A 144,179-nucleotide genomic window follows, 5' to 3' on the forward strand; every position below is an offset into this window, starting at 1 on the left:
CAAATGGTCTGAAGAAACAAGCTGGAGTAGCCATTCTAATATCAGATAAGATTGACTTCCAACCCAAAGTCATCAAAAAAGACAGGGAGGGGCACTTCATACTCATCAAAGGTAAAATCCTCCAAGAGGAACTATCAATCCTGAATATCTATGCTCCAAATACAAAGGCAGCCTCATTCATTAAAGAAACTTTAGTAAATCTCAAAGCACACATTGCACCTCATACAATAATAGTGGGAGACTTCAACACACCACTTTCACCAATGGACAGATCATGGAAACAGAAACTAAACAGGGACACAGTGAAACTAACAGAAGTTATGGATCAAATGGATCTGGCAGATATCTACAGAACATTTTACCCTAAAACAAAAGGATACACCTTCTTCTCAGCACCTCATGGTACCTTCTCCAAAATTGACCACGTAATTGGGCACAAAACAGGACTCAACAGATACAAAAACATTGAAATTGTCCCATGCATCCTATCAGATCACCATGGACTAAGGCTGATCTTCAATAACAAAATAAATAATAGAAAGCCAACCTTCACGTGGAAACTGAACAACACTCTTCTCAATGATACCTTGGTCAAGGAAGGAATAATGAAAGAAATTAAGGACTTTTTAGAGTTCAATGAAAATGAAGCCACAACATACCCAAACTTATGGGACGCAATGAAAGCATTTCTAAGAGGAAAACTCATAGCTCTGAGTGCCTCCAAAAGGAAACTAGAAAGAGCACACATTAGCAGCTTGACAACACACCTAAAAGCACTAGAACAAAAGGAAGCAAATTCACCCAAGAGGAGTAGACGGCAGGAAATAATCAAACTCAGGGGTGAAATCAACCAAGTGGAAACAAGAAAAACTATTCAAAGAATCAACCAATCAAGGAGCTGGTTCTTTGAGAAAATCAACAAGATAGATAAACCCTTAGCCAGACTCACTAGAGGGCACAGGGAAAGCATCCTAATTAACAAAATCAGAAATGAAAAAGGAGACATAACAACAGATCCTGAAGACATCCAAAACACCATCAGATCCTTCTACCAAAGGCTATACTCAACAAAACTGGAGAACCTGGATGAAATGGAGAAGTTCCTAGACAGATACCAGGTACCAAAGTTGAATCAAGATCAGGTTAATGATCTAAACAGCCCTATATCCCCCAAAGAAATAGAAGCAGTCATTAATAGTCTCCCAACCAAAAAAAGCCCAGGACCAGATGGGTTTAGTGCAGAGTTCTATCAGACCTTCAAAGAAGATCTAATCCCAGTTCTTCACAAACTATTCCACAAAATAGAAACAGAAGGTACTCTACCCAACTAATTCTATGAAGCCACAATTACTCTGATACCTAAACCACAAAAAGACCCAACAAAGATAGAAAACTTCAGACCAATATCCCTTATGAATATTGATGCAAAAATCCTCAATAAAATTCTTGCTAACCGAATCCAAGAACACATCAAAACAATCATCCATCCTGACCAAGTAGGTTTCATCCCAGGGATGCAGGGATGGTTCACTATACGGAAATCCATCAACGTAATCCAGTATATAAACAAACTCAAAGACAAAAACCACATGGTCATCTCGTTAGATGCGGAAAAAGCATTTGACAAGATCCAACACCCATTCATGATAAAAGTCTTGGAAAGATCAGGAATTCAAGGCCCATACCTAAACATGATAAAAGCAATCTACAGCAAACCAGTAGCCAACATCAAAGTAAATGGTGAGAAGCTTGAAGCAATCCCTCTAAAATCAGGGACTAGACAAGGCTGTCCACTTTCTCCATACCTATTCAACATTGTACTTGAAGTCCTAGCCAGAGCAATTCGACAACAAAAGGAGATCAAAGGGATACAAATTGGAAAAGATGAAGTCAAAATATCACTTTTTGCAGATGATATGATAGTATATATAAGTGACCCTAAAAATTCCACCAGAGAACTCCTAAGCCTGATAAACAGCTTCGGTGAAGTAGCTGGATATAAAATTAACTCAAACAAATCAATGGCCTTTCTCTACACAAAGAATAAACAGGCTGAGAAAGAAATTAGGGAAACAACACCCTTCTCAATAGTCACAAATAATATAAAATATCTTGGCGTGACTCTAACTAAGGAAGTGAAAGATCTGTATAATAAAAACTTCAAGTCTCTGAAGAAAGAAATTATAGAAGATCTCAGAAGATGGAAAGATCTCCCATGCTCATGGATTGGCAGGATCAACATTGTAAAAATGGCTATCTTGCCAAAAGCAATCTACAGATTCAATGCAATCCCCATCAAAATTCCAACTCAATTCTTCAACGAATTAGAAAGTGCAATCTGCAAATTCATCTGGAATAACAAAAAACCTAGGATAGCAAAAACTCTTCTCAAGGATAAAAGAACCTCTGGTGGAATCACCATGCCGGACCTAAAGCTCTACTACAGAGCAATTGTGATAAAAACTGCATGGTACTGGTATAGTGACATACAAATAGACCAATGGAATAGAATTGAAGACCCAGAAATGAACCCACACACCTACGGTCACTTGATCTTCGACAAGGGAGCTAAAAACATCCAGTGGAAGAAAGACAGCATTTTCAACAAATGGTGCTGGCACAACTGGTTGTTAACATGTAGAAGAATGCGAATCGATCCATTCCTATCTCCTTGTACCAAGGTCAAATCTAAGTGGATTAAGGAACTCCACATAAAACCAGAGACACCGAAACTTATAGAGGAGAAAGTAGGGAAAAGCCTCGAAGATATGGGTACAGGGGGAAAATTCCTGAATAGAACAGCAAAGGCTTGCGCTGTAAGATCGAGAATCGATAAATGGGACCTCATAAAGTTGCAAAGCTTCTGCAAGGCAAAAGACACCGTCAATAAGACAAAAAGACAACCAACAGATTGGGAAAGGATCTTTACCTATCCTAAATCAGATAGGGGACTAATATCCAATATATATAAGGAACTCAAGAAGGTGGACTCCAGAAAATCAAATAACCCCGTTAAAAAATGGGGCTCAGAACTGAACAAAGAATTCTCACCTGAGGAATACCGAATGTCAGAGAAGCACCTGAAAAAATGTTCAACATCCTTAATCATCAGGGAAATGCAACTCAAAACAACCCTGAGATTCCACCTCACACCAGTCAGAATGGCTAAGATCAAAAATTCAGGTGACAGCAGATGCTGGCGAGGACGTGGAGAAAGAGGAACACTCCTTCATTGTTGGTGGGATTGCAAGATGGTACAACCACTCTGGAAATCAGTTTGGCGGTTCCTCAGAAAATTGGACATAATACTACCAGAGGATCCAGCAATACCTCTCCTGGGCATATATCCAGAAGATGTTCCAACCGGTAAGAAGGGCACATGCTCCACTATGTTCATAGCAGCCTTATTTATAATAGCCAGAAGCTGGAAAGAACCCAGATGTCCCTCAACAGAGGAATGGATACAGAAAATGTGGTACATTTATACAATGGAGTACTACTCAGCTATTAAAAGGAATGAATTTATGAAATTCCTATGCAAATGGATGGATCTGGAGGGCATCATTCTGAGTGAGGTAACATATTCACAAAGGAACTCACACAATATGTACTCACTGATAAGTGGATATTAGCCAAAAAACTTAGGATACCCAAGATATAAGATACAATTTGTTAAACGCATGAAACTCAAGAAGAACGAAGACCAAAGTGTGGACACTGTGCCCCTTCTTGGAATTAGGAACAAAACACCCATGGAAAGAGTTACAGAGATAAAGTTTGGAGCTGTGAAGAAAGAATGGACCATCTAAAGACTGCCATATCCAGGGATCCATCCCATAATCAGCTTCCAAACGCTGACACCATTGCATACACTAACAAGATTTTGCTGAAAGGACCCAGATACAGCTGTCTCTTGTGAGACTATGCCTGGGCCTAGCAAACACAGAAGTGGATGCTCACAGTCAGCTATTGGATGGATCACAGGGCCCCCAATGGAGGAGCTAGAGAAAGTACCCAAGGAGCTAAAGGGAACTGCAACCCCATAGGTGGATCATTATTATGAACTAACCAGTACCCCAGAGCTCTTGTCTCTAGCTGCATTTGTATCAAAAGATGGCCTAGTCGGCCATCACTGGAAAGAGAGGCCCATTGGACTTGCCAACTTTATATGCCCCAGTACAGGGGAATGCCAGGGCCAAGGGGTGGGGGTGGGTGGGTGGGGGACTGGGGGGGGGGAGTGTATTGGGGACTTTTTGGATAGCATTGGAAATGTAATTGAGGAAATTACCTAATAAAATAAATAAATAAATAAATAAAATAAATAAATAAATAAATTGTCCCACTTACCTAGGAACCTTACCAGCTAGCTGCCCTGACTGCGATGAGTTCTGAACATCTCCCCGTACGGGCCACCATTTATTGCTTCCTATTCCGACCAGCAGAAAAGAGCGACAACACTACGTTCTTCTCAAAGCAGTTTATTCAGGAACCTTTCAACATCATGCATGAATCTCTCTCCAGAAATCAATCTCTCCAGGAAAAAACAACAACCAACCCACCCCCAATTGTGTTAGGTCCAACTCAACCAGCAAGGAAAACGCAACCACCGGTTCTTCTTAAAGCAATTTACTCAGGCAGCTTCTCTCTTCAAATCCCCCAACCTCTCTGGGTACAAGTGTTTTTTTCCACTCCAGCCACAACCACGACCCCACCAATCACCACTGGTCACATCACCTCACCAGGCAGGCTTGCTCAGCCAATCAGGGATTAGGGGCGTGCCATCCACCAAATATGGGTTTGTTTACTGCCTGGAATAGATTTCCATCCGGCTGACCAGGGAGTCCGGAATGGCTTCCCACAATTCCCCCTTTTATATTCTTTTGAAGCAAGCTCCTTGGGTGAAGATAGAGGTCTGATCCCCAGTGTGCAGAAATAGGGGCCATGTACAGGATTGATTCTTAGGCTCACAGGTTTTTACCCAGAGCAACCCTGACCTGCTCCCGTGCTGTTTTTCCTGGGGAAAGGACACTAGGACACTCAACCCTCATGCAATCAGACATACCTCCCAGAGATTGTCAAACAGCTTCCAGACTAACCTCTGTGCAGTGCTTAGCCTTACAACCCTACAGAGCGATGGCTTCATTGTTCATTCTTCATGGCAGCAAGCCAAATCTGAGGTGACTGCCCTGCTTCCACTGTGGCAAAAGCTTGCATCACCATGGCGGCAGTGTGGACCTGGGCATTCCGCAACCGACACATACACCATACACACAACATGCATGCCAAAACAAGGGCCACAGCGAGGGCACCTATCCCAGTCCATTCTTTCCCGATGCCAAGCCAGGATCCACTCCGGTAGAATTCACAGTGACGATCGCCGAGCGAAGCTCATTCATCTTGCCATCAAAATTTGCAGTCCAATTTAAACACCGACAGTATCCCCCATCTGGATTCCACACCCATCAGGGGCAGACACATGCTCATCACCAGCAAGATCAGCTTCTTCATTTTGACAGCGTCGCACTAGCCGCTCTGGAACCCACACTGGCTCTGCGCGATTCTGTGGAAACATGCAAACAGACCCTCTCGCCCAGGCCAACACGGGATCCGGACCATTCCATGATCCTGTAAGCACATCCTTCCATTTAACATACCCCAGTTTACTGGGGCTGGTATTAGCATGTCGTTCAGCAGCAGAGCGACCTTCCTTATCCAATTGCAAAATATTTAAGGTAAAAAGAGCTAAGGAGAGTCTTATCTTTGGGGTATGGCCATAGCCTATTCCCCCTTTTTGTTTTATTAGTAATTCTTTTAAGGTTCTATGTGCTCGTTCAATGATTCCTTGGCCTTGAGGATTATATGGCAGGCCATGTTTAACTTGTACTTCCATCTGTTGACAAAAAGACACCAGGGTTTTGGCAGTGTATGCAGGGCCATTATCTGTTTTAAGTTGTTGGGGTTTATCCCAAGCTGCCCAGGCCTCCAAACAATGCTGTATAACATGGGAGGCCTTTTCCCCTGCCATGGGAGATGCATAAACTATTCCTGAACATGTGTCAATGGATACATGAACATATTTCAATTTGCCAAATTCTGAAAAATGTGTCACATCCATCTGCCACACCTGTAGAGGGAGCAATCCTCTAGGATTCACTCCATAAGAAGGCAGGTGTTGAAACTCAAGGCAACGTCCACAGGTAGTGACTATATCCCGAGCTTGTGCTCTAGAGATTCCAAATTTTCTCTGCAGAGTTTTAGCATTAACATGAAATTTAGAATGATATTGTGAGGCTAACTCCATAGGGGATGCTAAAAATATGAACTCCATACGAGTACAATTATCCACAATATCATTTCCCCTACTTAAGGGTCCTGGAAGCCCACTATGGGCACGAACATGTAATGGTTGGCGTCTTTCCCACAGCAACTTCTGTAATTGTAAGGCCAAGGCTTGGATGGTACTAAGAGCTTTTATTTGGCCTGCCACTTCTAGGGATAAAACTAAATTAACTACATATTGTGAATCTGAAATTAGATTAAAAGGAAAATCACAATCTTTAATGACCTCAATAACTATTTGTAATTCCACCATCTGCGGAGTACAGGGACAATACTGCCTGACCACAGGATCTTTCCCCTTTACCATATATACTTCACATCCGGTTTTTGATCCATCAGTAAACACGTTAACTGCATCCTTAATGGGTGTTTCCCTCACTACTTGAGGAAAAATTACTGGATGTTCCTTTAAAAAGGTCATTAATGGATGTTTGGGATAATGATTATCAAATGGGCCCTCATTAATACGGGCTAAAATAGCCCACTCGTCAATATTTGCTGTTTGGACCTTTTGCTGATTCCCATCATAAGGGATTACAATAGAGCTGGGTTTTATACCAAAATATTGTAAACAATGCTGAATTTCCAACAAGGCTAAAGAAGCCACTGTTGTAGGGTAATGATCTAATGTCCTCCCAGCGGATATTTTGGAATGGATCCATAACAATGGGCCTTCTTGCCACAATAATCCTGTGGGTTGCATCTCAGTAGGTAATATTATCAAAATGATGGGTAACCCTTCTCTACAACGCTGAAGCTGGGCTTTAATCAATTCTTCTTCCACTAGGGCAAGGGCCTTTCTAGCCTCAGGTGTTAATTCCCTTTTGGAACTTAACTCTGAGTCTCCTTCTAAAATTTGAAACAGAGGTTTTAATTTAACATTTGGGATCTTCAAATAGGGCCGAATCCAATTGATATCGCCTAACAATTTCTGAAAATATTGTTCTTCAACTAATTCCTTAGCAGTTTGTAATTTTTCTGAGGATAATGGCCACTGAGGCACTCACACCGGCTCCTCAGTTTTCCAGGTTATGGGAATGCATCCCCCAGCAGCCCCTAGGAAAAACCCATTCCTTCCCGAGGGTTTCTTTTAATTGAGAGAATCGGGGACTTCCTTCCTTGCAACCCTTTTCCCAACCCGAAGGATGGGTGCCATCCCATGTCTTTCATCATCTTCTGGGAGGCATCAGAATATTCATTAGTAAGTCTTAATTGTAGATCCTTCAACAAATCCCTGCCCCATAAGGTAATGGGCAGCTCAAGCACATATGGTTGAAACATCCCATCATGCTCTTCCTTATCTTTCCAAGGGAGCATCCTGGCACTTATGTCTGGGCTCTTTGCATAGCCCAGGCCTGGTAATATTTGTTTTGACTCCTGAATCAGCCATCCTTTTGGCCAGTCCTTAAACCAAAAGGCAGTAAGAAAAATTTACCCAAATGACTAGAAAAAGAAAGTAATCCATAGACTGCCCCTATTACCCTCTTACTTTCACTACCCTCTGACCTTCACTTTCTCATCTCCAGAGCCGGAGAGCCTTATTGTCTCTTTACCGAGAGCCTAATTGTCTCTTTACCGAGAGCCTTATTGTCTCTTACTGAGAGCCTTATTGTCTCTTTACCGTGAGCCTAATTGTCTCTTTACCAAGAGCCTAATTGTCTCTTACCAAGAGCCTAATTGTCTCTTTACTGAGAGCCTAATTGTCTCTTACTAAGGGCCTAATTGTCTCTTTACCGAGAGCCTAATCCTAACTCTGGGATAGTGAGTCACTTACCGTACTCATCCTGTCGACAAACCCTGACTGCAGAAAGTTCTGAACCTCTTCGGTGGGAGAATCAGGTCCTGGGTTTCTTCGGCACCACTTGTTGCGTCCAACTCGACCAGCAAGGAAAATGCAACCATTGGTTCTTCTTAAAGCAGTTTACTCAGGCAGCTTCTCTCTTCAAATCCCCCAGCCTCTCTGGGTACAAGTGTTTTTTCCCACTCCAGCCACAACCACGACCCCACCAATCACCACAGGTCACATCACCTCACCAGGCAGGCTTGCTCAGCCAATCAGGGATTAGGGGCGTGTCATCCACCAAATATAGGCTTGTTTACTGCCTGGAATAGATTTCTGTCCGGCTGGCCAGGGAGTCCGGAATGGCTTCCCACACAATTGCAATCCCTTATATATCCTCTCAACCACACCCCATCAGCCCAGTCCATGTAAATCTCAGTTCATTGGCCTTTGTCAAATGGCCTGATCTTGCGTCATGCTGCACCTGCACAATTCTCACGATCGATGTGGCTTATTTTCAGGTGTATGAGGAAGTCAGGTGCAACTCATAAGACTTGGCTGCAGTCCCGGGCGCCATCTTGGGACTGCTGCCACACCTGCTCCTCACAGTTCCATACACCAGACTAACGCAGGAATAGGGTATGAGTATATGGGTAAATGAGAACGCCAAAGCTCCAGGAGGTGAGTTTCCATGAAACTCTTTGCTTCATGAGTGGCTTCTAGACTTTTCAGCCTGTCAAACAGACTTGACTGGAGGGCGTGTCAGCCCACTGCCTTCATTTACTCTTGTGCATCCCATGATGAGCCACTGTCAGAGATGGGTGAGTTAGCCACCTCTGAGATCAATTACTTACATTGGACCTCTGCCTCATGTGATAAGCACAGTGGATTTGCTTCTGGCTGTGAATCACTACCACCCAGGATGTCTATCTAGGTCTCTGTCATGACCACAGGCATAAGAAAGTCTGCTGCACCATTAATTCCTGTCATTGGGGTTCTGAGCCAGGAGGAGCAATTAGTGAATTGCCTTGAAAAGAATCCAGGCCCTACTGGAAACATACTGGATGGACTGGACTCAGCAGTTCCATCTCTTGAGTGCCTTCTCCCCTGCTATGCCAAGAGATGCCTAGCCCTTGTTACCATGTAGCCCAAGCCAGCATCTGGTCCAGGCTTTGCACCAGGCATCCAAGGCTTGCACCAGGATTCTAGCCCATGCTGAGGCCATCTGTAAGTACATCATGATCTATCAAAGTTGTGGGACCTAAACCTACTGTTTGCACTTCTATGCCAAACATTTTCAAAATCCAGCCCTACAAAGACAGCCCATTTCTCAGAACATGTTGATTCTTACAATTTTCAGAATTTTCTGAATTTTCCCCACACACTGAATTGTCATATATAAAATGGTTATCAGTAGAGAAGAGAGAAATGTTGGATAATGAGGAAATGGTAGCTGGCTCCAGGAGGGAAATTTTGGATTCATTACAGAAGAAAAATTCCACTTGTTTGAAAGAACCTCAAAATTGGACATCTACCAGTCCCTGCATACCTAGGTGTCTCTATTTTAATTATAATGACACATGGTGTTCTTTTTTTACATGTGCCATAGACTCAAAGGTAAGTCATTCTCTCTGTCTCTCTGTCTCTCTGTCTCTCTCTGTCTCTCTCTGTGTGTGTCTCTCTCTCTGTCTATCTCTCTAAGTCTATTTAACTGAGCTTCAGGATATGCTGAGCCAGGCCTATGATGGGAAGAGAGGCATTCATCGAAGAACAAATGGGGCCATTAAAAATAAATAAGACAATAAATAATGATGCCTTGGAAACCTGTTGAGGATAGGAGGAATTTGTAAGGCACCTGGCATCTGGCCTGTTCATCCACCATAAGGCCAGCTGCTAGTGCTTTACAGATGTTTCTTACCCTAGTAACACCTCTAAAATTGTACTTTATAACGTATTTCTGAGAAACTGTGTAGAATCATGGCTTAGTCCCTGTGATATAAGACATATTAAGATGGTCTCTGCACTCAGGTGACTTGAAATCTATCTAGGAGGATGCACTAATAAAGTATCTCCTAAAATTTGTTTTTTTAAGTAATGAATAATGGATAGTGTGTCTACTAGAGTTTCTGAAAATGTGGAGAGAGCAGAATTTAGAAATGTGAACTGACGGAGAGTCTTCCAACCAGATTCATTATGAGCAGAAGGGTGAAAGCCAGATGGCTTATGAGGGGGACAAAGAGCTCTGAGTAGTCTAAGTTAGAAGTTCATGCAGACAAAATGAGTTCCCCCAAAATCACCTGAAGCTCCGCTCCTGGAGAAGGGAAAACCCCTCCTCAGAGGTCCCTGTATCCCAATCTCTAGGACCTGTGAAAATGACCTTACATGCAATCTTCAACTGAAGATCTGGAGATGGAAAAACTAGCCTACACTATTAAACAATACCCTCAGCTGTCCTCATGAGGTAAAATAGGGAAATATGACCATGGGAGCCAACAACTTGGTACATAATACTGGTTTCAGATCAGCCTACAGAACTGGAGAGAATAGACTTACTTTCTTCAAAACCTCCATGTCTGTAGACCTCTGTTGTTCTAAACCACCATGTCTGTAGACTTCTGTTGTTCTAAACTGCCATGTCTATAGATTTCCATTATAACTTCCATGTCTGTAAACCTCCATTGTTCTAAACCACCATGTCTGTAGACTTTAGTTGTTCTAAACCACGATGTCTGTGGTCATTTGACACACCCTTAGGAAACTAATCAAAGACTACTTATCTTGCTGTATGTGATGAGACAGATCTAAAATCTCACACTCAGGATACTAAAATTGGAGAATCACAAGTTTGAGGCTATCCTGGACTAGGGGGCAAGTTACAGAACATCATAATAGAGCTCTGGCACCCTGCAGAAACATCACCCATAAGATGTACATATAGAAAATATTACCTACACTAAACCATCCACACATCCTGTCCCCAGCCCTCCTTATTCTCATCACCTCCACTGTTAGTGCTTTTAAACTCACACATGGAGGAGCTGAAGTTATAAAAGACTATGCAAGGCCAACTTCAGAGCATAAAGGGAAGTCAAAGTAGACTAAGGGATTTCCAACAGAACTGACACTCATTATATGGTCTGCATTTGTTTCTGATGTCACATGGACAGGCTCATCCAAAGAAAGTAGTTTACAAGAACAGTTTAGATACTTAAATATCTCTCAATAAAAGTTTGTCCTCAACAAAACACCCATGGAAGGAGTTACAGAGACAAAGTTTGGAGCTGAGACAAAAGGATGGACCATCTAGAGACTGCCATAACCAAGGATCCATCCCATAATCAGCCTCCAAACGCTGACACCATTGCATACACTAGCAAGATTGTGCTGATAGGACCCTGATATAGCTGTCTCTAGTGAGACTACGCTGGGGCCTAGAAAACACATAAGTGGATGCTCACAGTCAGCTATTGGATAGATCACAGGGCCCCCAATGGAGGAGCTAGAGAAAATACCCAAGGAGCTAAAGGGATCTGCAACCCTATAGGTGGAACAACATTATGAACTAACCAGTACCCCGGAGCTCTTGACTCTAGCTGCATATGTATCAAAAGATGGCCTAGTCGGCCATCACTGGAAAGAGAGGCCCATTGGACTTGCAAACTTTATATGCCCCAGTACAGGGGAACGCCGGGCCAAAAAGTGGGAGTGGGTGGGTAGGGGGGTGGAGGAGGGTATGGGGGACTTTTTGGATAGCATTGGAAATGTAAATGAGGAAAATACCTAATTAAAAAAAGTTTGTCCTCTGAAAGTGACAAGAGAAGAAAGAGCAAAGTGGTCAACAAGATGGCTCACCATGTAAAAGCACTTGCTGCTCAAGTTTAGTGACCTAAGTTTGATCCGCAGAACCCACATTACGGTGGAAGTAGAGAACCAACCTCACAGTGTTTTCCTGTGACCTCCACACACAAGACATATGCGGTAATTTGAATGAGAATGTCTTCCATGGGTTCATATGTTTGATATCAAAAATTTAGATAGCTCTGCCCTACTGGCTTTTCTGTCTGCAATATACACCTCTCTCTTGTACTGGTTCCATGTCCTGTATGCTTCTCTTCTTGGCAAATATCCCATGACTCTTGTATCTCCAACATCGTGGGGCCTTCAATTCAATCCAGACTTTACTTTCACAGACTCAGGCAGTGACCTCTCATCACCTCCATGTAGAGACATGCCACACCCCCAATCACATGTCTACCATCGGTTGTTCACCTAAACTTAGAGATGGATTCCACAATTGAATTCTTTTACTTGTGTTCCCTTCATGAGTCTAAAGCTAAAAGCCATGAGCACAACGGTGCTAAGTTTGGCTTATGAAGGAGCACTTATGAAGGAGCCTGGTTCCAATGAATCACATTTGCAGCAGGTTTTATTTATTATTGCTTTTGGGAAGCAAATAAATTCCTTGGGTCTTTTTGTTGTTGTCTTCACAAGTTGAATGCTTACTGGGCAAGATTTTGCCATTAAATACAGATCAAGACTCATCTTGATCTCTTTATTTCTTCCCTTTATCTCTTTCTGCACAAGTTTTGCCTCCAGCATTAAACTTCCTGGTGATCTTTTTTACCTTCAAAATGAACATTTTATATTTCTTTTGCACCTGTTGCTCTTTTTTATGATAGACCTGTATAAAAGTGATTATTAATAATTATGTGACAGAGTGAACTCAGGCTATCTTGAAATCTCCACCAAAGAAATAATTCCATTACTTTTAAATTTAGCCTCAGAAAAATCTGTAATACAAAGGCATAAAGCAACCATATTCTTTGCCAAAATATCATAAGAATGGTCTCTTGCCCAGTTGCTAAAATTTTTCCTCTCTAAAACTTCTTGAGCTAGGCATTGGCAATCTACATTGCTCTCAGCAGTATTGTATTTCAAGCTCCTAGTAGAATGGCTCATTAAGTACTACTTATAGAATTAAGCAAATTCTCTAGTCCAAAGTCACAAAGTCTTCCACTTCCAAAAACAACAAAACAAAACAAAAACCCAAAAACAAAAAACCAACAAATCCACACGGCCCACCCTGTCACGGAAATAGCCCATCCCTGGTACCAATTTCTGTCTTAGTACTTTTCTATTGATGTGATGAAATATTATGACTAAGTCAACTTATCAAAGAAAGCATTTATTCAGATATTTGGTTTCAGAGGGTTAGAATCCGTGATGGTAGTGCAAAGTCATGGGGTATGAATAGCAGAGAGTTCACATCTTGATCCAGAAGCATGGAGCAGGGAAAGATCATGTTGAAAATGGTGATCAGAAGTGGATGCTCACATTCATCTATTGGATGGAACACAGAGCCTCTAATGGAGGAGCTAGAGAAAGTACCCAAGGAGCTAAAGGGGTCTGCAACCCTATAGGAGGAACAATATGAACTAACCAGTAACACCCCCCCCCCCTGCCCAGAGCTGTGTCTCTAGTTGCATATGTAGCAGAGGATGTCCTAGTCGGCCATCAATGGGAGGAAAGGCCCATGGTCTTGTGAAGATCATATGCCCCAGTACAAGGTGATGCCAGGGTTAGGAAGTGGGAGTGGGTGGGTAGGGGAGCAGGGCAGGGGGAGGGGATGGGGGCTTTGGGGATAGCATTTGAAATGTAAATGAATAAAATATCTAATAAAAATACTAAAAAAAAAGAATAAGAAAATGGTGAGTCTTTAGAAATCTCAATTCTTCTCAAATAGTTCTACCAACTGGGAACCAATTATTCAAACATCTGAGCCTATGGGGGAGCATTCTTATTTAAACTGCAGCATCTGGTAAATGGATGGATCTGAACATAATAATTTTGAGTGAAATAGCCCAAATCCATAAAGATAAATACTTCATGTTCTCTCTCATATGTGGATGCTAGCCTTAAATCTTTAGATATGAGTGGGGCAGTGGACTGTGCCAGAAAACTTGGTAAGGTTGAGTGGGTTCAGAGACCCTGGCACCTACTAGAGAACTGTATGAGTTTCCCTGCTCCCTACAAGATTCCTGCTCTGGAACACGTGACCACACTCCCCACATGAAGTCTAGTGGTCACATAGCACAGAAACACAGAGTTCTCCATGCTAATGAACTATCTAGATGAGCCCTGAGGGTTTAGCCAGTAAGCATCGCTTCTCAGACATTCCTTCCTGCAAAAAGTATTTAATCTCTGGTCCACCCTGAGGAAGTAGTATGCACCCATTTTCTATGATGAACAATAAATGGTATGGACAAGTATGGACTGTCTCTCTCATCAAGAACTGCCATGGGGAGCATGGGGTCAGCTTTTGTCTACAGAGCCCTGCCCTCTAAGTCTCCTGCAGAAGGTCCCTCCACACTCCTGGACATTCACGCCCCTGAGCTAAGCTGGAGATCCTCCTCTTCCAGCCCTGGGCTCTTTCTCATCCCTCTGCCCTCCTCCATTCCCAACTCCCCATGACTTCCAGCAGTGACTGGACACCTGGGATTCTGGGAACCCCTGACTCTTCAGCCTCAGCCTGCTTCATTTCTCTTCTGGGTTGAGGATCCTAGGCTGCATTCTAGTAATGCATCAGTGCTTCCCACAAGCCCACCATCCAATGGCGGCATAAGGTAATACAGCCTAGTGTTCAGTGTTTCATCTGCCCAGTAGAGTTCTCACATCCCTGCGGTGAGGTGGAACATGGAACCACAGATACATGCCTTTACATTGGAGTATTCATAGAAGCCAGAAAACTAGTACGAAGCAGTAAGGATGGGTCTCAACTAAAGAGGGATAGAATGTAGGTGTTAGGAAAAGAGAAAGAGGAATAATAGGATGGGGGAGGAAAGCTAGGTAAAAAGGAGAATATGAATATGGAATACTAGTACTAGAAACTGTATGAAACCTACTACAATAGAAGCTCCCTAAACACACACACATGCACACACACACACACACACACACACACACACAGCCCAAATGGAGTTATGCTATAATAGGGGGACAGTGTTTTTTCCCAGATACCATAGGCTATCAAATAAAATAGCCCAATGTCATGTATAGGGTATCATAACTTTCTGAGTCATTGATCAGTAAATTCACATAGCCCCTCCCAAATATTATAGACTATTGCATTCCTCTTGCTTACCTTCTAGAGCTTAAAGGTAAGGCATTATTGCTAGAGACCACATACTTGAGTCATATGACATAGGGAAATACAGCTGGCACCAGCCCGGAATTCTCCTTACGAGCTAGCTTTCATAGTGTTTTAAGAGTCTTTGCCTTCTACAAGGGGACAAATGTAATCAGAAGTCTTATCCAGCTGCGAACCCTGTGACTTGAAGTAATAATTGTCCTAGAAAGATATGTTCACTGGTACAATAATGGCATAGATGTTATAAGAGTAATCAACTACTTTTGGATTGGATTTAAGGCCTGATCCACACGATGAAATTATTGGCACTATTGGCAATAAGATGATTTTCATCCCAGGATGAGTTATAGAGCTTAATACTCAAGTAGTCCAAGTTCCCACCTTTGTGAAATTATTTTGGTTTTGCCATCCATCCATCTTCCTTTCTCCCTAAAAACATGTTAGTTCTCAGGAATGAAATTCACCATGTGTTAACCATAACCATCCAGCATGAAAGAATTTTTGAAGATCTGCATGGTTTATTCTTTAATCTTTTTTTCCTGGGTGTTTTCATATTGTTGGTTAAGACAATGATGATGGAAAATTTTAAGAACCATCTCTGTTGGATTGGATGAGTGTGCTGATCATAAACACAATTTCATCTATATTTTTCAAGAGCAGAAAACAAGAGGGAATAAACTAAAAATAAAATTTAAAGATAAAGCTTTTCATCGAAAAAAAAAAAAAAAGACGGCAAAAAGATCATAGTTTAGTCAGAATGTGACTGCTGAAGCAGCAAGCCACATTTAAGCTTGACCAGTACCCATTTCCTGTGGTAACTGCTGATCTCAGAATCCAGTGGTTTATAACACTGAATAACTATTTCTTGTTTATGAGGCTAAGGGTTAGCTTTGCCTTTGCTGGACTCTACTGGTACTTATATCTTCTCTTTCCACATCTCCAGGTTGAAGGAACATCTCGATAGCATTGGGGTGTAGAAAACATGCTGTTTAAAGGGAAACATGAAAGCAGGCTATGCATCAGTGGATATGGACCAGTACTGCCTTTGATTCCATACTGTCATGATTTGGCCATTTGGGTTATACATTTAACTTGGACCTTCGATGCATGAGACCAATTGTAAGCAGTTTCATTTTTCTCTTCCTCTTTTTGTTTGAATCTGTTGTTGAAGAAATCTAGACAAAAAGTTTATAAGACTGGGTGCAACTAATAGGATTAAGCAAAGCAGAAGGGGGATTAAGAATAGTATTGAGAGGATCAGAGGTGAGGAGGACACAACATCTGTTCTCAACACCGAGAGTAACTGGGACCTGCGGGACTCAGGCACGCAGGAACTCCACCAGACCAGTGGCATGGGTTCCTTCCGGTCTGTCTGGGCCGGCGCCCTTAGCAGACCTCGGGTGCAAACTCCCCAGCCAGCCCCACAACACCCAGAGGCAGCTCCACTCCCAGGCGCTCCAACATGCCCAGTATCAGAGGATCACAGGATCCCAGGATCCCAGGATCCCAGGATCACAGAATCACAGAATCACAGAATCACAGAATCACAGAGACAGCTTGACTCAGAGGAGTTCTGACACAGCTAGCTCATAAGAAGGACAGGCTTAGGGCATAGCCAGGGCAGGTAGCACTAGAGATAACAGATGGTGGGTGGCAAGCGTAAAAACATAAGCAACAGAAACCAAGGTTTCTAGGCATCATCAGAACCGAATTCTCTCACCATAGCAAGTCCTAGATACCCCAACACACCAGAAAAGCAAGATTCAGATCTAAAATCACTTCTCATGGTGATGATAGAGGACTTTAAGAAGGACAGAAATAACTCCCTTGAAGAAATACAGGAGAACACAGATAAACAGCAGAAGCCCTTAAAGAGGAAACACAAAAATCCCTTAAAGAGTTACAGGAAAACACAATCAAACAGGAAAAGGAAAGGAACAAAACCATCCAGGATCTAAAAATGGAACTAGAAACAATAAAAAATCACAAAGGGAGACAACCCTGGAGTTAGAAAACCTAGGAAAAAGATCAGGAGCCATAGATGCAAGCATCACCAACAGAATACAAGAGATAGAAGAGAGAATCTCAGGTGCAGAAGATTCCATAGAAAACATTGACACAACAGTGAAAGAAAACACAAAACTCAGGGCTGGAGAGATGGCTCAGCAGTTAAGAGCACTGACTGCTCTTCCAAAGGTCCTGAGTTCAATTCCCAGCAACCACGTGGTGGCTCACAATCATCTGTAATGAGAACTGGCGCCCTCTTCTGGAGTGTCTGAAGACAGCTACAGTGTTCTTACATATAATAAATAAATAAATCTATATTTTAAAAAAAAGAAAAAAGAAAACACAAAAATCAAAAAGCTCCTAACCCAAAACATCCAGGAAATCCAGGACACAATAAGAAGACCAAACCTAAAGATAATAAAGAAGAGAGTGAAGATTCCCAACTTAAAGGGCCAGTAAATATCTTCAACAAAATTATAGAAGAAAACTTCCCTAACCTATGAACATACAAGAAGTCTACAGAACTCCAAATAGACTGGACCAGAAAAGAAATTCCTCCTGTCACATAATAATCAAAGCACCAAATTCACTAAACAAAGAAAGAAATTTAAAAGTCGTAAGGGGAAAATGTCAAGTAACATATAAAGGCAGACCTATCAGAATTACACCAGACTTCTCACCAGAGACTATGAAAGCTAGAAGACCCTGGGAAGATGTCATACAGACCCTAAGAGAACACAAATTCCAGCCCACTATAGGCTACTATACCTAGCAAAACTCTCATTCACCATAGATGGAGAAAACAAGATATTCCATGACAAAACCAAATTTACACAATATCTTTCTACAAATCCAGCCCTACAATGGAAAACACCAACACAAGGAGTGAAACTACACTCTAGAAGAAGCAAGAAAGTAATCTTTCAACAAACCCATACAAACATAATTCCACCTCTAACAAGAAAATTAACAGGAAGTAACAATCACTTTTCCTTAATATCTCTTAATATGAAAATTAATATTACCAACATATCCTAATTGATTGAAATTCAAAAATATGAGGAATTAGAAATTTGTCAGCTGTTATCCCCTGGTCTCTCTAATTTGGTAATGGGAGAAATAGATCCAATATTGTACAATCCATATATACTCTCTGCTTGTACATGACAGGGTCTTGCTATGTGCCACATAATGGTCTTGAAATCATGCTTCTCCTATCTCAGCCTATTAGTAGGATTGTTTGTTTGATGTTTTTACACTATAGTATGGTTTTTGGAACAGCTTACATATTTCAAAATTATTTATACAGCCAAAAGGAGCATAAACAATTAATTTGGGCAGTGGCTTGTAAGAGAACAGCAAAGAGTGAGACTGAAGGCTTTGCTTGATATTTATATTTATTGTATCAATTTTGAAAAAAGGACTTCATAAGTTACTCTTATTCTGAGATGAATGCTTTTCAAAATCATCACAGCCAATGAAGCAGAATCTTACCCTCACCTAACGTCTGTGCCACCTTCTGAGGAAGATCATTGTTCATTGAAACAGTTGATGAATAATCTTAATACACACACCATTTCTTAAATGAATGTAACCTGTTCCCTGCGGGCTGAGAATGTCCACAATCACTCAAGTCAAATAGTTTTGACTGTAGCAAGAAATCTATATCCAAAAATCGTGCCTACAACTCATTCCTTAGCGCAGCATAACTGTCAACTCTTAGCTTATCTACTATGGAGGTAAAATCCTTGGGTGATGTGAGGGACATTCAAATACAGCCTTATTACAATGAACTCCAATGTCCAAAAACTGTTCTTATCTTATGTTTGTACCACAGTAAGAGCCAAGATTTTAAGCTCTACTAAAAACAAAACAAACAAACAAACAAAAGACTGTTTATGTTCATTACAAAAAGTAATAATGATATATTATTTTAAAATATCATACAGTTAATATATTTGGAGTTATTTAAAATTGTTAAACTTATTTATATTAAGAAAAATGTACGTATTTTCAGTATTGTAGAAAACCATCTACATAAGACTGTTCAATTGATTGTTGTTTTATATCAAACAACTTTTATAATACTCATTTTTATTGTTACAATGTTTTATAAATTTTAAAGAATATGATAAAAGAAGAAAGGTATTGCATGTTTTAAAAGGGAGCTTTCTGGGAGGAGTTGGGATACAAAAGGGAAAGAAGAATGTGATGTAAGTCTATTTACTCGCGGTAGAGAATCCAGGCATTGTAAATGTTAGGGCATAGGTCTGGGGATAGTACTAAGGATTGAGATATAATTGCAGTCTGTGGAAACCAGTATGCTTAAAAAGTGTGCTCATGGGAGTTAAAGCAGTCTGTAATACCAAAGATCATGATGTGGGAGAGTAAGAAGTAGTAGTGACATTTGACTTAGAGCAATTAGCAAGGATCCAGGTGAGAGAATCTAATAAGACAATGGGTGTGGCCACAAATGATGTTCTTGAGTTTGACCCAGGAGGGACACACAACCAACATTCTGCAAAGCTGCTACTTGATTCAGTAGTTGATTTGCACATATTAAGGTCTGAAAGAAGAGATCGTATGACAGGGAGGTGGGACCAATACCAGCTAAAAGGGGTGGTGTTATGGATGTAAGGACCTTGAGGAAGATTGAACCACTTCTTCTACAGTGTCTATATCTAGAGTTTGAGAGAGTGGGATGTGTATCCTCTATATTTTTGATCATGCCTGATAAATGCTATAGTAAAGTTTACCAATAATGCTGTCTTCCACCTGGAGTGCCATGGGTCTTTAATTAGGATATAAAAGACCCACCATCCCATGTAAAAGGTAGAACTCCTTTCTAAATATGCATTATGTCCCCTACAGGACCAATAAAGGCAGCCTCTGTAAGCCAAAATAGACAGTACTGTCTAGTTTGATCACAGAGAAAGCAAGCACAGGGGACAGGTGTTTTAGAAGTCAATTCCAGTGTTATAAGGTTAAGTGGCTTCTTTTAGCTGCTTTCTGGTGAACAGAATCCGGACGCTATCACTTGACTGGTCTAGTGGAACTGTTGAGTATAGGTTTTCTAAACCTTTGAACTCTTAATAAAACAATAGCATAGAGGAGGAAAGAAATCTGAAACATTTTCCATTACCTTAAGTCACTTTCTTTTTCCTTTACATACCTGAAGATGCTTTCTTGTGCATTCAGATTAACCTTCTGTATCCACAGGCAGTTAAACACTTCCTTAGACCCTCAGTCAGAACCTACTTAAGTTTTCACATCCTCCATCTGTTTGCCAGAGACATGAGTAGTCGGTCATTGCAAAGCAAGCTTCTTTAAATCCTTTTGTCTTGTCTTGTTTTGTTTTGTTTTGTTTTGTTTTGTTTTGTTTTGTTTTGTTTTGCTGTTCTCTCAGTCGGGTGGCCAGTCTGACACAGGACAGAGATTTTGGAGAAAAACTTTTAAACAAACATGCTTGGGTCTAGGGGAGCGGAAGTCACAATCCAACTCCAGAGCCAGCTTTCCAATAAAGCAGAATAACTTGAATATTATCTATACTCAAAAGACATTTGAACCCTTGCTAAACTGAATCCAATGACCAGAAATCCCAGAGATAAATTCTGATCCCTGACCCTCAAAGTAACCATGGCAAGCTGCATTAGCAGTGGTGACTAGTGGCTAGCAGTGGCAGATAAAACAAAAACAAAACTAGTAAACACAGAATACAGCAAGCTTGCACACTCAAAGATGACCAGTCAGAATATGCAGTGGTCACCATCATTCTTACAGTCAACTGAGCCTGGCCCATTTCCATCTTGGCTCCAAATTTGCCATGAGATTTACAAACACACCAGAAAATGCAGACCTATCTGCACCCACAGAAAAGCAGACAACCCTTTCTAAGCAACTAGGAGAAGGCATCTGGGCAACATCTGCTTTTGCCCTGGATGGGACTGAAAGGATTTTGTAGCTGGATGATCAGTAGAAGATTGTGTTTGACTATAGAGGGTTTGGGGTGACCCATACTTGGGGATGCACTTGGAAGGCTGGCAAGGGGGAAAGTTATGTTGGATTGTATGATTTGGAGGAGGAAGAGGGAAATGGTCAGCAAACCTGGGGCCAAGCAGATTCAGGGAAGCAAAAGAAAGAGAGGCTCTCACTTTGGCTAGGAGGTCCCTGCCCAGCAAGAGGATAGGGCAGGTTGGTACTACTAGGAAGGAGTGGGTAAGGTCAATGCCCTATCTATAAGGGCATTGACCTTAAGATAGAACTAAGTGGTGGGATTCAATGAGACTGGTAAAGTAAAGCTGTCCTCATACCCCTATGATAGAGAAGGAAGGAGAGTGGGTCCCTAAAACTCCATCAGGACAGAAAAAGGAGCCCCAGTGTCCAAAAGAAAAAAGATAGATTGCCCTGATTCTATAATGTTTACCCAAGGTTTCTGTTGGAGATGGCAGTGGTCAGGCCAAGGGATCTCAGGTTCCCTCAGTCATCCGTGGCCAGATCTAGGATGTCGGCTGAAGGGCAACCTGGGCTGATGTCCTCATGCTATGAGAGATGTGGGGCAGTCAGCACCCCAATGCCCTTTTCTCAGGGCCTCCCATGGTATGGAGAGTCAGAGAGTTGTTGCTGACAGGGCAGCTCACAAAGGTGATAAGGAGTCACTAAGGGAGGGAGTCACAGCAGCATAAAGACTAAGGTCAGAAAGTCTTGCGGAAGAATTGGAACCCCAAGGGTACAGTGATTCCAGAAGAAGACCAACACAATCAAATAACCTGGACACTTGGGGACTCCCAGAGACTGACCCACCAGCCAAAAAGTATACCAGGACTGGACTTAGGCCCTCTGTACAAATGTAGCAGATGTGAGGCTTTGTCTTTATGTAGGTTCCCCCAGTGACTGGAGCAGGAGCTGACCCTGACTCTTTTGCCTGTGGATCCTGTTCCCCTAACTGGACTGCCTTGTCTGGTCTCAGTGGGAGAGGATAGGCCTAGTCCTGCAGTGACCTGAGGTGCCAGGGTGGGTCCCAGGGGGACCTCCCCCTTCTCAGAGGTAAAGAGTAGGGTGGGCGAGAAGCCATGTGAGGGAGGGACTGAAAGGGATGGGAAGCTTCAATAGAGATGTAAAGTGAATGAATAAATAAAAAGTTAATGGAAAAAATTGTGGAGATCTTATATCAGCAACTTAACAGCACACCTGAAAGCTCTACAACAAAAAGATGCAAGCTCACCCAAGAGAGGTAGTCAGCAGGAAATAATCAAACTGAGAGCTGATACCAATAAAATATAAACAAAGGGAATACAAATAATCAGTGAAACAGTTAGTTCTATCAATAAGATAGGCAAACCCTTATCCAAACTATCAAAAAGCCAGACAGAGCAGGGGCCTAGCAAACACAGGAGTGGATGTTCACAGTCAGCTATTGGATGTATCACAGGGCTCCCAATGGAGAAGCTAGAGAAAGTACCCAAGGAGCTAAAGGGATCTGCAACCCTATAGTTGGAACAACATGATGAACTAACCAGTACCCCGGAGCTCTTGTCTCTAGCTGCATATGTATCGAAAGATGGCCTAGTCGGCCATCAATGGAAAGAGAGGCCCATTGGACTTGCAAACTTTATATGCCCCAATATAGGAGAATGCCAGGGCCAAAAGAATGGGAATGGGTGGGTAGGGAAGTGGGGGGCGCTATGGGGGACTTTTGGGATAGCATTGGAAATGTAATTGAGGAAAATATGTAATAAAAAATATTAAAAATTTAAAAAAAAAAAGCCAGACAGAGAATATCCAAATTAACAAAATCAGAAAGAAAAGTGGGGACATAACAACATACACCAAGGAAATCCAAAGAATCATTAGGTCATAATTTAACAAACTATACCCCACAAAATTGGAAATTCTAAAATAAATGGATTTTTTTTGATAGATACCACTTACCAAAGATAAATTAAGACAGAAAAAATGTAAATATAAATATCCCCTAAGGAAATAGAAGCAGCAAAACTGCCTGGCCCCGACTCCTCTCCTCTCCTCTCCTCTCCTCTCCTCTCCTCTCCTCTCCTCTCCTCTCCTCTCCTCTCCTCTCCTCTCCTCTCCACCCAAAAAAGAAAGAAAGAAAGAAAAAAAGAAAGAAAGAGAGAGAGAGAGAGAGAGAGGGAGGGAGGGAGGGAGGGAGGGAGGGAGGGAGGAAGGAAGGAAGGAAGGAAGGAAGGAAGGAAGGAAGGAAGGAAGGAAGAAAGAAAGAAAGAAAGAAAGAAAGAAAGAAAGAAAGAAAGAAAGAAAGAAAGAAAGAAAGAAAGGAAGGAAGGAAGGAAGGAAGGAAGGAAGGATCAAGTAGGCTTTATCCCTAGAGATGCAGGGATGATTTAACATAAAAAAAAAAATCAATCAATGTGGTACCCATCATATAAACAAACAGAAAGGAAAAATACATGTGATCATCTAATTAGATGCTGAAAAAAACACCTTAACAAAATTCAACACCCCTTCATAATAAAATTTTTGGGACGATAAGGAATAAAGGGACATAGCTAAACACAATAAAGGCAATTTATAGCAAGCCTATAGCCAATGTCAAATTAAATGGTGAGAAACTCAACGCAATCTCCCTAAAACCAGAAACAAGACAATGCTGTCCACTCTGTATATATTTATTTAATATATTGATTTACGGTCTAACTGGAGCAATAAGACAACTGAAGGAGATCAACAGGATACACATTGGACATGTGGCCAGGCAGTGGTGGCAAACTCCTTTAATCCCAGCACTTGTGAGTCAGCGGCAGGAGGATCTCTGAGTTCAAGGCCAGCCTGGTCTACAGAACGACTTCCAGGACAGCCAGAGTTACACAGAGGAACCATGTCTTGAACACTCTCCTTCCCTACAAAAAGGTTGGTTATAGAGAACTCTCAACAGAGGGATCTCAAATGGCTGAGAAACATTTCAATGTTTAACACACTTAGCCAACAAGGACATGCAAATCAAAACTACTTTGAGATTCCATCTTAGGCCTGTCAGAATGGCTAAGATCAATAACACTTGTGGCAGCTCATGTGGTGAGGATGTGGAGCAAGGGGAACACTCCTCCATTTCTGGTGGGAGTGTAAACTTGTACAGCCACTTTGGAAATCAATATGGAAGCACCTCAGAAAATTGGGAATCACTCTACCTCAAGACGCAGCTCCACCACTCACTGCTGGGCACATATCCAAAGGATTTGCTCAACTATGTTCATAGCTGCTTTCTTCATAATAGCCAGAAACAGATTTCTCTTAACCAAAGAAGTGGATAAAGAAAATGTGGTGCATTTACACAACTGAATGTTACTCAGCTGTTAAAAACAATGATATCATAACATCTACAGGAAAATGGAAGACATAGAAAAATCATCCTGAGTGAGGTAACCCAGACTCAAAAGACAAACATGTATGTTCTCACTGATAAGTAGACATTAGGTGTAGAGTAAAGGATGATCATGCTACAATCCACAGACCCAGAGAGGCTAAGTAACAAGGAGGGCTCAAGGTGGGATACATGGATCTCCCTGGGAAAGGGAAATAGAATAGACTTTGCAAGTGGACTGGGGTGGTGAGGGACGGGAACAGGACGGTTCAGGTGGGTCTAGTGGAGAGAGCAATACTGAGAGAGATGACTGAAATTGAGAGTACACATGAAGGTGATGTAGAAACCTAGTGTAGTAGAAACTCCCCGGAATCTATGTGAGAGACCCTAACAAAGTCTCCTGATAATGAGGAACATGAAGTCCAAACCAGCCATTTTCTCTAACCAGGCAAAATTCCTAGCAATGGGACTGGGACATTAACCCAGCCACAGAACCTTGGACCTACAATATGCCCTGCCTGCAGGATGTGCTGGGATGAGGATGGGAAGAACTTGTGGGAGTGGCCAATTAATGGCTGGTCCAACTTCAGGCCCATACCACAAAAGAGAACCCACACCTGACTCTGTGTGGATGACCAAAAACCAGAGGCTGGTTAGCTCAGAGACCCATGATAGAGCCAAATACAATTGACTAAATAAATAAAGGCAGTGAAATGATTTCTAATGATATTCTGCTATACTCTTAGATTAGTGCCTAGCCCAATTATCATCAGAGAGGCATTGTTCAGAAAGTGATAAGAGCAGATTCAGAGACCCACAGCCAAAGAATAGGCAAAACCAGGGGATCCCTACAGAAGAGTGTAAGGAAGAATTCTTATAGTCAATAGGGTAGAAGACACCATGAGAATGTGATCCACAGTTAACTAAGCAGGGCTCATGGGGTTCTCAGAGACTGAAGTGATAATCACAGAGCCTATATGGATACGAGCAAGTCCTCTGTATGTATGTTATGGTTGTGTTGCTCTGTGTTCTTTTTTTTTTTTTTTTGGTTTTTTTCGAGACAGGGTTTCTCTGTGTAGCCCTGGCTGTCCTGGCACTCACTTTGTAGACCAGGCTGGCCTCGAACTCAGAAATCCGCCTGCCTCTGCCTCCCGAGTGCTGGGATTAAAGGCGTGCGCCACCACGCCCGGCCTGCTCTGTGTTCTTGTAGGACTCCTAACAGTGGGAATGGGGGCTGTCTATGACTTTTCTGCCTGAGCTTTGGACCCTTTTACTTCTACTGGGTAGCTGTTATGAAATATAATGCAGAGGTAGGAGGGGGTAAAGGGTGTACCTGGGGAGCCCTCGCCAAGGTGACCCCTGAGAACTCGCACCATGCAACTGACCTGGTATAAGAAAAGTTTATTTGAAGGAAGAGGGGAGTGAGGAGCTGGAGAAGGGTAAAGGCAAACAGATGAGGGCAGAGCCATGAGGGCAGAGAAGTGGGGAGAACGGAGAACAGAAAGAGAAGAGAGGCTAGCTGAAAACACATGGAAACCGAGAGTATGAGAGAGAGAGGGACGGAGAGAGGATGGGGCTGGGGTAGAGAGCAGTCCTTTTGTATGTTACTATTGCTGCCATGCCTGGCTCATACCAGGCGATGGTGGCAGGTGATGATGCAAGCTATTGCAAGGTCCCTGGGAGGAGCCTGGTAGAACTGCCTATAACCCAACATTCCTCATTTTCTCAATTAAAAATGAGGAACTAGGAAGGGGTAGTGGTGGAGCAGGTTGGGGTTATTTAAACTACTTCCTGCTGAATTTGTGGTGACATTCTCTCTTTGGGGACCCTAAGAGAATCGGGAAACTGGTCAGGTCTTGGGAGAGCTGGCTGTTTCACTGCTGTCCAGGATTCGTGGAACCATCTGTGGCTAGGTAAGTACAGGCCCAGTTGGAGCAGTCTGTGAGGCTAGGCTGGAGTACGTAGCTATCCTGGATGCAGCTTGTGATTAAACACCTGGACTTGTTAGGTGTACATTTGAAACCTTTAGGCCCATGGTCTTGGTAGTTGGGGGAGGGGAGTCCCAAAACCAGGGAATGGATAGGAATCCCACCCTCTGAAATAGGCAACTAGTGGCAAACTTAGGCTATTGGTTGACAGGAGTGCCTATCCAGATAGAGTCTGTTTCACCCATGAAAATGGGTCTGAGTAGGTTTCCTGAGGTTTATAAGAATCTTCTTACATTTACAATAAGAGATAAATTTGTTAAAAGCATGAACACTCTTTAGTTTAGGGAAGACAAAAACCCCTTCTGTGAAGCAGAAGGGACAAGAGGGACTTCTAGCCTCTGTTCAGAAGACTGGATATACATAAATTGAGCATAATGAGAAACATCTTTACGTCTATACTTAAATGACAACCAAAGGAAACTTAAAATCTTGCACTTGTGGCTATGATAGTTGATTGTATAGTGGAATGTTTTGCCAGTGTTAGACTGCTAATTCATAAGAACTCCATTCATCGATGTTAGAGCCGTGAACTTTCGGAGTCCTAACGTAACGTTAGCACTTCGAGGGGAGGAAATCTGAAGCCCTTTTGCTCCTTTTATAGATCTTAAATCACTTTCTTATCACCGTTTAACTTTTCATGTGCTAGGGTAAAGAGCAGTGGGGCTAGGGTAAAGAGCAGTCCTTTTTACACTCTGCTGCACCAGGCTCACACACTTGGTGGCAGTCAGCAATGGCAACAGATGATGACACCAGCTGTTGCCAGGTCCCTGGGAAGAACCTAGCAGAATCGCTGTGAGCAAAAAGTAGCCTTTTCCAGCCTTGATATCAGGGTTTGTACCTTATCTTATTATTATGCTATGCTTTATTCAGTTAATATCCCTGGGAGGCCTTTAAAAAAAAATAAGGGAAATGGAGGTGAGAGGAGGAGAGGTATGAAAGAACTGGGATTTGCAGAGGGAGGGGAAATTGTGGTTGGGATGTAATGCATGTAAAAAATTAAAATTAGGGGGCTAGAGATCAGCCGGTAAGAGCACTGACTGCTCTTCTGAAGGTCCTGAATTCAAATCCCAGCAACCACCTGGTGGCTCACAACCATCTGTAATGAAATCTGATGCCTTCTTCTGGTGTGTCTGAAGACAGCTACAGTGTACTTAGATATAATAATAAATAAATCTTTAAAATTTTAAATTAATTGTTTTCACACAATGTGTTTTATTATATTCTTTCCCCTCCCCTAACTCCTCCAAGATTTTTACCACCTCCCTACCCAGTCCAACTTCTTGCTCTCACTCTCTTTGCAAAAAAACAGAAACAAACAAAAACATTAAGACGACAAAAAAATAGCCAAACATGAAACAAAAGGCCCAGGAATAAACACCGAGTCTGTTCTGTGTTTGCCAAGAACTCCTGGGCATGAGGCCTGCCTTCGAGTGTGCTTAATATAAGTTTCATTGGAGAAAACAGATCTTCCCTTTCCCAGCAGGCAAGGATTGAAAACAGCTTCTAGGTCAGGTGTTGGGGTAATCTTTTTGTGCACTATGTAAAGGTTGTCTTTCTTTCAAACGTTGATTTCTGCACTGCAGAAGGTTGAGTACTGACTGGCCTTGGGTATTGTTGTATTTATGGATCATCACCTGCCTCAGTGTTTTGTAAACACGCACCGCTCTCACCATCTGGTTGGTTTAATAACAATCTGACAATAGCTGAGACGGAAGAGGAAAGCTGAGATTTCCAGGCAGAGAGGGTCTCTGGAGAAGAATCAGAGGCAGGAATTTACCAGGTGACATGGTGGTATAGAGAACAGGTACCCAGAAGGAAAGAGAGGTAACGGGCCACATGGAAGGATGTGAACTAGAATTAGCCAGGTTAGAGCTAGCTGGGAGGTGCTCAGCTATAGTGCCCAAGCTTTTATAAATAATAATAACTCTCTGGGTCATTATTCAGGAACTGGCAGATCCAAGACAGTCCAGTGATGGTCAGGGGTGGGGCTTCATGCTCTTTTTCCCTTCTCAGGGCTGGGACTGTATCTGGTTTGAGCCTGTGTGGGTCTTATGCATGCTGTCTCAGTCTCTGTAAGTTTATACATGTACCTCTGTGAGTGCATACACGTATCAGTCCAGTTGTGTCTGGAAGACACTGTTTCCTTGGAGTCATCCACCACCCCTGACTCTTACAATCTTGCTGCCTCCTCTTCCACAAAGATTACTGAACCTTGAAGGGAAAGATTTGATAAAGACCTCCTACTAGGACTGGGTGTTTCCATCTTTTACTCTGCACATTGTCCACTTGTGGGTCTCTGTGTTAATTACCATCCATTAAAATATGGTGCATCTCTGATGAGGGTTGAGCAATTCATTAGTCTATGGATAGAGCAATATGTCATTAAGAGTCATTTTATGGCTATGTTCCTCTAGCAAAGTAATAGTAGTGGGCTTTTGGGTATATATATATTTAGATACTAACCCTTTAGCAGATTTATAATTGGCAAACTTTTTGTAGGCTGCTTCTTTGCTTTATTGATGCTGTTCTTTGCGGTGTAGAACTTTCTTAACTTCATAAGGTCCTCTTTATTAATTGTTGGTGTTAGTCTTATATCCAAGTCGCAGGGACCCCAAAGACCACCAAGGAGTCAATTCCCATGCAAACACATGAGGGCTTTTATTCTGAGCTTGAAGTGACAGCCTTTAGTCTTGGGGTACAGGGTACTTATTGTGGTTATAGCCAGCTTGGGGAATTTCCATATGAACCAGCAAGTAAATATTTTAAAAAATACTTTTCTGCCATAATCTGCAGGAATCCAACATGGGGGCAAAACCACCTGACAAACAGGCTGGCTAGGTTATCTAGATGTACCTTGCCCCTGCTGTTGTAGCCTGACTGGCTGCTGCTAAGGGGCTGTGGTGGGGAGATGTTGCCATAGGATGTTTGCTCATGTTGACTTTGTGGTTTTCCTCCTAGAACTGGAATTTAGCCCCTGGAGCTTCTTAAAAACAAATTTGGTTGGGCTTTACATTAGCACCTGTGCTAACTGTTCCATCCAGAAAGTCCTTTCCTGTGCCAATGAGATCAGGTCTATCCCTGCTTTCTCTTCTATCAGGTTCAGTTATTTTGGTCCTTTGTTGAGGCCTGTGATCTAGCTGGAGTTGAGTTTTGTGCAAGGATCTGTTTGCATTCTTCTCCATGCAGCTATCCAGTTTGTTGAAGATACTGTCTTTCTCCTATATATACTGTTCTGTTAAAATCAGATGTCCATAGGTGTGTGGACTTTTACCTGACTCTTCAATTCAATCCTTTAATCACTGTGTCTATTTTTATCCCAATACCATGCCATTTCTATTACTTTACCTCTGTGATACAACTTGAGACTGGGGATGGTGATACCTGTAGCAGTTCTTTTATTGTTCAGTATTGTTCTAGCTTTCCTAGGGTTTCTCTGTTTTCATATGAAGCTGAAAATTATCTTTTTCAATTTGTCTGAAGAACTGTGTTAGAATTTTTGGTGGGGACTGCATCTAATCTGAAGCTTGCTTGTGGTAGAATGGATTTTTTTTTTTCACAGTATAACTCCTATGTTGATCCATGAGTGTGATAGATTCTCTTTTTTTTTTTTTTTTTTGGTTTTTCGAGACAGGGTTTCTCTGTGTAGCCCTGGCTGTCCTGAACTCACTCTGTAGACCAGGCTGGCCTCGAACTCAGAAATCCGCCTGCCTCTGCCTCCTGAGTGCTGGGATTAAAGGCGTGCGCCACCACGCCCGGCCCGATTCTCTTTTTATATATCTTCTCCAATTTTTATGTCTTCACTGTCTTAAAGTTTTTATTGTGTGGCTCTTTCATTTGCTTAGAGCTACCCCAAGAGCTTTTCATTGTTTGAAGCTATTGTGAAAGGTGCTGTCTCCATGATTTCTTTCTCAATCTGTTTGCCACTTGTACATAAGAAAGCTGGTTTTTGTGTGTTTATTTTACTGTAGGCTGCTACTTTATTGAAAGTGTTTATCAGCAATAGATGTTTCCTACTGGAATTCATAGGTTCTTTCATGCATAAAATCAGATCATTTGGATCGCCATAATCTCCTCCAGCTGTCTTACTGCTCTGGCTAAGTCTTCAAATAGTATAGCAAATAGGTATAGAGAAAGCAGACATCCTTATCTTAGTCCTGATTGTACTGGAAATACTTGTTTTTCTTGCTATTCCGGCTGATGTTGTCTATGGGCATGCTGTAAATTGCCGTTATTATGCTAAAGTATGTCCCTTGTATCCCTAATCCCTCCAGGACTTTTTATCAAGAATGGATGTTGCATTGTATCAACATCCTTTCTGAATCTAATGATATGATCCTGAGTTTTTGTCGTTCAGGCTGCTTATGTGGTTCATTTCATTTATTGATATTCATATGTTGAACCATCCCTGCATCTCTAAGATGAATCCCACTTGATCATGGTGAATAATCTTTTTGATGTGTTCTTTGATTAGGTTTGCAAGTTTATTGAGAATTTTTGCATCTATGTCCATAAGGTAAACTGATCTGTAATTTTCTTTCTTTGTTGGGTCTCTGTATGGTTTACAGAGTAATTGTGGCTTCATAAGAAGATTTAAGCAATATTTTTTCAGTTTCTATTTTGTGGGATAATTTAAGGAGTATTGGTATTAATTCTTCTTTGAAGGTCTGGAAGAATTCTATACTGAATCCATGAACCCTGGGTCTTGTCTTTTCTTTTGATTGGGAACTTTTTAACTAATGCTTTTATTTCAATAGGAGATTACAGGTCTGTTGATATTGTTGATTTCATCCCTATTTAATTTTGGTAGGTTGTATATGTAAAGAAATTCATCCATTTCTTTCAGGCTTTCCAATTTAGTGGAATACAGATTATTTTTAGGTATATCCATATACCTCTCTGAGTTTTCTTGGTATTTTTTTGTAATGTCTCCCCTTTCATCTGTAATTTTATTAATCTGGATCTTCTCTCTATCTTTTGGTAAACTTGGCTAAAGCTTTGCCAATCCTTTACTTTCACAGAGAATCAATTCTCCGATGCGTTAATTCTTTGTATTGTTTTTTGTTTCTATTTCTTTCATTAATTTCAGCCCCAAGTTTGATTATTATTTCTCACCTATTCTTTTCGGCCATTATTTCTTCTTGTTTTTCTAGGTCTTTCAAGTGTGTTGTTAAGTTATTAATACGAGATTTCTTCAGGTTTTGGTGGTGATGGCGCTGGTTTGGGTTTGTTTGTTTTGTAGTTGTTGGTGGTGGTTTAGTATTTTGGGGCTTGGGGGGGGTGTTGTTTTGTTTCAAGACAGAGCTTAGCTGTCCTAGAACTATCTATATAGACTAGGCTGGAACACACAGAGATCCACCTGCCTCTCTATCTCCTAAGCACTGTAATTAAAGGCATACCTGCACCATCACCCCACCTGGCTTTTTTTTTTTTTAAGGTCAGTATGTAATAGTAATGACGTGCCTCCCAGTGCTGCTTTCATTGTGTCCTGAGGATTTGGGCATGGTATGCTTTTGTTTCCATTCAGTTCTAACAAGTTGTTAATTCCCTCGTGACCCATTTTCGTTCAGTAGTGAGTTCCTCAGTTTCCATGATTTTGTATGCTTTCTGTTGTTTGTATCCCACTTCAATTCGTGGTGGTCAAATAGGATGCAGGGTGTTATTCCAATTTCCTTAAATCTGTTGTTAAGATTTGCTTTGTGTCCTAATATGTGGTCAAATTCACAGAAAGTCCCATGAGTTGCTGAGAAGAAAGTATATTCATTAGTGTTTGTGTGACATGTTCTGTACATGGTGGTCAAATAGGATTCGGGGTGTTATTCCAATTTTCTGAAATCTGTTAAGATTTGCTTTGTGTCCTAATATGTGGTCAAATTCACAGAAAGTCCCATGAGTTGCTGAGAAGAAAGTATATTCTTTAGTGTTTATGTGACATGTTCTGTACATGTCCATTGTAATTGATGATTTTGTTGGATATAGTAATCTGGGTTGGCAGCTGCAGTGTTTCAAAGCTTATAGAACACCACTCCTGGCCCTTTTGTATTTTACAGCGGTTGAGGTCTGTTCTATTGTATTGTAATGCTAAATTCTATACTTAAGGCCTGGGCCAATGAGTGAATTCTCAAGTTTACAAGCTTTTGTTATGCAAACTTTGATCCTTATCTTAAAATTGTTGGTTATGTAAAATTACTGGAGGGATTAGAGGTAGATGTCTTTTGAGTTACCTGGTTGGGGGTGGAGGAGTGAGGCAGAGAGAAACCATAGGGAGAAGAAAAGGCACCCTGAGAGGAGAGGTGCCATGAGCACATAGCCAGGAGGAACAGCAAGTATTTGGGAAATGCTGCTGGGAAGGTAGTCAGGCCAGCAGTTAGAAAAGTAGATTAAGGGTTAATTGTCAAAGCCAAATAAAATAACCATAGTCTGGTCTCAGTTATTTGTAAGTCAGACAGGGATAAGCTTAAATTTGTTGTACTACACAGAGTCTCCCTTGAAATCAGACATTGCTCTAATGGGCCTGCTTTTTATATGTGACTAGTTCTATTTCCCTTACAGTTTTTAATATTCCTTCTTGATTTGATAATTATATTTTTGTCTTAGTTTAGGGTTTTATTGCTGTGAACAGATACCATGACCAAGGCAAGTCTTATAAAAGACAACATTTAATTGGGGTTGGCTTACAGGTTCAGAGGTTCAGTCCATTATCATCCAGGTGGTAGCATGGCAGTGTCCAGGCAGACATGGTGCAGGAGAAGCTGAGAGTTCTGCATATTCATCTGAAGGCCCCTAGGAGAAGGCAGACTTCCTGGCAGCTAGGATGAGGGTTTTAAAGCCCAAGCCCACAGTGGCACGCCTATTCCAACAAGGCCACACCTCCAAATAGTGCCACTCCCTGGGCTAGACATATTTAAACCATCACACTCCCTAACTTCTTCACTGGCACATTTTGATCATTGAAAAGTGTATTGTTGCCAGGAAAAGTGGAGCACCACTCTTGGGAGGCAGAAGTGGGCAGATCTCTGTGAGATCAAGACCAGCCTGGTCTACAGAGTGGATTCTAGGAGGGCCAGAGCTACATAGTAAGGTCCTGTCTCAAAACAACAAAAAGTATACTGTTCAATCTCCATATTTCTAATTTATTTCATTATTACCTGATAAGATACAAGAAATTATTTCATTTTTCATTTGCTAATGCACACACACATACATATTCTATTTAAGGGAAAGTTCCATAGGCTTTTGAGAAGAATACGCATTTCCAAGTGTTGGATGGAATATTCTACAAGTGTCTGTCAGTGTCTTTTAATATTTAATAGTGTTGAAAACTCTGTCTTCAAGAATTCTCTTGAAAAATTGTGCATATGCATGTGTGTCTGTTTGTGTGTATATGTGTGTATATACATGTGTGTGACTGTATGTGCATACGAGGGGTGCACATGTCATGGTTCATATGTGAAGATGAGAGGACCACTTGGGAAGCCAGTTCTCTACCACCATGTTGGGCATGGGGACTGAACTCATGCATTAGGCTTCTCAGTGCTTTTGCACACCAAGACTTTTTGCTAGCCCCTGTTTGTTAATGCTTTCGTATGTATTTAATTTTTTATTAGATATTTTCTTCATTTACATTTCAAATGCTATCCCAAAAAGTCCCCTATACCCTCCCCCTGCCCTGCTCCCCTACCCACTCACTCCCACTTCTTGGCCCTGGCATTCCCCTGTACTGGGGCATATAAAGTTTGCAAAACCAAGGGGCCTCTCTTCCCAATGATGGTGGACTAGGCCATCTTCTGCTACATATGCAGCTAGAGACATGAGTTCTGGGGGTACTGGTTAGTTCATATTGTTGTTCCACCTATAGGGTTGCAGACCCCTTCAGCTCCTTGGGTACTTTCTCTAGCTCCTCCATTGGGGGCCCTGTGTTCCATCTTATAGATGACTGTGAGCATCCACTTCTGTTAAGGCTTTATTTTTAATTATAAGTATACCATGGTGCCAGGGCCAGCCCTGGTGGTTCTTCTTTCTTCTTGGTTCTCTTTTGAGGTAAGCTGAGGGGTAAGAGCATCAGTGGGGGCAAGACTTGGTCTTGTGAGACATTTAGGGTGGCATCATGAACAAAGGTTAGTTAACTGGCTGCAGAGTCTATGAGCTTCCTTTATGAGCGACAGTCATGGCCTTCATAACCTTTTTCTCATAGATAATCCCATTATTAAATTTGCCAGTTCAAAATATGTTCATCACTTTTGATCAGTTCCCCCATCCCCGTGCCCCCCACTCCCTCCCCTTTTTTGAGATGGGTTTCTCTGTGTAGCCCTGGTTGTTCTGAAACTCACTCTGCAGAGCAGGCTGGCCTCAATGACCAGCCTCTCTTGTTTCACAGCTTTTGTAGAAGCTGAAAGTGTCTTGCATTACTGTTCATTTGTTTAGCTTCTCTCCCTTTATGCAAGTACTATGTTGCTTTGAATGCAAGTTGATCTTGGTCACTGTTAGCCAGTCTTCCATTATGGTAACAAAGTACCTGAGATAATCAATTTTAAAAGACAGATTTACTTTCACTCACGATAAGAGATTTCACGATTGATTAGTTGTGGGGGGTCTCTGCGGCCTTCACAGCAGAGTGAAAAGCTGTAGGAGGCAAGACATGGCTCAGCAGACAGTGTTACTTTAAACTTCAGGAGCCTGACCCAGAGTGGTTTACTGTAGGCCTCTTCAAGCTCAGCAAGATCTCAACGATTCTTGGGATGATTATCTCAATCCCACATTCATAACAAAGCATGCCTACATCGCTTTAAGGAGCAAATTAAACTAAACGCAGATCAGATGTAACTAGACTGAAACTCTTTTTTAAAGTATATATGACACCTTTCATAAAGATAGTTCTATATTCTGAGAAAAACAAAGTTTCAAGAAGGGTCTGGAGGAGGGCCCAATACTGAAAGGTCTCCTGCCACACAGATTGTGCAAAGGCTAGAAAGCATGCCCACTGGTTCATGTCTGTGAGCACAGAGTCCCATGTCCTGTTGCTTTTGGCCCTGTGGCAAAACAGTATAATCACGGGGTTGTCTGCTGGAAGCAGTTGTTCCCCTTATGGCAACAGGAAAGTAAAAGAGAGGAAGAGGAGTGTCCAGCTCAGCGAAGCAGGCGAGCATAGGGAATGGCAGAGCAGCCTAGGACTCTACTTGGTTTTTTTTTGTTGTTGTTGTTGTTTTGCTTTGGTTTTTTTTGTTTGTTTGTTTTTTTACAAATGGTTGTGAGCCACCATGTGGTTGCTGGGAATTGAACTCAGGACCTCTGGAAGAGCAGTCAGTGCTCCTAATCTCTGAGCCATCTCTCCAGCCCCTTGGTTTGAGATCTTATGGGCCCTCTTCTAACAATGCACTTGGAAACCTAGGCCCCTCCCTCATGTATATGCACTCTTCTCTGAACAATGCACCTAGCCACCTGTTAGCCACCCAGAACCCCCGGGGATCTGTATCAAGCTGCACATACCTACTTAATATGAGTATGATAAACAACGGGTAAGTTTCACCTTCCTTTAGCAATCACCAAACAGTGTCTATTCGAGTGTATTCCCAATACATTCATCTAAGAGGATAGGAGGGTTGATCTAGATTGAACTGGTCTGGGGTGCTTTACAATAAGGCACATTGTCCTCTAAGTGAGCTCTTAGGGAGAATCCCCCCATTTACCATCTCATGCTTATGCATAATTTGATATGCATAAGACTAAAATCGGATGCATCAGGGGAAGGAACATGAACATTGGTCATGTTCATTATATGTCCAAGTCTGTCAATCAAAATAAACAACCAACCAAACTACACCTGAGTCATTCAAGTCCTCTGTCTCTGAACACCATAAAAAATAACCACAATGAATGCATCTAGCAGGCTTCAGTCTCCACAGTGTATCTGACTTGATCTGCCACCTTGCTGCTTTAGAAACCCTGTGTGTGCCCTTAAATCAACCCTTTGGATAAGAGGTGGAGAACCCAAACACAGCCAGTCCAGACCTGAGCCCTGGTAACGTGTTTGGCAAGCCAGCCAAGAGGTGAGAAAACATTCTTCCACCTTGCTGATGAAATGTTACTGGAGTCTGGCTTTGTCAGAGAGCTGTCTATTTAAGTGCGCCATGTCAGTTCCTGGGAATTGTTTATTATGCTGTTTTGTGTCCTGAGAAGGAAACTGCATGACAATTATTAATGACCTAAAAATAGACTGTGTGCTGTTCTTGACATATGTCTAATTTTAAAGCCTCTCTCTCTCTTATTCCCTTATTCCCTTATTCTCTCTCTCTCTCTCTCTCTCTCTCTCTCTCTCTCTCTCTCTCTCTCTCTCTCTCTCCCTCTCCCTCTCCCTCTCCCTCTCCCTCTCCCTCTCCCTCTCCCTCTCCCTCTCCCTCTCCCTCTCCCTCTCCCTCTCCCTCTCCCTCTCTCTCTCTCTGTGTGTGTATGTGTGTGTGTAGGTACAAGTCACAGCATACATATGGGGGTCATGAGTCAATTTGGTGTTTGTTTTCTTCCACCACAAACCCGGGAGTGCTCATAAGTAAGCCTGAGTTTGATCTCTGTCTGTCTGTCTGTCCAATCTATCACAAATTTTCTATTTTTGCAGAGCTGACAATTGGATGTAGGGCCTTACTATATACTAGTTTTTCAGTCTATCACTGAACCTGGAACTTGATCACTTGGTTAGAAGCTAGACTAGCTGGCCTGTGTGCCACCAGAATCCTCTTGGTTCTGCCTCTCAGTCAGTACTGGGATTACAGACACTCCATCCAGCCCACTACAGATATATGCCAGTGTTTAGTTATGAAATAACAAGACCTACCTCACTGAACAACATTTGTACATCCAAAGGAGAGACCCCTTCAAAACAGGCATGTCCCAGGTACAAACAAGGTGCCTCCTTCCTAAGCCTGGCTGCGTCCTTCCTGGTGCTAGTGTTTGAACCCGGGGCCTTCAGTAGGCCAGGTACACACTTACCTCAGAGCCACAGCTGCACTCTCTAGCTGTGTTTTACTTTTAGATCCTTCTAGAATGCTGACGGAGGGCTGAGGGTTTGGAAAAGCGGCAGAGTGCTGGCACACATGAAGCCCTGGGCTTGGTCTCCAGTGCTGCGTGACATGTGAGTTAAAGCTACCTCATGCCTGTCATTTGTCAAGCCCTTACTGTCTGCTGAACATGGCTCCAAAAACATGGGCTCTTTCACAACCTTTCCAACAGCGCCATTTCCTGTCAAGTTCTTTCTCTCCTTTCAGGTGAGGATTAGAGACTTCAGATGTGTACAGTGTTCACAGAAATAGTTTTCATTTCCAGTGTCTGTTATCTTTCAACTCAGGACAGCCTTTCTTTGCATCTGCTCTTCATTCTTCATGATAGTGTAGTGAACTCAGATTGTGTAGTTTCAAGCTGGTGGTTTTCTATGGGGCATGTGGACCATGCTGCGAGAGGAATGGGCATGAGACTACCAGGGTACAGCAAGTTCAAACCCTGGAAATCTCAGAACTTGAGTCTGACAGGAATAGAACTAGCTCCTTCCCTGTTTCCGTGCCTGCCTTGGAGTGTGTAACCCTTCCGGAAACCCCCAACCAGGTGTCACAAGTAGTCAGTCACATAGCATAGCACCTGGAATTCCTCCTCAGACAAAGAGAGCATCACCAGCACCTTAGTATCGGCCAATAGAATCCCCCAAATCCCAAGGTTCACATAGTCCTGTCCACATGGAATAAAGCACACAAGTTATTTCACCAAGGGTCTTTTGAGACTGGCTATTTTTACTGAGATGTAACATTTGGGGGAGGGCTGTCTCCCCCTGATGTACTCGTTGGACTTTTGGGCCCATCTGCCTGGCAGAGGCTCGACATCTCCATCACTGACATCTCCACCACAGCAGCTGCTGGGCCCAGGCCCTGGGTACCCTCTCCATGGGCTGCTGGAACCCCTTTACTCTTTACTCCTTTTCTAAGAGCTGTAACACTTCTAGCATCCTGCTCAGTTTGGAGTTCTGTGGACCCCCATTCCACTTTACCCCCTCTCAACTTGGCGACTCTGCTGCCCTTGAAAGAAGAGGTTGACTGCAGACCCCACCCATTCCAGACTTCACCTTTCTGACCAGTGTATCAGCAGCATCTAGACACTGCGAGAGGAGAAGCAGAGCCTGGAACCAGTTTTCTACATAATTAATTGTCCTTGGCCCAATAGGAAGGTGTCTGTTGCTGCCTAAAGGAACAAAAGAAATAAAAGGCCACAGGGCCACTTGTCAGGCTGCCTGCTCCTGACCTCCTCCAAAGTCTTCTGGAGTGGTGGAAGCTCCTTGTTTTCCCAGAAAGGGATGGCCACACCCCACTACCCCAAAGATTTGTCCTGAGGCTTTCCTATGCAGTCCCACAATTCTGCCTACAGATTGAGAGAAGGACATAAGGTTTCTGGGCCCTGCTTATGCAAACCATTTTGTAGGAGAACTAGGAAAGAAGGAACAGGCCATGAACATGTTGGATTTGTAGATATCATTCACTTTTGTGCACTGTGGTCTTTTTTTTTTCTCTTATTCTGACCATAGTTTCCCTTCCCTCTGCTGCCCTCAGCTCGCCACCACCCAGCTAGCTCAGTTGTAGGTTTCAGTTTGCCATTCTACTAATCTGAGGGATATATCATTCCTTATGTCCTACTAATACACAGAAAGTTTGGCACAGAAAGAACAATCCTGTTAGAAATAGTTGTTAAGTCTAATGTGTAACAGATAGGAACTAACCATATCTTTACAACCATGCTTACACACACACACACACACACACACACACACACATACATTATCCTCACTTAATAGGCTTTGGAAAGTTGAATAAGTCACATTAAGTTACATCTGATGAAAGGTATGTCTTTTGGAGTGGAGTTAAAAGTTATTATTTTGGGGTTTGGGGGTGGGGGGTGGGGTGGTAAGTAGGAAGTACTAGAGACCAAACCCATGTGTGCCAGCACTCTGCCACTCTTCCAAACCCTCAGCCCTCCGTCAGCATTCTAGAAGGATCTAAAAGTAAAACACAGCTAGAGAGTGCAGCTGTGGCTCTGAGGTGAGTGTGTACCTGGCCTACTGAAGGCCCCGGGTTCAAACACTAGCACCAGGAAGGACGCAGCCAGGCTTAGGAAGGAGGCACCTTCAGTGTTTACAGAGCAGTACTCTAAGGAAGTTCAGTTGCTGTGTCTCAAGTGTTTGTGTCTGTAGTTCTAAAAAAGAATGGCACGTACCCCAGAAGTAAAGCAAGACGCTACAGGATAAACTCTAAGGCTTTATGTATTCTGGTAATTGATAATTGTATATGGTTGGTTCAGTATTTCTTTTGAACTTAAAATTCCAAGTAGTCCCAAAGAAGTCCCATCTGCAATGACAGATGACTACAGTTCCTAATATTCACAGGACCGCTGCACCTTCCACCTGCCAGACAACAGCATCAGCAGCTTACCAACAGTGTCACTTTAGGAATTCACAACTTCCCAGACCTCCAGCTCTCATTACTACCCTGTAAATCCCAACAGATGAAGCTGAAAGGCCCACAGAGAACACATCACCTGAACCACATGAAGAACCAGCCACAGAATCTTGTGTACATCAGAGCAAAAATACAGAGTATTTATTCATTTCTTCCCACTAGAGGGACACACTGTTCTTGGACAGACGAATGAATCATCAGTTGTCAGGAGTTGCCTTTGGAGAATGATCAATGAACTCCTTTTCAGGGGTTGGAAATTGATACCAGGGTCCATCACCTCGGGCACGCATCAGCCTTCGAACTTCCTGCTCCTTTAACCTGTAACAAAGGGAATAGTAACTGAGGATACGAACACGTGAGCAGATGCAGCCACTACAGCAGTCAGCAGAGCTTCTTCAAAATAACAAAGCAGAACCACCATAGGACAGAGGCCTTCACCACTCCATAGCCGCACTGCTCAGGGGTCTAAGTTGGCTCACTAGACACATAGCTGACTATCCATGTTCCTGTGCATAATACCCAAGATATGGAAGCACCCTAGCTGTCCATCAACAGATGAATAATAAAGAAAACGTGGCACATTTACACAATGGCACGCCATTCAGTCATATGCAGACAACTGCATGAAGCTGGAGGGCATCATGTCCTCTGCTGTGTGGAATCCATACTGATATATACAGGTATAAACAGGACACAAAACAGATGGGGAACTACTGGGGGCAGAAAGGGACCAGGAGGAGGGAGGACAGGAAGAGATCAGCAGGCAGGGGAGAAGGGAAGAAAAGGTAAAGGAGGTAAGGATGAGCAACGTACATCTTTATGAAGATGCCATCAGAAAAGCCATTATTCCATACACCAAAAAAGTTAATGAAGGGGAAAACAGTCCCACAATCCCAACAACAGAGGTAGTCACTGTATGCATGATAGTCTGGCACAGACAGGCACATGGAAGCAGACATCTGCTATACATACAAGCCAACTTGGGACTGGTGAATTTTATCATCAATTACATTGAACAATTGTCTCCACAGGCCCTGCTCCATGGCTTTGGGACAAGCTTGCTCTGTCATCCACCTTTCCGATGTTAATACAGTTGGCTACAGAACACCCACTAATGTGCCCATGCCAGGGTCCCGTGCTGGGAGGTGATATGCTGTCATCTGCCTATACTGCTGCTATCATTGTTCAGAGAGGGAAGAGGGAATTTCTCCACAGCAAGTGGAGTCCCCTCACCAGCATCACACTGAATGGCCTACATTAGATATTCCATTGTTAAAAACAGAAGAGAAAAATCAGAGCCAAAAGCCCCATCAACCCAGAGCTCCACGCAGCTGACATCATACATCTCTACTCTGGGTGATTGGTATGGCACAAAGATACCTTCACAACTCCACAGCCAAGGCCAAGCCTTCTCCATGAAACCCTGGCCTTCCAAAGTACATGTATTAAGCTTTTTATGACCAGAAATGTACAACTACATAATTCACTTCCTAAGCATTAGCCAGCTCTCTAACCTTACTTATGAGATTAGATACCTTTGTAACTGTGACTTAGAGAATATTTATTCAACTTTTCAGAAAGGACTAAACACTTTTTTCCCTCCTCTTTTAAATATAACTACACAAAATGTGTAACTATCATAATTAAAGAGAAAGAGTTCATAAATCTAAGAGAGAGTAGGGGGACAGGGAGGAACTGGAGTGGGGAGAGGAAAGGAGGAAGAAATGGTGTAAGTAAAAGTACTCATGCAGAAAGTTCTTACAGAAATAAATAAATACATAAATAAATAAATAAAAAACAATAACAGCAACAACAACAAACAAGACACAGCCAAAACCCAAGGCTGAGGAAATGGCGCAGTCAGTGAAGTGCTGGCCTTGCAAGGACAGTTCTGTCCCCAAGCCCATATAAAATCATCCCTTTCCAGTGCTGAGGTGGAGACGGATCCTGGAGCCTGGCAGCCAGCGGCAAGCCTACTTACTCCACAAGCTCCAGGTCAGTGAGAGACCCCGTCTCAAAATTTAAAACACAAAACAGGTGGCTAGGGACTGAGGAGCAATGCCTGAGATTATTCTCTGCCTTCCATAGGCACACGCCTGTACATGTACACACACACACATCTGCACACAGATACACACCAAAAAACCAACCAACCAAACCCAAACTAATGAGCACACCATGGACCGAGCGAGAGAAGCACAGTAGTCAAGGCATGCTCTTCTCGGGAAGAGCATTAACTGAAGGCATAATTAGCCTATGCAGGGCTAAGCAAGGTCCGTAAGAGGGCTGTATCAGCACCCACCTAACTTAATACTAATGACATTCTCTTAGAAGCAGGTACACAGGGGCACATATGGCTTCTGGTTGTTATACAGGGCAGTCTCTAATGATGTGGGATGGGAAGAAGCAGGCAGGTAGTGGAGTGGGCTGCTGTATGCAGAGTAGCTTCTTTAGGAATTTCTTTCCAGGGTGGGAGAGATGGTTCAGCAGTTAAGCGTACTTGCTGTATTCATGTCTGGTGGCTCACAGGCCTGCAACTCTAGCTTCAGGACATCTGATACCCTTTTGGCCTCCATGGGCCTACATCCAGGCAGACACATACACAGAGACATACACTATAACCATTTAAAAAGGGGAGAGAGACAGAGACTAAGAGGGAGAGGGAGGGGTAGGGGGAGGGCATTCCTCTCAGTATGAGCTATCATCCCCCAGTCAGCAACAGAGTCCCCCTTCTCCCAGAAGAGCCCTCTAAAGCTTCACACAGACATCCAACTTCTGAAGCTGCGCTATTCTTCCCGCCCACTCTCCTACCGTAACTCAGCCTTTTCAGATTCAATCTGGAGGATAGCCAGGGTTTTCTCGTAGTTCTTTTCAGGGCCATCATAGAAATTCCGGGCGATCCATCTTGATATCGGATGCTGAGAGAAAAGGTGTTTCCAATCAGTCACCTTCTGAAGGATTCTTCACGTTTCTGGTTGGCTACTGTTTCAGATAACTGAAGCACTGACATGACAACAACTCTGATGTGCTTTAAGTCACTCTGAGCCCTGGGCTCACGCTATTGTTACCACTTTTGAGATAAGTACCTGAATGGCAGCATCTCCGCAGCTTAAGGGCGAGGGAGGAGACTAACCAAATTCTACTGACCAGACTCCAGAAATCATCATATTTTATGCTTATGTAATTTAACCTATAAAGCTTAACTTTTTTAATGAAAAAAGTACCATGAATTGTTATTTGCTACAAAGATGGCTCAGCATTTTGGTTCCCTCATTGCTCTTGCATCTGGATACATTCTCAGCACCCCAGTGGCTCATCATCATTGGTGATTCCAGTTCCGGGGGATCTGACACCCTTTTCTGGTCTCCACATATGTGGAATACCGAGCACACATGGAGCACATTCATACATTTAGGGAAAACACCAAATCATGTAAAATAAAGAAATCTAAAAGGAAATTAAGTTTTAAAAATGTACTATCTACTTGATGTGAAAAACTGAATATAAAAGTATATCATAATTGCCTAATTAAGACATTTACCACTACATTAACAAGATATCCAATAAAAGTTTGAATGAGCTGTGCAAACCTTGTAATACTCCCAGTGTTCAGGGATGTAGCCTTCTGGGATTTCTGCAAGCTCAGCTTCACCTAGAGAGAAAATGTTGACGATGCTGGGTCAGCACTGACAGCCGTGTCCCCAGAAGCCAGCTTCTCCATGACTCCTCTAGTGCTAAACTCCCAAGGGGAAGATCAGTCCCTCATGAGGGGTCCTAGTCATCCTGTAGGTGTAACACAGGACCTCCAGCATCTCAGCAGTTTCCCATTTTGTTCTTAGGTAACAGACATAATGAAGGACACATTGGTCTCTATTTTATTTTCTGCTGTGAATCTACCAGACAAAATATTCTAAGATTCAAAACTTGAGCATTTTAGAATCCTGTTCAGAAGGCCTTGTGTGCATTCGATGCTTCCAGACCTTAAGATGAATTTTAATTCTGTCAGTGCCTGCCTTTCTGTGTATCTCTGTCTTCTGCATGTATATCTGTCTCTGTCTCTCTCATTCTCTCTTCCCAACTTGACTGTTACTCTATTTTCCTCATCTAGTTTGTCAAAGCTGATTTTGGAAAAGGAGATATGGTGGTTTGAATAAGAATGGCCCCAAAGGCTCATATGTTTGAATGCTTAGTCACCACAGAGCAGAACTGTTTGAAAGGATTAGAAGGATTTATAGCTTCATTGGAGTAGGTGGAGCCTTCCTTGTTGGAGGAAGTGTGTCAATTAGGGTGAACTTTGAGATTTCTGAAGCCCCACCAGGCCTAGCTTCTCTCTCTGCTCTTGGCTACTGCCCCAGCACCATCCACATTGGCATGCTCCCACTGTGATAATGGCTAATTCTCTGAAACAAGGCCCCAATTAAATGCTTTCTTTTATAAGCGTTGCCTTGCTTATGGTGTCTCCTCACAATGAAAGAACAGGAACTAAGGCAGAGGAAAGGGAGCTGAGGTTTCTGGAAGCCACCTCCTCTGTAGAAATGTCCTCCATAGACTCACATGCTATTTTAAAGGTCCCAGAGCTTTTAGGAGGTGGGACCTGGATGGAGAAAGCAGTGAGCAGAAGCAGCCTTTAAAATCGTCAAGCCTGCCACCCTGTTTCCAGCAGGCTTCTTTTGCTCCTGGTCCCCTCCCACTTCTCGCAGTAGGCCAATGTCTCTCTAAAACCATGACAAAACAAACCTTTCTTCCAAAGAAGGTCTGTGTCAGTGTGTGGTCGCAGCAATGCAAAAGTAAATAATATAAATGTTCCATCTCATGGAGTGAGGGCTGGATGAGTGACTTACCAATAAATATGTTCACCAGTGTTATGCCAATTATAACTGGGATCCCAGTCAACATAAGGTAGAATCTCTGTGAGGAAAAACATAAAAACATAAAGGTTTCTCTCATGGCCTTTCCTTCTTCTCCCACCAAAATTATCCTCATTTGATGTCCTTTTATCCTTATTGAACAAACATGACAATTTTGGAATCAGAATTGAATCACTGATTTCTGTCACATTCCTCTGATTTAGTTTTTAGACACAACTATTTAGTAGAGTACAATATATGTGCAATGACTTTTGACTTCTTGGTTAAAGCAATGAGATAAAAAAAAAATTCTGTATTAAGAACAAATGTGAAAACAGTAGCATTTCAGCCACTGAATGTGACTGGAGTTGGTCCTGGTATGAAAAGAGGACACTTGCTATGTGTGATAGCACATACTGGGGAATCCAGCATTCCATAGGTGGAGGCAGGAGGATCAGGAGTTTGAAGTCAGCCTTGGCTACATAGCAAGTCTGAGACTAGCCTGGGATAACAGAAGATCCTCCATTAAATTAAAAAACAGAAACAAAAAACAGGGCTAAGGAGAGGCAGTATGCACAATGGGGAGGAGGGGGAGGGCTAAGGAGAGGCAGTGTGCACAGTGGTGATTAGGGGGAGGGCTAAAGAGAGGCAGTGTGCACAGTGGGGAGGAGGGGAGGGCTAAGGAGAGGCAGGATGCACAATGGGGAGGAGGGGGAGGGCTAAGGAGAGGCAGTGTGCACAGTGGGAAGGAGGGGAGGGCTAAGGAGAGGCAGTGTGCACAGTGGTGATTAGGGGGAGGGCTAAAGAGAGGCAGTGTGCACAGTGGGGAGGAGGGGAGAGCTAAGGAGAGGCAGTGTGCACAGTGGGGAGGAGGGGAGGGCTAAGGAGAGGCAGTGTACACAGTGGGGAGGAGGGGGAGTGCTAAGGAGAGGCAGTGTGCACAGTGGGGAGGAGGGGGAGGGCTGAGACTGCACACAGTGGGGAGGAGGGGGAGGGCTGAGACTGCACACAGTGGGGAGGAGAGGGAGGGCTGAGACTGCACACCGTGGGGAGGAGGGGGAGGGCTGAGACTGCACACAGTGGGGAGGAGGGGGAGGGCTGAGACTGCACACCGTGGGGAGGAGGGGGAGGGCTGAGACTGCACACCGTGGGGAGGAGGGAGAGCATCTCAGGGGAACAGCAAGCCTCCATTTTTAAGCTCCTGGTTGGTACTTTTTGGATCATGATACGGACAAGCAGCATTCTAAACAAGTAGTATTACTTACAATCCTGCTGAATTAAGAATGTTGACTTAAAATCAACGTTCCCAGATTGCATTAAAAAAAAATTACATCCCAAAATAGAGCTGCTTCTGTAGAAGTCTTCCAGTGAGTCTTTTGCTAAAACGATCTTAGTTTTTTCCAAACCTATCTCAGTGACACCAGTGAGCAGCTCAGCGCCTTAGGCTTTAAGGTCTGTAAACATGCTGATGTCCATGGCGCAGGGAGAGGGCCACAGGGCCTGACACGCGTGAACACGCACTGAGCAGACTCTGCCCACCCAGTCCTGCAGATTCATTTCTACACTTGAAGAGGAAGCTCAAACTGAACTTCAAACTGCATGACCCTGAGCAGAAGGAATGGCTGGCACTTGACCTGCAGTCCCAGTGAATCCATGCTTTGAAAAAAAAGGTTCCAGCTAAAACGTAAAAAGTTCAGAGCAAATCAGATCTTACTACACAGTCTCAGTATCCTCTGGGGGAAAAGAAACAGTAATTTAAAAATGAAAGACATCTCCTAATGGGAATCTTCCTCCTGGACATAGCATAGTTAGAACATTTCAACTCACCATCAACCTCAAGAAGCGAGCGTCATAGTATAAAGAAGGCTTGACGACAAACAGTCTCTTGCCATGGTCCCCACTGTGCCGCACAGGAGCTGAAAATGTGAAACTGTTTAACAGGGCTCATGCGGGGCGGGCAGAGAAGACCACCAGATAGATATACACGGGTGAACGTGCTTTGCTTGTGCATCGGAGTGGGCAGGACGCGTCAGAGACTGACAGGCTGTTCTCAGGTAGAGCTGCTGCTGCTGCTTTTATTTCATTTCTATCAGTAAGCACATGGAAGCCCAGTCCTTACACATGCTGGTACGCACAGCCGTAGAGCTTCTTGCTTTAACCCAATGTAAAGACACTGAGCAGGCGATCATTTCAGTGTACCTCAGAGTCAGGCAGGGAGGGCAGATGCTCTTAACAGCTGCTAACCCTTGCTTCCCCTACAGAAAACAAACATGCTAAAGCCCCCTAAAAAACAAAGGTGAAGGCTGCCTCCTAACACAGAAGGGGAAGGCAGGAAGCTGCGGAAACCCGGAGGGACAGGACCAGCAGTATCTATGCCAATCTCTAGCAGGAATTTGACTGTTACAGACTACACTGAGTTAAACTCAATGTCTTGTGTATGCTAGCCAGGCATTCACCAGGCTATACACCATCCTTCGAATGGTGACAAAATCCATTTGTAATTCATTTCTGACTAGGAAGACCCTCCCCCCCTCCTTCTCCTCCTCTCCTCCTCCCCCCCTCCTTCTCCTCCTCCTCCTCCTCCCCTCCCCTCCTCCCCTCCTCCTCCTAAGATCAAAGCTTTGGAATGACTTCAGCCTTGTTGGTCTGTGACTCCTAGACCCCCTCCTCTGCTCCACTGCCCTGGAGCTGCGAGACTTGCCATCAGCACTCTACACCAGGACCCTGCTGCTACTCAGAAGCTTCACGGCTCCACTTCTGCTCGGATTCCCACTGAAGGAAACCTAACAGCAAAGAAATCGAACCTGGCCGAGACCCCTAGGTGGCAACGCTAACATAAGAAAGAATGTTCCATTTGTTCGAGTTTAACGGCTACAAGTCGTCACTCCCTTCAGGCAGAAGCTGATGCTGTCCCAACAGATGCCACGTTCCCTCTAACATGCCACACACCCATGGGTCTGCACAACTATCCTTGGGTGTCAGTATCCATGAGGAACGAGTTCTGGGTTCCTGGATACCAAACCTTTCAGATGATCAAAGACCTTAAGTGAATCATCACACCCTTACAATAGCCCACACGTTCTCCTGTGTACTATGTCTGGTAATACTGATGGCAGTGAATACCATGAAAACCACTACTATATTGCATTGTTAGGGGAATAATACCAAGAACAAAGGTTACAGGAGCAATTTACTTCCCAAATATTTTCAAACCACAGTTATCTGGATTCGAGGATGCTACTGCATGGATGTAGAGGGCAGCTCCACTCGAACTAATCCTGCCACGTTCAATGATCCACAGCTGAAGGTGGGAGCTGTCTGGATTTTTGGAATCACCTGTAGCAGCTAACAGGGTTTAGGAAGTGAATTCACTAGAGAATCAGATATGGGCATTAATTTACTAAGTACAGATTATACTACTGACACTACAGACGTGACAAGATAAGAGACCCCAACATTTTTAGAAACCCCTTTAAAAGTTACCGTTATGGAAGAAAGTCAGGATGATACTACAAACCATTCATGAACTCCCTAAAGACTGAAATGCCCACTGTGTGCAGGTCCTCTGCGAGGCCAAAGGTCAAGATGGATACAGACCCTGCTGGGAGTGAAAGAGTAGACAAGCCCTCGAGGCAAAGGCAGCAAAGAAACAGACAAACCAGCAGAAGAAAACAGGCCCAGAGGGAAAGGGCACAGTGGAGGGCACGGAGGACACGCACTGTTCCCTTTGGGAAGAAACTGGTTGGCTTGTCCTACCTGTGCTGGACAGTTTTATGTCAAGTTAACATAAGCTAGAGTCGCTGGAGAAGGAGAGAATTTCAGTTGAGGAAATGTCTCCATAAGATCTGGCTGAAGAGCATTTTCTTAATTAGTGATTGATGGGGGAGGGCCCAGCCCATGGTGAGTGAGGCCACCCCTGGATTCTGTAAGAAGCAGGCAGAGTAAACCTCAGAAAGCAAGCCAGTAGGCAGCAGCCCTCCTAGGCCTTTGCATCAGCTCTGGCCCCCAGGTTCCTCCCTTGTCTGAGTTTTTGTCCTGACTTCCTTCTATGACAAATGACAAAGTGGAAGTGTAAGCCAAAGAAACCCTTTCCTCCGACCCACTTGCTTTTGGTCACGGTGTTTCAATGCAGCAATAGAAATCCTAAGACATTACCTAGACAATGTGGTCCACCACAGAGCTCCAGAATCTAGATGCCTGTAAATGTCCTGAGTGGGGAGAGACACGGGTGGGCCAATAAGAATGGCCCCTGGAGACTCATACTTGAACACTCAGGGAGTGACATTAGGAGGTGTGGCCTTGTGAAGGAAATGTATCACTAAGTGTGGACCTTGGCATTTCAGAAGCCCAAGCCAGGCCCAATGTTTTGTTCTTCTGCTTGCTGCCTGCCAATCTAGATGTAGACCTCTCAGCTCCCTCTCCAGCACCATGTCTGCCTGCATGCTGCCATGCTTCCCACCATGACAATAATGGACTAAACCTCTGAACCTGTAAGCCAGTCCCAATTAAATATTTTTCTTTATAAGACTTGCCATGGTCATGGTGTCTCTTCATAGCAATAGAAACCAAAGCAGACAGCTTACCTGAGCCATGGAAATACAAAGCAACTTTTAGAAAAATGGCGAATTCAACCATAATGAAATCAAATCCTAAATAAGTCTTCATGCACACTTACAAAAGGCAGAATCTGATTTCGATTTCTTTTTTTTTTTTTTTTTTTTTTTTTGGTTTTTTGAGACAGGGTTTCTCTGTGTAGTCCTGGCTGTCCTGGAACTCACTCTGTAGACCAGGCTGTCCTCGAACTCAGAAATCCGCCTGCCTCTGCCTTTCGATTTCTTTTTTTTTTTTTTTTTTGGTTTTTCGAAAGGCAGAATCTAAAAGGCTCAACACAAAGTAAGTAGCAAGTCCTACTGGGTCCACAGAACCTTCAGCTGGCAACAAAAGCATCCCAGGACAATTCAGCCTTAACCTGCTGTATTAGAAGTACAGTGAATGGATAAAACCTGCATCCTTGGCCCGAGGATGTGACCTAGCAACCAAGACCTAGCTTCCATCCTCAGCACCACATAAGAGTGTGGTGGTGCATGCCTATCATCCGAGCAACTGGAAGGGGCTCAAAGTCAGACTCCATAGAGTTTGAAGGTAGCTTCGGCTCCACGAGACCACAGGAATTCACCTGGTTTTCATTTTCTGACCATTCCAGATGTGTATCCATTCCAGAGCTCGGTTGCTTTGTTTTGAGACAGTATCCTTGTATACCCTAGACTAACCTTGAGCTCGCTAAGCACTGCAGGCGTACCTTGACCCTCCTTACAGGGCACATACTTTAATAGAGAACTTAAGCAGCTAGGTTGTTTACAAACCTGGCAAGTGACCTGGGGACTGACAGCACTGAAGTCGGGATGGAGACAAGGTGCTGGTTTCTTTGTATGAATGTTTTGCTTGCATGTTTGTCTGTGTACATGTACGCCCAGTGTCCATGAAGTACAGAAGAGGGTGTCAGATCCCCTGGTCCTGGAGCTGCAGATGGCTGTGAGCCGCCATTTTTAAATAGCTAAAGAACCATTGAGGAAAGAGGGCTCTACTGTTTCCACTTGAAGGGAAGAGCAATGCTCAACGTATAAAGGGAACTGTTCTCTGCTTCACGGATTCAGACGTTCCTAGAACTGTGGGGGCTGAAGATAAAACTGGACTGCTTCACCATTTTTCACGGCCGTTGTCCACGAATCCACAATGCAATCTGGAAATCCTGTGTGATACAGGTTAGCCTAGAGGATCAAGCCGCTTCTTTCAGAAAACCTGATCACAACCCCTATCTTCAAATAAAAATAGTTTCCTTCTCAACTCATCTCTGGCTTCTCAAGACAAATATCCCCAAGGCAGGTGGGGATGACAGCACACAGCTTGAAGTTCCAGCAGTCAGGAGGCAGAGCCAGGTTGAATCTAGCCTGGTCTACATATGGACAACCTCCAAGCCAGCCAGGCTGATGATGAGATGATATCTAATAGAACAGGACAAAGATTCCCTAAGAAATCTTGCCTGTTTCCTGGGTTTTCTTTCTGCCTAAATCAACCCCTATGCCCTGGGTTCTTTGCCTCTGTCTCACATCGCACCCTTTGGCTTTTCTGCTTTCCCCAGATAGTATTGGTCTCTGCTTTTCCCTTGAGCAAGATTTGATAACTTCCTTTAACACGAAGCACACTAACCCTAAGAGTGTGTTAAAGCTCATGAGGTCAGAGGACAATATATAAAGCTCGGTCAGTGTCTGACAGGTGGCAGGTCTTGTGGGAACATTGTTGAATTTACATTTCTTAACTGAACGTTTACAGGGATCACTTAAGTAAATCCTTACAGTTTACTACACTTACTCAGAGGACCTTGTACACACCTTCCTCCTTCAATCAGAGAACAGTGGAAGGATTAATTTATATGTGGCTTTAGTGAACAATCATTACAACAATGGAGCAAACATAAAAAAAAAAAACCAAACAGCCAGCACTTGGGGAGCAGAGACTAGAGGAAAGTTGTAGGTTGGAGGCCAGTCAGGGCTTCCAGTGAGACCTGCATTAACACCTCATGCTACAACAACTGAACAATGGAAGAAAGGTAGGGCTGGCTGCATTACAGAAGTATTGAGGTTAACAACGTGAACTGCTTCCTCTTTCTTAACACATAATTACCCAACCGTTTAACAATTACTCTTTATTAACTATGCCTGATGACTGCTATCCCATAACTATCCTGAAATGTACTTCAGAGCAGTCACCTTCCACAGCCCCGAAGTCTCCCTGCTGAAGTGGAGGGTCATCTGCTCACACTCTGAAAACATTAGGATGAACAGAGCTTACAAGACCAATTCTCCAAAAAATGATTTTTAAAATTTTTATTATATTTTAGGGGTGTGTGTGTGTGTGTGTGTGTGTGTGTATAGAGGTGAATGGAGTTGCCTGTGGAGGTCAGGGACATGGGGTTCTGAGGCTGGAGTTATATGCTGTGGCCCTGGGAATCAAACCAGGTCTTCTGAGGATCAGGAAGCACGATTAACCACTGAGCCATCTCTTCAGCCCCCTCCAATAAATGATTTTAAATATGCAAGTCACTCAGGAAAGCTATGTAGTTTCCTGACTGTCATTGATGCCAGGATTGAGCAAGACAATGGTAGCAGCTTTCTATTGGTATTTCAAACAATCAAAAGCTGGTCATTCATTCATTGTCTTCCTCTAAATTTTCAGTTAAAAGTATCATTTGAATTCCTTGGGCCAAAAAGTTAGGTCCACTTCCTTGCATCTGTCAATCTTTCATCACTTATCAGTGGCAAACTGAAAATGATTCTAAAAGGGCTAGTGAGGCGGCCCGGGAGGGAAGCGCATTTGTTTGGAGGCTTGATAACCTGAATTTGATCCCCAGATCGCACAGTGGAAGGAGAGCTGATTCCCACAGCTGTCTTCTGACCTCTACATGCACAGGCACTTTAGTTGTGTCAAGGCCCCTTCTCCACCCCAACTGAGCCCTGATCACCATCTTCTCCTTCTCTCAACACCTAGTTCTCCCAAAAGCCCTATATCCAGGAAGACCTGGAAGCCCACACACTACTGCCAGTTTCCCATGTTAAGATGATTCCCATATTCATTTTATATTTATACTCCTCGTCTGAGTTCACAGTACTGTGTTCACAGATCTGTTGATCCACTCTCCTCTACCCTGAGAAATATCTGTGAATATTAGCTTTGGAATGGAAAGGGATTCAGTGTTTTCTGCCACAGCAAGTTGGAGGATTTGCTGCTTTGGGTCTGTGGCAAAGCATGATGGAAGTATGTGTTAGAATGAACTGCCACCTTCTAGTGACTGGGAAGCAGAGAAGAGAGGCTGATGCCCTTCAAGGACCTCCTCAATGACAAGATCTTGGACCAGAATTCCACCTCTTAGACGCTCAGCCACAACCTACCAGCTTCTTGGAAGACTGTGGCAGGAGCATTGAAGGTTAGAACCAGCCTCCAATGCAAAGTCTATTCAAGATCAGCTTGGGCAACGACACTCTGACTCAAAATTTTAAAGAGTAAAGACAAAAAGAAGGGCTAGGGATGTAGCTCAGAGGAAAGACCTCACCTGGCTAGAATAAGCAAGCACTTGTATTTCATCAGCAGTACCAAAGAAATAAGCAAATAAAATACAGGGTAAATTTAATGCTGTGTGTATTTTCTAATTTAGGTGCATGGTGCTAAAAATGTCTCCTACTCAAAGGGCTTCACAACTACTCTGTAAGGTATCTCCGTCAATCAGATGGTCATCTTCCAGAAAAGGAAATGAAGATCATAACCAAGTGCCTTCCACTTTAGCTCCTAGTAGGTGTTGACTCAAGGTCATAGAGCTCTTAAATTCTGCAGCCAAGATTTGAATCTCGGCAGCCCAGATCCAGAAAAAGAAGATGGGAGAGGGGCCTAGCCATCTTGTTGGGCTGCCCAAGGAACTGGTGGAAGAGAGGAAAACCTTCAGGGAGCAATGGCAGACTCATAAGCCAGTGAAAGCTGCGACAGTCAAACAGTCGCTCTTGGAACAGCAGCGAGTAAGCCCTCCCTGTTTTCTCTGGACAGGACATCGGCTCCCCGTGGTTCTCTCGGAACTGCAGGAGTGAGACATAGTTCAGGAAGAGAGGGACCACGGAGTCTTAGCTCAGCTCAGCTAGACTACAGTCAGCACTTTTGGGGGAGGGTTCAAGGGATCTCTACTTGTGTATCTGAGGATATTTACAATAAAAAAGTGATGTCAAAAGGATTTGACCAAGAAGTGTCAGCACATGGAGTCTGCCTGCAGTGTAAATTCCTGCTGGGTATTTTAAATGCACTGATCCTTTCCAGCATGTTCCAGAAGGTCCCTATGTATACTGCCTCAATATAATAGGCTTTAGGGCAATTGTATGTGTGTGTGTGTGTGTGTGTGTGTGTGTGTTTCTCTATATTGGACAAAGCAAATTGTTATCTCTAACCAAGGCCCTCACTATGACTGTCCTGAGACCTGAGCTCTTTACCCCTCTTAGGCTCCTTTCTAAGAGAGCAGAGGTTCTCAACCTTCCTAATGCTGCAACCCTTTAATGCAGTTCTTTGTGTTGTGACCCCCCAACTATAAAATTATTTTCACTGCTACTCCATAACTGTAATCTTGCTACTGTTATGGGTCACAATGTGAACATCTGTGTTTTCCTACGGTCTTAGGTGACCCCTATGAAGGGGTCACGACCCGCAGGACAAGAACCACTGCAAGATATGAAAAGCATGACTGCATTAACATACAGGAGATACAATCTGGGCTGAATCCAACATTACACATTCACTCGCTCTACAGTCTTTTTAAACAACAAACATAAAATATTTTCGTGGCCTTCTAAGATGTTGTGAGGTCCACGGACAGTTATTACCGTGCCTAACGGGGCTGTCACCTGGAGCCTTTTTAAAAACACTCGTGCCTAGGAACACCATGACAGCCTTCACTTCAGTGCGCTTCTCAGCATCTTCCTATCTGCGGGTTGGAACCAGCTGCAGGTGCCACGCACCCTGATTCTGCCCTGAGCCCAGCGACGCAGTGCAAGCCTGCAACCCCAGCCCTCGAGAGCCGGGACAAGCGCAGCCTCGGATCCCGGAGACCCTGTCTCAACAACGAAGAGTGTGCAGTTGCCCTTGGAGACGCGGGCAGCAGCTCCATGCCTGCCTAGCCTGGCAGCGAGGGAGCAGCGCCCAGCATGGCGTGGCAAGGCACTTCGCAAACGCTGAGCTTAAACAAGGCCATCCGATTTCTGCAGCAGCTCTTCACACCAGAGCCCCAGGCCGACTTTGTCCCCGCTCTCTCCCTCGGAGGTCCCCAAGGTCACCTGGAAACAGCCCTCCCACCTCTCACCCGCGTCTCCGAGGCCGCCACCCACCGACAGTCTTCGGAAAGCTCCGCGTGAGAAAACTCCCGACTCCGAGTCCAGGGCCAGCGCGGCGGCAAGTCAGCGCTGTCAGCGCGGAGACCGAAGCCCGCTGCAGCAGGCTCATGGCCGCCATGGCTACACCGGCCACGGAAGGAAGTAGGGAGGGCTAAGGGAGCCGGGAGGGACAATCCACCAGTGAGGGCGAACGCTAGAGGAGGCCATATTGAGTGAGGGCAGCGGCCGGTTCCAGCGAGCTTCACAGGCAGGCGCTGGCGGACAAAAGTGACGACATTGTAGGTGGGGCGCCCAAAGAGAGCTCTGTAAACTCTATGGCAGACTTGGGAGATCGAAGCGAGAGCCGTGGGAGCGGCCATGTTTTGTAAGGGCAAAGCCTGTTCCTGTTTGCTTCACTTGCCTCACGCCGACAGCGGAAGTGACCTCGTGGACACCGACACTGTGGGTCTCCATTAGAAACATGGCTGCGACCAGTCTAGTGGGTGTTTGTAGAAGAGCCTCAGCGTTCCTGAAGGCAGCTTGTTCCCTAGTAAATCCCAAGGACGCTGCTCACTCGGGGTAAGTGGTGAGAGAAGAAATGACTGCCTCCGCCTTTGGGCGCTTCTTGCAGGGTGCAACAGAGCTCTAGACAGGCCACCGCGAAGGCTGAGAGCGTGACCTTGGAGTCGCCTATCCTGGCGCACCCCCGCTAGTCCTCCTGCGTTCTGTCGCCGCGGGCGGTGGGAGCATCCGCTGCTCGGTGCGGGGCTGGGTCGGTTGGGAAGGTTTCCGAGGAGTCCTGAGCTGTGAACGGAAGGCTTCCCCCGGCGTCTTTGTACACAGATTGCCGGGCAGATGTTAAGTGATGAGCGTAGCTACGGCAACAGAAGCTGCATCTGCGAGCGTGAGAATGACAGCTTACTCCTCACTGACACTTGCCAACAGGGAGCCGAGTTTTAGAAATAGTAGAGAGCAGATTAATTGAAGGAAGCAGTCCATGTCCGGTTGAACAGTCAGCTATCGTGCATCTATTATCTTCTATATTATTACACTAACTTTGCAAATTAGCTTTTTAAAACCTTGCAGAGTTGTAATTTGACCAGGGTGGCAAACTTGAATAAATGATTTCGTCTTCCATTATCTTTTTTCCTTAAGAATGAGCTAATTTGAGGCTGAAGAGATGGCCTAGTGTTTAAGTGCATATGTTTTCTTGCAAAAGACCTGAGCTAGTGTCACTAACTCGGCTCATGGTGGCTCTCTAACATCTTTAACTCCAATTCCTGGTGATCTGATGCCTTCCTTGACCTCTGAAGGTATCAGGCACACACATGGTGCACATACATGCAGGGAAAACATTCAGATACATAAACCTTACATTTGTTAATGAAATTATTTCAGTGTGTGTGTGTGTTTGTGTTTTGTAAAAAATAAATACCTGTCACTCAGAAAAGAGGCAAAATATTTTAAAGACAGTAAAACCAGTTATGCATTCATAGAACACATTGCCTTTTCTTTTTTAATGTTGCAGGGATACACTTGATGTGCGACTATTTCCCCAGAACAACAGAAGCGTTATTAGAGTAACAGCCACCATATACCCTTAACCCATAGTAGCCAGTCAGTCTTTGGCGCTTGGTCACATTTTTCAAGATGCCTGGATTTATGCTCTTTTTTTCTGCACTGTTGGACAGAGGTCAAAATTCAATCATAGAACCAAGGACATTGCCTTACTAAGTATGACCCCGTGGTCACACTCTGGAATACAGTGTTATTATCTAGCATATAATCCAAAATAAAAACAGGACTTGCCCTACTAATCCCTTTCCTTTTTTCTTTCCGCTTCATTGTCTCCATTCAGTTCCATTCTTTTTTCAGGATCCAGTGAAGGATCACTTAGTGCAATAGTTGCCATTCATCCAGTGTTTCTTTTTCCCTTTGTCATGACACTGGCAATTTGGGGTAGGATTTAGTTTTTTTAATTTTTTTATTATTATTTCATCACAATTAGTTTCAAGTCAGGAGTCATGGATGTAGCTCAGTGGTAAGAGTATAGCCCTTACCCAGCATGCCTAAGGCCCTGGGCTCAATCCTTAGTACACGGGAAGCAGACATAAACTTCAGTCAAATACTCTTGGTTTGGAAGACAGCACTTGTGAAACATTTTACATTTTGTTTTAAGGTCATTTTATCAGTTCATTAAGTGCTTTTAAAAACATAATTTCTAAATATATATACACACACACACACACATACATATATATATATATAATTATGCATAAGATTTTCATGCAGTTATAAAGCATTGTATGTTTATGTAACTAATGACTCTTTAATACCAAATTCAATAGATATCTTCATCAGTGAGCTCCTGCCTATTGTGTCTGTGTCTCTTGTGTAAAAGTTTCTAGACACAGAATTCCGGGATTAAAGGAGAGAACATTGTGCCTTTTGAATGTTGCTACATTGACTTTCAGAATGGTTTTGATCTGTTCATAAATTTAGTTGCTACAGTGGAGGAAGCACCTAAAAACTGTTACTCTAAAATATAATTGTGGGATCAGCAAGATGGCTCAGGAGGTAAAAAGTGCTTGCCACTCAAGCCTGGTGACCTCAGTTTGATCCGAGGAACCTAAGCAGTAAAAACTGGGCTCAGTGACAAACATCTCCAATCCCAGCATTCCTGGGCCCAGAAAGGAGGTGGAGAAAGAGGAAGCACCCAAAAGCTCTCAAGCCTGCTGTCCTGAGTATTCAGCACAGCAGCATAAAAGAGAAAGACTGTGCCTCAATGAGGTGGAAGAGAACCAACACTCCTGTTGTCTTCTGACCGCTACATGTGTGTCATGCACATGAAAGCACGTACTCACACACACATGCACTAACAGTAAAAAGATAGACATATATAATTATGTACATATGTTGTCTGAAACTATAGGGTAGCCATCCGTACAATAAAAAATACTTTCTCATGCACTAAAAGAGCTTACCAATACTAGGGTAAATATCCTGTGTAGAATTTTTGACATTGTAATAAACAAATGTTTCTTGCTAATAAAATCTGAACGTTATAAACTTTGTTCTTTATTTGTGTTCAGTTGCAGGTCTTCTCTTAGTTTGTTACTTAAGAACACACCACATGTCACATCTTTTCTCCAGTGTAAATTACTTCATACCACATTGTCAAGGAAAGGACTAGAAGAATTTTTTGATGACCCAAAGAATTGGGGGGAAGAAAAAGTCAAATCTGGTGAGATATATAGAATGGTCTATAGTAATTGACTGTGCTCTCCATCATCCTAGGGTTATCCAATTTAAAATTTCCTTTTAAAATTTCCTTTGGTTTTTAAAGGTAACTGAAGTAAAACTTCCTTGGCTGGTTGGTGGGCTTCGTGCTTAGACGTGTTAAGTAACATGAGGCTTGAGTTTCTTTTAGTTGGCTTTTTTTTTTTAATAATAATTAAAAATAGTTTGAAGTGACATTAGGAAAAGAAAATGCATTTGACACAAATACGAGCAGTCTTTGCCGGTCATGTTACTGATATTTTCATGTTAGTATTTAATTGAATTCTAATTGTATATAATATGATAATCCTGTTGCATCTTTTATAGATACAGACACATTGAATTTTGAGAGTGAGTCCTCAGTCCGGACATAGAACTAGAACTGTCACTTAATGTCACACGTTTCTCCTTCTCACAGGAGCTTCATGGACCTGCCAGCAGCTGAGGAACAAAAGTAACGAAGACTTACATAAGCTTTGGTGAGTGATCTGCGTACTGAAACATGACAGTCCAACAGCAGGGTCAGCACTACCCCTGTACGAGGCCCTGGCCAAGCGGTCTGCTGTCATGGGGCAGTGGGTGACTGCATGAGCTTATAGAAAGGTGGCAGTGGATTGCATTGAGATATGTGTCACATTTCGAAGGTATCGGAACTTTAGATTTCTGCAGTAGTGCTATGAGTCAGACCGCTACCATTACACCAGTAGTGTCAGGAAGCAAGGTCAGAAATGACACGGGGACTGGCTGGTCACAGTTACACTGCCCTCCCTTTCCCCCTTCCTCATTAACTTATTAATATAAATGCTGATGGGAAGCAGATAAAGACCTTATACACTTCCGTATACTTAGTCCTGAAGGTGACTCACCTTGCACTTGTTAGAATGAACCCTAATACCTGCAACTCATAGGAGCCTTAAACCCTAATTAGGAACAGGAGGCTCCGTTTCCAGGATAATGAAGTAACAACAATTAAACAAAATGTGGGGTCTTTAATATTAACCACATGCACACAGAAAGGATTGACAAAGAAAGCCGCAATCCTGTCAGAAATCTGCAAAAGTAGAGCTTGGACTCACTGAGGTCCAGAGTTCTGTTGCCCCCACTACACCCCTGTTTCTTTTCCCACCTCATTTGTTGCGAAGGCTGTTTAAAAACTGGAAATATTGAATAGAAGAAAGGGCATGTCCCATTTCAAGCAGGGTTCTTCCTGTTCTAAAAGAACATTCAGAAGATGTCTCTAGCCAGGCGGTGGTGGCGCACGCCTTTAATCCCAGCACTTGGGAGGCAGAGGCAGGTGGATTTCTGAGTTTGAGGTCAGCCTGGTCTACAAAGTGAGTTCCAGGACAGCCAGGGCTACACAGAGAAACCCTGTTTCGAAAAACCAAAAAAAAAAAAAAAAGATGATGTTTCTAACTAAAGTCTCACCAGTTATTCACAGCTTCTGTCTTTCTTTTTATTCCCTATTTCATGGCCCAAGTTTTCGTCTGTTATCCTGGTGGGTTGTGTCAAAGACTGTGTCAGTTGGGAATGTGAGTAGATTGTTCTGGCACATGCCCCTGCTGTCTTTCATTGCAGTATTTAGCCCAAAGCTTGTTTTGTTTAAACCATATTTGTTTTGGGGGAAGTTTCCCATGATCTGTGTAGGCTTTTGGCTTCTCTTGAATAATCAAGTCTCTGTGCCATCCCTAGCCAGGCTGTGGAATGGAGCTACCCAGCCCCTCAGCTGTCGCCAACACGTAATCTACCTCACTCACTATGGTTACCTATCTGGGAACTATAGTAGACATTTGATTTTTTTTTTTTTTTTAAGATTTATTTATTATATGTAAGTACACTGTAGCTGTCTTCAGACACTCCAGAAGAGGGAGTCAGATCTCGTTACGGATGGTTGTGAGCCACCATGTGGTTGCTGGGATTTGAACTCTGGACCTTCGGAAGAGTAGTCGGGTGCTCTTACCCACTGAGCCATCTCACCAGCCCTGACATTTGATTTTTTTATTCCCTAATTTGGAGGATTCATTCTCAAAGAATAACATAGCCTTTACAAAACCCATCCATACTGTGCTTCTTATAGAAAAGTAAATTTTAGTAAATCGTTGATTGAAAAAGGGCAACAGCACTCACTGTGCTAAAACCAGCATCTGCCACTCCTGCTGCCAGGACTGTCTGCATCTGAGTATAAAGCTCCCGCTCCTCTGTCCTGCTCGTACTGCCCTCCCTCCACAGGTACTGCAGTAATTCTGAAGCCGAGGTACTCACAGCACCCCTTTCCCCAGTGTAGCCAGGACAGTGCTTTAGAGTTTGGCTGCCTTGACTCCCCCATAGCAGGAAGTCTTCCCTGGTCACCTTAGCTCTAGAGGAGGTGCCTCATGTCCATACCATAACTGTTCTAATAATGTCATCTCCCTAACCCAGTAAGCCACCTTGGAAATGGCATGGCAGGCTAGAGGCAGAATTTACACACAAGTCTGGGATGTGAACCCAGAATTTGCGCTGTGACCCATGGTCATAGTCCCTGACCCCTCTGAGCTGTCTGCATTAGAGAGGAAGCTAGCACCAACCTCTCTCTTGGGTGTGAAGAGTGTTTGGCACTCGGGCATGCAATGGCTGCACGGTAGACACTGTTCATCTCACTTCCCTGTGGCATGGACAGACTGTGCCTGGCGCCTTTATGACCCTCTGGCACTCCACACAGGACGCAGCACAGAGTGAGCTGGAGGGTGGCTCTTCACGATGGTGCTGTGCGAGCTTTCTGAAGGACTGCAGGACTTTCTCGGCTTTTCACTTTGATGTAAGAAATCACTACTGAATGAATCACATCACAGCTTTGTGTTTGGTACAGGTATGTCCTTCTGAAGGAAAGAAACATGCTTCTAACTCTGGAGCAGGAGGCCAAGAGACAGAGGTTGCCAATGCCAAGTCCAGAGCGCTTAGAAAAGGTAGGCTTGTGGACGGGCGCTCAGACCCCGGCCTGCCAGGGTAAAGCTGAAAGGGAACGAGGTCATGCTTCTTACATTTCTTTCCAACAGTTGCACAGGAGAGCATTTTGTCCCAAGTGCTAGGCGCCTTCCCTGTTCCCTCATTCTCAGTTGCTGCTTACAGATGGGTATTGACTTTTATCCTGAGCAGCTCCCTGGGAGTAAAATGGCCAGGGCGTAAGCTAAGTCTGTAGTGAGCTGCTTTCAGGGGCAGTCATGTATGGCAGGTTCATCCACGGAGGCAGCCCTGTGTGGGGAGCTCGTGCCCTGGAGCCCACATTCCGTCCCCAGTATCCCAGACAGAAAGTGGCCATCGCACTCACGTTCCAGCTCAGCATGGCCATTCTCCAGCAGCACAGCCCACTTCTTAGCTGGCGGTTCTGTTGTTTCACCCCTAGATTGTTTTAGAGCTCAGCACTTGATTTTTCTATCATGTGTAGCCAGTGAGAGCAGAGCCGCCGAGCTTTGTACCCGCCATAGTACTGAGCCTCACCTCAGCTCACTTGCCTCCCCTTCCCTTCCCCACACCATCAATAAGCATTTGCACATCCTGCCTGCAGATGAAAGGCCACGTGTGACACAAGTGTGACACCATGTGTCTGCCTAGCCCAAGGGTGTCCTTGGCTTGGACAAGGGCAGCAGAGGTTGTCACTTCTCCTTAGCTTGCTGCATTCTCAGACTGAGTGCTAGTACTGTGTGCCCTCGGAAGCAAGGATTCAGAAAAGAAAGGATAAAACTTCCAACAGACACCCGTGAACACTCATCAAAGGCTTCTTACAAAATACAGTAAAGGGTGGTTTCTAAAAAAAAAAAAAAATAAGTTCCCGCTTTGTGGATCTCCTAGAGTTCTTTTGGAATGCAGTTGCAGGTGACGGCTAAAGTTAGCTCTCTTCTTCTCACCGCAGGTCGTTGATTCCATGGATAACTTAGATAAAGTTGTCCAGGAGAGGGAAGATGCTCTAAGGCTTCTTCAGACCGGTCAAGAAAAACCCAGACCTGGTGCTTGGAGAAGGGACATCTTTGGACGAATTGTCTGGTACATGACTATACTGACTTCTAAGAGTGGAGACGGGTGGCCTGGTTTCCCCTCTCAGGACCTTTAAAACTCCTCTCTTGTGGATATATTAGTGGTCTTATATAAAGAGAGGTCCTCATCCCCTAAACTACAAAGTGTTTTGTCTTGTAAAACAAATTCCAGACCACACAACCCATCCCCTTGGGTTCTTGTCTTGTATAAATCATAAGTTCTTTCAAGAGTTTCGTGAATTCTTCTGACAGATACATCTGACAGAAAAATCAGCCTATATAGATTCTAAAATTCAAAGAGCTAATTTCAGGTACACCTCTGCCCACCTTGTGCACTAAGAACTTGGGGCTCTTGAGAGTTCTAAGCAACAAAGTCAGATTGTTCGTTTCACTAGCATCTGGATAAGTCCTGGACCAAGTAATGAACAGCTTACCTCCTTCTGGGGAAGGATCTGAGATTCAGCTTAGACACTGAGGAATAAAGGAGAATCCACTAACTCGGGGACATGTACTGTCCTAAACATGAGTCCGCAAGTGGAGAAGCTTGAAGCGTCTAGACGTTTTCCAAGCTCAGGACCTTATATATAGCACCTCTCACTTGATGTGGAATTTCAGCCATCCTGTCAGGAACCATCTAATCCAACCAGAAAGAGAGAAATTGCCAAAACCTCTCTTAAAAACTCATCCAAAGAGCCAAGCAGTGGTAGCACATATCTTTAATCTCCGCACTGGGGAGGCAGAGGCAGGTGGATCTGAGTTCAACACCAGCCTGTGTTGGTGGTCTACAGAGTGTGTTCCAGGACAGTCAGGGCTACACAGAGAAACCCCGTCTCAAAATAAATCTTCCAAGGGCTTAGGGATGTAGCTCTGGTTGAAAATCTCTAGCATGTAATATAATTTTAACTGCATTTCCTAATAATTTTAAAACTGCTTTTAAAAAATTTTTTACTTTACCTGTTTGTGGGTGTGTGTACTGTTGGTGCATGTGTGGAGGTCACAGGGAACTTGCTCAGCATCTCACTGGCCCTTTTTATGTAATAATTTTTATTTGGTTTAATTTATTAGAGACCAATTAGAAAACAGTGAAAATTGAGGTAAAAATGTATCAAATATTTTATGTAAAGCAGTAACTTCCCTTTTTTGGCAGGTACAAATTCAAGCAGTGGCCTATACCTTGGTACCTAAATAAAAGATACAACAGGAGGCGGTTCTTCGCAATGCCTTATGTGGATCGCTTTATCAGGTGAGCAGTGTCCTCATGGTGAAGCAGCCTTACTCCAGATGGCCTGTGACCTGAGCTTCCTTTACACCTTGGTTTCTACTACATGAGGAATATGTTTTCATTACTTTGAAAAAAGAAATAGCACCAGGTTGAAACAGGAGAAAATTGATGCCATATATCTAAAACCTTCTGTGCATAAAATCACTGTCCCAATAGTGTGTACGTATCCTTTTGGAAGGTGTATGGCTTCTGTATGTCTGGAAATGAGGGAAGTTCGACAGTACCATGTGGAGTGTAAGCTCCTTATTCCAGGGCTAGTGGAAAGGGGTGTCGGCAGCACTGAGATAGTGCTATGCTACGGACTGCCACCTCAGGGTTTCCTGTGGCAGACTGCCTTCAGTTCTTATGAGACAAGGAGAGTACGGTGCTTGTACATAACTGTAGTTGGCAACATCCACCAGCTAGATGATCCTTAGGGAACTAGGTATGGCTCTTCCACCCACCCACTCACCCTTTTTCAAAAAGCTTTATTTCTTTTATGTATATGAGCACACTGTCTCTGTCTTCAGACACACCAGAAGAGAACATCAGATCCCATTACAGATGGTTGTGGTCACTGTTAAAGCTTGATTTATACACACTATGTGCTGCCGACATGACTGATGCTCTTATAGAGTTGGCTAGGATGTTTTGAGAAATGGGGGAATGGTTTTGTCTAAGTTGCTGTTTTTATTCTAGACTAAGAATTGAGAAACACGCCCGCATTGAAGCAAGAAAGAGAAGTTTACAGAAAAAGAAAGAAAAAATTCTCCAGGCAAAGTTCCCACATCTCTCTCAAGAACGGAAATCAAGTACTGTCTAAGATGAGGCCCAGAAGTCTGGTTCCATTGTTCTTAAAGTCTGTGTCCTGATGTGAATATCTGTTAAGCAGTTTATAAAGAAATGTTGTTCTTCTAGCTAACATGGCATCTTCATTAGCTCCACAAGTAATCTTCCTTCTACCAACCCAGGCAGAGTGCAGGTCCAGTTCCCACCAAACAGGTCCTGACATCTAAGCAGCTTAATGTATTGCAAATGTAATGCTGGTCGCCAGAGCAATGCTAGCAGCAAAGTCAGTTTGGAAATGCTGTTCTCACCAGTAGTGTTAAACTGTGAGGGGGAGGGAGCTGAAGAGGGCTCAGAGCATAAGAGCACTTGTTGCTCTTCCAGAGAACCCAGCAACAGATAGAAAAGCTCATAACCTCTGTAACTCCAGTTTGTAGGGAACCAACACCATCTTCTGGCTTATGCAGACAGCAGGCACTAACTAGTGTGGTGCAGATGTCCATGCAGGTGAATTAACCATACACATAGTTGTTAGCAGGAAAGGGATGTGGACACTGGTAGTCAAACAGTTGATTGCTTTCCCACATCAAGTAATGGTAAAAGCAGCACTGACAGCAGCCAGTCACACAGACAAATCCAGAACCTTCTAGGACAGCAGTGATTTTTATTTAGTTTTGTAGCCTAAGGTACAAAGCACAGGCAGTAACCTGTACTTGTCAATAAAGAGGAATTCCACCAACCAACCCCCAGGAGAGCTGCAAAGTTCTTACTGAAAGCAAAATATTTAGACAAAATAGACATTCATACAAAATTATAAAATGCCTGTAATAAGAATAAGTGCATTTCAAGGAAAGCACAAACTCATTTAATTTATAGAGCCAGTTAAAGCCTTAAAAAATTTAAGTGGAAATTGAAATATGCAAACATGTATAAACATTCTACAAAAGATGGTCATCTTTTCCTGAGTGTACTAAAGCTACAGACGTGAGGTGACGGGCAGGCAGGGTGGAGCCCTCAAGGGCATTTTCTTTCTACACACTGCTTCCCTCCTTCTTCATATTCCTGTTTGGAAATCCACATCTGTTGAAAGGTACCCTGTAAGATGGGAAGAAGCACAGCAGAATTACGCCTCACTTTTTATTAGAAGGTGGTGCTTGGTACTCCTAAAGGACCCTAACTGCTAACCTGTTACCCTCCTCCTCCAAAACAGTAGTGCCCCTATTCCGCTGCCGTCTTCTGAGACGGGCCAGAGACGCTGTGTAGCCTGGCCTTTCAGGTCTGAGAGAACACCAAGCCCCTCTATACCTGGTACATCAAAAAGAAATGACGACGTGGCTGGCAAAGGCATGAGGAAGGGTCCTAAGGCAGTAGTGGGACCTCTTAGTGGTCACATGCCAGTTACTTCAGGTCCTCTGAGGGAAAATGGGATGCCCTACATCTCACACACTCAACTCAAGGTGGACTCCTGTTCAGACCAAGCACAGTGATCTCACTGGCCCCGGTTACACAGCCAACTCCTGACAGCCTCACCAGGAGGTGGGAAACAACTGAACTCAAGAAGAAATGACTCATCAATAAATGCAGTGCACCTAAGCCTGCCCAGGGCCAAGACGTATTACAAACAGAGGCTCAACAGATCCCACTGAAGGGGAAGACCGTATGGGGTGACTTATTCAATGATGATGCATCTGATGTACCCAACAGAGCCAAGTGCAATGGTGTAGACCTGTAGTCCCAGCACTCAGGCTGAGGCAAGACGGCTCCAAGTCGGAGGCCAGCCTGAGGTTGCTGGAGTGGGGAGTCATTTTTATATGTAAATGGTTTTAAGCAGATACTCCTACTAGGTCCCCACTCATCTGTCAGTGTTAAGTGCAAAGATCAATGAAGCACTGAAATCATTCTTAATATTTTTACTAAATAGTATTTTTAATGCAATATTTAAGCCAAATAAGAATCTTGCTTTTAAGTTAAAATTTCTGCTTGTAGTGAAAGTTTTTATGACTCAAAATTGTAATAAACAACTGTTTCCAGAAAACCCAGAGTGGTGTTCTAGGGAAAAAAATATATATATAAACTGGGGAGAGTTACTTGTAGTACCAAGACAGACTTTTATCAATATAGAATAAATACTAAAAGAATTCTTGAGCCCCAACAAAAAGAACCAGAAAAGATGTAATTGTTCAGAGAAAAATATGGTGCACTGTCAGATGATAAAACGCTCTTTATAAACTGCTACACACAATCTTATTCTCAAAAGTTCCTCTCTCAAACCAGAGACTGTGTCAGTGGAATCTTAACTACTAACCAAAGATGCTAGAATGGAGCCACCAATCCATGAGCTGAACCTCCGCTCCACCGTCGTGTTGTTTGCAATCAGTTTCAACCGCATACTCTACAACAGATGAAGAAGTGTTAGGATATTGGGGTAGCCACAACCGCCAACCTGGGAATTCAGTGCTGAAAAACCTCTAGAGGCATGGTGGAACATGTACTTAATCCTAGCACTTGGGACACAGAGACAGGCAGATCCTAGTTCCAGGCCAGTATGGCCTACATAGTGAGTTTGAGGTCAAATAGGACTACAACAGCATCCAACACTCACACACCCACTCACCCTGTCTGTCTCTACATACACAGAAAAACAAATTAGTTTCACATGGTGTCAAATGGCTAAGCTAATAGTTGGCATAGGCTAGGCTACTTTTCACGAAAGGTCTTAATGAATATAGGGTAAGAAAATGAACTATGTGACTCAAGAGACTGGGCAAACACAGGCATGCAACACCACCACACCAGGTAGGAAGACACACTGGACTGGAAATACTGAAACCCATGCTCTAACTTTTGCTGTCAGGAAACTTGTTCAATTTCCTCAATATGACACTCCCCTGAGAGTTTTCATTCTGCAGCACTAAAGACATTACAGAGCTTGCAGTCTCCTCCCCTTGAACAGCTCTATTAAATATATTTTATGATGCTCTTTTAATCACTAACACTGTTACTCTGTAATCTCGTTTAGAGTTGTAAGACAGGATTTATATTTGTACATAATTTCTTACTGTTAAACATAAATGAACAAAGCAACAAAACCAAAACTGAAAACCTGCATAGGACAAGGACAGCCCTTACAGTTCATGCACGTACCTCCAAAGGCCCCTAGGTGCTTCATTCCTCTTCACTGAAGTCTCTCACCCACCACCCTACCCCCAGAGATCCTGCTACCGAAACTCTTTCCAATCAAAATGCCAGACCACAAGTGACTTTTGATTCATGTTCATGTCTGCAACCCCAGCACCCAGGCTGAAGGAGGCAGAATGCTGAGTAAATCAGCCTGGTCTACAATGGGACAACAACATATGCCCCATCTCAAAAAACTAAAACCTTAGTGCCTCTGTTCTGAACGTAGTGTATCACCCAGGCCAGCCTTAAACTTGGGATCTTCCTGCCTCAGCCTTGCAGTAGCTGGGAATAACAGGTTTGTATCACCTGGCCGGGGTCAATGATGTATTCAATTCACTTTCTTTAGGGTCTTTTCCTTTCCTCCTTATGAATCTGCCTCTAGGAATCTTTTTCAAGGTGTCCAAACAGGCACTCTATACAACACAAATGTGGACAACCTTTACAGTGCATTAGCGTGTGTGGTGACATAGAGCCAGAGCCAGCAAAGTGCTAGTATGGGTGTCTGTTCCAGAATGGGACTTTTCTTCTGACAATTTTCATTTTAATTACTCCCTTAAGGACAAAGGTTTCTAGATTACTCTTGGGGGCGGGGGGGGGCTTATTTAATTATTTTAATTATGTATATGTATATGCCTGTGTGAGTATATTGTACACATGAGTGCAGGTGCCTGAAGAGGCCAGAGAGGGCACTGGAGCCCAAAGTGGGTTCTGGGAACTCATGTCCTCTGCAAGAATAGCTGATGCAGGGAAGGCTGCATAACACCAGCCCCTAGTTCACTCCTCAGCAGACCTTGGGCCATCCATGCCTGCAGTTATATTTGTTGGCTTTCTATGAAATCCAACGGTCAGAACTTCTACTGCAGGTTCTCCTACACCAGTGCTTCTCAACCTCCTTGACTCCTTTGGGGGTTGAATGATGCTTTCCTATCAGGTATTTACATTATGAATCATAACAGAAAAATTGAGCCGGGCAGTGATGGCGCACGCCTTTAATCCCAGCACTTGGGAGGCAGAGGCAGGCGGATTTCTGAGTTCAAGGCCAGCCTGGTCTACAGAGTGAGTTCCAGGACAGCCAGAGCTATACAGAGAAGCCCTGTCTCAACCCCCCCCCCAAAAAAAAACCCAGAAAAATTAGTTATGAATGAGCAATGAGAATAATTGTGTGGTGGTCACAACATGAAGAACTGTATTAAAAGTCAGAGCATTAGGAAGGTTGAGAACCACTGCTCTAGACTATCATCTCCAACTCTGCAGTGTACTGACGGCAGATGTCAATCATGCCAGCGTATTAATACCCAAACAGCACTTCTGTGTAACATCAGCAACTAAAACAGTTTCTACAGAAACACTTAATACCCTGTAAGCATATTATGCCTCGTATTATTAATACACCATGTAAATTACCCCTCCAGATTCTCCTCTCCCTTGAAAATTAGCACCATATGCCCTGTGAGTGTCTATGTATGTGTGTTCATGTGTGCACACTTATATGTGAATGTGTGTATGTAAAATAATGTGGAGAGAGATAAAAGACACCGAATTTGACCTCTGGCCTCCAGAGAGATGTACATGGATGGGTTAATGTACACAGCACATACAAACATTTAAAAGAAATTCAAGTAACAGAAGAGGAACCAATAGGTGTTACATAGGACAAATAGATTATTAATAGGTATTACTCATAATGTAAAGGCACATAATTATCTATTAAATTCTACTCGGTGAGAATGGACACAACTAAATAATACAAAGAACAGAAAAACTTACTGGTGGAGTTTTCTGAGAAAGCTCTCTATTTAACCTGTCAGTGAAACTCTGTATTAGCGTGTTTCCTCCTGCTACGATCACACTGCCGTAGAGACCCTAGGAGAGAAGCAGAATCATTTCCAGATGTTTCCAGCAATCCTACAGTATTGTTAGGTGCTGGGAATTGGATCCAGCTACCAACTTGTTGTTCCATTTATTTATTTTGTATGTATGTAAGCAAGCAAGCCACAGCTTATATATGGAAATTAATAGACACTTTTGGGAGTTAATTCTTTTTCCAACATGTGGATTCTGAGAATCGAATTCAGGTTCTCAGACTCTGGTGGCAACCACCTTTACGCACTGAGTCATCTCGCCAGCCCAGAGCCACTAATGTAAAACCATTATTATTAAACTCATAATTCTTTTTTTTTAAGTTTTTTTTTATGTATATGAGTACACTGTAGCTGTACAGATGGTTGTGAGCTATCATATGGCTGCTGGGAATTGAATTTAGGACCTCTGCTGGCTCCAGTCGGCTCCACTCGCTCTGACACCAAGATTTATTATTATATCTAAGTATACTGTAGCTGCCTTCAGACACACCAGAAGAGGACGTCAGATCTCATTACAGATGGTTGTTGTGAGCCACCATGTGGTTGCTGGGATTTGAACTCAGGACCTTCGGAAGAGCAGTCAGTGCTCTTAACTGCTGAGCCATCTCACCAGCCCCAAATTTTTAATTCTTATTGGCAAACAACTACTAATATCAGAGGTACATTTTATAATATTATCCATCTTTGTTCATCTGAAAGTCATGATATTTTACATTAGACAAAACTGTTTTCTGATCCTGGCAGATAATGATGCTCTTTGGAAACATTCCTGGCCAAAATGCTTTCTCTTTTGTAGAAATGTTGCAACTTTTTTAGAACACAGGCTGAACTTCCCAAATAAAACAACTTCACACTCAGGAGGAATGTATTTACTTCACTTTGCATGTACTTATCAAAATGTAAGTGCCAGCTGCCTTTTTAACTGGCTCTGTTCTTAGCTTTAAAACCTAGTCCAGCCGGGCAGTGGTGGTGCACGCCTTTAATCCCAGCACTCGGGAGGCAGAGGCAGGCGGATTTCTGAGTTCGAGGCCAGCCTGGTCTACAGAGTGAGTGCCAGGACAGCCAGGGCTACACAGAGAAACCCTGTCTTGAAAAACCAAAAAAAAAAAAATCTACTCCAAGCATCTAAGTCATCGAAATTTTGGAATTTTGGAATAGAAAACGCAAAAATTGGGTCCCATCTACTAACGTTAAATAAATAGAAAAGGACCTCAATAACAAGCTCCACTCTTACAAATGTATTTAATTCTCTGCCTTTAAGTGACCTTGCATAAGAAAACACCAACACTTAGAGCAGAAAACTAGCTCAGTGGGCTACAGGTGCTCACTGTGCACATCCGCACATGAGTGTGATCTCTGGAATCCATGTGACGGGATAGACACTCAACGCCACAAAACTGTCCCTCCATATACAACACACACACACACACACACACACACACATCTACAAAAAAAAAAAAATCTAAACTATTACTTCCACTATCCTAAAAGTGGTATGGAGTGATAAGTCACTTGAAAGAAAATATTTTCATGGTCACCCAACAGCCTTTTGTGAGTATGGTGTTCACACACTCACATCTATTCACGTCATACTTTAAGCAAATTAACTTGAAAACCAAGATAGTATGTGGATTATAAACTAAGTGGATTATGAAATAAATCTATAGCTTAGTACATTATAATATAGATGAGTATATTATATAATCAATTTGATATAGTATCAACAGTTTAAAACCTGACATAGCAAAACAAAAAAAGTCATCTAATACAATCCATGTCAAAGTTGCACACTTAAACCACACTTTCCTGAAAACTACAAGTAAAAGTCAAGGAAAATCACTAACTTCTATGTATCTTGATTTTCTACATTTTAGGAAATCTGGAGTAGCAACGCCCAAAGGAATTTTGTGAGGGTAAAGCATTCTAAGACTCTGCTGTGTCCAGTCCAGCAGCCACAACCATGTTCACAGAAGCGTTGATGCAATTCAGGAGCTCACTGGTCATATCAGTTTGTCCATCTCTTTCCAGGTGGTTATAAACAACCCATAAAGCCAGTGGCCAAACTGCAAACCAAATTTGGGGCATTTCAGTGCTCTAAGAGACAGTAACCAGGAGAGACTGGCACTTACTGGTCTGATGTCGATGTCACACATTCCAACGCTGGTTGTGACAACATGACTGACTCCCAGCATCGTGTTCCCAGACAGTCCCTAGAACGAGAATGCAGGTGTCCACAGAAAACCCACTGGCAAATTGAGTCTTATCTAGGCTTTTTAATCTCGTAATTAAATTCTCTACACAGGAAAAGCCACACCAATTCTGAAATTAGCTTTCCCACCTTTACGTTGGAAGGGTCAAATAATCCTTCAGGAATTTTCAGCCGCTCTGCCCCAAAGTCACAGTTGTAACCATTGGGGAATTCGTAGTGAACAGTTGGCATCTGGGCAGCCACTCTACAAACGGAAACAGCAGTTCACAGAAAGCAAACAACTCTGTTCAAAATTATAATCCACTTATAGAGATTAGAGTACAAACACCCAAGAGCAGCAGTCAGCATATACTGTATGTCTTCAGGCTAACACAGTCTACAACCCTTCAATAGTTAAACAAACCAAAGCCCTTATTTCTCAAGTACAGCACAGTTAGACAGAAAACGTACTGTTCGTCGTAGGTGGAGTCTGACACCTGAAGAACAGAAGCTTGAAAATCTTGGATGACGCACTGTGGACAGAAGAAGTTAGCAATCAGGTGGAACTCTCTGTATTGTGCACTGTGCGTGACAGACTACACAATGGCATCAGACCGCTTCCTCACAGTTGAGTCATTTGAAGAGGGCAGGCAACTCTTCTAAAAACTGAGCATCAGCATACCCAGTTCTACAGTTACATGGGAACTTACAATCTATAACATATATTAAATTCATTTCTACAATTATAATTACACAAGTTATTTCAATTACACCACTTATGAGACAATAATAAGAGATTAAAAACAACCAGGAACCTGTACCACTGCCCCACCAAACTCAACCAGTTTCAGAACATCATTCTTTTCCTTAAAAGTAACCTCATTTATTATCTATCTATTATCTATCTATCTATCTATCTATCTATCTATCTATCTTATCTATCTATGTTTTTTTGATACAGGGTTTCTCTGTGTATAGAACTGTCATAGAACTCATGCTGTAGACCAGGCTGGCCTCTAACTCAGACATCTGACTGCATCTGCCTCCCAAGCACTGGGATTGAAGGTGTGTGCCACCACCACCCAGTAACTTGATTTTAAAAGAGAGATTTATCACCTGAATATGACATACAGACTCATCATATCTATAGAATTTCTAGTGACTGCTGTGAAATGAACATGGCCTGCAGATTGATATGGAAAAATTCCAAGAATTTTCCATGTTCTAATACATACACCTTTGGGTGCAACATGCTCTCAGAATAAACTAAGTCAATTATAGTGTCATATCCTTTTACTATTAGAAATGAGTATGTATCTATGAGATGGCAATATACTGACCTCTTACCTATATAGGGCTACACATACAGACATATTTCCAGCAGAGTCTCAGTGGCCCACTGCTGGAGCAGTCACACACACTTTTTTATTTTTGATAAAAGCTAGGGAAGAAATCACACCTAAGCTATACTAAGTTCTACACAAACTGAAACCATTTTCTCAACAACAGTACAAAGTAGCATTCCTACTTCTACCCTAAAGCCATAGCCTGTCCCACTTCTTCACACTGCTGTGTAGCAGCTTGTTTGTAGGGGCTGTTTCAATAATATGGAAAGTGCTCCCCACCCCAAGCTATTCCTTTTGTCAGATATTTTTAAAAAAACATAACATGGCTGTCTCTGCCCAATCCCAAGGCAGCCCACTTGTCCCTCCAGGGTAATAAATCTCCTCTGTGTTCTTAAAAAAACAAAAATTCCTTGGACTCAACACTTTATAAAGACAGTAAGGGTAACTTACGTTGCACATGTAATTGTGCCAAGACCTTGTGACCTGAGGCAGTTTCTCTTTTCTTTTCCAGTTGGCTGGAGAGCCTTCTCGAACAGCCTCCTGAGAACACCAAGAGCACATGCTAAGAGACTTCACGAGCCAGGAGAGGAGGCAAAGGCAGGTCTCACCAAGGAACATCACATGCTGCTTACTTTTGATGCAATCATGTAAGGAGGAATGAGTTCTATATTCATTTCCTGGAAGAGTTCTCTGCACTGCATGGTAATGAAGTCTCCAGCAAGAGGGGATTTCACAATGCCTGAGAACCAAATCAAACAAGGCTGAAAAGTGGAGCCGAAAGTCTCAATTCCTTGGAACTGTAAATATATTTACACAGGAATAAGTTTCTTTTAGTAGATTAAGTAAGCTACCATTTTAAAGAGCAAAGCCATGCATTTGAAACATATTACTGGAAATGGATGTGCTCCAATAGAATCCCTGGTCTGTCTTCACTATCGATGTCAAGACCGGGAAAGTCACCTCGTGCCCTCATTAAGCAGTTACCTTGTTGAAGAACATAGCCATCGTGGACTGGAATCGCAGTGGTGTGGGTAGCTCCACTGTCCAAAATCAGCCCAGTAGAACGACCATTAGCAAATCTAGTTTAAAGCATTAAGGAAAATGAAGTATGGAAGCTCCTAGGATAGTACGGATTAAGAAAGGCTGGCTCTTGTCATGTGTAAGTCAGTTTATTAAACAGACCTTATCATTTACATGTGTAAAAAGCATGTCTAGAGATAAAAACTAGAGTAAATCATTACTCTGTCTTGAAAAACACTTGCACAGACAGGACTCCCAGAATGCTTTCTTCTTTAATTAAGCTGCTTAAAACAAACATATTGTAAACCTCCACAACTGATCAAAAGGCTTACAATAAATTGAAACATTTTTAACAGCATTTACAAAAACCAGACAAGAACAGCAAGAGGCTGTGACACCGGGTGAAGAATTCTGGAGGAGCACTGCAGGCATGGCAGCTGGGTGGCAGCCCCTGCCCTACCCCAGTACACCCCAACAAGCAACGCGAGGTGGACTCAGCAGCTGGTCAAAGAGCAGATCCCACTCCACTCATCGGCATGCTACAGGCCTGTATGAACTGGGCTTTTCACTGGCGGCTCGACTACCTGCTGAGCATTTACGATGTCCCGAGCCTGGTACCCACTAACAGTTCAGAAGAGGTAAAATACAGAGAAACGGGTGGGGAGAAGGACACAACAAAGTTGCTACTAACGCAGAAGGTACAAGCCATCTCTCTATCTTGTTTACAGAAACAGAGTTCAGTTTATCTGCGAAAAGAAAAGCTTGGGATATCCTGCAAAGATATAGAAAAAAACACCCAACCTGTTCCTGGCCCCCAGGTGCCCCCAACAGCAACCTGGGGAAGGATGTGGATGGAGCAGGAGCAAGCAGGAAATACAAGAAGCAGGAGAACATGGTGATCTCACAACTACACAACAGAGCCCCACAGTAGGGCAGAGAAGGACCATGGAGAAGCGTGCTGATTCAACACAGAATGACTTTACAAAGATTTCACAAGTGCCAGTGACCTACAGAAACGCAAGAATCTGCTAGCTGCACATCGGACAAAGGTTTACTATCTAGAATATTTACTTAACTCAGAAAACTAGACCAGAAAGAAAAGCAACCTAATCAATAATATAGCCCAATGAAATGAATACATTGCTCATAAAAGATGGCCAATGGCCAATAAATGTGAAAAAAAGCTTAACACCTTTAAAGGTATCATGAAAATACAAATTAAAACTGCAATGAGATTTCATTTCACCCTAATCAGATTGTCTGTCCACAAAAGAACAGATTAACAGAAAGAAGCCACTGAGAAAGGAGACCTCAGTGCTAGTGGATGTGGAAATCAGTCCAGCTACTATGAAATCTGTAAAGAGGATCCTCAAAAAATTAAAGTCACTACTCAGGATCCAGTCAGACCTACTAAATCTATGCCAAACGAAGGAAGTCAGGACAGCCAGCAGATGCCTGCACACCTTGCTTGTCACGGCACTGCTGTAACAGCCAAGTCCCCAAGTCAGCCCAGGCAGGGTCATCGACTTCTGGAGAGAATGCGGTGTACTCGCACGCTGCTGTTCCGCTTAGCCAGAAGGAGTGAAATAATGCCGCCTACACAGACACTGCAGATCAGATCAGTGACCCGCGGAAGCAAACACTGCGTGCACGGTGTCTCTGCAAATCTAAGAACCCCTCAGATACACTAAGAACAAAGGCACTGGCACATGTGCACTGCCCCCAACCCCAGCCCCACCACAATGCTGCAAGGCAGAGTGGGAGACAGCAAAGAGGGGCAGATGAATCTAAGCAGAGGAAGTGGGTGAATATGGTCACCCATTTGAAGGAGATATTGGATATACTTCTTGAAGGAGAAGGGACGCACCTGAAGGAGACTGTCTTTATGAAACCCAAACCCAACACTGCATACATGATTCAAAAACGGGGTGGAGAGTGGGGAAATGCCTAAAACACTCCGGTAAAAAGCTAGAAAACACTTCTTCCTCTAATGTCTTGCACACACCGAGAAAAGCTGTCTTACAGTTTAAGGATACGCCGTCAAAACTGCAGTTTTGCAAAGGAAGAATGCAGGGATGCTGTAGTGCTCAAACATCAACTCTGTCAGTTTCTCTCTCTTCGCCCTGGTGTTCCACTAGAGAAGGGAGGAAGGACCCGGGTTATCCACTGAACAGTAATTAAAGCAGTGACTCATTCCATACATTACAGAGCCATATTGGCAAAGAGAAAGAGAAAGAAAGAAAATCAGTCAGTTAAGAAGTTCCTTTTTTAAAAAATCATAAACTCTATTATTCAACAAGTAAACTGTTAGCTGCTATGAGTCCTAGAAATAAAGACTTTCCGAATCACAAGAAAATGAAGATTCTAAAAACAAAAATACTCTTAAATATTAAATCTAATAACCAAAATCCTAAATATGAATTTTCAAACACCCAGTCATCCCACTTGTAAAAAGCTAGAAAGCACTTTTTCCTCTAATGTCTTACACACACCAAGGAAAGCTCGATGTGTGGTACTCACGAAGCCAATTATTAGTTTGCTGAAATAATGTTATAACCATAATCAAAATTAATCTTTCCTCAAATTTCCAAACTCAAAATGTAAATTTTGAAGACTCTTTAAAAGAAAACAAAGGGTCAGCAAGGTGTCTCAGCAGGTAAAGCCTGTTTTGTCCCCAATCCTGACAACCTTAGTTAGAGCCTGGGATCCACACAGTGGAGAGAAGTAATACCCTCCAGCTGTTGTCTGACCTCTACATGTGTGCCTGGCACACGAGCGAGCACCTACATGTGTGTATATACACACATGATAAACTAATAAATAAGTGTATTGACCTCTACATGTGTGCCTGGCACACGAGCGAGCACCTATGTGTGTGTATATACACACATGATAAACTAATAAATAAGTGTATTGACCTCTACAAGTGTGCCTGGCACACGAGCGAGCACCTACGTGTGTGTATATACACACATGATAAACTAATAAATAAGTGTATTGACCTCTACATGTGTGCCTGGCACACGAGCGAGCACCTACGTGTGTGTATATACACACATGATAAATTAATAAATAAGTGTATTGACCTCTACATGTGTGCCTGGCACACGAGCGAGCACCTATGTGTGTGTATATACACACATGATAAACTAATAAATAAGTGTATTCACCTCTACATGTGTGCCTGGCACACGAGCGAGCACCTACGTGTGTGTGTATACACACATGATAAACTAATAAATAAGTGTATTGACCTCTACATGTGTGCCTGGCACACGAGCGAGCACCTACGTGTGTGTATATACACACATGATAAACTAATAAATAAGTGTATTGACCTCTACAAGTGTGCCTGGCACACGAGTGAGCACCTATGTGTGTGTATATACACACATGATAAATTAATAAATAAGTGTATTGACCTCTACAAGTGTGCCTGGCACACGAGCGAGCACCTACGTGTGTGTATATACACACATGATAAACTAATAAATAAGTGTATTGACCTCTACAAGTGTGCCTGGCACACGAGTGAGCACCTATGTGTGTGTATATACACACATGATAAATTAATAAATAAGTGTATTGACCTCTACAAGTGTGCCTGGCACACGAGCGAGCACCTACGTGTGTGTATATACACACATGATAAATTAATAAATAAGTGTATTGACCTCTACAAGTGTGCCTGGCACACGAGCGAGCACCTACGTGTGTGTATATACACACATGATAAATTAATAAATAAGTGTATTGACCTCTACAAGTGTGCCTGGCACACGAGCGAGCACCTACGTGTGTGTATATACACACATGATAAATTAATAAATAAGTGTATTGACCTCTACAAGTGTGCCTGGCACACGAGCGAGCACCTACGTGTGTGTATATACACACATGATAAACTAATAAATAAGTGTATTGACCTCTACAAGTGTGCCTGGCACACGAGCGAGCACCTACGTGTGTGTATATACACACATGATAAACTAATAAATAAGTGTATTGACCTCTACATGTGTGCCTGGCACACGAGCGAGCACCTACGTGTGTGTATATACACACATGATAAACTAATAAATAAGTGTATTGACCTCTACATGTGTGCCTGGCACACGAGCGAGCACCTACGTGTGTGTATATACACACATGATAAACTAATAAATAAGTGTATTTTTTTCTAAAAAGAAAATCTTCAAATGAGCAGAAAGTGAAGGAAGAAAAAAAAATACACTAGTGAAACTAGAAGAGAAAGTGGTCTCACCGGCGCTTCTGACATGAGAACAGGATGCAGGCTGGCTTCGGATTTGACATGCATCTTGTATGTATGATCCAAAATGGCCTGGAAACTATCCCAGTCTTCAACTAGAACATAAGAGTCAGAGCCTGAAACAAGGCTTAGCTGATGAATGAATGAGCAAGCACCATCTAAGACAAAAAGACTGCTCCTATGACTGAATCTACTGTGTAACACAGCACTTTACAAAACAGGCCAGTACTGTACTCTGCATATAGAACCTAGTTTTGGTTCTTGTAGGCAGGCCTCTCAGATCTACCTCAAATATAAATGGGGTACTTAACAGACACCTAGGTCTTGCTAGAGGCCATTTGGGTGATCAGAACAGGAAAGAGGACAACGGAAAGCAACTCACAGGCTAGACAACTCAGTTATATCTAGAGCTAGGAAGAAAACAAAAGCAAAAAACCACACTATGTGTTAGAAAAATAAGGACTTAAAGGAATTTTTTTTTAAATCCAGAGTAGCTAGAAATGACATTGCACATCTTTAATCCCAGCACACAGTACTTGGGAGGCAGAAACAGGCAGTTCTCCATGAACTCAGGGCCAGCCAGGACTATTGAGCTGGGCCTTGTCTCAAAAAACAAAACAAAAACTGGCATCCCCTCAACCCAGGAGTCACTAGTTAACTGGTGACACTTCCATTGGACAATTAGTATTACCAATTAAATGTGACCTTTGACCTTACTTGGTACTACTGATTTCAATGGTTTACAAATGTTTTCCCCACAGACCCATATGACTTTTTTTTTTAAGTCTGTGGACTTCACCAGTAGCTGGGACCAATGCCTCCCTTGGGGAAATCTCAACCCACCTCTGAGAACACTGGCCTCAACTTGACTCTGACTCTTAAACTTCTCTTGAATTTTCCCCGCCCCTAATTTAAGGCTGTCATTGTCCTTCCTGAGCACTCATCTCAACTGGTTAAATATACTGGGCAAGTTTCCCACAGAAAGCCCATTCTTAACCTCTTACAAGTTCCACGACCTATCTGGGTCACACAGTGCAGTTCCACACCTTCAATGTTTCCCCATGATTTTTAGTTGACCTGCAAACTAGATCATAACCAATGTCCCATACACTCACTTGCTGTATGGAGGGCACAGCAAACCTGACCAGGCACTGGCATATAGGTACTCAACTAGTCTACAGTCCCCTGCACTGGGGTGGTTTATGGTGATCACTGCTTCTGTCCTGTGTTTCTACACCTTTGATGTATGACAGGCAGAGGTGGTCCTATGTGACCGGCCCTCAATCAAAGCCTTACAAAGTCACTGCTGAGCTCCTTGGTAGATAATACATGCACTGTTACACTGTGCAGCTGAGGCAGAAGCACATTGTATGCCATCCACAGAGAAGACCTAGGTCTCCCCTGAATTTCATCCCCTTTCCCTTTTCCTTGGATGCTGTCCTCATGTGACATCAGTGTGGTCGTATGAGTCCTTCTATGAATATAGTTTCCCTCAGAATTTTATCCAGAGACAATGACATTTCTGCCTGCCTCCCCTTTTAATTCTGATTTTAGTGAACATTACCATTGATTCATTACCTCAACCAAAACTCTAGGCAACCTTACTTCTCCTGTCCTTTCTACCTCCTCAATCTCCTAGTGCAGCCTGCCGCCTGGATCCTCAAAAGCCACTTCAGAACTTCTGCTCTCATTCCCATCAGAAACCTCTCCTCTTTTATTACTGCCCTGTCGCCAGTGCATCCCTCCAGCAGGTTCTACGTACTGTCAGCAAGTCTTTCAGAGTGGCAAAGATGACCGAGCACACTGAGCCTTATGTAATTCCCGCAGGCCAGCTTTCAGCGACTATTTCAACATGCTCCAGAGGAAGACCGCATTCTCTGCCTACCTTTCCTGCAAGTGACCTAACACACACAATGCTGCAGCCATATCTGTAAAGCATTTCAAAGATATTTCCCTCACAACTCCCATCTTGTTACACAAGTTGGTGTTTTTCTGATTTTCTCAGCCTTGCTGGCCAGTTGAATTCCTATCCATGGCTTAAGACTCAGCAGCTACCTCCTTTATGAAATCTCTGATCCCATGTTTCCTGACCACACCCACATAACTCTTAACCATGTGCCCAGCATACAGTTTTCTGTGCATACACCAAACTCTCCTGACTAAGTTTAAGGGAAAGAAATACTTCTTATACATTGTTGTATTCTCATTATCCAAAATATTGCTTTATGGAGTTAAAACAAACAAACAAACAAATACTTGTTCATCTTGCAAGACATTGCTGTTTACAGCTAATTCATACCCATGCCATTCTTGAGTGGTGAGATGGCCTCCATGTTCTCCCTGGGCACGCGGAGGGCATTGGTGTCTATGTAGTAGGTGGGCCCGCCCTGCTTGCCTTTGTCACCATCAATCTCCATCATTGTGCTTCCATCATCTCTCTCCAACACCACACCGATAGCCGTGGGGAAATCAACCTGGGACATTAAAATATGGTGGGAAGGATCAGCTGCTCTCAGAAGGGGCTGTTTCCAGTGTCTACCTTCATTTTTGCTTTGAGGTTCTGCTTGAATTTAATTTTACACAGATGACTCTTGCCTACCCAAGTAATTCATTCGTATCACTGTTCTTACCTTAGGGCAGTCCTCGCCAGCATAGCCAGCCCTCACTGTGTATGATCCAATGTCAAAAACAAGAGCGCCAACTTCATCTGAAGAGATTAAAAGAGAATTACTGAAGAGATTAAAGTAGAATTGCATATGCCTTTAATCCCAATAAGGGAGGCAGAGACAGACAGATCTCTGAGTTCTAGGCCAAACTCATCTACAGAGCTAATTCTGGGACAACCAAAACCACAGAGAAACTCTTGTCTCAACAAAGAAAAGGACATATTTTATGTATATAAAATGAAAATTTAAAACTTTGTAAAAATCCATTACATTCACACATGATTAGCTAGAATCTAGTGTTTACCATTGTTGTTTCGAGACAGGGTGTCTCTGTGGATCTTACTTGTCACAGAACTCACAAAGTTCCTGTCTCTGACTCTCAAGTGGATTAAAACTATGCACCACCATGGCTGGCATGAACCTAGTAGTAAATGCACCTTCAAGATGTATTTAATTAAAATATGGAAAGTCATACACTGTTTTATCAATGGAGGTTTAATCAGGAAAGCCATGGTACACTGACAGCAGGTAGTGGTTTCCTTACTAAAGGAACTAGTTATAAACTTCTATAGTCCAGGTACAGAAGGATGAACAAAGGACTGCCCTCATAATCCTTAAACTGAGGAAACAAGAAGAAACGGTTCCCAGAACCTAGGTTTCTGCTGAGAGCTGTGGCAACAGCTGAACGATGCAGAGAGCTAAACTGCCTATTCAGGGAGGGAGGGCCAAGCTCAGATTGCAATCCCAGGAAGACTCTATAATGCAGCATCCAAATTGGGACATTTTAACTTGGGTGGGGAACACCAGCTTTTAACAATTATACTAAAACAAAAAGCACAGGCAAAAAGTATAGTTACCATACCATTACCAAATCAAAGTTCAAAGCTGAAACCAGAGGCTGAGAAAGCCCAGAGGCCATCTCTACAGGCACAAGAAGGGAATAAATGACAGCAAGGGAATCTGGTGGCACAAAACAAGTCAAACAAACAAACAAACAAAAAACAAAAAACAAAAAAAAGAGGAAAGAAAAATAAAAACCACCCAATACATCCTAGTACAATTTCATCAATTATGGGAAATTATGTTTTGTTTCATGAAATAAAGAAGCGCAGCAAAATACGAAAACTGAACAGCATGGAAACGAGAGTGTAATTTATACAGGCCAAGTAAAAAGCATTTAATGAACGTATAACGTATCATTTAAGTTACACATTCCAGACTTTAGGAGACGGTTTAGTGGTAAGAAAAAAGCTGGCAATCTTTTTCAGTCTAATTTAGAGAAAAGCCTCCATTTATATTTTCCAAATACTTCACCCCAAACAGCAGGCCTCCTAGGATAATGCACTTGGGTTTCTCAGTACTGGTTTGTCAATGTCATCAAAATTTAAAACACTAATCCTACTTATCTACATTACTCAAATGCTAAGGCCTTAAGGAAAGTTCTTCTATTTCTCTAGTTAAAGTCAATCTATGCCCAATCTATCCAATTTGGTGCTAGCTACAAAGAGGCACCCAAAGAGAATCACAGAGCTATTTAGTTTAGACATACCCAGTTTGGAGAAATTCCTATTTTAAAAGGAGATGCATATGCAACTGTTTGAATGAAAATGTCTCCTATAGACGCTGATATTTAAACATCTGGGCCCCAGTTGGTGGTGCCGTTTGTGGAGGTTTAGAAGATGTGGGCCTTGATGTAGGAAGCTGTCACTGGGGACAGGCTTTGAGTTTAAAGCCCCCACCATTTCCAGTTTGCTCTCTGCTTCATGCTTGAGGTTGGACACGTGAGCCCAGATTCCTGCCCCACCATCATGCCTGCTGCTAGCTGCCATACCTCTCTCAACTGGACTCTTATCCCTCTGGAATCATATGCTAAAGTAAACTCTTTCTTCTAGAAGCTGTTTTTGTTTTTGTGTTTTTTAATCAGAGCAACTGAAAAATGACTAATACACTATGTGAGATGGGTAATTTACTAACTTCTCTGCCACAGTCTAATCCGAAAAATGTATTTTAATACTTACCTCATAGGATAGGATGACTAAATGCCTTGAATGTTTTAATGTATAAAGCACTTACAGTGCTGACAAACAATAAGCACGATAAATATTAGCAAACGGTAATTACTACTGTCACACTTCTTGCCAGGAAAAAAGACTACAGTTCCTAGAGAAACTACTATAGTTTATTCTCACAAAACCCTACACAGCAGTTAAAACGAGTGGGCACAGATCTACTGACTCAATACAGATATAGATTTGTTAGTGTGAGGATACTATTTAACTCATGATGGGTGCGTGTTACCTGTACACGGCAGAGAAAGGAATACCACTGCCTCATCCCAGAAGCAATTTACAACGAGTCTTTAAACTTTGAGCTGGTTGTTTAACTCTTCCCAATATTTTCTTCTTCGTTAACGTGAGTTAACGTGAGGGATGGCAGCACCATCTCCTGTCAACTACCCCCCACCCCCACCCCAGAGAAGAGTCTCTAACTAAGTAACTACTCTTAAACAAAACAGTACTTTGAAGCCTTGTTTACGTTATCGCCAATCTAGAAAAGGCTCCCGCCCAGCCGGACAGGGGAACTGCAGCCTGTACCTCAGGGCTCCGCTCATCTGGGGACCGAGCACGCCTGGAACGATGTCCAGGCTGTAGTGGCTGCTGCAGGATCCAGAGCACCACTCGCACCCAGTGCCCAACCCGGGGGCCCGGAACCTCCGCGAGCTGCCCGGGACCAACGCGCGGCGGAACCGGTACAGCGAAGGGACCCGGCGTGCCAGGGACTGCCATCAGAGCCCAGCCGGTTCTAGAGCCCCAGGTGTAAGACGCGCCAAGGCCCTTCCTTGAGGCCATATCGGAGCAGCGACGGGACAAGCCGGAAACCTATTGCGCGCCGGCCCGGGTCCGAAGAGGAGGAGAGGCCGTGGCCCATACGGGAACCGGAAGCACCGGCCAAAGACCGGAAGGGCCCGCCGAGGACCGGAGGGAAACGGAAGCGACTAGGGACCGGGCCGGTCGTTCCGGTCCACACGCCCCGAGGCGCCTCTGCGCTCACTCACCTCCGCCGTACACGCCGCCGCTCATGGCTACTGTCTGGCGGGGACTGGCCGAAGACTACCGGACGAAAGATAACAGCGGCGCGACTCCTCTCCCTGGGAACGCCGGCCCCGCAAGCCTGCAACTTCCAACGCCGCCCCCTCCGGCAACAAAGCAGCGGCCGCACGCCCGCTGCACAGCCACTCTTGCTGGTTTCTCGTATCAACCAATGACAAGGGGTCCGGCTTAGTCATTAGCCAATCAGAGTTTGGCGCTGCTGCATCCCGCGCGGTTTAGCGGTCTTAGCCAATGGAAGGCATCCGTAGGGGCAGGGAGAGGGAGAAGCGACGGAAGAAGGGAAGGTGTTGGGGTACGGGCAGGAGGGGGCGGAGCTTCGCGGGCGGGTGAGGTGGGTGGAGCTTCGCGAGCGGGCGGTAGGGTGGACCGAGCTTCCTCGAGCAAGGCAGGGGGGCGTGGGGGGGAGTGGGTGGAGCTGTGCTTCGCGCGCGAATAGAGTGGGAGGAGTCTTAGGTGGGCGGGCGAGTGGGACGGGGTTTGTGCAGGAGTGGGCCAGGTTTCGAGAAGGAGTTAATTAGGTACTGGGAATTATGAGGCTTGCCTCAGGCCATCAACCGCTCTGGTCCTGAAGGATGGCTGCTCCCCAGAAGCCAAAGGAACTTGAGTACAAGGAATCTGGAACTTGAGTTAGTTACCTGGGAGAGATCCCTGGCCTTTGATTGTGATGAATTCGGAATTATTTTTTTTTAAGCAGAAATACTTCAACTAACATTTATACTTGAAAAAGAAATGTGCACTTCACTTTGAGTTAATCAGCAAATCAGATATAATAATAGGATCCATCATTTTAAACAATGGCTATTTATATTAAAAGACAGTACATTTTCCCAGCTAGATTTAGATAGCATTTAAAAATCATAACTTCAGTTTCTTTCATTTCTGTGAAAATCATTCACCAAGAAAGTGGAGCGCTAGTCAAGGAAGCACCCATTTGTAAATACCTCCCCAACCCCTGTCTACTGTTCTTAGTCTACATCTCTATCAGTGTCGCCCAGAACACCCGTCTTTTCTTACCCCAAATTACTGCAACAATTTGTCCCTCTGCTTCTCTAGGCCTTAGATAGCCTGATCTACATAACCAAAGGCCCAAACCAGTCCTGCCATTCCAAAGCTCAAGTGTAATGTAGCTCTGTACCTGGTAGCAGTGCTTAAATTGAAGTGTCTAGGGTCTAGACACATAGTGGCTACTTGTAGCCTTAGGTGGGTTGAATAAACTCTCATCCATTTCCATGCCATTAAGGTGGCAGGAATTGACCTGTCTGTCATAGGTTCAGGAATAAGGCTAGTAAGAAAACGCTCTCCCGTTCACTTGACACTGTGTGCCGTGAGCTGACAATTGATATCCTTTACCAATACCATCTGCAACATCTCTCATGGATGTAAGAGAATAAACCTTAGAATTAAAAATACCTCTTTGGGGGCTGGAGAGATGGCTCAGCAGTTAAGAGCATTGACTGCTCTACCACAGGTCATGAGTTTAATTCCCAGCAACCACATGGTGGCTCACAACCATCTGTAATGGGATCTGATGCCATCTTCTGGTGTGTCTGAAGATAGGTACAGTGTGCTCATATACATAAAATGAATAAATAAATCTTTTAAAAAAGAAATTATTTATTAAAAAAAATACCTCTTTGGGCTGAAGAAGAATCAAGTATTTGTTCCACACTCTCCAGGGTTCAGCAGAAACCAGAGCTGTTCAGCAGGGTTGATTGCACCTTCTGAGCTCACTGCACCTGACCCAGAGGATTCGGAAATTTAAAAGCAAAGAAGACAGCTTGTAACAATGTTGGAAAGCTGTGCTCAGATGTTTTTGATAAAGTAAGAAATAAAGATTGGAAAGCAGATCATTCATAATTTTAGTTGAGCTCAGTCTCTTGATATATCACTGGAGTAGAGACTTCTTTTAATGAACCAATTGGGTAAACTTTATAGAAAATTAACTTTTTCACAGTGTGCCTGATGTGTCAGGACTAACTACATGTTAAACACATGAAAACACACATCTAAGCTGTAGCCTCCCATAAGCGAGCCAGAACCTGACCTTGCTGCCACTAAGGAGATTATCTAGGGTGGAGCCTTCCTCTCTAGATCACTCTATTGTTGAGCCAATGTCGCTGTTCCTCTTCATGATACTGCTACGTGCTGAGAGCTATTCTGGAGACTATGCCCTATCCTGCACATCAACATCTGCAGCTGGTTCCAGGCTCCAAGGATGAATTGGCAGGAATGGACTTCCCCCCTCTTTTATAAAGCGTGTCTGCCATTAAAAATTTGAACCCTTGTGCAGACTAGTTGTCTTGGTTCCATTATTTCTCAACCCGCCTAGGCTCCCTCTTTTCTTTCAGTTCCAAGATGCCTTCCAGGCTCCAACCCAGACATGAGATGCTGGCCGGCCCCAACACTAAGCCTTTGATTATATTTTATTTTGAAACAAGACCTCTTAACACCCAGGCTGGCCTTAAACTCACCATGTATCTGAAGATGGCCTTGAATTTCTGATCCTCCTGTCTCTGCCTCTAGAGTTCTACTGTTACAGGCACCACCACAGATACACCTGGCTTTTCACTATGCAGGGGATCAGACCTGGGGCTTCATCCACGCTTAGTAAGCACTCCGATGCCCCAGTTAATTTAAAAAAAAAAAAAAAAAAAAGGAACAAGACGCTAAAATTATTGACCCTAAAGTATTGAATTACTAGAAGAATCTCTTAAAGGAAAACTGTTCAGCCCAAGAGAACACTCCACAGTCATGGCATTGCTTCATTTGAGGTGAGACTTAGATCGTGGCAGCTTGTGGTGGTTGGTTGGTTGGTTGGTTGGTCGGTTGGTCAGTTGTTGATATTTGGAGATAGAGTTTCTCTGTGTAGTCTTGTCTGCCTTGGAACTTACACTATAGATCAAGCTGGCCTCTAACTCAGATTTGCCTGCCCCTGCCCCAAATCCTGAGATTAAAGGGGTGTGCCACCATTCCCAGCTGCTGCTTGTATTTTTTAATTCTTAAATATTAGAAAACTTGGGGCTAGAGAATTGGCTCAGTGGTTAAGAGCACTTGTTGCTCTTCTAGAAGACCCAGGTACAATGCCCAGTACCTACAAGATGGCTCGTGATCATCCAGACTCCAGATCCAAGGGATCTGACACCTTCTGACCTCCCCCAACACTTCACATACATGGTGCACAGACATACAAGCAGGCAAAGCATCTATATACAAAAAATATGTCTTTAAAACTTAGAAAACTACTTACTATATAATGAATTTAAAAATAAAATTATTGGGTCTGATTCCCAGCACACCACAGAATCCTGGAGACTATCTGAAGGCTGCAAGATGTTTCTGCATGGCTATTTCTCCCCTAAAGCCTGCTTTCTGTCTACAGTCTTCCCTAAGCCTCAGTCAATGTTACTGATACTAGTAGGATTAAAGAGCAAGAAACCTCAGGACTATTGGCTGATCCTTCTCACTGGCACACCTTATCAAAACTAGAAGTGCCTGGGATGGGCGCACAGCTCAGTGGCAGAGCACATGACCAGCATGTGAGGGGCTCTGAGCTGGTTCCTCTGTAGTACAAGGACAAAGCAAACCAGTTCTCTGTATCCACACTTGGAGCATTTCTTCCTAAGCCCAGCCACTAGGTCAATAAACAGTGAAGTCCCACAGTGAAGTCATCTGGCCCAACAGTGGGTGCTCAGAGACTGACTCTGAGTCCAAATCAATAGACATTGCTCTTTCAAAAGCCTGGTACTCTCCAAGCATAAAGAATGTTCTGTGTGCCTACTGCAGCCTCTGGCTTCGACTCAAGGGGGCACTGGTCTTCTGTTCTTATGATACCACATCAGTTCTCAAGCCCAGCCTGTCAAAGCACATTAAGGAATTCAGTTATCACTACCTAACCACAAGGACCTCTTCCTCCATGTTTATTAAATCCACTGTTGAAAAGGCTTCAACTGTCAGACACAAACACTAGGAAACAAATTTGGAAGACTATCTCCATCCAAAAAGAAAAAAAAAATTCCTCTTAAAAAATAGGTATACCTAGAATTACTCCATACTGTAAAATACACAAAGTAAGTGACTACGAAAGGCAAATTTCAACATAGACATTTTAGTGTGGATACATGTATTATGAGGAATGATAGAAAGCACCATCTTATGTTCACTGACATTTCTGTGCAAGCGCTGCTCAGATAACAGGTAACTGGAATCTCGGCTTCTCAGCCACAGAAACAGGGTGTGGTGGTTTGAATAGGAATGGGCCCCACAGGCTCATACATTTGAGTACTTGGTCACTAGGGAGTGGCACTAAGACAGGCATTAGGAGGCGTGCCCTTGCTGGAGTAGGTGTGGCCTTGCTGAAAGAAGTGTGTCACTGGGGGTGGGCTTTAGGGTTTCAAAGGCTCACACCAGGCTCCCTGTCTCTCTCTCCCTGTTGCCTTCAGATCTGACTGTATATCTCTCAGGTACCATGCAAATAATGGACTAAGCCTCTGAAACTGTAAGCAAGTCCCAATTAAGTGTGTTCTTTTGTAAGAGTTGCCTTGGTCATGGTGCCTCTTCACGGCAATAGAATATTGACTGAAACACTGAGTCAGATTCACACATGTTTTGACATTAGGATACGAGGGGCTCTGCTAACCATCTTACTAACAGATCAGTGATTATGAAGAAGCAAACGATATTTTGAGGAACCAGCCTAACTCCATTTTGAATATAGAAGCCATAATGCTGCATTGTTAAAAATAAGTTTTTATTTACTAGAAGAGCCGAGTTGCTGTTTTTAAAGTCTGTTTCCTGGAGCCAAGATCTTGACTTATTTTTGAGAATATTCTAGCCCCCCTTAGCCTCCCTTACCTTCCCTAATCACATGATGACCACTTAGTGATTTTTTTTTGAGATTTATTTTTCTATATTTCCTTTTTCTTTATTGTCTCTCTTCTGTAAACCTGATTTTTTTTTTTTTTTTTTTTTTTTGGTTTTTCGAGACAGGGTTTCTCTGTGTAGCCCTGGCTGTCCTGGCACTCACTTTGTAGACCAGGCTGGCCTCGAACTCAGAAATCCGCCTGCCTCTGCCTCCCGAGTGCTGGGATTAAAGGCGTGCGCCACCACGCCCGGCTGTAAACCTGATTTGAAACCAATTGTAATTTAACTCCTTATAAGGGGTCCAAGAAATGGACTATGCCCTGCTCTCTTTAACCTGATATAAGAGATAGTTGCCGCTGGCCAGCTCCTGGGTGTGAAAGTATAACGTAAAAACAAAATTCTAGGCCTTTAGGCCCAGGCTTAGGAATGTGACCTCTGTGACTTAATGCTCCAAGGTATGCTAATCAGATAGTGACATTCCTCCACCCACCAGCTTCCTGGGTTCAAAGAGTGTTCATTCAAAGAAAGTCACCCTGACCATTACCGGAACCTGCCATGCAAATGTGCTATTGTTAGGGGCTCTTAGAAACTGAGAGTTAACCGGAACAATTACCAGGTATTCTTTGTGACTCTTGTGACTTTGCACTTCCTTGTGACTCTTAACTGGTATCTTTGGTATTTTTCCAACAACGCCCTCCCCACTTCCTTGAGTTGTGGTTTCTTCCTTTAAATACCCCCTTATACAGCTACTCGGGGCGCCACAGTCCTCTACCCCTGCGTGGTGTATGACTGTGGACCCGAGAGCGCTCTTGAATAAAAATCCTCTTGCAAGTTGCAGCAAGACCGTTTCTTGTGGGTGATTTTGGGGTGTCGCCTTTCCTGAGTCAGAACATGGGGGAGTCCTCACGTTGTGGGTCTTTCAGGTGCACCCCAATAAAATCAAGCTTCCTTCCATTTTGTCTCTAAAGTGTGGTAGTGATCTTATTCTCCCCCGGTGGGACTAACAATTTGGTAACAGCAGGCTCCTTCACAATACACCGGTCCAATTCTGCAGTGGAGACAGTGGGATCCTCAAAAGACAACACTAGCACTGAAAACCATGTGTGAGATAACATGAATGTTTGTGTCTATGCTCTCTCACCACAAAAACAAAACACCAAAACCTTTGCTCATTTGCTGCAGCTACTGGGACACAGGACACAATAACCATGTAGGTAGCAGGGTCGATATGTAATCAGTGGATGCTGCAAAGTGACACCTCGGGCCACCCTGATGTACCACTAATGTGAATCAGTGGCAACATTGTTATGGAGCTGTTCCACAGCCCAGAGCACCTCCCCAATCCTGCCCAGGGTCTAGCCTAAACTCCTTTTCATGGAATCCAAGACCCCGGGGAACAGCTCTAATGTACCTGGCTTAGGCTCCTGAGAGTACCTTAAAGTGCCACATGGGGAAGTTCAAGATGAAAAGATTCATCAGTCTGGGCCCTGTCTGTTCTAACTAATCGTGGTTATCTGTTGTTGTTGTTGGTGGTTGGTTGTTTGTTTTCATCTTGACACAAGGTAGAGTCATCAAGAAGAGGGAACCACGGTTTAGAAAAATGTCACCATCAGATTGGCCTGTAGGTGTACCCATGGGAACACTTTCTTTTTTTGGTGGTGGTGGGGGAACTTTCAAGACAGGGTTTCTCTGTATAGCCCGAGCTGTCCTGGAACTCTGTAGACCAGGCTGGCCTCCAACTTAGAAACCCACCTGCCTCTGCCTCCTAAATGCTGGGATTAAAGGCATGCACCACCACTGCCCAGTGACATTTTCTTAATAATTAATGCAGAAGGGGCCTGGCCCACTGTGGGTGGTACCACACCTCAAGTGGTCATAAGTGGTTTTTAAGAAAGCAGGCTAAGCAAGTCATGGGGGACAAGCCAGCAATCAGCATTTCTCCATGGTCTCTGCTTCAATTCCTGCCTCAAGATTCCTTCCCTGCTTGAGTTCCTAGCCTATCTTCCCTCAGTGATGAACTACAATTGTAAATTGTATAAAGAAAAGCATTTAATTGGGGGTCAGCTTACAGTTTTGGAGGATTAGTCCTTTATCATTCTGTCGGGGAGCAGACAGGCATGGTGACGAAGCAACAGCTGAGAGCTTTACATACTAGTCCACAGGCATCAGGCAGAGGGAAAGAGACACTAAACCTGGAATAGGTTTTTGAAATCTTAAAGCCCAGTGGCACATCGCCTCCAAAAGGCCACACCCATTCCAAAAGGCCACACCTACTCCAATGAGGCCACACCTACTTCAATAAGGTCACATCTCCTAACCCTACTCAGTTTCACTATCTGGCAACCAAACATTCAGTCTATGAGCCTTTGGGAGCCATTCTCATTCAAACCACCATAATGTACATATTTTATCCTTTATCCCAGCAATAGAAACACCAAATAAGTCATTGGCACCGTGAGATCAAGCTGTTGACTGCTGCATTTCTTCTGAGGTCTCTCTCAAATTGTCATTGGCTGCTTGTCCCGATGTCACCATGAAGTCTTTCCTCTATGTTTTTGCATGTCTGTGCCCCAACTTCCTCTTCTACAATATTGGATTAGGACCCACTCTGAAGACCACGTCGTAACATCAGTTAAAACATTATCTCCACATCTAGCCTCACTTGAGGTACTAGGATTATGACTTGAACATATGAGATCAATTCAGGTGATATCATCACCCATGTGTCCTGGCCTCTCACAGTAACTCTTTACAGTTGTATTTACTTTACGTTAATTCCGTGTATGTGAGGGGAAAGTTCATGTGAGTGCAGGAACCCTCAGAGGTCAGAAGAGGGTGCTTGAATCGTAGGTGGTTATGAGCTGCCTCACAGGGGTGCTGGGAAGTGAATCCTCCGCAAGAGCAGTACGCACTCTTTATTGTGATGTCGTCTCTCCAGCTCTTCTCAGATAGACTCTGAGTCACCCAAAGTGGCCCCTGGCCACTCCCCAAGCCTTCCTGTGGTGGCTTTACTCCCAACACTGTGTCCTCTCAGCATTCCCGATGCCTGCCCACCTGCACATCTAAGTCAAATCTGCTTTTCTGAAAACAGGCCATGCCCCACCTGGTCCTGTAATCCTCCAAACGGATAGAATGACTCTCTCTTAAGAACTCAAGCAGCACTTGAAATACCTCTAAAATTCTACTTATTTCTGCACCCATTTCATCTTCTCTAACACATTGTTAAGTTATTTTAGGGTGCTACATAGCTATTACCAATATTTGCATACCAGCACCAGCAAGAGAGGGAGAGAGAGAGAGAGAGAGAGAGAGAGAGAGAGATGTAACTTTATACACACACACACACACACACACCACAGGAGCTGTTAAAATACATCATCCAATATAAGTATTCAATTCATACTTCAAATCCTTCTGTCCAAACTCAACACAAATGATATCACTGTTTCCTTGTCTGAATATGTTTCACATGCCAGCCTTCATCTTTTATGCTGTACCACTCTTGCCTCATAAACTCGAAAACCCTAACGGTTATTAGTGCAGGCTGGTGTCTCTTGGGACCTGGGAGGAGGCAGGGACTGAGACAAGAAGGCCCATTGTCTTGCTCTCACAAAGCTGTGCACTCTTTGGGCAAGACTCATCTTGTGCAACAATAGAAAGGAGAATCAGCCACCAGTGATGGAACCAGGTCCCAACAGCTTATGGGTCACCCAGAGAGAAGAAAGTGCAAGCCACACTTGACCTCCTCCAGAGTTCTACCAAAGTCCATTCACATGTTGATTAAGCCAGAAGCTGCAATGGCCTCTGGCTTGAGCCCTGTTTGTGGTCACAGTGTCACCAGATTCCCTCAAGAGCTTCGGGTCACCGCACTGGCAACACAAGTTGTTATGGCTCTGCCTCCACTGCCCACTTTCATCCCCTGCTCCCCACGCTGCTGCTACTGGTTGAGCTCTTGCTTCTGATTCCCAGCTCCATGTGCTCAGACTGTATCCTGGGACTCCATGGGTGGCCAAGGGGGAGGGTTCTGTAAGCCATTGCCACACATACATCATATCCTCTTTGTATGCTTGTAGTGTGTGTGTGGGGTGGGGGAGTATTGTTTTGCTTTGGTCTTGGTTTTTTGCTTGCTTTGAGGAGTGTGTGTGTGTGTGTATAGTATGTGGTATATATGTATATGGTGTGTGGTGTGTGTATCTGGGTGGGAGGCTGTGTGTGCATGTCTATACGACACAATTTCACATAGCCCAGGCTGGCCTCAGAGTTGCTATGTAGTTGAACATAGTTTTGACTTCTGGTCATATTGCTTTCATCTCCTAAGAGTTAGGATCAAAGGTGTTCATCATCCCTCTGGCTTACACAGTGTAGCTTCTTGAAGATTCATTTTTCCTCAAAGATGAGAAGAGAGGGATGTATGGAGAAATAGAATTTAGTAATTAGCAGAGAAAGGAAATGCAAAGGAATTTAATGTTGAAACAAAAGCTTATGCTCACAGGTTGCCATGCCGGGCTAAGGACTGGAGAACTGGCTCAGTGGTTAAGAGTGCACATTGCTATTGACATGGGCTGGACTTGTTCTCAGCACCAGCAGCACACAACCATTTAAAATAAAATAAAATGTATTTACAATGCAGAATTCCAATGAAGCTTTAGGAAACGAAACTCAAAATTTGTCCTGGGTGCAGATCATTCAAATTACCTGGAGAACACATGACCACACAGACTTCTGTTTGAGGACAAGAGAAAGGAAAGGGTTTTGATGAAAGGAAAATGTTTGCAAAATGTGGCTGGTCTAATAAGCCAGAAAAGTATGACACAACTTACCCAGGCATTGGTCATACTAAATATTGACTCCTGGGTCCGAAAATGTGGGCTTGGGATCACGTGTAACACTTAGGTGGTGTCACACACCTGTAACCCCAGCACAGGTGGAGATGAAGGAGTTTAAGACTATTCCCTGCTATCTTAGTGATTGAGACCAACCTGTGCTACCTGAGATCTTGTCTCAATAAGGAAAGGGGGGCGGGGGAGAAAGAATCAGTAATGAAAGCTGTTGTGTCTTTACAGTAGATTTTAAACTAATAAGGTACACACTGGTGGCTGATGGGTAAGTAAAGCTGCTACTAGCGTGCTTGGCATTAAATGGTTCCAGAGAGCAGTTTTCTTTCTTTCTTTTTAATTCGTACAATATATTCTCAGCTATCAAAACACCATCAAGAATATAATCATATGAGGAAAATTCTGAGGGCTTGTGAGATAACTCCAAGAAAACAAGACATGTGTCTTAGTTAGGGTTTCTATTGCTGTGATGAAAGCCCATGGCTGAAGGCCTGTTGGGAAAGGAAATTCAGCTTACACTTCCACCTTGCTGTTATTCTTAGAATGTGTCTTTGTACTCCTTCCAAGTGTAGCAGACAGGCAGGAGTGAGTTTACTTCCGATTATTCTCTACAACTGGCTATTGTTATTTGTTTATATGCCTGTATGGAAAACATGGTTTTGCCTTGTGCAGCTTGTTTACCATGTGTGGTTTGTCTTTGTGATTGCACACATATGTGGCTCAGAGTATAAATTGTCTGATGCTCTGATAAAGTTGGCTGTTGCATGAGATTTTAGTCTGACTCCTTTATTGGCTTCATTCCCCCAGGTCCCACCGACTCTAGAGCAGAAAACAAGCGGCCCCATGAACAGGGCCCTGAAGTCTGCTATGAGATAAGAGAGTGGGGACCCTCACAGAGGAGGTGAGGGAGAATAATGGGACAGAAACCAGGGAAGGTTTTGCCTTGCATCAAGCTTATGCACCATTTTTTAAAGAAAAGAGGAGACAAGTATAATCCCTAGTTTCCAGAAGAAAGCTTTACATAAAGAAGGAGGGGGTAGAGTCCAAAAGAATGTTGAAAAGGAAAGTCATGTAAATAAGAGGAAAAGATCCCTGTTCAATTTTGGGTCACATGGGCATTGTTTGGACTGTGATCAAAAGGCTTAAGGAAGATAACAAGGATATTAGTCATGAGGAAGAGACGGCTAATTTCTTGAATTAATATAAAATGGATAACCAGACCTTAAAATTGGTAAATGAGACAAAAAAAGATTTTCCCAATTCAGGTAACCTTTGAAAGCAAAGTAAAAACAGCACCAACAGTGACTACGCCAGTGACGGCTCCCTCCGCTCCCTTACTGGAGCCTCCTTTAAATCCTTGCATCCCGCACTGCCTGAAAATGACCCTGTGGCATGGTAGGATGGATTTGATAACGAGGATAGGAGGAATTCATGGTCCAGATATTCATTAACTTATTAATACTTGTCTTTTCTTTAGCTCGACAGGAGGAACTGGCAATTTTGATTCACCTGTTATGGTTAATTCATAAACACTCAAGGAGTCTCCTTAAACTAGTCCAGTTTCATTTTCACACTACAGAAACTACAATGTCTGGTTAAAACCTGAATACATCCTTTCTTTCTTGCTCTTATGCTTGTACACTCTAACCTCCCTGGTTGCAGAGGGAAATAAGCAACCTGGTGCGTTAACTTGCCCCGTGTTTGCCTTTCCAGAAGGAAATTGGGTCTGCATTTGTTATTGCAGATGAATCCACTGAAACATGGACTTCTCTTTAGCTTCTCAAGCCCTAGGTCATTAAGGACACAGTAGAGGGTGAGCAGACAGTGGAAGTCACCAGGAAGATAGCAAACCTCCAGCTAAAAGGCAAAAGGAGATACTTTGTTTTATTAATGTTTTTGAAACAGAGATTTGTCTGTGTGGTTCTGACTGTCCTAGAACTTGCTCTGTAGACCAGACTGGCCTGGAGTTTTACTGAGATGCCTGCTTCTGCCTCTGAGTGCTGGGATTAAAGGTGTGCACCACCACCACCCAGCTGCAGAAGGAGATATTAGCCATATTATCAGAAGTCAAGTGTGAGTTTCTGGGGCCAATTTAAGGCTCTATGCACCAAGGGAGAAGTTATTTTACAAAACACACAGAGCTCTATGCCACCGAGAATCCCTTTCTAGCTTTGGTAGCTGCTTTGACCTGTGCATCTGTGGTCAGTGCCTCTGAGCACACATATTGCTCTTATGTTCCTCATTGTCATTTGCTTCACCTGGTAGTGTGGCTCCAGCCCCTGTTATCTTTACTATTGACTGTGTTTCTGCCTGGACCTTGAGACAGAAATAGACTCATTCATTCATCTGGAGAAGGGGCTGTGTTTAATTTTCCCTTGGGCTTTGAATCACTTCACATTTGCATAGGACATCATAACATTTGGGTTCCTATTAAAGGCCAAACATGGAATTCTGCTCTACAAGATATCAGAACTCCTAATCATAAGGGTCTCTTTTCAGACCCTTTTCTGAGCAGTATGATAATATAACCACTAGTACTGGACATGTATCCCGGTTCTTCATGGCACAGTATTACACATGATACTTCAACTGTTCTAATATTATTCATTATGTTTATAATTTGTTTGCTTATAGAATGCTCATGCATCAAATGACAATTATATTTATCTACAACATCTCAAAACCACTGTGGATGTTCTGTGTTTAAACAACAACAACAGAAAGGCTCAACAGTTAAGAGCACTGACAACTCTTCCAGAGGTCCTAAGTTCAATTCCCAGCAACCACAACCATCTGTAATTGGATCTGATGTCCTCTTCTGGTGTGTCTGCAGACAGTTATAGGGTACTCATATACATGAAATAAAAAACTACAACAACAACAAAAAGGGGCAGGGATCCAGGCATGGTGGCGCACGCCCTTAATCCCAGTATTTGGGAGGCAGAGGCTGGCAAATCTCTGAGTTCACAGACAGCCTGGTCTAGAGAGTGAGTTCCAGGACAGCCAGAGCTACACAGAGAAACACTGTCTCAGAAACAAAAACAAAACTAAACTAAAAAGCCCACCAAATGTGGTGGGGAGGATGTCAGAACAAAGTCGGTAGAGCCCAACCAGTTCAATTTTTTTGAAGAAACTCCATTTTGTGCAAGACCAGGGGCTAAACTCCTATTCCAGGAAGAAAATCAGAGTCCCCCTTAGCAAACGTCCTATGGCAATCCACCCCACTTAGCAACAGCCAGTCAGGCCACAGAACAGGGTCAAAGTACATATAGATAACTTAAGACATCTTGCAGAGAATAGATAACGTGGCCATCCTGTGTGTCAGGTGGTTTTGTCCCGGTGTTCAATTCCTGCAGATTATGCCAGAAATGCAGTTTTTAAAACATTAACTTGGTGACCCATATGGAAATTCTCCAAGCTTGCTATAACTACAATAAATACCCTGAACCCATGTGCTCAGAGCTCTCCCTCTGACCTGCTGCAGTGGGAAAGAGGCCTTGCTCCTGAGCTCCCAGTAAAGACCCTTAGGTGTTCTCACTGGAGTTAGTTCCTCGGTGGTCACCTGCAACTTGGGCCTAACAAGTCTAAGAATGAAAAATTTCAAGACTTCTGAGTGCTTGTAAGAAAACTTCCCCACCCACCTACCCCTGGCCCAAAAAGACAAGAGTCTTGTGACCCAGTTTCTTCAAAACACGAAATTATTCTTGGAATGTGTTTTTGTCTTCCTTCCAGGTGCAATAGATAGGAATGAGTTTACTTCAAATTACTCACTAGGAATGGCTATTGTTATTTGTTTATATGCCTCAAAGGAAGCTTGTTTTTGCCATGTGCAGCTGTTTCCCCACCTGTGGCTTGTTCTTTTAATTGTACACATTACTCACATGACTCCTCTTAATCCTGAGTATAAATTGATCCTCTGAATAAATTTGGTTATTGCGTGAGACTTTAGTTTGACTCTTTTATTGGCTCCATTCTCTCAGGTCCCACTGCCTATAGAGTGCTAAACACTGATCATGGGTTCCTCTCCCCCAACTCTTCCCAGATCCTCCCCATCCCCCATCCCACCCCACCCCCAATTCCATACCTTTCTTTCTCTTTGGAAAACAAAACGGGTAAATAAAAAGACAAGTCTCAATGTAAAAAGAAAAAGAAGCACAAGAAACACACACACAGAGACACACACACACACACACCTCCATAAAAACACAACATTGAAAACCATAATATACAAGCAAAGACTGGTAAGATAAAAAGTGCTCAAACAAAGCAATATGAAAAAACTTAAAAATGTACAAAAATATCACTGAGTTTGTTTTTCCTTTGCAAATGGATAGCAATTGGAGATCACTTCTAGGTTAAGGGTGGGAACTTGTGTCCATCCCACCCCCCCACCCCCCAGTGCTGGGACCCCCATCTGTCTTGGACCTATGCAAGCCCTGTGCATGCCACCGTAGTCTCTCTGCGTTCTTAGGTGCATCAGTCCTGTCCTGTATGTAAGAGACTGTGCTTTCTTGGTGTTATCCATCTCCTCTGACTCTTTTTTTTTTAAATTTATTTTTTTTATTAGGTATTTTCCTCGTTTACATTTTCAATGCTATCCCAAAAGTCCCCCATACCCCCCCCAATCCCCTACCCACCCACTCCCCCTTTTTGGCCCTGGGGTTCCCCTGTACTGGGGCATATAAAGTTTGCAAGTCCAATGGGCCTCTCTTTGCAGTGATGGCCGACTTTGCAGTGATGTATCTTTTGATACATATGCAGCTAGAGACAAGAGCTCTGGGGTACTGGTTAGTTCATATTGTTGTTCCACCTATAGGGTTGCAGTTCCCTTTAGCTCCTTGGGTACTTTCTCTAGCTCCTCCATTGGGGGCCCTGTGATCCATCCAATAGCTGACTGTGATCATCCACTTCTGTGTTTGCTAGGCCCTGGCTCCTCTGACTCTTACAATCTTTCTACTCCCTCTCTATACAGCTCCCTGAACCCTGAGGGAAGGGCTTGATGAAGACATCCCATTTAGGACTGAGTGTTCCAAAGTGTCTCTCTCTCAATCTCTCTCTCTCTCTCTCTCTCTCTCTCTCTCTCTCTTGTCTAGCTGTGGGTCTCTGTTTTAGTTTCCATGTTTGCAGAAGGAAGCTTCTCTGATGATTGCTGAGTGAAACACTGATCTAAACGTTTAGGAGGATGTTGTAAGGAATCATTTCATTGCTATGTTCTTTTTTTTTTTTTTTTTTTTTGGTTTTTCGAGACAGGGTTTCTCTGTGTAGCCCTGGCTGTCCTGGAACTCACTCTGTAGACCAGGCTGGCCTCGAACTCAGAAATCCGCCTGCCTCTGCCTCCCGAGTGCGGGATTAAAGGCGTGCGCCACCAACGCCCGGCTCATTGCTATGTTCTTTAACAAGACAATAGTATCTGGCTTTCCACTACACCTATGGCCTACCTAGTCTCTGGTTCTCAGCCACATATATAGTGTCAGGCATGAGATCCTTGAACCCAAGCAGAGGATGGTTGGTTACTCCCACGATGTTTACTGTTGCACTAGTGTGTTATGCTGCAGCTCACCTTTGTAGTTCCTCGGGTTTGTAACTAGGTTAGTGGTTACCCTTTCTCCTCTATGAGCATGCAAAGTACCTTTCAGCACAAGGAACACTAGTCAGTAGGGGCGAAGGCCTTAGTGAGGCACCAGCTGAGCTCTCCATGTTCAATGAGGTACACAAATGTTGAATGTTTTAGCAATAGGGCCTTACCTTCAGTTGGTAGAAAGCAACCAGTAGCCTTGGCAACAGCCTGGATTATTTGGGGCTTTCCATGGGGCCCTTTTGCCAATGACTCAGTTAGATGCAACCTATTCCTGGCACTGGAAGTTTCACTTGGTGAAATTGTCTTCCTTGTAATTTGGTGACTCCATTTAGATTTCTTCCATACGTGGATATATTTTAAGAAGCTTCTACAAGAATAAGTTTTCATACGACCTCTCAATTGGCCCTTACTTCTGGTCCCTTACTCCTTGTTCCCTGTTTAATGCCTTCACTCCACTATCCTCTCCCAATCTCTCCATAACTGTATGTTCTATTTCCCCTTCCTTTGGGTGATCCTTCCTTCTCATCAGCCCCTCATTGATATCATAATTTCTATGGTTATATGGATTGTAGCATGCCTATCAAAGAGTTAAAAGCTAACATCCACATATAAGAGACAACATACAATATTTGTCTTTTTTGGGTCTGGGTTATCTCCCTCAAGATGATTGTTCTTCTAGCTATCACAATGTTGATAGCTTAAATATAGCAGAAATGCATTATTTAGCAGATCTAGTCTAAGAACTTGTAGCCAAACTCATAGCCCTCGTGTTGAAAAAAAAAAAATGTCATCCCTCTGGAAACCACTGGAGGGGGATCTTTCCTGCCGGCCCACAGCTTGGGAGCTGGGTCAGCTTCTGATGGCTGCCCTAGACTCTTTGCCTGCAAAGTCCTTAAGTGCTGCTGCTTCTCATCCCTCTCTTTTGATGTGCCACTGCCTGCTACCTGCCTGAGGCTGAACCAGTTCTCCGAGATCTTCCGGAGTTAGCTACGAACTGTGATTTTCACGGGTTCCTATTAAAAGGCTGATCTGACAACTTCAAAGGAACTTTGCATGACTGGGAATGGGCCTCCCCTCTTCTTTATAAAGCACGTTTGCCTACATTAGAGTCTTGATCAGAATACTGTCTTGATTCCATTTCTCTCTTTACCCGCCTAGAATCCCTCTTTTCTTTAGGTTCCAAGATGCAGGCTCGAACCCAGACATGAGAGCCACAGGTCAGCCCCAACACTGTTCTTTCTTTTGTGTTTTATAAAAAGATAAGGAAAGAAGGACTGTGGATGTATAGTCAGGTGTGGGGGAAGGAGGTGCCTCTATGGACCCATTCTGAGATATCCCTTCCCCCTGAGGGACCAGCCACACGACAGAATAGTATTAGTATAGAATAGAGTTTATTCAGGGCATGGGGAGGGGAGATAAGGGAGTAGAGACAGAGAAAGCCAGAGAGAGAGAGAGAGAGAGAGAGAGAGAGAGAGAGAGAGAGAGAGAGAGAGAGAGAGAGAGAGAGAGAGAGGCTGGCCATTAGCACATGGAAGGGTTGGAGAGTGGAATGAGGAGAGAAAGGTTAAGGGGCAAGAGGACAGAACAAGATCAAGAAGGCAAGAGAGAGAGGAGGGGCCAAGCAGCCCCTTTTATAGAGTCAGACACACACCTGGCTATTGCCAGGTAACTGTGTGTGGAGCTTAGACAAAATGCTATCACTTTCCCCTTTCTCTTTGCATTGTCTTTGCCTATGAGAAGATATCTTTGTCCAAGTTCCCTCTTCTTATACGAACTCCAGTGATGCTGAAAGAGTCTACTCTTAAATCCATATGCACAAACTGTATCCCTCCGCGGAGTCACAGCCTCAGGTGGACCAGGCTAGGCGTTACAGATTTCTCTTTCTGAAGTGAATGGAGTGCACAGTTCAGCCCATGATGCCCCCAGCCCATCTTCCTCTTCTAGCTTTGGAGCTCAGTAGCTGCTTTAACCACTTTCCTGCTGATGTTAAATGTATGTTTATTTGTTTGTTTGTTTTGTGGAGAAGGGGATTGTGGACAGAATGAGTGTGGAGGACAGAGGAGAGTTTTACAGGACTCTGTCCCCTCCGTCTTCTACGTGGATCTGTGGATCCTGGGGGTCTACTTCAGTCTTGGTGACAAGTGCCCACTCCATAGAACTCATAGATATTACCTTTTGAGACCAGGTCTTTCACTGAACCCACCACTTCTCCTACTTGGCTGGCCAGTGAACACACAGGAGCCTCCTTTTCTCTGCCCCTCAGTGCTAGGGCTATGGGTCCTCCAAGCATTTTTTTATGTGAGTGTTAGAAATCTGAGGCCCTCACACTGTCACAGGGAAGACTTCCAGCCCTTTATCCACTGAGCCATCTCCAGGTCAGATCTGGTCTGTTCATCGTACAAGCACATTTCCCTTGGACCCTGACTTAAGTTGCTATTTGCTCCCCTCTTAGCAACCCCTCCCAGACCCCCTACCAACCTCTGCCTTGATGTTTGGACTGCCCTTAATAACATGGCTAGATCTTGATCATGGGACAGTTAGGATTCTAACAGACTAGCCACCCCACCTCACCTTGCTTGGCCTTGGTGTTTTGACTCTTTTCTCCACAGTATGACTGCACCTGGACTGTGGGTAGACAGAATTCTTACAGACATCTCTCGGCTTTTCTGAGAATGTTTTCATATCCTATATTTTGATTAGAAGAAGCACTGAGAGGTGCGCATGTTGTTTTAGAAAAGGGAAGTTTAACTCAAACACAACACACACACACACACACACACACAAGTAACCATTCCCCATCTGCAAAACTCCCCTAACTGAAGATGCTGAGCATTTGAGAGTCTCACAGTTGGTGGTCAAACTGGATCCAAGATTATAGTTCAGAAGTTCATGGCAGCTAGTTGGGACCCATTCCACTAAAGCAAACTTGACTTCTGAGCTGGTCTCAGATAATTGGGCTCCATCCTGTCTGTCCCATGCTACCCCTATTCCTGGGGGAACTACAAGGAGGGACCCTCATCCCTGCAGTGGGCAGGTGATCAGATCCGACCTATCACAATTCTTCTTCAGAACTGACCCCTTGGTGAGAAGCTGTGTATTTGACTCTGGGAGAACTAACATGACTTCCCAATAAAGAGTTCAAGGCAGAGGATTCCAGTGACTCTCACTTCCTGCCTCCTAAAGTCCCTGAGGCCCACTAGTGCCCCACCCTGTTCCCCAGCAGATACAAGCCAAAAGTTCCCATATCCCTTATTCTATTTTGGGTTATATTTCTGTCAACAACCAAGACTCCTTATGTGGAATGTTCAGTCTTTTCATCCCCTCACCAGAGCCTAACGAGGCTGCAGTAGGCTGTGACTTCCTCCATCTCCACTAGGTTTCTAAGCTTTGCCTCTTTACTTGGCTTTGCTCCTCTGTGTCTCCCTGAGATACTGAGTCAAGCCTCAATAGTCTGTATGCATACTTATCCTTGCAGATATGCAGAATGTGATGGTTACATGACCTGAATATTTTTCTTTTTCACTAGAGACAATCTCCTGCAGCCCAGGCTGACTTCAGACTCATTACACAGTCAAGGATAGTCTTGAAGTTGTGATCCTCCTGCTTTCACCTCAAAGTGTTGGGCTTTTACAGGCGTGTGTCACTATTCCTAGCTTATGTGGTACTGAGGATAGAACCCAAGGCTTTCAAACATGCTAGGCAAGCACTCCATTGACCAAGCTATATCTCCAGAAAGAGAAATTTAAACATAGATGTAGGGGGTGGTTCTGATGTTAAGGTTCTGTTCCCCAATTGGTTCTTGATTGATCAATAAAGATACTTGGGGCCAATTGCCAGGCAGAAGGAAAGAAGCAGGACTTCTAGGTCTTCACAGGCAGGTTAAGAGATGCAGGAAGAAGAAGGGAGATTGTGCCATGCTTCGGAGGAAGAAAAGGTGACCAGCCATGTGAGATCTCAGGCACAGTAGCCATAGGCCACTTTCTCAGGAGGGAGATTAGAAATGCAACCAAGCAGAGGGCATTTTGGGGTTGCTGAACAAGGAGAAGGTATTTGAACTTCTAAAGTTGCAGGCAGATTTAGGGTGCTGAGATAAGAGTATTGTGAAGGACATGTTAGCCCCAGGAGATTAGAAGTGTCCAGCAATTGAGCCAGTAAGACAGGTTGAAAAACATGTTGATTGTGTGTGTGTGTGTCTTTCATCCACAATCGGAGGGAACTTGGGTGGGGCTGGTAGGGAGGACCACCCAGAGCTTAAAGTAGGGTAATAAAAGCTACACGCTACACATATATTCCCATTTGAAAATGTGCCTTAGTTATACAAACTCTGCAGAAGAAGGAGCCATTTTGCCTTGGCTGACATAAGAGAGTAGCAGTTGGAGAAAGCAGTTGAGCTAACTAACATAAAGGCTGTAACACAGACCAGCCTTTGTTCTCACTTGTCGCTTCTGCAGGCTGCTTTCCGAGAATGGCACTGGGACTTTAATGTGTGTCACATCGTGAAACAAAGAGCAGCGTTGTAAGAGTGCAGTTCAACACCTTTCCCCAGCAGCTCAGACCATGGAGCTCAAATCCATGACTTGGGCTTCCACATTTATCTTGTCATCTTCTAAATACAATATTTAAAAAAAAAATCACATTCACATCCAGGCATTAGGTGCTATTCAAAAGCGTAGCAGGCAATGTACGCTAACAGGGCACCTCCCGTGCTGAAGCCTGATGATGCCCGTGCTCTGTGCTGTCACAGGAGACCACGCTGAGGTGAGTGGCACGTGATTCACACCAGGGACCATGTGCATGTCCATGGTCCACACTGTGGCCAGAAACCATGTGTAAATCCGCGATCCATGTTCCCACCGACTGCAAAGGGCAAGAAAGCTACTTTCTTTTTTTTTTTTTTTTAATATTTTTATTACATAATTTCCTCAATTACATTTCCAATACTATCCCAAAAGTCCCCCATAGCGCCCCCCACTTCCCTACCCACCCATTCCCATTCTTTTGGCCCTGGCATTCCCCTATATTGGGGCATATAAAGTTTGCACGTCCAATGGGCCTCTCTTTCCATTGATGGCCGACTAGGCCATCTTTCGATACATATGCAGCTAGAGACAAGAGCTCCAGGGTTCCGGTTAGTACATCATGTTGTTCCAACAATAGGGTTGCAGATCCCTTTAGCTCCTTGGGTACTTTCTCTAGCTTCTCCATTGGGAGCCCTGTGATACATCCAATAGCTGACTGTGAACATCCACTCCTGTGTTTGCTAGGCCCCGGCATCGTCTCACAAGAGACAGCTATATTTGGGTCCTTTCAGCAAGATCTTGCTAGTGTATGCAATGGTGTCAGCGTTTAGAAGCTGATTATGGGACGGATCCCTGGATACAGCAGTCTCTAAATGGTCCATCCTTTCATCACAGCTACGAACTTTGTCTCTGTAGCTCCTTCCCTGGGTGTTTTGTTCCCAATTCTAAGAAGGTGCACAGTGTCCACACTTTGGTCTTCATTCTTCTTGAGTTTCATGCGTTTAGCAAATTGTATCTTATATCTTGGGTATCCTAAGTTTTGGGCTAATATCCACTTATCAATGAATACATATTGTGTGAGTTCTTTTGTGATTGTGTTACTTCACTCAAGATGATGCCCTCCAGGTCCATCCATTTGGCTAGGAATTTCATAAATTCATTCTTTTTAATAGCTGAGTAGTACTCCATTGTGTAAATGTACCATAATTTCTGTATCCATTCCTCTGTTGAGGGACATCTGGGTTCTTTCCATCTTCTGGCTATTATAAATAGGGCTGCTATGAACATAGTGGAGCATGTGTCCTTTTTACCGGTTGGGACATCTTCTGGATATATGCCCAGGAGAGGTATTGCTGGATCCTCCGGTAGTACTATGTCCAATTTTCTGAGGAACCGCCAGACTGATTTCCAGAGTGGTTGTACAAGCTTGCAATCCCACCAACAATGGAGGAGTGTTCCTCTTTCTCCACATCCTCGCCAGCATCTGCTGTCACCTGAATTTTTGATCTTAGCCATTCTGACTGGTGTGAGGTGGAATCTCAGGGTTGTTTTGATTTGCATTTCCCTGATGATTAAGGATGTTGAACATTTTTTCAGGTGCTTCTCTGCCCTTCGGTATTCCTCAGGTGAGAATTCTTTGTTCAGTTCTGAGCCCCATTTTTTAATGGGGTTATTTGACTTTCTGGAGTCCACCTTCTTGAGTTCTTTATATATATTGGATATTAGTCCCTTATCTGATTTAGGATAGGTGAAGATCCTTTCCCAATCTGTTGGTGGTTTTTTTGTCTTATTGATGGTGTCTTTAGCCTTGCAGAAGCTTTGTAGTTTCATGAGGTCCCACTTGTCAATTCTCGATCTTACAGCACAAGCCATTACTGTTCTATTCAGGAATTTTTCCCCTGTGCCCATATCTTCAAGGCTTTTCCCCACTTTCTCCTCTATAAGTTTCAGTGTCTCTGGTTTTATGTGAAGTTCCTTGATCCACTTAGACTTGACCTTAGTACAAGGAGATAGGAATGGATCGATTCGCATTCTTCTACATGTTAACAACCAGTTGTGCCAGCACCATTTGTTGAAAATGCTGTCTTTCTTCCACTGGATGTTTTTAGCTCCCTTGTCGAAGATCAAGTGACCATAGGTGTGTGGGTTCATTTCTGGGTCTTCAATTCTATTCCATTGGTCTATTTGTCTGTCACTATACCAGTACCATGCAGTTTTTATCACAATTGCTCTGTAGTAGAGCTTTAGGTCCGGCATGGTGATTCCACCAGAGGTTCTTTTATCCTTGAGAAGAGTTTTTGCTATCCTAGGTTTTTTGTTATTCCAGATGAATTTGCAGATTGCACTTTCTAATTCGTTGAAGAATTGATTTGGAATTTTGATGGGGATTGCATTGAATCTGTAGATTGCTTTTGGCAAGATAGCCATTTTTACAATGTTGATCCTGCCAATCCATGAGCATGGGAGATCTTTCCATCTTCTGAGATCTTCTATAATTTCTTTCTTCAGAGACTTGAAGTTTTTATTATACAGATCTTTCACTTCCTTAGTTAGAGTCACGCCAAGATATTTTATATTATTTGTGACTATTGAGAAGGGTGTTGTTTCCCTAATTTCTTTCTCAGCCTGTTTATTCTTTGTGTAGAGAAAGGCCATTGATTTGTTTGAGTTAATTTTATATCCAGCTACTTCACCGAAGCTGTTTATCAGGCTTAGGAGTTCTCTGGTGGAATTTTTAGGGTCACTTATATATACTATCATATCATCTGCAAAAAGTGATATTTTGACTTCATCTTTTCCAATTTGTATCCCTTTGATCTCCTTTTGTTGTCGAATTGCTCTGGCTAGGACTTCAAGTACAATGTTGAATAGGTATGGAGAAAGTGGACAGCCTTGTCTAGTCCCTGATTTTAGAGGGATTGCTTCAAGCTTCTCACCATTTACTTTGATGTTGGCTACTGGTTTGCTGTAGATTGCTTTTATCATGTTTAGGTATGGGCCTTGAATTCCTGATCTTTCCAAGACTTTTATCATGAATGGGTGTTGGATCTTGTCAAATGCTTTTTCCGCATCTAAGGAGATGACCATGTGGTTTTTATCTTTGAGTTTGTTTATATACTGGATTACGTTGATGGATTTCCGTATATTGAACCATCCCTGCATCCCTGGGATGAAACCTACTTGGTCAGGATGGATGATTGTTTTGATGTGTTCTTGGATTCGGTTAGCAAGAACTTTATTGAGGATTTTTGCATCAATATTCATAAGGGATATTGGTCTGAGGTTTTCTATCTTTGTTGGGTCTTTTTGTGGTTTAGGTATCAGAGTAATTGTGGCTTCATAGAATGAGTTGGGTAGAGTACCTTCTGTTTCTATTTTGTGGAATAGTTTGTGAAGAACTGGGATTAGATCTTCTTTGAAGGTCTGATAGAACTCTGCACTAAACCCATCTGGTCCTGGGCTTTTTTTAGTTGGGAGACTATTAATGACTGCTTCTATTTCTTTGGGGGATATAGGCCTGTTTAGATCATTAACCTGATCTTGATTCAACTTTGGTACCTGGTATCTGTCTAGGAACTTGTCCATTTCATCCAGGTTCTCCAGTTTTGTTGAGTATAGCCTTTGGTAGAAGGATCTGATGGTGTTTTGGATGTCTTCAGGATCTGTTGTTATGTCTCCTTTTTCATTTCTGATTTTGTTAATTAGGATGCTTTCCCTGTGCCCTCTAGTGAGTCTGGCTAAGGGTTTATCTATCTTGTTGATTTTCTCAAAGAACCAGCTCCTTGATTGGTTGATTCTTTGAATAGTTTTTCTTGTTTCCACTTGGTTGATTTCACCCCTGAGTTTGATTATTTCCTGCCGTCTACTCCTCTTGGGTGAATTTGCTTCCTTTTGTTCTAGTGCTTTTAGGTGTGTTGTCAAGCTGCTAATGTGTGCTCTCTCTAGTTTCCTTTTGGAGGCACTCAGAGCTATGAGTTTTCCTCTTAAAAATGCTTTCATTGCGTCCCATAAGTTTGGGTATGTTGTGGCTTCATTTTCATTGAACTCTAAAAAGTCCTTAATTTCTTTCTTTATTCCTTCCTTGACCAAGGTATCATTGAGAAGAGTGTTGTTCAGTTTCCACGTGAAGGTTGGCTTTCTATTATTTATTTTGTTATTGAAGATCAGCCTTAGTCCATGGTGATCTGATAGGATGCATGGGACAATTTCAATATTTTTATATCTGTTGAGGCCTGTTTTGTGACCAATTATGTGGTCAATTTTGGAGAAGGTACCATGAGGTGCTGAGAAGAAGGTATATCCTTTTGTTTTAGGATAGAATGTTCTGTAGATATCTGCCAGATCCATTTGATTCATAATTTCTCTTAGTTTCACTGTGTCCCTGTTTAGTTTCTGTTTCCATGATCTGTCCATTGGTGAAAGTGGTGTGTTGAGGTCTCCCACTATTATTGTATGAGGTGCAATGTGTGCTTTGAGATTTACTAAAGTTTCTTTAATGAATGTGGCTGCCTTTGTATTTGGAGCATAGATATTCAGGATTGATAGTTCCTCTTGGAGGATTTTACCTTTGATGAGTATGAAGTGTCCCTCCCTGTCTTTTTTAATGACTTTGGGTTGGAAGTCAATCTTATCAGATATTAGAATGGCTACTCCAGCTTGTTTCTTCATGCCATTTGCTTGGAGAATTGTTTTCCAGCCTTTCATTCTTAGGTAGTGTCTATCCTTTTCTCTGAGATGAGTTTCCTGTAAGCAGCAAAATGTTGGGTCTTGTTTGTGTAGCCAGTTTGTTAGTCTATGTCTTTTTATCGGGGAGTTGAGTCCATTGATATTAAGAGATATTAAGGAAAAGAAATTGGTGTTTCCTGTTATTTTTGATGTTAAAGTTGGCATTTTGTTCTTGTGGCTGTCTTCTTTTAGGTTTGTTGAGGGATTACCTTCTTGTTGTTTCTAGGGCGTGGTTCCTGTCCTTGTATTGGTTTTTTTCTGTTATTATCCTTTGAAGGGCTGGATTCGTGGAGAGATAATGTGTGAATTTGGTTTTGTCGTGGAATACTTTGGTTTCTCCATCTATGTTAATTGAGAGTTTGGCTGGGTATAGTAGCCTGGGCTGGAATTTGTGTTCTTTTAGTGTCTGTATAACATCTGTCCAGGATCTTCTGGCTTTCATAGTCTCTGGTGAAAAATCTGGTGTAATTCTGATAGGCTTGCCTTTATATGTTACTTGGCCTTTTTCTCTTACTGCTTTTAGTATTCTATCTTTATTTAGAGCATTTGTTGCTCTGATTATTATGTGTCGGGAGGTATTTCTTTTCTGATCCAGTCTATTTGGAGTTCTGTAGGCTTCTTGTATGTTCATGGGCATCTCTTTCTTTAGATTTGGGAAGTTTTCTTCTATAATTTTGTTGAAGATGTTTGCTGGTCCTTTGAGTTGAAAATCTTCATTCTCATCCACTCCTATTATCCGTAGGTTTGGTCTTCTCATTATGTCCTGTATTTCTTGGATGTTTTGAGTTAGGATCTTTTTGCATTTTCCATTTTCCTTGATTGTTGTGCCGATGTTCTCTATGGAATCTTCTGCACCTGAGATTCTCTCTTCCATCTCTTGTATTCTGTTGCTGATGCTTGCATCTATGGTTCCAGATTTCTTTCCTAGGGTTTCTATCTCCAGTGTTGCCTCATTTTGGGTTTTCTTTATTGTGTCTACTTCCCTTTTTAGGTCTAGTATGGTTTTGTTCATTTCCATCATCTGTTTGGATGTGTTTTCCTGTTTTTCTGTAAGGACTTCTACCTGTTTGATTATGTTATCATGTTTTTCTTTAAGGATTTGTAACTCTTTAGCAGTGTTCTCCTGCAATTCTTTAAGGGATTTTTGTGTTTCCTCTTTATTGTCTTCTTCCTTTTTAGCAGTGTTCTCCTGCATTTCTTTAAGTGTGTTATTAACGTCCTTCTTGAAGTCCTCTATCATCATCAGGAGATATTCTTTTAAATCCGTGTCTAGCTTTTCCGGTGTGTTGGGGTGCCCTGGACTGGGTGAAGTGGGGGTGCTGGGTTCTGATGATGGTGAGTGGTCTTGGTTTCTGTTAGTAAGATTTTTACGTTTACCTTTCGCCATCTGGTAATCTCTGGGGTTAGTTGTTATCGTTGTCACTATTTAAAGATTGGAGCAGAAGCTGTGTTCCACTCACCAGCAGTCCCAAAATCCTGCGGCGGGGGTCGTGGGTAGCTGGCGGGTGTCAGGCAACCCTGCGCTCCCGCTACCCTGGCGCTGATCCGGCCGGGTGAGGCCTGTGGCCCTACTCAGGCTGGTTTCTGCTTCCCTAACTAATGCAGTCTCAGGTCCCGCGCAATTGGATTGGAGCAGAAGCTGTGCTCCCCTCACCAGAAGTCTTAAGATCCTGTGGCGGGTGTTGTGGGCAGTTGGCGAGTGTCAGCAGACCCTGCGCCCCAGCTGCTCAGGTGCTTTTCTGACCGGAAGAGGCTTGTGGCCCTGTGTGGGCCGGATTTCTCTCTCCCCAACCAGAGCAGTCTCAGGTCCCGCGTGATTGGACTGGAGCAGAAGCTGTGTTCCACTCACCAGCAGTCCCAAAATCCTGCGGCGGGGGTCGTGGGTAGCTGGCGGGTGTCAGGCAACCCTGCGCTCCCGCTACCCTGGCGCTGATCCGGCCGGGTGAGGCCTGTGGCCCTACTCAGGCTGGTTTCTGCTTCCCTAACTAATGCAGTCTCAGGTCCCGCGCAATTGGATTGGAGCAGAAGCTGTGCTCCCCTCACCAGAAGTCTTAAGATCCTGTGGCGGGTGTTGTGGGCAGTTGGCGAGTGTCAGCAGACCCTGCGCCCCAGCTGCTCAGGTGCTTTTCTGACCGGAAGAGGCTTGTGGCCCTGTGTGGGCCGGATTTCTCTCTCCCCAACCAGAGCAGTCTCAGGTCCCGCGTGATTGGACTGGAGCAGAAGCTGTGTTCCACTCACCAGCAGTCCCAAAATCCTGCGGCGGGGGTCGTGGGTAGCTGGCGGGTGTCAGGCAACCCTGCGCTCCCGCTACCCTGGCGCTGATCCGGCCGGGTGAGGCCTGTGGCCCTACTCAGGCCGGTTTCTGCTTCCCTAACTAATGCAGTCTCAGGTCCCGCGCAATTGGATTGGAGCAGAAGCTGTGTTCCACTCACCAGCAGTCCCAAAATCCTGCGGCGGGGGTCGTGGGTAGCTGGCGGGTGTCAGGCAACCCTGCGCTCCCGCTACCCCGGCGCTGATCCAGCCGGATGAGCGAAAGCTACTTTCTTAATAGCAAGAAAGCTATTTTACTGATGGCTGCAGCCTCACAGCTGAAAAAGAGTGACATAGAAGGCTTCCGTGACAACCCCCACTCCCCATAAAAGTAACAGCCTAGACAGAATGCCATTGAAGAAAACTTCTAAGAATTGTGATAAGGATGCTGAAGTACAGCTCTCCAGAATTGAAAGCCTCTGGAGTGGGTGCAGGTGGGGAAGCACTCGGGTCTTTTCTAAGATGTTGACCACTGGGAGTATGGGCAACACAAACTGGTCTTCCTTCCTTCCTACTTTCCTTCCTTCCTTCCTTCCTTCCTTCCTCCCTCCCTCCCTCCCTCTCTTCCTTCCTTCCTCCCTTCCTTCCTTCCTTCCTTCCTTCCTTCCTTCCTTCCTTCCTCTCTTCCTTCCTTCCTACTTTCCTTCCTTCCTTCCTTCCTTCCTTCCTTCCTTCCTTCCTCTCTTCCTTCCTTCCTACTTTCCTTCCTTCCTTCCTTCCTTCCTCTCTTCCTTCCTTCCTACTTTCCTTCCTTCCTTCCTTCCTTCCTTCCTTCCTTCCTTCCTTCCTTCCTTCCTTTCTCTCTCTCTCTCCCTCTCTCTCTCTCTCTCTCTCTCTCTCTCTCTCTCTCTCTCTCTGTGTTGTGCTATGCTCCCCTCTCCTCAGGAATTGGGGAGCAGACCTTGGAGAACTGGAAAGTGAGGGTGCCTGGGGTTCATGATATGAAACTCCCAAATAATCAATAAAAATATTATGAAAAAAGAATAGGGTAATTCAAGGAATGATGTTAAGCCTGGAAAAGAATTTTCATGTTAAAAAAAAAATCACAGTAGATTTTTATTTTTCTTCATCTTCATCATCATCATCATCTTATTATTATTATTATTATTATTATTATTATTATTATTATTATTATTGTGTGTGTGTGTGTGTGTGTGTGTGTGTGTGTGAGTGTGAGAGAGAGGGGAGCATACCACGACACTGCTGCTCTCAGGGTCAGAAGACAACTTTGATTCTCTTTCCATCTGTGTGTGTCAGCAATCTCTGCAGCAAGTACCTCTATCCACTGAGCCATTTAAGGACTCACAGTAAACCTTTTTTTTTTTAAGTTATGCATAAAAGAGCTGCCATGGTGTAGTGGATGTTATATATTGTACTTAATAACAGTGATGGCCGGAGATTAGTCCCTGCCCTGGCCACAGTTTCAGTCTAGCATGTGACAAAGGTAACATGACTGTGTCTGTCTGTGTGCATGCTCCCCAGGGCTTCATTTGTCTCTGCTCTTCCCTCATATCTCACATATCTGTGGACACACTCAGCTGCTGTGAGTGGGCTCCATCCATCATGTCCCAGAGGGTCCCAACACGCAACATCATCTGATGCAGACGTGACGGATGTCAAGTTGTAAAGTAGTTTCATGACTCCTGAGGGAAGAAAAGGTCAAGGGTGATGATCAGGGCACCAAGAGATCCTGGAGTCCCAGGGATGTGGCAGCTTGGGGACTTCAGGAGAAGTGCTTCATGGGCCATCTTCTCTCAGCTGTCAACTGGACACCAGATACCACAGGTTTCTATTCTTATTTTCCTTTGTTAATTTCCCCCTCTGTTCCCCCAGTGGAACCCTCCTCTTCCATCTATAATAGTCTCTAAGCAATGCCCTTCGTCTCATCCAATCAGCAGTGGTTACTGCTGGAAGGGGACCACTATGTGGAGGCCAATGCTGTGGTCTGTCCCCTCCCAAACTCAGATTGAGATCTGATGGTTGTTTGGTGATGTTGAGAGGTGAGGCCTTTAAGGTTATCTGCAGTAGGTCCTCTTGAATGATGATTTTCTCACAGAGGGAGTCCTTGCTGTCCTAGGGCTGGAGCTGACAGTGAGTAGGGGGGCTGAATAAAGTCAGGTGTCCCTTCCTCCACACCCACTCCTCTTTCCAGCCTGAGCTGAAGCAGCATGAACCCACCAAAGAAACTGGACAGACTCAGCAGCCCAACTGTGGGCTTCTCAGCCCTCAGAACCCTGAGATCTTTTCTTTATAAATTAATTAATACCTACTCCCAGCAGAAAGGATCCAGCAATATCCACGGAAAAAGAGATAGGACCCCCTCCCCCCCATTCACTTTGTGTGTGTTTGATGTGCTACAAGTGTGTATGTAGCACGTTTCCATGTGTGTGAATGTTTCTATGTGTGTGGGGGCACACACACACACACACACACACACGTGTGCATGTGTGTAGAGAGGCATAAGGTTAATCTGGAGACTCATCCTTGACACTCTTTTGCCTTAGTCACTGAAGCTGGCCTCTCAGTCAAATCCAGACCTAACCAGTATGGCTATTTGGAGAGTGAGTATGGGATTGTATATGAATGTGGCAGACTGCAGACTCTCAAATTTGTACATCTTTGACCCTGCCTTCCAGAATGAATCCCAGGCCACCTGGATGCCTCCATGTGCATTTTTGCATGAAGGTCCCATCCTAAATCCTGTCCCCTGACCCTTCCTTCTGCCTCTCTCCTTTCCTCTCCACTTTGTTACATACACCCACACCTGGATTTTTATCCTGGAGACTTTTCTTTGACTCCTATCCATGAGCCTACTGATAGGAAGGAACGCCACAAATCTGAGTGCTTCATGTCCCTTCTACCCTAGCTCCCGCCTTGTTACCCCTCATTTTGTGGCCATAGCTACCTCCTGCATGCTCACAACCTGAACTCCATGGGGGCTCCACAGCAGCGGGAGAGAGCCTTCTTAGGTATCCTGTGAGAACGAACATCCACCCTGCCGACCACAACCACTGAAACACCTCCTGCATATGCTTCATTGTTTTGGTTTTCTACATTTATATCTTTGCCTGTGTGTAGTGCGTGTGCATGTAGTTGTGAGCACAACTGTTCATGTGATGGTCCCAGGATAACCTTGGGGATCAGTCCTGACTTTTCACCCTGCTCGAGACAGAGTATCTTTGATACTTTTCCCCACTGCAGACAGCAGACTAACTCTGGGGAAGTCTCTGATTTCTACTTCCCATCCCACCGTAGATGCCCTAGGACTACAGACATGTTCACCATGACTTTTGTGGACTCTGAGAATTTGAACAATTGAGAATTGCACAAGCTCTTCATACTTGTGCAACAAACGTTTTACCTGCTGAACCAACTCCTGAGGCCATGTTTTTGTTTTTGCTTGTTTTGTTTTGTTTTGTTTTGTTGTTGCTGAGACAGAGTCTTGCTCATCTGCCCTGGCCAGGAGTTTTCTTTGCAGGCCACCCTGGCCTGGAACTTATGGTGATATTGTTGTATCTGCCTCCCTAGTGTTAGAGTTATACACCATCACACCACGGTTTTCTCATGACATGTTTTTTCATTTATAAACCTGTTGTTACTCCTTCTATTAAAATATAAGTTCCAGATGCTGATGGTCTTCTGTCTGCTGACCCACCCCTCCATTAAATGAAAGAAAAAAAATCAAGAGAAAAAGATAGTTTTTCTTAAAATACCATCATGAAGGTGAAAAGAAAAGACATAGACAAGAAAGAAAGAAAACATTTGCAAAACATACTATCTCAGAAGGGACTGTTATCCAAATATACAAAAACCCTCATACAATGGGAATAGAGCAGATTCCAATCTCACAAGAATGAGGTAAGCCAGGTTGGAGAGATGGCTTCAGTGGTTAAGAGCACCGAGTGCTCTTCCTAAGGTCCTGAGTTCAAATCCCAGCAACCAGCCGGGCGTGGTGGCGCACGCCTTTAATCCCAGCACTCAGGAGGCAGAGGCAGGCGGATTTCTGAGTTCGAGGCCAGCCTGGTCTACAAAGTGAGTGCCAGGACAGCCAGGGCTACACAGAGAAACCCTGTCTCGAGAAACCAAAAAAAAAAAAAAAAAAAAAAAAAATCCCAGCAACCATATGGTGGCTCACAGCCATCCATAATGAGATCTAACACCCTCTTCTGGTGTGTCTGAAGATACCTACAGTGTACTTGCATATAATAATAAAATAATTCTTTGTGCTGTAGAGAGGGGGCCAGAGCAAGCAGAGGTCCTGAGTTCAATTCCCAGCAATCACATGAAGGCTCACAACCATCTGTACAGCTACAGTGTACTCATATACTTAAAATAAATAAATAGATATTTTTAAAAATTTATTTAAAAGAAAGAAAGAAAGAAACAAAGGAAGAAAAGAATGAGGTAAGCCTAGAGAGTGTGAGAGCCCCTCCTGGGACAAGGGAAGCCAGTCATAATCCAACACTCTGGTCCTAGAGTCTTAAGTCCAGAATAGGGGCTTAGTCTGGGAGCAGCTCCTCTGTCTCAGAGAGCTAGCTCTGGGTGAGAAATCCACTGCACACATCACTACCTCCAGGAGCTCCATAGTCAGGTGCCACCATGAGGGGAGTCTATCCCATCCCTTGAGAGGATGAGGCAAGTGGGTAGCTATGAGCTTGAGGTCAGCCTCGCCAGAACAGTTGCTCACAGGGGACAGTGAGTGGAACAGGCATCATCTGAGGTGGTAATAAAGTTCTGCATCATTTATAACCTTTTATTTTTATTTTTTAAATATGTGCAGCCCTGGCCAGCCCAAAACTCACTGTGTAGATTAAACTGGCCTCAAGCTCATAGAGATCCACCTGCCTCTGCCTCCTGAGTACTGATGTTTAAGGCAATGACAAGTTCAGTATCCTTTGGAAAAACAAGATGCATTTATTTTTATTTAATGTATATGGGTATTTTGCCTTTATGTCTGTCTGCACACTGTGTCTGGGGTGTTCCCTGTGGAGACTGAAGAAGACATCAGTTTCTCCAGTACCGGGGCTACAGGGGTTGTGAGCCACCCTGTGGGTGCTGAGAAATGAACTTGAGTCTTCTGCAAGAGAAGCCAGTACCTTTAACCAGCAAGTTGTCTCTCCAGCACAAGTTCTGTATCTTGATGGAGTTTGGACCACACAGGTAAACTCATCTATCAAAACTCAGCAATGTATACTAAATTATTTTTTTTTTTTGCATTTTATGTCTCTCTATCACATCTATCAGAAGTCCCACAAATAAATATTGAATTTATTTAACTAGTTAAATAACTATTTATATTGTTGTTTTAACTTTATTGATTCTTCGTGTATTTTATATCATAAACTCCAGGCCCATTCATCTCCTCATATCCACCCTCCACCCTTGCAACGTCCCCCACAAAATAAAACACAAACAACAACAACTACAACAAAAACAAAGTACAGAAAACATCTCATCATGGAAGCTGTAGTGTGTCCCAGTGTGTCCCTCTGTCCACACATCTCCTCTTGCAAATGTTCATGGCAATGAGTCATTGGTCTGGTTTGAAGACTCTGGTTTCTGTGACATCACCAATTGGGACTCCTCCTGGTTATCCTGTTGTTGCCCTGTGTCATGGATCCTGTGGCTTTGGAACAGCAGAACTGGCTCTTTCACAAGTCCCAATCATTTGCAGATGATGTAGATTTTGGGTTGGGCTAACTCAGAGCCCTGGATCTGGGTCTGTTTGGTAGCAGAGTTGGTCAGCTTGCCAACTCTCCCTTACCTGTACCACCAGGGCAAGCTCTCCAGCACCGTTCTGGCTAGGCTAGTCAATACTACCGCCATAGTCAGGAAGTTGGTTCAGATCTCCTGTTCCCTTGCCCCTGGGGCCAGCTCACCCACACCCAAGCCTCCAAAGCCAGCTCCACTGTGCTGCCCAGTCATGGTGCGGGACCCAATGTCTCAAGTGATGCATCCTGTGAGGGGCTAGGCCATCTCTCCTGCTCCTATACCCTTGGGGCTGGCCCACCCATGCCTTTGCTACCAGAACCAGCACTACTGTGCTGTGTTGCCAAGGCAAGATGCAGGACCCACTCTCCCAAGTGCTGCAGCCACTCCTGAGTGAGAGGTAGGGCCAGTTCACCCACTCTCATGACTGCCAGGTCAGCTGTCCCAGGTCACCTCTCATGGCTGAGGGGTGGTGGGACCAGCTCTCCCATGCTCTCGTTCTCTCTCTCCCTCTGGTTCACCTGTACCCGTGCTGCCAGGGTCAGCTCCGCTGTGCTATCCAGGAGAGGTGCAGGAACCTCCTAGTGCTGAATGGTGAGGGCAGGGCTAGTTCTCCGGAGTTCATGGCCCTATGGGCAGCTTTCCCAACTTCCAGAGGTGACAAGGGGGTGCAGGGGGGATGGGGTGAGCATCACCTCTGCACTGGTGCCACCCAACAACAGATGAGTGATGAGGTCGGCTCTCCCACACTCATGCTCTTGGGGCTGAGTCATCCTCAATCCCACCACCAAGGCCAGCTCTACTGTGCTGCCTGGGCTAGGTATAGGGCCCTCTCTCCCAAGTGCTGCCACCAGCTCCCCCAAAGGCCTCATTCTGTAAGAGGCGGGGCTAGTTATGCACAGCCCCTGAAAGTCCAAGTGGGTCCCTACAGCTGTCCTGACCAGGGAGTTCCCCCGTGTTCTCTAGTGATAACATGTGTCACGGATATCCACACTGAGCCCTGCTGCTGTGGACTCACGGACTCAGATACGGCCCTCAGTGGCAACCCAGGCTGGGGCCTTACTGTAGGCTGGACACTCAGAACAGGCTACTCCTCTCTACCCTTCAGTCTCCAGTTCCGTCTCTCTTCATAATGCTCAAGTTGCCCACTTTTTTTTTCTCTCTCCCAGTTGCCCACCATATATTTGCACATTGTGGTGACTCTGGCTGTAGCCCGACCACACGTCTGGTGGTAATACCCTTCATCCATGCTCCACGATGTGGTGGCAAGTGGGTGTCTGTAGCCTGCCTGTGCCATGTGCCGGAGGGCAGGTCCGTGGGTAGCATGGTGGTATGCAAATCTCTGTCTTTCTCTTCCTGTGCTGTGCTGCCTGGATTTGATTTGATTTGATATTCATGTATCCCAGCTTTGGCCACCAAGCCAGGCATCAAGCTAGGAATGACAAAAGACAGTCATCTGCTCTGTCCCTGACTGATATAAGGCAATGTCACCAACAAGGTGTCTCTTTACCCATTGCCAAGTGAGTTATTTATATTATTTAATTTTATTTATATTACTTATATTATTTATACTATTTTATATTTATAGTTATTTATATTATTTTTATTTTAATATAACATGTATATTATAACTAGAGCTCAAAAAATAAAAAAATTAAAAATATAAATGATTTATTTCGCATTCATCAAAATTAGAAGAGTTGCTATATGAATGAGAGGATAAATGGATGATGGATGGGTGCATTTGTGGATACATAGATAAAGGATGTACAGATGAATGGGTAAATTAGTGAAGAATGGGTAGAAGGATAGATGCAATAATGGGTGATGGATGGATGGGTGGGGGATGGTAGATAAAGAAATGGACAGGATGATGGGCAGATGCATGGGAACATGGACAGACAGACAGACAGACACACCATGATAAGGCTTTTAAAGAATGTTGACAATGAAAGAATCTGGTAAAAAGTATGTGGGTGTCTACAGTAACCTTATTTCAGATTACTATGTCTGAGGTTTTCCATAATAAAATGTTGGAAAAAACTGCTTTTGGGACAAAGGGGAAGCTTCTGGTTATTTTGGGATTTACTGCTGCTCCTTGGCAGTAGTGGTAGGACAGAGCACCTAAGTTAATAACCAAATGGATCGTCATCTGTTTAGACTGAAACCCCAATGCTGTTTGGATTTCCAAGGCTTTGAGGAGTTTATGAAAAATATCCATGAACCAGAACACTGTTATGCTCATTTTCAAGCCCGGTAGAGCCTGCGTGAGTCCATGGGGTTATCTAGAAGGCATGGTGTGCAGCCGCAGCAGTGTGAGTTCCTGGAGTTATCACCTAGAAGGCATGGTGTGCAGCCCCCAGCAGTGTGAGTCTCTGGGGTTATCACCTAGAAGGCATGACGTGCAGCCCCAGCAGTGTGAGTCTCTGGGGTTATCACCTAGAAGGCATGGCGTGCAGCCCCAGCAGTGTTCTTCCTTTTCCCTGGATGTCAGTTTCCATTCGTAAGGGTTGCCAGACACAAGACTTCAAGAGAGGACAACATACTTATTTTTCCTCTTTTAGAATCAAAGACATGATATTTAAAATTCATGACACATTCAGCCTGATGGAATTCTCCTTCCTCGAAGCCTAGCCTTCGCAGTGCAGGAATGAGCTCCCATCTCTGTTTCTGCAGCTCTCTGCTCCATGGCTGCTGCATTTGGCAAGAACAGCAGAGTCTTTTCTGTATACACCATTTTTCCTGCTGAGGAACTACACGAGAGGAGCTGTATGTAGTTCATAAAGTTGTAAAGACAATAGAAAGACCTACTTACCTTAAAGATAGGCATGGAGAAAAAAGGAAATCAGCTATCACTAGGTATCTATGAGAGGACCACACCAGTGCCCAGGGAAGTTGCCAAAACAAGTCCTCGGGCCCCAGTGGAGAACGGCAGCATTTGCTCATGATGTGCACACATCTCCCTATACTCACTCAAACCATCTCTAGTTAGTTAAAATGCTTAACATATTTAAATGTTATGTAAATAGTTGTTAATGTTGCTGCTTAGGGGATATCGACAAGAAAAGCTGCCCATGTTCAGTGCACGCATAATTTTTGAAAGATTTAAAAAAGGTTTCTTGTTAGTATATATTCATTATATACATTTCATAATGATATTTCATATATGTTCATTTTGGTCATACTCACCCGCATTACTCTTTCTTGTCCCCTCCACTCTTGTGGACTCTCTTCTTCTTTCCTGCTGGTTCCCTTTCTACTTTCTTGTCTGTCTGCCTGTCCATCTATCTATCTAAACAGAAATTGGTACCAGAGAGTGCCTTGTTGCTACTATGGACACAGATGTGTTGTTTGGGGGTTGGAAGTGTGGTTGTGGAAGCATTTGGAGCTTTGAGCTCTGAGGGCTTAGAAGTTGAAGATATACTAGTGTAGGGGGCTTGGATGGTGGTGTTGGAAGCAATGCCGACAACTCAGGCTTGGCTAGTGAAGTTCAGTGTAAGGCTTCTGCTAGGCTTAGGCTTAAGACTATGTTGTGAGTAATAAGACACCAGCATCGCCTAAGTGAAACCTGTGCTTTAATAGGGCAATTGACGGTGCTCAGCTGGAGCTGCAAACTCAGTGTGATTGAGATGAGACCTGCCTAACAGGCAAAATCTTCTGCAAAGTGTCTCCTCAGAGCTCCCACACAGAAGCTGTAGTCCAGGGGTGTCAAGACCACATAAGGCTGGTAGCTGAATTTGATAATATTTAAGAGTCTCTGTCTTAGTTAGAATTTCTTTGGCTGTGATAAAAGTAACTGATTCATTTCACCTTACAGCTGATTAAATCCATCAATGAGGGAAGCTGGAGCAATAACTGTAGGAACCTGGAGACAGGAGGAGCCTGATGCTTACTGGCTTGCTTCTCATGGCTAGCCTAGCTAACAGACTGCTTTCTGTTGGCACAGAGGACCACCAGCCCAGGTGTCACACTGCCTACAGTGGGCTAGACCCTCCCACATCTGCCTCAATTTAAAAAACAAAACAAAAAAATCGCAGGCGTTCTCCTAGTCCAATCTTAATAAGGGCATTTTCTCATTTGAGGGTCCCTCTTCCACAAGGACTCTAGTGTGTGTCAAGTTAACATGGAGTTTGGATTTCCAAGGCCTTGAGGAGCTTATGAAAAATTTCCATAAAAACATAAAAATATGACTGCTTGTTAATGTAACACACAAACACATTACAGTTAAAATATAACCCCTTTCTTGTTCATTGCCAAGATTACATATCAATATTCATATCACAATATAAAACATTCCAACTTTAAAAAGTATACAGTCTTTACAAATCCAAGCACTTTAAAAGTTAAATCCCTTTAGAACATCCAAAGTCTCTTTCAAAGTTCATGCCTCTCTAAAATATCCCTGATCTCTCTAACACTCCAAAATATCTCCCAAACTCTAAACTCTCACAACTGTGGGCTCTTGCAAAGTCAAAATAAGTTAAATATTTTCTTACTCCAAGAGGGAAGAACTCCAAAAGGGCACAGTCACAATTAAATCAGAGTGAAACCAAAGTTCAACAGTGAATCTTAGTGTCTAACTTCTGGAAGCCACTCATGGTTTTCTGGGCTTTTCCAACGGGCTTGGGAAACCATCCACAGAATAATTATCTCCTACCAAGCACAGTCTCATTGGTGGTACTGGTCTTGAAAGGGACCATTGAGAACAGTTAAGGCTTGGTACCATAAATCGAGGCCACAGAGTCTCTGAAGAGAGCCTAGAGACAGGTTATTGATGAAGGTACAGCCTCAGTTGCAGCGGAGACCCCAGGATTGAGGAAGTCACATAGAGAAGTAGAGGATTGTCACTGTGAGAAGTCTGGAGAGGTCATTCATTGGTGAAGGTGCAGCTTCAGTTGCAGCAGATATTGCAACATATTAGAGGAGCCAGGACAGTGGGATGCTGTGGATTGGAGCCAGCCTGAGCCTACGTACTGGAGCTAGAGGCAGAGCGGAGCTGCCCAAGACCTTTGGAGTCTGGGAGACCATAAGTCCCGGATGCTGGACACTGAGCTATAGGATTTGATTTACACATCTGGATGTTGGTTTTGCTTTGTTCTTATTGTAACTGTGCCCTGGTTCTTCCCTCTAAGATCAGGAAATAATGTTACTTGTTTTTATTTTGCAAAAAGCCCACAGTTAAGAGGTTTTGGACCTTGAAGGAGACCTGTGTCTTCTATATGTTGAAATTTTTAAGGACTGTGGAAATTGAAAGGCTACACCATGTTTTATATTGTGAGGACTTTGGTATAAACAAGAAAAATGACTATGGTCCATTAGTGATGAGTTTGTGCATGAACTTGACAAGAGATCAGTAGCACTTAGTTAGTTTTAGTCAGTAGAGTCACCAGGAAAGAGGGTGCTTCAGTTGAGAAACTGCCTCTATAAGACTGACCTGTGTACATGTCTCTGAAGCATTTGCATGATTAATGCCTCATGTGAGAGTGAGCCAGTCAGCAGTGTTCCTCCATGGTCTCTGCTTCAGATTCCTGCTTTGAGCTCTTGTCCTGACCTCGTTCAGTGATGGACTGTAACCAGTAAGCTATAGTAACCCCTTGTCCCTCAAGCTGCTTAGCTCAGTGTTTTATCACAGTAGAAGAAAGCAAACTAGAACAGTGGCCCACTGAGTTTAATTGGGGTCCTTACAGGAGCATGCATAGGGGTGTAGACGACTTACCAGAAGTTACAGCCCTGAAGAAAATAGCTCTCTTGAAGGGCTTATTTTGATGCATATGTGTTAACCAAATTCATGGATGGGCAAACCACAGATATGGAGGACTCACATCCCTTGGAAAATGACTCAAAATAAGCATTCAAAAATAATATTTGAGGTTTTTCAATCAGCATTGTTAATTGATATATTTCTACCTAGACAGATCAGCTATATGACACACAAAGGTTTCCAACATTATAGATTTGACAAGTGTATATGTGTGTGTGCATGTGCATATATAATTTATTATTGTAGATGAGCTTATGACATTTTTATGACCGTAGGTACACACGCCATGATGCATATGTAGAGGTCAGAGAATGATTTGCAGCCTTCACCTTCCATTGCATGTTCTTGGCACTGAATTCAGGTCATCGGGCCTGCATGACAAGTGCTTTTGCTCTGAGCCATCTTGCTAGCCCATAAACATATTTTTATGTGGGAGATCAATTACCAAATCCTTAAAGTTGAGGAGAAACTCCTTCATGTTTTGGTGAGTTTCATCTTTTTTTTTATTTTAATATTTTTATTACATATTTTCCTCAATTACATTTCCAATGCTATCCCAAAAGTCCCCCATAGCGCCCCCCACTTCCCTACCCACCCATTCCCATTCTTTTGGCCCTGGCATTCCCCTATATTGGGGCATATAAAGTTTGCAAGTCCAATGGGCCTCTCTTTCCATTGATGGCCGACTAGGCCATCTTTCCATACATATGCAGCTAGAGACAAGAGCTCCGGGGTTCTGGTTAGTACATCATGTTGTTCCAACAATAGGGTTGCAGATCCCTTTAGCTCCTTGGGTACTTTCTCTAGCTTCTCCATTGGGAGCCTGTGATACATCCAATAGCTGACTGTGAACATCCACTCCTGTGTTTGCTAGGCCCCGGCATCGTCTCACAAGAGACAGCTATATTTGGGTCCTTTCAGCAAAATCTTGCTAGTGTATGCAATGGTGTCAGCGTTTAGAAGCTGATTATGGGATGGATCCCTGGATACGGCAGTCTCTAAATGGTCCATCCTTTCATCACAGCTACGAACTTTGTCTCTGTAACTCCTTCCCTGGGTGTTTTGTTCCCAATTCTAAGAAGGTGCACAGTGTCCACACTTTGGTCTTCATTCTTCTTGAGTTTCATGCGTTTAGCAAATTGTATCTTATATCTTGGGTATCCTAAGTTTTGGGCTAATATCCACTTATCAGTGAATACATATTGTGTGAGTTCTTTTGTGATTGTGTTACTTCACTCAAGATGATGCCCTCCAGGTCCATCCATTTGGCTAGAAATTTCATAAATTCATTCTTTTTAATAGCTGAGTAGTACTCCATTGTGTAAATGTACCATAATTTCTGTATCCATTCCTCTGTTGAGGGACATCTGGGTTCTTTCCAGCTTCTGGCTATTATAAATAGGGCTGCTATGAACATAGTGGAGCATGTGTCCTTTTTACCGGTTGGGACATCTTCTGGATATATGCCCAGGAGAGGTATTGCTGGATCCTCCGGTAGTACTATGTCCAATTTTCTGAGGAACCGCCAGACTGATTTCCAGAGTGGTTGTACAAGCTTGCAATCCCACCAACAATGGAGGAGTGTTCCTCTTTCTCCACATCCTCGCCAGCATCTGCTGTCACCTGAATTTTTGATCTTAGCCATTCTGACTGGTGTGAGGTGGAATCTCAGGGTTGTTTTGATTTGCATTTCCCTGATGATTAAGGATGTTGAACATTTTTTCAGGTGTTTCTCTGCCATTCGGTATTCCTCAGGTGAGAATTCTTTGTTCAGTTCTGAGCCCCATTTTTTAATGGGGTTATTTGACTTTCTGGAGTCCACCTTCTTGAGTTCTTTATATATATTGGATATTAGTCCCTTATCTGATTTAGGATAGGTGAAGATCCTTTCCCAATCTGTTGGTGGTTTTTTTGTCTTATTGATGGTGTCTTTAGCCTTGCAGAAGCTTTGTAGTTTCATGAGGTCCCACTTGTCAATTCTCGATCTTACAGCACAAGCCATTACTGTTCTATTCAGGAATTTTTCCCCTGTGCCCATATCTTCAAGGCTTTTCCCCACTTTCTCCTCTATAAGTTTCAGTGTCTCTGGTTTTATGTGAAGTTCCTTGATCCACTTAGACTTGACCTTAGTACAAGGAGATAGGAATGGATCGATTCGCATTCTTCTACATGTTAACAGCCAGTTGTGCCAGCACCATTTGTTGAAAATGCTGTCTTTCTTCCACTGGATGTTTTTAGCTCCCTTGTTGAAGATCAAGTGACCGTAGGTGTGTGTGTTCATTTCTGGGTCTTCAATTCTATTCCATTGGTCTATTTGTCTGTCACTATACCAGTACCATGCAGTTTTTATCACAATTGCTCTGTAGTAGAGCTTTAGGTCCGGCATGGTGATTCCACCAGAGGTTCTTTTATCCTTGAGAAGAGTTTTTGCTATCCTAGGTTTTTTGTTATTCCAGATGAATTTGCAGATTGCACTTTCTAATTCGTTGAAGAATTGATTTGGAATTTTGATGGGGATTGCATTGAATCTGTAGATTGCTTTTGGCAAGATAGCCATTTTTACAATGTTGATCCTGCCAATCCATGAGCATGGGAGATCTTTCCATCTTCTGAGATCTTCTATAATTTCTTTCTTCAGAGACTTGAAGTTTTTATCATACAGATTTTTCACTTCTTTAGTTAGAGTCACGCCAAGATATTTTATATTATTTGTGACTATTGAGAAGGGTGTTGTTTCCCTAATTTCTTTCTCAGCCTGTTTATTCTTTGTGTAGAGAAAGGCCATTGATTTGTTTGAGTTAATTTTATATCCAGCTACTTCACCAAAGCTGTTTATCAGGCTTAGGAGTTCTCTGGTGGAATTTTTAGGGTCACTTATATATACTATCATATCATCTGCAAAAAGTGATATTTTGACTTCATCTTTTCCAATTTGTATCCCTTTGATCTCCTTTTGTTGTCGAATTGCTCTGGCTAGGACTTCAAGTACAATGTTGAATAGGTATGGAGAAAGTGGACAGCCTTGTCTAGTCCCTGATTTTAGAGGGATTGCTTCAAGCTTCTCACCATTTACTTTGATGTTGGCTACTGGTTTGCTGTAGATTGCTTTTATCATGTTTAGGTATGGGCCTTGAATTCCTGATCTTTCCAAGACTTTTATCATGAATGGGTGTTGGATCTTGTCAAATGCTTTTTCCGCATCTAACGAGATGACCATGTGGTTTTTGTCTTTGAGTTTGTTTATATACTGGATTACGTTGATGGATTTCCGTATATTGAACCATCCCTGCATCCCTGGGATGAAACCTACTTGGTCAGGATGGATGATTGTTTTGATGTGTTCTTGGATTCGGTTAGCAAGAACTTTATTGAGGATTTTTGCATCAATATTCATAAGGGATATTGGTCTGAAGTTTTCTATCTTTGTTGGGTCTTTTTGTGGTTTTGGTATCAGAGTAATTGTGGCTTCATAGAATGAGTTGGGTAGAGTATCTTCTGTTTCTATTTTGTGGAATAGTTTGTGAAGAACTGGGATTAGATCTTCTTTGAAGGTCTGATAGAACTCTGCATTAAACCCATCTGGTCCTGGGCTTTTTTTAGTAGGGAGACTATTAATGACTGCTTCTATTTCTTTGGGGGATATAGGGCTGTTTAGATCATTAACCTGATCTTGATTCAACTTTGGTACCTGGTATCTGCCTAGGAACTTCTCCATTTCATCCAGGTTCTCCAGTTTTGTTGAGTATAGCCTTTGGTAGAAGGATCTGATGGTGTTTTGGATGTCTTCAGGATCTGTTGTTATGTCTCCTTTTTCATTTCTGATTTTGTTAATTAGGATGCTTTCCCTGTGCCCTCTAGTGAGTCTGGCTAAGGTTTATCTATCTTGTTGATTTTCTCAAAGAACCAGCTCCTTGATTGGTTGATTCTTTGAATAGTTATTCTTGTTTCCACTTGGTTGATTTCACCCCTGAGTTTGATTATTTCCTGCCGTCTACTCCTCTTGGGTGAATTTGTTTCCTTTTGTTCTAGTGCTTTTAGGTGTGTTGTCAAGCTGCTAATGTATGCTCTCTCTAGTTTCCTTTGGAGGCACTCAGAGCTATGAGTTTTCCTCTTAGAAATGCTTTCATTGCGTCCCATAAGTTTGGGTATGTTGTGGCTTCATTTTCATTGAACTCTAAAAAGTCCTTAATTTCTTTCTTTATTCCTTCCTTGACCAAGGTATCATTGAGAAGAGTGTTGTTCAGTTTCCACGTGAAGGTTGGCTTTCTATTATTTATTTTGTTATTGAAGATCAGCTTTAGTCCATGGTGATCTGATAGGATGCATGGGACAATTTCAATATTTTTGTATCTGTTGAGGCCTGTTTAGTGACCAATTATGTGGTCAATTTTGGAGAAGGTGCCATGAGGTGCTGAGAAGAAGGTATATCCTTTTGTTTTAGGATAGAATGTTCTGTAGATATCTGCCAGGTCCATTTGATTCATAATTTCTCTTAGTTTCTCTGTGTCCCTGTTTAGTTTCTGTTTCCATGATCTGTCCATTGGTGAAAGTGGTGTGTTGAAGTCTCCCACTATTATTGTATGAGGTGCAATGTGTGCTTTGAGATTTACTAAAGTTTCTTTAATGAATGTGTCTGCCTTTGTATTTGGAGCATAGATATTCAGGATTGATAGTTCCTCTTGGAGGATTTTACCTTTGATGAGTATGAAGTGTCCCTCCCTGTCTTTTTTAATGACTTTGGGTTGGAAGTCAATCTTATCAGATATTAGAATGGCTACTCCAGCTTGTTTCTTCATACCATTTGCTTGGAAAATTGTTTTCCAGCCTTTCATTCTGAGGTAGTGTCTATCTTTTTCTCTGAGATGAGTTTCCTGTAAGCAGCAAAATGTTGGGTCTTGTTTGTGTAGCCAGTTTGTTAGTCTATGTCTTTTTATCGGGGAGTTGAGTCCATTGATATTAAGAGATATTAAGGAAAAGTAATTGTTGTTTCCTGTTATTTTTGTTGTTAAAGTTGGCATTCTGTTCTTGTGGCTGTCTTCTTTTAGGTTTGTTGAGGGATTACCTTCTTGTTGTTTCTAGGGCGTGGTTCCTGTCCTTGTATTGGTTTTTTTCTGTTATTATCCTTTGAAGGGCTGGATTCGTGGAGAGATAATGTGTGAATTTGGTTTTGTCGTGGAATACTTTGGTTTCTCCATCTATGTTAATTGAGAGTTTGGCTGGGTATAGTAGCCTGGGCTGGAATTTGTGTTCTTTTAGTGTCTGTATAACATCCGTCCAGGATCTTCTGGCTTTCATAGTCTCTGGTGAAAAATCTGGTGTAATTCTGATAGGCTTGCCTTTATATGTTACTTGGCCTTTTTCTCTTACTGCTTTTAGTATTCTATCTTTATTTAGAGCATTTGTTGTTCTGATTATTATGTGTCGGGAGGTATTTCTTTTCTGGTCCAGTCTATTTGGAGTTCTGTAGGCTTCTTGTATGTTCATGGGCATCTCTTTCTTTAGATTTGGGAAGTTTTCTTCTATAATTTTGTTGAAGATGTTTGCTGGTCCTTTGAGTTGAAAATCTTCATTCTCATCCACTCCTATTATCCGTAGGTTTGGTCTTCTCATTGTGTCCTGTATTTCTTGGATGTTTTGAGTTAGGATCTTTTTGCATTTTACATTTTCCTTGATTGTTGTGCCGATGTTCTGTATGGAATCTTCTGCACCTGAGATTCTCTCTTCCATCTCTTGTATTCTGTTGCTGATGCTGGTATCTATGGTTCCAGATTTCTTTCCTAGGGTTTCTATCTCCAGTGTTGCCTCATTTTGGGTTTTCTTTATTGTGTCTACTTCCCTTTTTAGGTCTAGTATGGTTTTGTTCATTTCCATCATCTGTTTGGATGTGCTTTCCTGTTTTTCTTTAAGGACTTCTACCTGTTTGATTGTGTTATCCTGTTTTTCTTTAAGGACTTCTACCTGTTTGATTGTGTTATCCTGTTTTTCTTTAAGGACTTGTAACTCTTTAGCCATGTTCTCCTGTAATTCTTTAAGTGAGTTATTAAAGTCCTTCTTGATGTCCTCTACCATCATCATGAGATATGCTTTTAGATCCGTGTCTAGCTTTTCCGGTGTGTTGGGGTGCCCTGGACTGGGCGAAGTGGGGGTGCTGGGTTCTGATGATGGTGAGTGGTCTTGGTTTCTGTTAGTAAGATTATTACGTTTACCTTTCGCCATCTGGTAATCTCTGGGGTTAGTTGTTATCGTTGTCACTGTTTAAAGATTGGAGCAGAAGCTGTGTTCCACTCACCAGCAGTCTCTAAATCCTGCGGCGGGGGTCGTGGGTAGCTGACGGTACCCCGGTGCTGGTCCAGCCGGAAGAGGCCTGTGGTCCTACTCAGGCCGGTTTCTGCTTCCCTAACTAATGCAGTCTCTGGTCCTGCGCGCAATTGGATTGGAGCAGAAGCTGTGCTCCACTCACCTGAAGTCTTAAGATCCTGTGGCGGGTGTTGTGGGTAGCTGGCGAGTGTCAGCCGACCCTGCGCCCCAGCTGCCCCGATGCTTTTCTGACCGGAAGAGGCTTGTGGCCCTATGTAGGCCGGATTTCTCTCTCCCCAACCAGAGCGGTCTCAGGTCCCGCGTGATTGGACTGGAGCAGAAGCTGTGTTCCACTCACCAGCAGTCCCAAAATCCTGCAGCGGGGGTCGTGGGTAGCTGACGGTACCCCGGTGCTGGTCCAGCCGGAAGAGGCCTGTGGTCCTACTCAGGCCGGTTTCTGCTTCCCTAACTAATGCAGTCTCAGGTCCCGTGTGCAATTGGATTGGAGCAGAAGCTGTGTTCCACTCACCAGAAGTCTTAAGATCCTGTGGCGGGTGTTGTGGGTAGCTGGCGAGTGTCAGCCGACCCTGCGCCCTAGCTGCCCCGGTGCTTTTCTGGTGAGTTTCATCTTGTTTTAATATAAGTTTCATCTCATATTGGAAAATTTTAGTTCTCATGTGGGGGATGCAGGGCCTCACAGCTGCCAGGTTTGGCAGGTGTACCACTATGTCATATGACAACCCCGATACTCTATTTCTGGTGGCATCTTTTTAGTTTGGAGATTTTTATTTTGTACTCTTGATATGTCTGTTTTGGCATTAGCAAACTTTTTTATTTTTTAGATTTATTTATTATTATATCTAAGTACACTGTAGCTGACTTCAGACACACCAGAAGAAGGTGTCGGATCTCATTATGGATGGTTGTGAGCTACCATGTGGTTGCTGGGATTTGAACTCAGGACCTTCAGAAGAGCAGTCAGTGCTCTTAACCGCTGAGCCATCTCTCCAGCCCCACTAGCAAACCCTTAATATCTTCTCCCAGTGGATGAACAATGCCATCTCTAATTTACAGAGAAGTACAGTTTTCAGAATTCTGATTTAACTTGCCCCGTGATACATGTTCTTTTAAAGAGTTTATTTTTAACTATGTGTTATACATATGTGTCTATCTGTGTGTGTGTGTGTGTGTGTGTGAGTGTGAGTGTGTTTGTGTGTGAGTGTGAGTGTGTGTGTGTGTGTGTGTGAGTGTGAGTGTGTGTGTGTCTGTGTGTGTGTGACACCTATCATCTTGGGTTTTAGTTGATTCCAGATGTAGTCAAGTTGACAGCCAAGATTTGCTACTGTAGTAGTTACTAGTCATAAGACACTAATCTAATTAGAATTGGCCAGCATACTCTACAGAGTGAGATCCAGGACAGCCAGGGCTACACAGAGAAACCCTGTCTTGAAAAAAACAAAAGAAAGAAAGAAAAGAAAAACAAGAATCATTCCCTCAGTCCACTATAGTCAAGTGTCAAGTGCTAAATAGTCACATGTGGTCAGTGCAGTTGTAGAACAGAGGGCAACTCAATCCATTGTCTTTAGCCATCCAAGTTGCTACAACAAAACACCACAGGGTGGGTAGCATGTAAACCTCAGAAATTCGACACACTGCCAGAATCCCAGCATGTGAGGGGGTGGAGGCAGGAGGATCATCAGTATAAAGCCAGCCTCAGCTACAAAGTGAGTTCAAGGCCAGCCTGGGAGTATGAGATCTCTTCTCAAAAAATGAAAAACAAAAATTGAGGAGGCTAGGGCACCAGTCTGACTCATGAGGTTCTGCATCTGTCTATGTGTCATCTCTTAACCTCCACGGCAATGGAGGATGCCAACGGATGACCTTAGAAGGGACACAGATCTCCACACACTGTCTAGTAAGTCCACTGGAGATCATCTGGTTGTTGGGGAACATCTGTTTCCTCAGCTAGGTACAAGTCTTGAAAATTAAATGTAAACTATAAGACTTGTAAGTTGAAAATTATTTTTTTGTCTTGTAGAGAAACATAATATACAAATAGAAGAGAATGGTAAGAGTTGGGAGCTTATCATTCTATGGAATATGAGTCAATTTCCACTTCCTCTATTTTACTGAGGAACAATCGTATCCAGCATTTCGCTCTCACTGGTCTCACACACAAGCACACACACCTTTCCGAACCGGTTGAGTCTCTCATAACAGAAGTAAACTAAACCTTAAGTCATTTACTTCACTTTAAAAAAAAAAAGTTGTCTTTTTAACTTTTTGAAATTCGCACTTTGGCCTGAGAAAACTATTTAAATGGTTCCTTTGGGCAGACTCCTTAGCCTGCAAAGCCCATGTATATGTTTGTGAAGAGAGATAATTTGTGAAGAGGTGACTGTTCTCACATCGGCTTTGAGAATCCCACCAGATAACATCTGTCAACCTTCTCATGCACTCCTGTGTAAAAATGTTAAATAAATGTTAAGTATTTTTATCATTGTTATGTAAGAAGGCTTTACCAACTGTGTCGCTAGATGTCTGGGCATCTCGGTTCCCACTTTTGTGTTGCTCCATTCAAATGTTAAGGTTCGGACTGTGTTCTGGGCACAGCGCCGGTGTCTCTCAACTTCAGCTTCACTCTGCGCTTGGCTCAATTTAAGCTTCTCTGAAGCGATGGGAGAAGTTTTCTGGCCAATATCTTGCTTCCGATCATGAAAGAAAGACTTCCAGGCAGAGAAAAACGAAGACTCTTCCCTCTGGCATCCTGCTTCCTTCCCCCTCCCCTTGGGTCTTCTTTCTGCCAGCACAAGTCATTGACTTCACACTTCCTGTCTCCCAGCATAAATACTCCCTCCAGACACAGCCAGTCCTCTGTTCTTTAACCATTCCACTCCTAAAGACCTCTTTTCCAAAGCAGTGCATATTTAGTGCCTACACTTACATTTTTCCCCTCCAGTCTTGCAGAGCTGCTTGCTACACTCCCCCAGTCCATTTAAGCCCACGCACCCTGTAAAGTCCATCGTACTAGTCAAGTAGAAATCTACTTTTTCTTGGATTTGATCCTAAAAGCAGTTTGATCCCATTTATTCCCCTGCAGCTCAGAACTGCATCTAGAAGATCTTTTATAGGTAGCACTGGAGGTATCACCAAAAACAACTAACCCGAGAAAGAGAAAGAAAAAGTTGTCCCCTTCTTTTTGGAGTTTACATAACTCAGTCTAGAGCTTGAAAATGGCCTTGTTCCAGCCACATGGTTTTGACTTCTGCAATGAAGATACCAAAACCCTGCTGGGTTAATGAAAGAACAAAGAGATATCCAAAAGGGAGGTGTGTGGCATCAGGATGAAGAGCAGACTTGGCTTTCTCTCATCCAGAAACTGCTGGTGCCGTAAGTGTGTGAGGCACACTTGGCCGTGTGTGCACTGGAGTCAGAAGGAAAGAGGCAGAAAAAGCCTCTGGAGACTCTGGAGAGATAGAGGACAAATGCTCATCACAGAATTCCAATTTCCACTGAAATTATGAATCACATCTAAAAATAAAGTCGTCTACAAGTAGCCAGATAACTTTACTTCCTCTTAGCCGCTGAATAATAAGGTCAAACATCTAAGGAAATTAAGTCGATTCCCGACTTAGTTCAGTGTTTAGGACAGCCTCTTTTCATCTGAATGACCTTGGGCCAGATTCTCCTCCCTGCCCAGTCTCCTCCTCTACACAGTGCATAGAGATGGTATTTACTAACCTGGGACTGTGGGAGAATTCAACTGCAATCCCAAGTTTACTCTGGAGACATGGTCTTAGCATGCCCATTTTGTCGTGACTTTTGCTCCAGAGCCTTCCAAGGAAGCCATTCAGACTGCTAAGGATGACTTCTGAACAGTTTATGGAAGCAAACATTCTGAAACCATAAGTGTAAGCATTGATTTAAGGTTGTCAAATTAAATAACAGAAAAAAGAAGTCAGCCCAGTCTTTCTCACTCACATGCAGAAGCTGGGAGCCCAGGAGGGTAAGAACAATTCAATAATTTCAAGATGTGACTTTTGGGTGTTGTTGTTGTTATTTTTGTTCTTGTTGGAGTTGTTGTTTGAGACAGGCTGTCCTGAAATTTTGCTTTGTAGACCAGGCTGGCCTTGAACTCATAAAGATACACCTGCCTCTGCTTCTAGAGTGCTGGGATCTCAGACACGAGCCACCACTGTCCAGGAAGACGAGACTCTTATAAAGCTTATTTTAGTAAGAGCAAAGACATGCTCCAAGCCCTGTGTGGTTTGTGAGGCTGGCAGTAACAGAATGCTACAGGCCAAGTAGTTTAACCCACACGACTTTTATTGTCATGGTTGTGGAAGCTGAATGTCCCAGATGATAATGTCAGCCTGCTGCACCTGAGCCTGACCTTGGTGGCTTCCTTCAGGAAACTTGTTCTGTTCTAGCCCTTCCCTCATAGGATCCGCTCCCCTCAGATGAGCTCCACAGCACAGCCTGCAGGCCTTTGGGCCCTCTCCATTGACTCTGTTTCATGCCAGCCCATGCCTTAGCTCCTCTCTCAGCTCACCCTATCATCACCACCATCTTCCCATAAGACAGTCACTCAAAACTGTGAGGGATGAGTAAAGAAAAGTCCTGTGGGTGGATGGGGAGATGGCTCAGTGGCTGAGAGCAAGCCTCTAGCTGAAGAATGGAGTTCAATAACCACACCCACCTCTGGCAAGCCCACATCCAGCTCCCGGGGACCCGATGCTCTCATCTAGTCTCTGTGTGCATCTACGTGCACACGCACACACGTGTGTACACATGCACACGTACACATGAGTAAAATAAAATGTTAAGTAGTGGCACACCAACTGCAATCTGAGAGACCAGCAAGGTTCTCCAAATGCTAACTTCACTTACCCAGAGAGGGATAAGACTTCAGAGGGATTTCAACGTAAATATTCTGTATCTTATTTGAGTTAGATTACTTTTCATTGCGAAAATATAATTTATTTTTGAAGAGACATCGTCTCTCTGTGGCGCCCAGGCTGGCTCCAAACTTCTGAATTCAAATGATTCTTCTGCCTCAGCCTTCTGAGTAGTTGGGTCTACAGGGTCAAGCGAGAATCTGGGAGGTGGGAATGGAAGAGTCAGAAGTTAAAGGTGATCCTCACCCAGAAAGCCAGTTTGAGGCAACCCTGGGCTATATTGGATCCTGTCTAAAAAAGTAGTAAGAATACAAATTAAACCACCTCAGAGAGGTAGGTGAGGAGCGGACAGCTGATGCTAGACAGCATGGCTAACTAAGGTTAGAATGCTTCATTCGTCTGGACAAGAGGGTGAACGGGGAGAGCTGTGGAGGTATCCGCTAAAGCTAAACAGAAGTGCTCATTAGAAAAAAAATAACAGTAAGATTTGTAAACGTGTTTCATCAGTGTGTGTCTGTCTGTCTGTCTCTGCCTCCCTGCCCTGGGATTACCAGTATGCACATCTGTGCTGGGCTTTTATGTGGGGGTAGGGCTGGGGGTGGGGGTGAATAAGTGGGAGGAATCAAATTCAGGTCCTCAAACTTAAGTAACAAGAATTTTTCTGACAGGGCCACCTCCCAGCCCCTCTTGGATCATTTAAAATACATGCCCATACAACAGATGAAAATAGAGACTTTTTTTTTTTTTTTTTTTTTTTTTGAGACAGGGTTCCTCCATGTAGCTCTGGCTATCCTGGAACTTGCTCTGTAGATCCGACCAACCTTGAACTCACAGAGATCCACCTGCCTCTGCCTTTTAAATGCTAAGATTAATGCTGTGCTACCATGCTTAATCCAAACTATAAAAACTTAAAAAAATATATTTACATAACAAATGCCTTATACTTACTTCACTACTGAAAAGGGCATATATGTAGTAGGTTTTAAAGTCTGAATTTTACTACATGTCAAGCTTGTGACTGGCTATTTCTTATTCTCATCTTTTGGTCTTTACTGCCAAACAGAAAGTCACCCCAGGATTCCAGATGTGAAGAAAGAGAAGGGATTGTTTTTGAAATGATAAATTAAAAAAAAATTTAATAAAAATGTTTCAGTTATAACTAAGAGAAGATAAATATTAGTAGATGTTATTACGTGGTAACTTATACTGCTATATATTGCTGTAAATTATATAGTAATTTATATTTCTAATGTAAGTATTAGTAGTAATATTACATGGTAACATGGTTGAAAAAAGAAGAAAATAAAATCTATTTCAGACCATGCCTCAGTCAAGAAAAAGAAGAAGAAAGAATTTATCTCAGTCTCTTTATGCATACACATAGAATTATCCAGACATGGCTGAATATGCACCTACAGATGCATGTATATGCACGATCCAACTGAGAAACATTGCTGATATTTATGTTTATTTTCACTTAATATTTACATGCAGAACCTAAACTTTTCCAATTTCCCTCCCCCCCTCCCTGTTCTTCGAGTACAGAAAACACCGCAGTCCCTGGGAAGCCATGAAAGTGCCTTACCAGGAGCTCACCCCTGCCTCAGAACACAGAGAGTGGTGTCCTCTGGGAGAGAAGGAAGCCATTGAAATTCAGGGAACAGATTCTCAACACTAGCAGGCTATTTTTAGCTAAAACTGTAGTTTAATTTGGAAACTGAGCAGTTAAGGTCTTCGTCTTTTTTTTTTTTTTTTTTTGGATTGACTTTTTAGACGGTCACAGATAGCTCTCTCTGCACGTGAAAAGTCAGCCTCCAGAAGGAGCATTTGAAACATTTCAGAGAATATATAAGGAAAGAGCTGGTCAAAGCAAAAACCAAGCTAGGACTTTGGAAGTTTGTTTATCTTCACACGGGTGTTTTAAAATTCGTGGTACATGACCCTAAAAAACTAATAAAGAGGACAAACTTTTTCTTTTTGGTTTTTCGAGACAGGGTTTCTCTGTATAGCCCTGGCTGTCCTGGAACTCACTTTGTAGACCAGGCTGTCCTCGAACTCAGAAATCCGCCTGCCTCTGCCTCCCAAGTGCTGGGATTAAAGGCGTGCACCACCACACCCAGCTCAGAGGATGCACTCTTAATGGATTTGACTCAAGCAGAGATTGGGGGTCACACCAGCCTAGGAAGCTACCTGACAGGACAGTGAGTTGCTACCAGGCTGCCTGGAGGCCTGACCAAAATAAAGACCCAGGGAATCCTTGACTTTCCAGATTCCGCAATGCTTCACTTAGAAGTGTCCCCCAGGATTTGGTGGCCATTGCTGGGATTTCACTCCTAAACTTTTCTTCGGGGTAACCTAAATTCAAACTTAATTAAAATCATTCTTTTTTTTTCTAGTAACACCATCTGAGTGCTTCTGGATTGGACAGGAGACAATCTTCCTACCACAGCAGTTCGGCTGGGCTGCACTGATCTTTCTCCATGAAAAAATACCATAAGGTCACTTTATGAAAAGCACTAAAGGAAGAATCCAGAAACAGAATTTGGAACTTTCTAGTCACTATTTTATTTTATTTTATTTTATTTTATTTTATTTTATTTTATTTTAAAACAGGGCCTTATGTAGTTCAGGAGGGAGGTGGGGAGGGGAAGGAGGTGCTATTAAAACTCTATGTTTGAAAATTCTCTAGCAAAGATGGAGAAAACTCCCAGAAAACCTGTCTTGTCTGTCTATGCAAGAGATATTAAGGACAGTGCAGACAACTGACAGCATTTAATCCTGAGAGCCTCAGCGGCGCACGCAGGTTTTAGCCTGAAGAACAGCTCTTCTTTTTTTTTTTTTTTGATTTTTAATATTTTTATTACATATTTTCCTCAATTACATTTCCAATGCTATCCCAAAAGTCCCCCATAGCGCCCCCCACTTCCCTACCCACCCATTCCCATTCTTTTGGCCCTGGCATTCCCCTATATTGGGGCATATAAAGTTTGCAAGTCCAATGGGCCTCTCTTTCCATTGATGGCCGACTAGGCCATCTTTCGATACATATGCAGCTAGAGACAAGAGCTCCGGGGTTCTGGTTAGTACATCATGTTGTTCCAACAATAGGGTTGCAGATCCCTTTAGCTCCTTGGGTACTTTCTCTAGCTTCTCCATTGGGAGCCCTGTGATACATCCAATAGCTGACTGTGAACATCCACTCCTGTGTTTGCTAGGCCCCGGCATCGTCTCACAAGAGACAGCTATATTTGGGTCCTTTCAGCAAAATCTTGCTAGTGTATGCAATGGTGTCAGCGTTTAGAAGCTGCTTATGGGATGGATCCCTGGATACGGCAGTCTCTAAATGGTCCATCCTTTCATCACAGCTACGAACTTTGTCTCTGTAACTCCTTCCCTGGGTGTTTTGTTCCCAATTCTAAGAAGGTGCACAGTGTCCACACTTTGGTCTTCATTCTTCTTGAGTTTCATGCGTTTATCAAATTGTATCTTATATCTTGGGTATCCTAAGTTTTGGGCTAATATCCACTTATCAGTGAATACATATTGTGTGAGTTCTTTTGTGATTGTGTTACTTCACTCAAGATGATGCCCTCCAGGTCCATCCATTTGGCTAGGAATTTCATAAATTCATTCTTTTTAATAGCTGAGTAGTACTCCATTGTGTAAATGTACCATAATTTCTGTATCCATTCCTCTGTTGAGGGACATCTGGGTTCTTTCCAGCTTCTGGCTATTATAAATAGGGCTGCTATGAACATAGTGGAGCATGTGTCCTTTTTACCGGTTGGGACATCTTCTGGATATATGCCCAGGAGAGGTATTGCTGGATCCTCCGGTAGTACTATGTCCAGTTTTCTGAGGAACCGCCAGACTGATTTCCAGAGTGGTTGTACAAGCTTGCAATCCCACCAACAATGGAGGAGTGTTCCTCTTTCTCCACATCCTCGCCAGCATCTGCTGTCACCTGAATTTTTGATCTTAGCCATTCTGACTGGTGTGAGGTGGAATCTCAGGGTTGTTTTGATTTGCATTTCCCTGATGATTAAGGATGTTGAACATTTTTTCAGGTGTTTCTCTGCCATTCGGTATTCCTCAGGTGAGAATTCTTTGTTCAGTTTTGAGCCCCATTTTTTAATGGGGTTATTTGACTTTCTGGAGTCCACCTTCTTGAGTTCTTTATATATATTGGATATTAGTCCCTTATCTGATTTAGGATAGGTGAAGATCCTTTCCCAATCTGTTGGTGGTTTTTTTTGTCTTATTGATGGTGTTTTTAGCCTTGCAGAAGCTTTGTAGTTTCATGAGGTCCCACTTGTCAATTCTCGATCTTACAGCACAAGCCATTACTGTTCTATTCAGGGATTTTTCCCCTGTGCCCATATCTTCAAGGCTTTTCCCCACTTTCTCCTCTATAAGTTTCAGTGTCTCTGGTTTTATGTGAAGTTCCTTGATCCACTTAGACTTGACCTTAGTACAGGAGATAGGAATGGATCGATTCGCATTCTTCTACATGTTAACAACCAGTTGTGCCAGCACCATTTGTTGAAAATGCTGTCTTTCTTCCACTGGATGTTTTTAGCTCCCTTGTCGAAGATCAAGTGACCGTAGGTGTGTGGGTTCATTTCTGGGTCTTCAATTCTATTCCATTGGTCTATTTGTCTGTCACTATACCAGTACCATGCAGTTTTTATCACAATTGCTCTGTAGTAGAGCTTTAGGTCCGGCATGGTGATTCCACCAGAGGTTCTTTTATCCTTGAGAAGAGTTTTTGCTATCCTAGGTTTTTTGTTATTCCAGATGAATTTGCAGATTGCACTTTCTAATTCTTTGAAGAATTGATTTGGAATTTTGATGGGGATTGCATTGAATCTGTAGATTGCTTTTGGCAAGATAGCCATTTTTACAATGTTGATCCTGCCAATCCATGAGCATGGGAGATCTTTCCATCTTCTGAGATCTTCTATAATTTCTTTCTTCAGAGACTTGAAGTTTTTATTATACAGATCTTTCACTTCCTTAGTTAGAGTCACGCCAAGATATTTAATATTATTTGTGACTATTGAGAAGGGTGTTGTTTCCCTAATTTCTTTCTCAGCCTGTTTATTCTTTGTGTAGAGAAAGGCCATTGATTTGTTTGAGTTAATTTTATATCCAGCTACTTCACCGAAGCTGTTTATCAGGCTTAGGAGTTCTCTGGTGGAATTTTTAGGGTCACTTATATATACTATCATATCATCTGCAAAAAGTGATATTTTGACTTCATCTTTTCCAATTTGTATCCCTTTGATCTCCTTTTCTTGTCGAATTGCTCTGGCTAGGACTTCAAGTACAATGTTGAATAGGTATGGAGAAAGTGGACAGCCTTGTCTAGTCCCTGATTTTAGAGGGATTGCTTCAAGCTTCTGACCATTTACTTTGATGTTGGCTACTGGTTTGCTGTAGATTGCTTTTATCATGTTTAGGTATGGGCCTTGAATTCCTGATCTTTCCAAGACTTTTATCATGAATGGGTGTTGGATCTTGTCAAATGCTTTTTCCGCATCTAACGAGATGACCATGTGGTTTTTGTCTTTGAGTTTGTTTATATACTGGATTACGTTGATGGATTTCCGTATATTGAACCATCCCTGCATCCCTGGGATGAAACCTACTTGGTCAGGATGGATGATTGTTTTGATGTGTTCTTGGATTCGGTTAGCAAGAACTTTATTGAGGATTTTTGCATCAATATTCATAAGGGATATTGGTCTGAAGTTTTCTATCTTTGTTGGGTCTTTTTGTGGTTTAGGTATCAGAGTAATTGTGGCTTCATAGAATGAGTTGGGTAGAGTACCTTCTGTTTCTATTTTGTGGAATAGTTTGTGAAGAACTGGGATTAGATCTTCTTTGAAGGTCTGATAGAACTCTGCACTAAACCCATCTGGTCCTGGGCTTTTTTTAGTTGGGAGACTATTAATGACTGCTTCTATTTCTTTGGGGGATATAGGGCTGTTTAGATCATTAACCTGATCTTGATTCAACTTTGGTACCTGGTATCTGTCTAGGAACTTCTCCATTTCATCCAGGTTCTCCAGTTTTGTTGAGTATAGCCTTTGGTAGAAGGATCTGATGGTGTTTTGGATGTCTTCAGGATCTGTTGTTATGTCTCCTTTTTCATTTCTGATTTTGTTAATTAGGATGCTTTCCCTGTGCCCTCTAGTGAGTCTGGCTAAGGGTTTATCTATCTTGTTGATTTTCTCAAAGAACCAGCTCCTTGATTGGTTGATTCTTTGAATAGTTTTTCTTGTTTCCACTTGGTTGATTTCACCCCTGAGTTTGATTATTTCCTGCCGTCTACTCCTCTTGGGTGAATTTGCTTCCTTTTGTTCTAGTGCTTTTAGGTGTGTTGTCAAGCTGCTAATGTGTGCTCTCTCTAGTTTCCTTTTGGAGGCACTCAGAGCTATGCGTTTTCCTCTTAGAAATGCTTTCATTGCGTCCCATAAGTTTGGGTATGTTGTGGCTTCATTTTCATTGAACTCTAAAAAGTCCTTAATTTCTTTCTTTATTCCTTCCTTGACCAAGGTATCATTGAGAAGAGTGTTGTTCAGTTTCCACGTGAAGGTTGGCTTTCTATTATTTATTTTGTTATTGAAGATCAGCTTTAGTCCATGGTGATCTGATAGGATGCATGGGACAATTTCAATATTTTTGTATCTGTTGAGGCCTGTTTTGTGACCAATTATGTGGTCAATTTTGGAGAAGGTGCCATGAGGTGCTGAGAAGAAGGTATATCCTTTTGTTTTAGGATAGAATGTTCTGTAGATATCTGCCAGATCCATTTGATTCATAATTTCTCTTAGTTTCTCTGTGTCCCTGTTTAGTTTCTGTTTCCATGATCTGTCCATTGGTGAAAGTGGTGTGTTGAAGTCTCCCACTATTATTGTATGAGGTGCAATGTGTGCTTTGAGATTTACTAAAGTTTCTTTAATGAATGTGGCTGCCTTTGTATTTGGAGCATAGATATTCAGGATTGATATTTCCTCTTGGAGGATTTTACCTTTGATGAGTATGAAGTGTCCCTCCCTGTCTTTTTTAATGACTTTGGGTTGGAAGTCAATCTTATCAGATATTAGAATGGCTACTCCAGCTTGTTTCTTCATACCATTTGCTTGGAAAATTGTTTTCCAGCCTTTCATTCTGAGGTAGTGTCTATCTTTTTCTCTGAGATGAGTTTCCTGTAAGCAGCAAAATGTTGGGTCTTGTTTGTGTAGCCAGTTTGTTAGTCTATGTCTTTTTATCGGGGAGTTGAGTCCATTGATATTAAGAGATATTAAGGAAAAGTAATTGTTGTTTCCTGTTATTTTTGTTGTTAAAGTTGGCATTCTGTTCTTGTGACTGTCTTCTTTTAGGTTTGTTGAGGGATTACCTTCTTGTTGTTTCTAGGGCGTGGTTCCTGTCCTTGCATTGGTTTTTTTCTGTTATTATCCTTTGAAGGGCTGGATTCGTGGAGAGATAATGTGTGAATTTGGTTTTGTCGTGGAATACTTTGGTTTCTCCATCTATGTTAATTGAGAGTTTGGCTGGGTATAGTAGCCTGGGCTGGAATTTGTGTTCTTTTAGTGTCTGTATAACAACCGTCCAGGATCTTCTGGCTTTCATAGTCTCTGGTGAAAAATCTGGTGTAATTCGATAGGCTTGCCTTTATATGTTACTTGGCCTTTTTCTCTTACTGCTTTTAGTATTCTATCTTTATTTAGAGCATTTGTTGTTCTGATTATTATGTGTTGGGAGGTATTTCTTTTCTGGTCCAGTCTATTTGGAGTTCTGTAGGCTTCTTGTATGTTCATGGGCATCTCTTTCTTTAGATTTGGGAAGTTTTCTTCTATAATTTTGTTGAAGATGTTTGCTGGTCCTTTGAGTTGAAAATCTTCATTCTCATCCACTCCTATTATCCGTAGGTTTGGTCTTCTCATTGTGTCCTGTATTTCTTGGATGTTTTTAGTTAGGATCTTTTTGCATTTTACATTTTCCTTGATTGTTGTGCCGATGTTCTCTATGGAATCTTCTGCACCTGAGATTCTCTCTTCCATCTCTTGTGTTCTGTTGCTGATGCTCGTATCTATGGTTCCAGATTTCTTTCCTAGGGTTTCTATCTCCAGTGTTGCCTCATTTTGGGTTTTCTTTATGTGTCTACTTCCCTTTTTAGGTCTAGTATGGTTTTGTTCATTTCCATCATCTGTTTGGATGTGTTTTCCTGTTTTTCTTTAAGGACTTCTACCTGTTTGATTGTGTTATCCTGTTTTTCTTTAAGGACTTCTACCTGTTTGATTGTGTTATCCTGTTTTTCTTTAAGGACTTGTAACTCTTTAGTCATGTTCTCCTGTAATTCTTTAAGTGAGTTATTAAAGTCCTTCTTGATGTCCTCTACCATCATCATGAGATATGCTTTTAGATCCGTGTCTAGCTTTTCCGGTGTGTTGGGGTGCCCTGGACTGGGTGAAGTGGGGGTGCTGGGTTCTGATGATGGTGAGTGGTCTTGGTTTCTGTTAGTAAGATTATTACGTTTACCTTTCGCCATCTGGTAATCTCTGGGGTTAGTTGTTGTCGTTGTCACTGTTTAAAGATTGGAGCAGAAGCTGTGTTCCACTCACCAGCAGTCTCAAAATCCTGCGGCGGGGGTCGTGGGTAGCTGGAGGTACCCCGGTGCTGGTCCAGCCGGAAGAGGCCTGTGGTCCTACTCAGGCCGGTTTTCTGCTTCCCTAACTAATGCAGTCTCTGGTCCCGCGTGCAATTGGATTGGAGCAGAAGCTGTGTTCCACTCACCAGAAGTCTTAAGATCCTGTGACGGGTGTTGTGGGTAGCTGGCGAGTGTCAGCCGACCCTGCCCCCTAGCTGCCCCGGTGCTTTTCTGACCGGAAGAGGCTTGTGGCCCTATGTAGGCCGGATTTCTCTCTCCCCAACCAGAGCAGTCTCAGGTCCCGCGTGATTGGACTGGAGCAGAAGCTGTGTTCCACTCACCAGCAGTCCCAAAATCCTGTGGCGGGGGTCGTGGGTAGCTGGCGGGTGTCAGGCAACCCTGCGCTCTAGCTACCCCGGCGCTGATCCGGCCGGATGAGGCCTGTGGCCCTACTCCGGCCGGTTTCTGCTTCCCTAACTAATGCAGTCTCAGGTCCCGCGAGCGATTGGATTGGAGCAGAAGCTGTGTTCCACTCACCAGAAGTCTTAAGATCCTGTGTCAGAACAGCTCTTCTAAGTACACGTGGAACTCCCCCAATTCTGAATTATCACTTTTAACCATCAACAGAAAAGATAGGGCAGTGAGAAAGTGTTAGCATTTGTAACTTAAAACAAAATAATAATAAAAAAAAAACCAAAATGATAATCATTTAATACACTGTATGATAATTTTTAAAAATAGAACTTTAAAAAAAAGTGATTACTATTAAAAGTAATGTTCCTGAACTGAGTCTCCTAACATGCTGTAAAATGGATTTAGGTTTGCAGAACTCCCAGCAATCTTTTTAAGTAATTTTTTTGAGATTATAATAAAGTTACATCATTTTTCCCTTCCTGTTTCTCCCTTTAGCCCTTTCCATGTACATGTCCATTGCTGTCTTTCAATGGCCTCTTTAAGTATTGATATAGACAGATAGATAGATAGACAGACAGACAGACAGACAGACAGACAGACAGACAGACAGATAGATAGATAGATAGATAGATAGATAGATAGATAGATTAAATACATCCAATCAGTCTGTGTAATGTTACTTGTATGTAGGCTTTCAGGGCTGGCTGACCATTTGGAATTGGATAACCCATTGGTGTGCTTTTCCCTGGGGAAGACCATCTCTTGCTCTCAGCATTTCTTGGTTGCCTCTAGTTCTTTGTCTAGTGTGGAGAGCTCATACACTTCCCACCTCCATGTTACCATGTCTGTTGGTATCCTCCTTGTTCAGCTCATTTTAGGCAGTTATGTTGCTGAGACTCCATGACACCTCTAGAAGACACAATCTCTCGCCAACCTTCCTGTTCCTTTGGTTCTTAAAATCTTCCCATCATGTCTCCCTCAACAATGCCTGAGCCGTAGGTGCAGGAGTAATGGTCTGTTGCAAAGAAAGGTTTCCTTGATGAGCAGTGAAGATCAGATTTCCCAGGACTACAAGGACAAATATTTAGAATGCATTTAGGGAGTGTGCTGGCTCACTAAAGTGTCCATTGTAGGTTCTTTCTAAAGATCCTACATGGATCTTTAGAAACTTCACTGGCCCTGATAGTTGGATAGGTTTCCAGTCCCAAGCATAAAACTCCATGACAGAGAACAAGTTATGGAGGAAAGGGTTTATTTGGCTTACTTTTGTATATTTGTAGTCCCTTACTGAGGGAGACTAAGGTAGGAATTTAAGCAGAACAGGAACCTGAAGGTAGGAGCTGATGCAGAGGCCGTGGAGAGGTGCTGCTTACTGGCTTGTTCCTCGTGGCTTGCTCAGGCTGCTTTCTTATAGAACCCAGAACCACAAGCCCAGGGATGGCACCACCCACAATTGGCTGGCCCTCCCCCATCAATAGGGAAACATTAATAAAATGTTCTACGTGCTTGCCTGCAGCCTGATCTTAGGGAGGCATTTTCTCTATTGAATTTTCCTTCCACTCAGATGACTCCAGCTTGTGTCAAGTTAACATGAAAGCTAGCCAGCACACAAACCAATCGACTACTAACATTAAGTGAAAAATAAAATTATTTAAAATGTTTTCTAGTATACATCATTTTTAAAGATAAAAGAGGATTTGCGTATAAGTCAAATGGGTATACTTTGTACTATGTTTCATCGTAGCATTAGTAACCCTAGCCAGGGCAGTTTGTACAACTATTACATGTTCCTGCATACCTGAGGTTGTGTAAACATTTCTCAG

General features: G+C 43.3%; 3 protein-coding genes across 5 annotated transcripts; 1 reads left to right on the top strand and 2 right to left on the bottom strand.

Moving 5' to 3' along the window:
* Positions 1–40,185: 40,185 nt before the first annotated feature.
* Positions 40,186–54,995, bottom strand: Ndufb5 (NADH:ubiquinone oxidoreductase subunit B5). Its single transcript, XM_021158382.3, has 6 exons — positions 54,837–54,995; positions 46,750–46,838; positions 44,917–44,983; positions 43,666–43,727; positions 42,887–42,993; positions 40,186–40,393 (listed from the first exon to the last, which is right to left on the bottom strand). Exons 1-6 carry the CDS (start codon positions 54,958–54,960, stop codon positions 40,273–40,275), a joined length of 570 nt encoding a protein of 189 aa, XP_021014041.1. The 5' UTR covers positions 54,961–54,995; the 3' UTR covers positions 40,186–40,272.
* Positions 54,996–55,246: 251 nt separating this feature from the next.
* Positions 55,247–64,282, top strand: Mrpl47 (mitochondrial ribosomal protein L47). 2 transcript variants are annotated; one of them, XM_021157567.3, is made up of 7 exons: positions 55,247–55,400; positions 57,914–58,065; positions 58,519–58,579; positions 60,943–61,039; positions 61,984–62,114; positions 63,252–63,347; positions 64,065–64,282. In XM_021157567.3, the coding sequence occupies exons 1-7, from the start codon at positions 55,303–55,305 to the stop codon at positions 64,186–64,188; spliced, it is 759 nt and encodes a 252-aa protein (XP_021013226.1). In that variant the 5' UTR covers positions 55,247–55,302; the 3' UTR covers positions 64,189–64,282. The 2 variants fall into 2 exon arrangements, with proteins under 2 accessions (XP_021013226.1, XP_021013228.1); XM_021157569.3 differs by lacking the exon at positions 57,914–58,065 and having other exon boundaries at positions 55,382–55,400.
* A 691-nt stretch (positions 64,283–64,973) lies between these two features.
* Positions 64,974–84,103, bottom strand: Actl6a (actin like 6A). Of its 2 annotated transcripts, none has more exons than XM_021157564.3 (14): positions 83,739–84,103; positions 80,648–80,724; positions 80,317–80,491; positions 78,012–78,112; positions 75,784–75,881; positions 73,712–73,806; positions 73,360–73,466; positions 73,178–73,267; positions 71,853–71,914; positions 71,532–71,646; positions 71,323–71,403; positions 69,099–69,194; positions 66,457–66,543; positions 64,974–65,246 (listed from the first exon to the last, which is right to left on the bottom strand). In XM_021157564.3, exons 1-14 carry the CDS (start codon positions 83,761–83,763, stop codon positions 65,166–65,168), a joined length of 1,290 nt encoding a protein of 429 aa, XP_021013223.1. In that variant the 5' UTR covers positions 83,764–84,103; the 3' UTR covers positions 64,974–65,165. The 2 variants fall into 2 exon arrangements, with proteins under 2 accessions (XP_021013223.1, XP_021013225.1); XM_021157566.3 differs by lacking the exon at positions 83,739–84,103 and adding an exon at positions 83,278–83,630.
* Between the last annotated feature and the right edge of the window lie 60,076 nt (positions 84,104–144,179).

Source organism: Mus caroli, unplaced genomic scaffold (genome assembly GCF_978045245.1).
Source record: "Mus caroli unplaced genomic scaffold, Mus_caroli_1 scaffold_3, whole genome shotgun sequence".
Lineage (NCBI taxonomy): Eukaryota > Metazoa > Chordata > Mammalia > Rodentia > Muridae > Mus > Mus caroli.

Coding starts and splice junctions, on each gene's coding strand:
- Mrpl47 (XM_021157567.3), top strand. CDS start 55,303: ATGGCTGCGACCAGTCTAGTGGGTGTTTGTAGAAGAGCCTCAGCGTTC. Junction 58,066..58,518: donor GGAAGAAAAAGTCAAATCTG/GTGAGATATATA, acceptor TCCTTCTCACAG/GAGCTTCATGGACCTGCCAG. Junction 61,040..61,983: donor GTCCAGAGCGCTTAGAAAAG/GTAGGCTTGTGG, acceptor TTCTCACCGCAG/GTCGTTGATTCCATGGATAA.
- Ndufb5 (XM_021158382.3), bottom strand. CDS start 54,960: ATGGCGGCCATGAGCCTGCTGCAGCGGGCTTCGGTCTCCGCGCTGACA. Junction 42,994..43,665: donor AACACTGGGAGTATTACAAG/GTTTGCACAGCT, acceptor CTTTTCTCTCAG/CATCCGATATCAAGATGGAT. Junction 40,394..42,886: donor TCTGAAAAGGCTGAGTTACG/GTAGGAGAGTGG, acceptor CCTTTGTTACAG/GTTAAAGGAGCAGGAAGTTC.
- Actl6a (XM_021157564.3), bottom strand. CDS start 83,763: ATGAGCGGCGGCGTGTACGGCGGAG. Junction 80,725..83,738: donor CGGCGGCGTGTACGGCGGAG/GTGAGTGAGCGC, acceptor TAATCTCTTCAG/ATGAAGTTGGCGCTCTTGTT. Junction 71,915..73,177: donor GGCACAATTACATGTGCAAC/GTAAGTTACCCT, acceptor TTCTGTCCACAG/TGCGTCATCCAAGATTTTCA.